Below are 143669 nucleotides of genomic sequence, written 5' to 3'. Positions count from 1 at the left end.
AACTGTCTGCCCCTCTCTTACACAACCACATTTCTGCCCTTGCAAAGCCGAACTTGTGTTTGGGCAGCTCCTTCCATGGTACTCGCTTGACTCTTGTACCGCAGGTTGGTCGGGAAATATTATTTCCTCCCTTTGTCAGGTGAGAGAACAGACATAGAACGGTGACCGGGCAAGTCCAAGGACAGCCTGGTTGGCAGGAGACGTCAGGCTTGAACTTACATCACTTGATGTCAAAGGTAATGCTTTCTCTGCATTCCTTCTGAATGCATTCTCTTTTTTCCTTCTGAAAGAAATTCTCAGAGTACTTCCTGCACTGATTTGCTGCCTTTCTGTTGTTAAACTTCTAGCAGAATGCTGATAACATCCTTTGTGACCAGTGGTTTACAACTGTTCAGAGACTACACGAACCTTACATCCTGCGGCCACGGGAAAGCAAACAGCCACCCTAACAAAGAAGGGACAAGGTCTCAAGATGGGATGGCTCTCGTCAACCAGCTCGTCCTTCTCGGAGGCTGGCCGGGGGCTGAGCTGTTTGCAGAAGACTGGTGGACTCAGTGGGCTTCATTCACCCTCGGGGATGGGGCCAGGAGGGGAAAGGCGGGAAGGGAGTTAACATTTAGGGGACATCGGTGACCTATCCAGCTCCAGAGTAGGAGTGGAGACTTCGAGGGTAGACATGCTGTCCCCTCCAGTTCCCTGGCAGCTGTGGCCTGAGCCAGCTGACTGACGCTCCCTCCTGAGATTCTGACTTGGAAAGAGAGGCCCTCAGGCACAGGAAGAGTCAGGGATTAGTCACAGCAGCAGCGTGGAGTGAGTGCCCAGTGGGGCGAGTGTGACTTCCTAAGCAGAATGTTATGTGGGGCTTCCTGGCTGGGCCTTGCCTGGTTTGGTCCCCGCGGTATAGACAAGCCTGGATCTCCTGCCCTCTCATCGGTCCTGAGAGACCCCCTTTCAATAGGCTCTTTCCACCAGAGATGGTTTCTGTCCTGTGCAGCCGAAACCCCTCCTGGTAGAGCCGGGAGGAGATAGAATTCAAATGGATCTCTGAGATGCTGTAAACCATTATTTATTCTTCCACACCCCAAAAAAGTGATTGGAATCTGGGTGACTGCCAAACCCTGTCTGGTGTATGCTTTCGTGAGAAAACCATTCCAAGTACATCAGTGATCAGAGAGATCAATAGTGATCGCACGTATACGTATTCACACACACACACACACACACACACACACGTTTCAATCGATTGGCACGTTTTCACGAAGGGAATTGGTTAAGCTTTCCCTTACTGGCACGTCCACGGGGGGAGAGCAGACGTAACATTTACTGAGTGGTTGTAAATGCAAGAGGCAATGGGTGGGCCACAGAAGTGGTGTTTTGGTTGGGAACAGATTTGAGAGTCAGATTTGATTTCGGTTCTAGGTCTGTTCCTTAATATACCTTTGTGACCTTGGACGAACGATTTACCTGCTTTGGACCTCTGTTTCCTTATTTGTAGAATGAGGATAATAATGTGTAGTTTCTAGAGGTGTCACCGGCACACGAAACACCTGACACAGTGCTTGGCACATGGCAAGTGCTTCATAAATGGGAGTTATTATTTTTATTTGAATATACTGCCTAGTCTAGTTTTTTTTTTTAATTTTTTTTTAACGTTTATTTATTTTTGGGACAGAGAGAGACAGGGCACGAACGGGGTAGGGTCAGAGAGAGGGAGACACAGAATCTGAAACAGGCTCCAGGCTCTGAGCTGTCAGCACAGAGCCCGACGCGGGGCTCGAACTCACAGACCGTGAGATCATGACCTGAGGTGAAGTCGGCCGCTTAACCGATTGAGCCACCCAGGCGCCCCAGTGCCTAGTTTAGTTCTTACCGCGTTGCTGGTAGGTGGGTGTTTGTACTCTCTTGAGTAAGTTTAGGTATCTCACTTGCTGGTAATCCTTTCACCACCTTCTGGGAGGAGAATGTGAGGGTGGGTGAAAAGCAGGTAACATGAGGAATCCAAACAGATCTTTCCAAACGTTTCGTTTGAACCTAAAAGGTAAGTTGGGTTGTCTTTTTCAAGCTCACTATTGAACTGTTTGTTCACAGCTCATTTGACCAGTGTGTTTTACCTCCCAAGACAAATTTAGATTTCAAAGAAGCTGTCAGAAATCAAGAGCCCTCGGCATTTTATGAGAAACCATGATACAGCTCCCCTAAACTGAGTTACTCCTGTTGTACTCGGCCTCCCCACATTCGGGTACCTGATCGACCTGGTGGCGGAGGACGGGGGGTGGGGGCGGGAGGGACACAGCTCCTGGCATCCCCACTGTAGAATGCTGCTTGTCTCATGTAGTGGGAGCCACAGGCAGGTTTTAAGCAGCCCCAGTCTAGAAGCAGCCCACTTCATCCGCAAAGGGATGATAGATTTGGGGGAAAGAACTGAATCCACCTAGAAAACAAGTCCATCGACACATAGCCACTAATGAATACTTACTAGTAATTCACATTGTTTTCTATTATACAAAGTAACCTATATGAAAAGTCTTTGTCAATGTGCTTAGCAAGTAACAGACATCCAGGGAATGTTAATTTCCCTTCTCCCTCTCTTCTGCAAACTGTTCTTGTGGCTTGTAAAACATTTTCATCTGAATTAGCTTATATAATTCTCATAGTGATTTTAAGAGATGTGTGTTGTTTTTAACTTCTGCTTTACGGAGGCGGAAGTCTGGAATTTGGAAGGATTTTTCTATGACTGTGCTGTCTAGCAATGGTAGAGCAGGGACTCAAACCCCAATCTTTTGACAACAATCTGGTTTCCATTCATTCCCCATTTGTGGATCATCGGGCATGTGTCTGGGTCTGGGCCGGGCACCAGCCAAGGTCCCTGCCTGTAAGGAACTCACACTGGTTAGGGAAAGTCTTTCCTTTTTGCCATCCTGTCTGAGACAGCACCATTTTTTTTTTCCTGGCCCTAATTAATGATTCATTCATATCCCAAGGCCCAAGGATGAATAGCTATATTCAGGTTTCCAATTTATGGTAATTTTCTTTGGAAACCAACCAGTTTTGGGTCTCTATTTCAATCTGCCCACACACTTCATAGTTAAACTGTCAAAAATGATGCGGAATGTGGAAATATTTTTTACAAGGCCCCCAAGAGGGGCATTTCAGGAGTCCGTGACACCCTGACTCTCTTCAGTCTGAGAAACAGGGAGGGATATGTCCTAGAGTCAGTGCACACCCAACTGTTGTGTTGTTGTTTTTTTTTTTGTTTTGTTTTAAGTTTATTTTGTTTTTCTTATAAGACAAAGCTGGGTTTATTGCTTACCCTGGAAAGGAGACAGCTGCTCCAACCAAGGCTTGCGTGCATCTCAGAGGGGTAAATGTAAAGTTAGGTTATTCACTGAGACTCTGAGGTCTAGTTTAATTCAAGTCTTTTATTTATTTATTTATTTATTTATTTATTTAATTTTTTTTAACGTTTTATTTATTTTTGAGAGAGGGAGAGACAGAGCATGAACAGGGGAGGGTCAGAGAAAGGGAGACACAGAATCTGAAATAGGCTCCAGGCTCTGAGCTGTCAGCACAGAGCCCAACGCGGGGCTTGAACTCACAGACTGCGAGATCATGACCTGAGCCGAAGTCAGCCGCTTAACCGACTGAGCCACCCAGGCGCCCCAGTTCAAGTCTTTTAATGTGGTTCTCGATTATAGTCATGGTATTGTTTTAAAACTTGACAATTAAGGAGAAGAAAAGGCTCAGAAAACTCTTTAAAGGTTTGGGACTATTGTCCAGGTTTTCCTCTGGTCACACTGTAACATAATTAGTCCCCCAAAAGTCCAGCCGTGGGGCATAAGGACTGAGACATCAGTGGCCTCTGTATGAGCATGCGTGGCCACTTTGATTTTTCTTAATCCATTGCTACTTTCCCAGTTCAGTCCTAGGACAAATCCTCTTTTTCTCTCTACCCCCCCCCCCCCCCCGCCCCCCACCAAAAGCTGGAACTTCCAGGGAGCATCATAGACATGAGAAAATAATAATTGCAACAATTGTGACGATATAACAGCCATTTGTTTTAGCCCCGACTATGTGCAGGCAACTGGGCTAAGTATTCCACACAGATTCCTCTTCTTCAAACCCCTCGGCAATGCTGTCAGGTGGGTGCTGTTTTATTCTTACTTGTAAATCAGCATAATGAAACTTTCTGAGGTTGAATAACTGAGACAAGGGGTTGAGTGCTGGAGCCAGAATTCAAGAAGAGACTATGTGAGCTTTTAACTTTTAGGCTACAGAAGCTGCCTCTCTTTTTAAAATGTATTGTTCCTACAGCTAATTGCTCTAAAGCAACGTCCAAATGTTTGCTCCCAAGGGAGACGATGGGCTCGCTGGGTACAGAGCTCCTGTGTTCTTTCAGCCTGGTGGGAAGTTCAACGTGTAGCCCACGTTCGAGTGATTAGGCAGCCCCTCCCCTTCTCGGGATGGTCTCCCACTTTTGCACTGTTCTGCCTGATTCCCTGGAAGCCTTCCAGGTAAAAACGGCTTCCTCAGTAACTGCCGGCCCACCCACTGGCCCCTCTGCCACAGTGAATCCGTGGCTGTGTGACCCGTGGTTTCTTAAAGGTGTTTCTGTTGGGATACTCCCAACGGCTTTGACGCATGTTATGACAAATCAGTGGTGAAGAAGACACTTCCTTGGGCTAGATGGAATGGATATTCAAATAAATAAGAGAAAACTGTCAACATAAATGGTGGTTGCTGAGAAGCGGGGAGGCTTTGAACAACTGGTTCCTTTATTTCCCTGGCTTTGGACAGACATATCTTAATTGTTCCAGAGATGTGAAATTCTACCAGTTTAAAAAGCTTCCTGGAGTAGAAGATCCCAGGAATCACTTCCCTGTAGCCAGTGTGTATCAGCTGGGTGATTCTTTCTTTTTTTCTCTTCTTTTTTAAAAAACGTTTTAAAAGTTTATTTATTTAAAGACAGAGCGTGCACGTGCGCACCAGTGGGAGAGGGATAGAGAGAAGGAGAGACAGAATCCTAAGTAGGCTCCAAACAATCAGTGTAGAGCCCGATGTGGGGTTCAAGCTCATGAACTGTGAGATCATAACCTGAGCCAAGATCAAGAGTTGGATGCTTAACTGACTGGGCCACCCAGGCATCCCTGTAACAGCTGGGTGATTCTTTCTTCCTTTCTTTTCTTTTCTTTTCTTTTCTTTTCTTTTCTTTTCTTTTCTTTTCTTTTCTCTTCCTTCCTTCCTTCCTTCCTTCCTTCCTTCCTTCCTCTCTTTCTTCTTTCTTTCTTTCTTTCTTTCTTTCTTTCTTTCTTTCTTTTGTATAATTAATTGTCAAATTGGCTAACATGCAATGTATACAATGTCCTCTTGGTTTTGGGGGTAGATTCCTGTGATTCACCCAATGCTCATCCCAACAAGTGCCCTCCTCAATGCCCATCACCCATTTTCTTTTCTCCCCTGCTCCCCCACCCCTAATCAACCCTCAGTTTCTTCTCTGTATTAAAGAGTCTCTTATGGTTTAAAAAAAAAGAGTCTCTTATGGTTTGCCTTTCTCTCTGTTGGAAAATATTTTTTCCCTTCCTTCCCCCATGGTCTTCTGTTAAGTTTCTCAAGCTCCACATATGAGTGAAAACCTGTGATATCTGTCTTTCTCTGACTGACTTATTTCACTTAGCATAATACCCTCCACTTCCATCCATGTTGTTGCAAATGGCAGGATTTCATTCTTTCTTATTACCAAGTAGTATTCCATCGTATATGTAAACCACATCTTCTTTATCCATTCATCGGTTGATGGACATTTGGTCTCTTTCCATAATTTGGCTATTGTTGAAAGTGCTGCTATAAACATTGGGGTACATGTGCCCCTATGAATCAGCACTCCGGTATCCTTTGGGTAAATTCCTAGTAGTGCTATTGCTGGGTCGTAAGGTAGCTTTATTTTTAATTTTTTGAGGAACCTCCACACTGTTTTCCAGAGCGGCTGCACCAGTTTGCATTCCCACCTCTTTTTTATTTGAGTTTTCTCTTATTTATTTGAATATCCAGTGCAAGAGGGTTCCCATTTCTCCACATCCTCACCAGCATCTGTTGTTTCCTGAGTTATTAATTTTAGCCACTCTGACTGGTGTGAGGTGGTATCTCAGTGTGGTTTTGATTTGTATTTCCTTGATGATGAGTGACGTTGAGCATCTTTTCATGTATCTGTTGGCCATCTGGATGTCTTCTTGGGAAAAGTGTCTGTTCATGTCTTTTGCCCATTTCTTCACTGGATTATTTAGTTTTTTGGGTGTTGAGTTTGGTAAGTTCTTTATAGATTTTGGAGACTAACCCTTTATCCGACATGTCATTTGCAAATATCTTCTCCCATTCTGTCGGTTGCCTTTTAGTTTTGTTGATTGTTTCCTTTGCAGTGCAGAAGCTTTTTATCTTGATGAGGTACCGGGTGATTATTTCTAATAACAAATTGAATCCCCCTACCTGGAAACCCTGAATTCATTAATAATGATTTTTCCTTAAGTAGAAATGGACCAAGGATTGCCCACTTGATAGAGGGGGTCACGACTGTTCCACTTGATTGTCTCAGGAACAGGGGCTGTGATGGAAGAAAGGGCTCGCGGAAGGGAGTGGGGAGTGGGGAGCTCCAAGCGCAAGCTCAGAAGTGGAGGGCCATGTCCCAGAGATCAGGAACCATGGCCATAAGAACATCTGGAATCTCTATGTATGTTCTGTGTTTGCTTAGCTAGTGCTTCCTGGGCAACAAGAACAAAAACGATGAGGGGGAGGTGGTGTGGTGATGGTTGAATCTTAGGGAACTGGGGAGAGAACAGCCCTGAGGGCAGGTGAGAAGAGGAGCCTGACTCTATGTCACCTGAACTAACAAAAGATAACAGCATGGGGAGTAACATGGGGTCTCTGATATTCAATGGTGGGAAGACCAGATTAGAGTTGATGTGAATCCTACCATGGTCTTCAACATACTTGTAAACTCTTAGTGAAGTTCATGGCATCTTGACATACCCTAGTACAATCACATCTCCTTCCTGAATTGTGGCCCTTGCATTCCTCGTATTTTTATCCGTTCCAGTCAAAGATTGCTATTTTATATGGAACTAAGGCAAGGAGAAAAGGAAACAGATTTCTTGGAACAGGTGGACTTTAAAGGTGAAGCTCTGGGAACAGAGGCTTCTTTAGTTTAGAAGGAAGGCAACCACAAATAAAGAAGCAAAACAAACAAAGAAAGGAAGAAACAGTAAAGAGAGAACACAGACACGTCATTTCAGTGTCGTGTGTCTTATCATATGCAATGACTTTACAGTCTCCCATTTAGTCAGTATTTATTAAATACTCCACCATGCCTAGGAACTAACTGCACTGTCTCCTCTGGATGAAGCATATAGGAATTAGACTTGGAAAAGCTGGGTCCAGTAGGGGAGTTAAATTACCTAACAGAGGCAGGTGGTGAGAAGTAGGAGACGGAGGTTCAGAGCCAGTGCCATGGGACTTAGAGAAGGGGATCCGTCTCAGCTGGGGCAGTATGGGGAAGGCTTGGGGAGAAGGAGGCCTGAGAACTAGGTCTTGAAGAATTGCAAGTGGGATTTGGCCACGTCAGCCTGGCGGGACGTCTTTGGCGGGGAGAACATCAAGGACCAAGGCACAGAATGAGATAGCGCAGGGCTCAATAAGAGAAGAAAGCCTGGGCCAAAGGAGGCCTGATATGCACTGGGAGAAAGTTATTTGGACTGAAGTTCCAATCCAAGATCTGGAGGTTTTTGAATTCCATTTTGGTCAACGGGGAGACACTGGAAGCTTTCAGCTTGTCCACAGATGGCTGGAAGAAGTGGTGTGCAGCCTGTGGATAATGCTCTGGAGTTAGGGGGACTGCAGAGGTCTACCTTCCCCTGCTTACTGCGAATGATGATGTTATCAATGTAATGGATTGTAGGCCGCTTCAGGCTGCAGTGGCCACTGCTGAGAAAAGAACTCTGCCTGGGAAAGAAGTTACCAAGGTCAGAGACATTGTGAGGCAACTCGGTATGATGCTGAATGATGGATTCTTCTGACCCCATCACTGCTTCTCAGTGGTGGTTTCCTCTGGACCCTGCTTGGCCCAGTTCAGACTTCACTCTTAGTAGCTGGAAGCCGAACAACCCTCTTTTTGTGAAGAGTTTACACGTTAAGCACCAGGGAATTGCCTGGTAGGGCACAGACTTTAAACACACACAAGTAGTCACTGTTCTTGCTATGGCCGCCTTGTCTCCCCAGTCACACCGACCTTCCACCCTGGAATTCTGAGGAACTAGATGAAGTGATTCTGAGCAAATTTGTGGAAAAATATGACCCAGATGATCATGACCAAATCAGTTGTGTTCCTAAGTGTTGGTTTTTTCCCACAGGGTGAGCAATCTCATAGTACGATGAAGTATTATCTGGAAGTTGAATATTAGTGTGCTTCAGTGCCATCATCCATAGTCATTCTGAGGAGGGATGAGGGATGAATAACATGCATTTAAAACTGTGCTCAGTCAGACTGGGTCCCTCGTTGGTCACCCGCTGAGCTCCCACTTGGCAACCAGCTCCAACTCCTCATGTGGTAAGATAAGATGACTTTATCACTTTAAAAACACTTTTTTTTAAAACGTTTATTTATTTTTGAGACAGAGACAGAGCATGAACGGGGGGAAGAGAGAGAGGGAGACATAGAATCGGAAGCAGGCTCCAGGCTCTGAGCCATCAGCCCAGAGCCCGACGCGGGGCTCGAACTCACGGACCGCGAGATCGTGACCTGAGCTGAAGTCGGACGCTCAACCGACGGAGCCACCCAGGCGCCCCTAAAAACACTTTTTTTTTTCAACGTTTTATTTTTATTTTTGGGACAGAGAGAGACACAGCATGAACGGGGGAGGGGCAGAGAGAGAGGGAGACACAGAATCGGAACAGGCTCCAGGCTCCGAGCCATCAGCCCAGAGCCTGACACGGGGCTCGAACTCACGGACCGCAAGATCGTGACCTGGCTGAAGTCGGACGCTCAACCGACTGCGCCACCCAGGCGCCCCCCTAAAAACACTTTTAAAAGTGTTGTTATGTTATCTAGAATTCCTCATAGAAATTTCCAGAAGTCTGGTGCAGAAGTCCAGCATCTATGCATCATAAGGAAAAGATACAGTTCATCATCTTTTAAGAACTCTCTAGTTATTTAGAACTGATCCTTTATGAGCCCACCCCACGTAAGGGAGCCTCTCTCTTATTATCCCCTAATCTCATTTTCCTTTCATTTTCTGAAATTATCCTGTTTATTGTTTGCCTCTTGATTATCTGTCCCTTCATGAGAATGTCAGCCTCCAGTGAGCAGAAACCTTGTCCACCTGGCTCACTGCTGCATTCATGCCTGGGATAGTGGGGGACCTACAATTTACCTCCTTCTATTTCTTGGGTTAGTCTTTGGGCATGCCCCTCCTTGAGGTCTGACCTCCAGATATGAACACTCTTTATCATCCCTCTTTTCCCTTCATCTTATGTTGAGCCTTACATAACATAAAAGGCAGAAGTGGGACCTGCTTAAATAGGTGGCTCCTTAAGGTTCTTGTTAATAGATAAGAGCACTTGCTGGCTCATTGACACCCTTTGACATTGGTTTATACTGTAGTTACATAGAAGTCTCTGTCTCTAAAGAAGGATTAATCAATGTATACTGAAAAATGTTTCATCTCGTTTTCTAAATTTATTATTCTTTGCAGTGATGTTGGAATGGGAAGGCAGGTAGTCGATGACGCCACTCTTTAGCCAAAGACCCCCAGGAGCTCACCTGTGGTTGAACAGGTTGGGTTTGTTACTCATTGGTGGGGAGGACACATGCCATGGAAATCTTGAGGTGTCTCAGTAAGAGAGCGGGAGAAAGGAAGGATAGCATTTGGTCTTGCATTCAGTGCTTTTTGGGAGGGTTTGATGAAGAGTAGCTTTGCTCTGCATTGGATGTTGTCACTAAATGGGGAAAATTCTGTTTTTTTTTTTTTAATTTAAATTTTTATTTTTGAGAGAGAGAGAGAGAGGGAGGGGCAGGGAGAGAGGGGGACAGAGTTTCTGAAGCAGGCTCTGTGCTGACAACGGCCCGATGTGGGGCTCTAACTCAAGAACCACGAGATCATGACCTAGGCTGAAGTCAGATGCTCAACCGACTGGGCCATCCAGGTGCCCCTGTGGTTGGGTATCTTAGTAATTCTTATGGAGAAGGCAAAAAGAACAGAGGAGGCTGGAGCTGTGACTGGTAAGGAAATGGCAGTCATTCATATTACCAGGGACAGGAAGATGGGGGTCATTTTTGTTTAAGCAATGTTCTTATTTTTGTCTCTGTTCAGATGACTATGAGGTGTTTTAGGTTTCGACTTGATCTATCCTGGTCGCACAATGGCTTTGTCTGGTATTGATGTTCTGTGGAATTGCTTATGTTCAACCGAAGAACATCGGGGTCTAGCTGTGCGTGTCAGGCCAGCTCCTGAAGGTCAAGAGCTTCTCTGTTTCTCACCGACAAATCACAGACAGCTGAGGGGAGGCTTCTGCCATGATTTGGGTGAACTATAGGAGCCAGGTGAATGATATTTGAGCAGCACATGGAAAAGTCTCACCTCAAACCACCTAAAGTGTAGGCTCCATTTTTAACACATAAATAGTCTTTTATGGAGGTGAAGTTTGCATTTAACAATTTAGTTGCTACTACCTGTATGGGAACATGGAATAATTTTTCTCTAATTTTGTACAAATAAACAGGTTTACTTAAATGTTGACAAGAGCGTTGCTTTCGTTTTTTTTTTTTTAAATGTTAATTTATGTTTGAGAGAGAGAGAGAGAGAGCAAGCAGGGGAAGGGTAGAGAGAAAGGGAGAGAAAGAATCCCATGCACGCTTTATGCTGTCAGTGCAGAGCCTGACAAGGGGCTTGAGCCCATGAACTGTGAGATCATGACCTGAGCTGAAATCAAGAGTTGGATGCGTAACCGACTGAATCATCCAGGCGCCCCCAAGAGTGTTGCCTTCTTAAATTCTCTGTTCCTTCCAACCCTGTCGACATTTTCATGCTGCATCAAGAGGGATTTCTTTTCTTGGGATCCAAACACCAGAGATCTACTAGGTGATAGTTATATACACGGGCTGGAGAACTGGGGCTCCACAGGTTTGAGATGGGACACAGTTGCATGCCTTTAAGGAAAATTGCTTCCTGTTAAAACCTGGTAGAGGAAGCAGGAGTGTCCCAACAGAGGCAGGAGCATTGCTATTTAAACTCAGACTTTGAAGTCAGGCAGACCTGGATTTGAATCATCCCAGGCCTCCCATTTACCTGCTGTGTGACCTTGGGCAGGTTACCCAGTCTCTGTCCATCTGTTACGTCCACTGTAAAGCAGTGATAAATATGCCCATAAGTTTGTTGAGAGGCGTAAACCAACAATGACGATGGAAACATGTTCCTTGCATGTAATAGATGTGTAAGTTGTGGTAGCTTTATGTACAGTGACAACCTTAAAAATAAAACAGCCACTTGGTTTGCCAGCAAAATGCATTTATTCAGGATTAACAGAGGAATTGCAAATCGGGACAAGCAACCTATGGTAACCCACAGGCAAGTCTGGAGAACAAAGGACAGGGGCTTGCTTTTCTAGAGGAAAGGAGATAGTCGGGAGGGGCCGTTTGGAAGGAAAGTCCATTGGAGGAGAGCAGGAGCTTGGGGGTTGTGGCGACTTCTCATTGGCTGGGTTGTTGTTGGGTCAGGAGAAACTCTTCTTTCTTCCAGCTGGAAAATGCAAGGTAGGCTTCTTCTGCTGGGGTCTGGGCAAGTGGCAGTGCTGGAAAGTTCCGCCTTCAGGGCTTGCCCACTCCACTTAAAATGAGGGTTTTTTTTTTTTTTTTTATTCATATTCGCCATAGCTACCAGATAACTGCTACCCACCAATCATTTGGATTCAGGTGACTAAGGACTAGTTCTGGCTGGTCATGAGTGAATTGTGCCATTTTGAATGAGTCTCTCCATCTTCGTAAGCCTTAATTTGTTTATAAAGGCAGAAGGATAATGCCCAACTCTTTGCACTGCCCAGAGTTTTGGTGAGGATGGGACAGGGCAATAAAAGCCCACGCATATTTATGTGATGGCACCACAGGCAAGGCGTGGTGCAAAGGCACGTGCCATCACGCAGTGTGAGACGCGCTGTTAACGAAACTTAGAAATTGATCATCTTCTCGCTCCTCAAAAGTTGCCTTTAAGGCGAATTTCGTTAGAGCATATTCTTTGTGTTTTTTAATTTTGGGGGCATTTAATATACAGAAGTACAACATTTTACACGTGTTTATCTCCATGTAACCACTACCCAGATTAGGATCGTTGTGTCCAGCGCTTGGAAGGGTTCGTCATGCCCCTTCCAAGCCAACACCCCTTCCCTGCAGAGGTTGCCATTTCCGTCACCACTGATTTGGTTTTGCCTATATTGTAACTTCACATGAATAGAATTGTACAGGGGGTTCTCATTTGTGTCTGGCTTAATTTGTTTTCATAATGATTATGAGAGTTATTCTGGCTGTGTGTGCCAGGAGTTTGTTTTTTGTTTTGTTTTGTTTTGTTTTTAATGGAGTATTTTAATGGAGTAAGGAGTATTCCTTTGTTTACCACGATTCGGCAGCCTATAGCAGCCATTCTACTGGTGATGGACATTTGGGCTATTTCTGGTTTTCAGCTATTGTAAGTAAGTCTGCTCTGAACCTTTTAATCTTTATATTTATTTATTTAAAGTTTATTTATTTTGAGAGAGAAAGAGAGTGCAAGCAGGGGAGGGGCAGAGAGAGAGGGGGAAGAGAGAGAGAATCTTAAGCAGGCTCTGTGCTGTTAGCACAGAGCCTGATGTGGGGCTCGATCTCACAAACTGTGAGATTGTGACCTGAGCCAAAACCAAGAGTGGATGCTCAACCGACTGAGCCACGCAGGTGCTCCTCTTATCCTTTAATATTGGTTTCTATTATATATTTTCAGATGTTTCCTGAGAGACATTTTGACCTTGACAAGTAATAGGAAACATAAAATATTCAAGTGAAGGCTTCCACAGGACAACAACAATTTTTTTTTTTAATTTAAAAGAATTTTTAAAAATTTAAAATTTTTTTTATTTTTTAATTTACATCCAAGTTAGCATCCAAGCTAGTGCAATAATGATTTCAGGAGTAGATTCCAGTGATTCATCCCCTGTGTATAACACCCAGTGCTCATCCCAACAAGTGTCTCCCTCAACGCCCCTTCCCCATTTAGTCCATCCCCCCCACCCACAACCCCTCCAGCAACCCTCAGTTTGTTCTTTAATTTTAAGAGTCTCTTCTGTTTTGTCCCCCTCCCTGTTTTTATATATTTTTTTGCTTCCCTTCCCTTATGTTCATCTGTTTTGTATCTTAAATTCCACATATGAGTGAAGTCATATGATATTTGGCTTTCTCTGACTAATTTGGCTTAGCATAATACCCTCTAGTTTTATCCACGTTGTTGCAAATGGCAAGATTTCATTCTTTTTGATTGCCAAGAAATACTCTATTGTATATATATACACCATATGTTCTTTATCCATTCATCTGTCAATGGACATTTGGGCTCTTTCCATACTTTGGCTATTGTCGATAGTGCTGCTATAAACATGGGGGTGCATGTGCCCCTTTGAAACAGCACACCTGTATCCCTTGGATAAATGCCTAGTAGTGCAATTGCTGGGTTGTAGGGTAGTTCTATTTTTAATTCTTTGAGGAACCTCCATACTCTTTTCCAGAGTGGCTGTACCAGTTTGCGTTCCCACCAGCAGTGCAAAAGAGATCCTCTTTCTCCACACCCTCGCCAACATCTGTTGTTGCCTGGATTATTAATTTTAGCCATTCTGACTGGTGTGAGGTAGTATCTCGTGGTGCTTTTGATTTGTATTTCCCTGATGATGAGTGATGTTGAGCATCTTTTCATGTGTCTCTTAGCCATCTGGATGTCTTCTTTGGAAGTGTCTATTCATGTCTTTTGCCCATTTCTTCACTGGATTATTTGTTTTTTGGGTGTTGAGTTTGATAAGTTGTTTATAGATTTTGAATACTAACCCTTTATGTGATATGAGAACAACGACAATTTCAAACGCTATCATTCTTGTAAGTAAATCACAACATCATAAAGCCAGGCTCTGGCATTTTTTTTCCCTTTGGCACACAAGCAGAATAGTCCCCAGCAACATTTTTCATACTGCAGATTGGGAACCACCAGTGTGTTGTAAAGTAGGAAAAAATTTTTGTGAGGAAATAGAACATAAGAGGAACACTCAAATTTTTTCAGCTCGGTAAGGGCAAGAATTGTTATCTGCAGACTTCTGTTCCAATGATACATGCCAAGTGTTTTCTGGGTTATAACTGTAAAGAGAAAATTGTCCCGAGCCCTGAGTGATGGAATCTTCTTTCTGGGAAGAAACTAACATTCCTGCTAAAGCATTGAAGAGTTTCTGAAGTTAATGGGATTAAGTCTTGCTCAAGGAAATGGGTTACCTACTCACCCAACTGACTGTCAGTATCAGTTAAGAATCTAGTGACCTTTATCCAAATATAGTAAAACCCTGGACTGTGAGTAACTTGTTCTGCAAGTGTTCTGCTAGATTAACAAACATTTCTAATAAATTTTAACTTGATAAACGAGCCATGTCTTGCAATACAAGGAGTACATGATGTCAAATGTCACATGACAACAACTGAGCCAATGGTTCTTGAAATTCACTTTGATATACAAGTGCTTTGGATTACAAGCATGTTTCTGGAACAAATTATGCTTGCAAATCAAGGTTTTCCTGTATTTCTTTTTTTCTTTCTTTTTTTTTTTTTTTTACTTGTTAGTGTAACAATAGCTACTTTGTTTTTCCATAAAACGGCTCCACCACAAATAAATCTTTGAATGGTTTACTACAGACCTTTTGTTTTTTGAACAGCAAGGTTGTAAACATGACTCTGAAATGTGTTCATAATTAGACCGATAAAAAGTTTCCTTAACACTATGTAAAATATTTTTCTTTCTGTGGGTCAAGATAAGAAAAGTCTGAAAGTCACTGATTCCAGGGGACAGGACAGTGGCAGGCTGGTGGAAAAGAACACATGGAAATTGGTAGTTTCCCAGGGTGGGACCCTAGATCTCCGCAGTGGATTACAGAGGCTCTCATCCCCAGACAATACCTTCGAGAGAGGAGACCAGGTGCGGTCTCACCAAGGGATCCCCACAACGCATCAGGACGTGCATCAGGACATCACTCTGGGCTGACTCCCGTCTCTGTGTGAGTGAGCTGAGTAGCCTCAGGCCGGGTTGACTGATGTGGCCAACAGGTGGAGGGCGAGTCTGAAGGGCAGAGTGCAAGAAGCCGGAGTCTACAACAACCCTGGGAATAATCATCTTATGGGTCTTATATCTTCTTGGAACTCCTGGCCATGGAAAGCAACATCTTGTGGCCTCACTAGATGATAAAACCCACAAACACATGAGGTTGCCCGTCAACGATTGTTGCCCTTACCAAGCTGAAAGGACATATCCTAGGACATAGTGAGTATGTGATAACATCTGTAGAATGAATGAATGTGAACTTTCTGTCACCAAGGGGTCCTGATGTGCCTCCCTCTGCTCAGAAGTCCTTTTTCTACTTTCTTGGACAGGTCAGGGCCTAGCCCAGGGCTGGTTGATGATTGCTCCTCCTGGTTCCTGGGTTTCTAACTCATCTGTTTCTTTCCCAAAGGGCCAGGGGCTGGAGCTTGACTGGTGGGCTTTTGGCCAGGGCCCTCAAAGTAAACGATTACCTGGATCTTATTTCCAGGGACTTGGCGCAAGCTGTTGGCTCTCAGTATGACCAGTCAGAGGAAAGAGGAAATTAACAGAGAAAGAAAAATAGAGCATAGATAATTATTGTAAACATGACAGCAAGGGAAGGAAAAGGAGGGTATATTTACTGTATCATTGAACAGTGAATGGAATATTAGATGAGCAAATCCCTGAAAATGATTAAAGATATCTTAGTGTTTTATAAAGGGGGTCATTGGGCAATGTACATTCTGAATCACGAATTTTAGAACATGAAATAAATCATGTTTGCGTATCTCTGTTTGTTACTCTGCTGGAAATGATTTGATCTGCTTAGTATGAGTTAGTACTATGGATTCCCAAAAGTATGTTTTCTTCTTTCTTTTCCTCACGTAGTTGAATATTTAAAAGCAGGTTGACGGTTTTCTTTCTTTACTTGTTTGTTTCCATTGTGTCTTAGCCTGGGTTCTGCAGAAGACAGGCATATTGAAGATTTTGCTGGGGAGTGTGAGCTCCAGGAAAGAAGGAATGTTGTGTAACTGAGTTGCCTGCAGCGATTATCTGCAATCACTGATTCCGGGTGGCAGGATCATGCCAGACCCCCTGAAGAGCCATATGCAATGAATCTGAAGACTGGTCAGCAGGGGAAGAAAGTGGAAGGATTGCCTGCCAAGTTCTGTTCCCTGTAGGCCATAGGTTTGCCTGTAAGATGTTAACTCTCACATCTTCCAGGATGGAGATTTGTGGGCACCAAATGGGTTCCCGAGGCATCCCACTCTGTGTCCACAGAAAGGCGCTGGTGCGGGCAGTGAAGAGCCTTGAGATGTAAGTGGGAAGGACAGGAGCTGTTGGTGAGTGCCCAGTGAAGGCTGAAACAACAGATAAGTGAAGTTGAGGGGGGCCAAAGTCGTAAATAAGAGATGTCCCATACAAATAGTGAAGCAGTAACACCACACAGGTTATTCCTTGGGACAGTGTTTTGGTCAGAAAGATGGAGAATGAAAATATTTAGACATCGACTTCAGCCTTGAATTTTGTTTCTTCTTAGTAGTAATCTCAGTACAGTAAAGTCTCCTTAATATATTTGCCCAGAGCTGAAAAAAAACAACACAAAGTTCCAGCTGAAGATCTATCAACACACCTCACTTCTGAACACCATTGCATGGTGGTTCCTCGCACGGCACACATTCTCGCTGAGATCCTGTCCACAGCCTGGATGTCTGTACGATTCCCATCGCGAAATTACCATGTCAGCTTCCCTTCTGAACCGAGGGTCCATTTACTTTATTACCTTTAAGAATCTTCCCATAGGAACTTGCAACGTAACTTGCAATATAACCCGCGACAGAAATCAACACTGAAATCTTGCCCTCCTGCCTGGTTAGTCTATATGACTGGAATGCATAGGGCCAGGGCTGGGAGGGAGTCATCTCTGATGCTTTTCTTTCCTCTGTCCCTCACTCCCTTCCCACAATCAGCTGTGAAGTTCCAAGTCCACCCCTTCCTATCTGCAGCTCTGCCCTCTCTTTTCTCTTCCCTGGTCTGCCGTCTTTTTTCTCTTCTCTGAAGTGACTTCTTTTGTTCGTCTCCTCTGGCCTGGGTTACAGCCACAAATGGCCTCCTGACTCTCTCCTTTCAGTCTCTTCTGCCAATCCTCTGGGGGAACATCACTGACTGCCCAGAGACCAAGGGGGACAGGAGAAGTCACATGGTCTGCTGATTCTCAACCAACAGAAAAGCAGGTGTCTGGGTGGGATCTGAGGGCTTATAACAATTACCAAAATTGACTCTTGCTTGTTCTCCAAGTCTACCAGCAGTAGTGATGTGATTCCCTCTCCTTTCCGCCATGACTTCTTCACCTGTAACCTTCTGGGAGGTGAGTTCTTGGACATTCAATACTGCTCTTCGTCCCCCATAAGCAAGTGTTGACGACGTGCTACAGCGTGACTGTGTGGATTTAGTGGTGCCTGGAGATCTGGGGGTGATGTTGGACCTACAACACAGAACATTTCTCCACAAATACCACAGGAAGGCACACCCAAGGAGCCAGTGTCCAGCAGGCCCTTCCTGGCTCTTAGCCCAGCTTTGATTTCCTGCCTCACTTGCTGGTTAGGGGAAAAAAAGATGATTTTGGTTAAACTTCTGGGGTCGGGGGTAATTTAACTGAGTGACTATTGGAAAGCACAGTATAACATGTAAACTATCGCCTAATGTTGCAGTAATATGGATTTCCTGTGGGCCAGCTATGTTCAGTCTTGAGTGGAGGCATTGAGAGACATAAAATGTGGAAGGTATATTCCCCTAAAATGCAGGGGGCAACCTATATACGTGGACCAAGTACAAGGTCAGAGAACGCAGGGCTGAAATGTAGGGGCAGAGATAGAGGCTGTTGCAGGAGATTTTGCAGCGTCTTTAAGAGCCAGTCATGGAACAAAATCTGCAAAAGAACCACCTTGGCCTCAGACTGTGTTTTAGAATTGTAGCTCACGACATATCCAGTGCATTTGCCTGGTTTTCATAAAGTAGGATGGTGAGGGAACATCTTACCCGCCTGGAGTTTCAACCGAAGGTTCACAAGGCACCTTTTCTGGTCATTCTAGTTACTGGCTATTTTTCTGTGATTCTGAAACACGGGAAGGAAGGGAGAGACATTCCGTCAGCTGTCTGTTTTTTTGCTTACTTTGCATGATTGAATTTTAAACTGTGCTTTCAAATGTTGGCAGCTTGTAGACTGAGACACTGCAAATCCCTGATAGAGATTCCAATCATGGGTTAATGAAAGCCGTAAGGAAATAAGCATGGACGCGTTGCCTTCCATCAGTGTTTACTGTATGACATGGAGATTAATTTTCTTTTAATTAGAATCATCAGTGTGGCCTCAATGTCTTTAATGAATGCCAGGTTAAATCCATTACTTATTTCCCAGCTGTGAATGAGTTCCATTCTTCATTAACATTTGCATATTCCAGAGGTCAGATTTTTCTTTCCTTACCTAACAGGAATTTTCCCTTTTGTTTCATGGTTAGGGTACGTAACTTGTTGCCTCTGTCAAAAACTGAACAGAAATAACATTTATGATCACTGCTCCTTGGGTTGAATGGACTCATTTGGCTCAGGGCAAAACTTCTCAACACCTAACAAAAATGTTTATTCTTAAAACAAACGTTAGATGGTTGCTTCAGTTAGGTCAAACTCGGCGCCTGTGTTATGGGCTGAATTGTGCCTCCCACCCTGACCATTCATATATTGAAGCTCGAACACCTTATTCCTCAGACTATGACTGTGTTTGGAGATAGAGCCTTTAAAAAGCTGATTAGGTGAAAATGAAGCTGGTGGGTGAGTTTTAATCCAACCTGACTGGTGTTCTTGTAGGAAGAGAAAACTTGGACACACACAGAGACACCAGGGATGGGCACGGAGGAAAGACCAAGCGAGGACACGGAAAGAAGGAGGCCATTTGTAAGCTGAGGAGAGAGGTCTCGGGGAAAACAGAGCTACCAGCACCTTGACCTTTGGCTTCGAGCCTCTACAACAGTGAGAAAATAAATTTCCATTGTTTAAACCATCCAGTCTTTGGTATTTTCTTACAGCAGCCCTAGTAGACTAATAGAACATCCAAAGTCAAGTTTATTACTTCCTTGTTCAAACCCATGTTCGTTTGTTCTGTGGCAAAGGCATTGACTGCTCACTGAATATCCATATAATTTCCCCTGAAAGCCCTGTGGACCCGTAGTTAGATGGCGCCATGCGGTAGTTCTGGTCTGTGGGCGACACCAATCTTATCCCCTGTCACAGTGACCAAGGAGGCTGCTATTTCAGAGGCAGACCTCTAGGATGGTGGGGGTCCCATCAGGTTCCTGGAAGACTGATTGGAACAAAACCTCCCATCAACCAGGGTAGGGGATGTCTCCCAGGTGAGAAAGAACTCATGACTGTATTAAGCCTAGGATTCGGAGGCTTTAATTTGTTTCTTCAGCTCAACCGTGTTTATCATGCATGACCGGTACAAGCTCCATCCTCTTAGTTCACCTGGGAATGTAAATTTAACCACGTACTTGGACTCCCCTCACTTCATAATTTCGCATCCGATAGATCATCAGTCTTTTCCATTCTACTGTTGCAACATTGCACAAATCTGTCCCTACTTTCCATTCACAGAGCTGCTGTCGTTCCCTGAACAAATGATAGTGAGGATGATGACCATTGTTCCAGGCTCTGCTGTAGGGCTTTACATATATGAAGTCACCGAACCTCATAACCTATGAGGTAGGTACTGTTATTATCCCCTTTTGCAGGTGAAGAGATTGAGGTACAGAGAGTTTAAGTAACTCGTTCAAGTTCACACAACTTGTAAGTGGCAGAGCTGGGATTTGAATATCGTCAATCTGGTTTCCATTGCTTTTGAATAAATTCATGGCATTAAAGTCCCTTCAAGGTCTAATCCCAGTGTACCTGCTCACTCTCTTCTCCCATCAAGGACAACCCTCTACCCTGACTACTTCCAACCTTTTACTCTAGTGACAAGCTAGATTGTTTCTCTAAACCAATCCTGCCTTTTCCAACCTCTGTTTCATTGTTCAGGCTCTTCTATCAGAATCACTCTATTTCCCATTCCCTCTCCCCCCTCTTAGTCCTTCATATCTACATCCCGTGTGTCCTGCAACGTCCCACTCGTTTGCTACCTCTTTTGGGAAGCCTTTCTTGGGTCATCTTCATTCAACACTCCCATAATTCCTTGCCTATGCTTCCCTTTGGGTACTCATGTTTCACTTATTTGTGTGTGTGTGTGTATCTTTCTCCATGCAGTATAAACTCCCTGAGCACTGGGACCATGTTTTCTTTGTCTTTAGATCCCGCCTGTAGATAATGAGCACCAGTGCATTGCACAGAATTGTGGAGTTGTAGATGTGAGTTGTAATTAATTGAAAATTTCCTCGAATGCACTGCTACTTAACAGAATATAATAATGTTACCCCTTCTCACTTTGGCCACCATGGCTTAGAATTCCCAATCATACTGAGTGAAAGTGACTTTGTTAATATCAGAACATTTTTTTCTTCATTCCCCCATCTGCTTTCATTTCTCTGATTTGATGCTATCGCTTCTCATCTGTGTTATGTTAGCAAATTGCTCCTTTGGTTTTTATATTACAGCTGAGTTTCAATAGATTTCAATTATTTCTTAGCTTTGATTTATTGATTAAGAGCAGCCTTTTATCCTGGTGGTACTTTTCAAGCATGTGGTGATAGACGTTCCAGCACATTGAAAGGAAAGAGAAGGATGGTGTTCCTGCCTTTTTCCCCTGCAAATTTCACCTTTGACCATTAACGAAGCCTCAGGCCTCTTCTCTCACGGGTGGGCAGGAAGCTGAAAGGAAAGTGGAGTTTGGTCACTCTTGCTACAAGTGTTCCTGGTTTGAATGCAGGTTGGAATTGAAACCTGAACAGAATTTTCTGAGGATTCCAAGTGATCATTTTTCCTCAAGAAGGTATTTGTGTTCATTGAATTCTTTCCATGGTATGGCAGCCATCCTCCAAGATGGCCTCCAAGGGTCCTTGCCTCCCGGTATCTATGCTTTTGTGCTGTCCCCTCCCACACTAAATAAGGGAACAATCCCATGTCTATATGCTTGCTTTTAAAGTAAACTGTACATCCAATGTGGGGCTTGAACTCACCACCCCGAAATCAAGAATCGCATGCTCCATGGACTGAGCCAGCGAGGTACCCCCGGCCAGCAATCCCATGTTAAGCAATAGAATATTGCAAAAGTGATGAGGTGTAACTTCCCGGGCTAGATTATAAAAGACATTCTGGTTTCCACCTTGCTGTATTCGATCGCTTGCTCTGGGGGAAGCCAGCCTCCCGGTAGGGAGGCCCTGGACAAATCCTTTGGAGAGGCCCATGTGGCCACGAATTGAGGCCTCCTGCCAACAGCCAGCACCGACCCGGCAGTGACGTGAGTGAACCCTCTTGGATGTAGACGCTCCATTCCTGGCCAAGCTTTCAGATGACTGCAGCCTCAACTGACATCTTGTCTTTAATTCGGGAAAGACTGGAGCTAGATCAGCCCAGCCAAGTTGCTCCCCAAATCCTGACCTCCACAGTCTGTGGGAGATGATAAATGCTCTATTTGTTTTAAGCTGCTAAGTTTTTAGGTAATTTTCTGTGCAGCAATAAATGATGCACATGGCATATGCAGTTTGATTTTTACCAGTTCTTTGTGAGTCCACAAAGTTTCAGTTTTCCGTTCTATTTTTAGCAATATGTAGAGTCTGACCCTTTGTATAGTAGAGGCAAAAATTGATGGTGTAAGGAAAAAAATCACCATGGTTTGCACAAATGCTCAGCATAGACAGATTAGTTTCTTGCTTCAGTTTCTTGCTTCAGTTGTGGCTGGACCCCTGGAACTGGATACTCCCCCCTACCTGCTTCATCCGAGACTTCTTTGTTCCCTCCACTTAACCACCCTCACGCTTCTCTCAGGTGCATCATTACTGCCATCAGGACTCAGGGCCACCCACTGACCCAATGTGGGGGACCTCTTCGACACCATTACCTGAATGTGCAGGCGAACCCATCAAAGCTAACCTGCCCAAGATTGGCCTTGCATGCCGAGATGGCAGAATATCTCCTTGAAAAGTCCACCTGGAGACAAACACAGCTAGAATCAGGTCATGGACTTCTTCTCTCCGGCCTCGAGAGAGGTGGCCTGGCCCACTCCTATCTGTTTCAGAAGGTAGCTCTGGCTGACTGGGGAAGTCACCTGCCTGAGACACTGAATCTTCCCCCTCTCCTGTTTTCCCTTTCTCTACTTTCTTCCTTCTCTACACTCTTACCTGCACATGGGCACCATTATAAAATGGCTCTTTACAATTCTGAATGGTGCACTCGAAGCACTTAGTTAATTAGTGGAAATTCTGCATTGCTTTAGAGGCAGGGAGTGTGGAAAACATTTCGTGAAATGCTGTAAGGATTAATTCTATTACTTTAGGAAGATAAAAACTGAAACAGATACTTTACGTGTATGCGTGTTTCCTACAAAATGTTTATAAACACAAGCCATCCCTAATTTAAACATTTGCTATGGATCTATACCATTTAGAGAGAAATGAAAGTTAAAATCTGTATGGTTAATGTATTCAGTGTTCAAACCATACCGGGTAATTTAGGCAAGAAAATATCCCTCGTCTACCTTGAGTGAATCTGCAAAATCCCATAGTTGCCAAATTTGCACTTGACTCTGCCTGGCACAGGTAGATTTTTGGGAAAGATATCAATAATTTACTATAAGGACACGTACAAACGCCGGTTACTGCTTACCTCAAAATCGCTTAGGGTTTTAATCTACTGATGCTCACTTAGAATGATCAGGTCAAACTTGGCTAAGTGTCCATTGACAGTGGCCTTAGGTGGTCCAAAGCAGTCCTGGTAACTTATCTGAGCCCCGGGGTCCAAGGGGCCACAGAAGGTTCTGGTCCTTTCCACCCTCCTTGGAAGCTCAGATCTTCTCCGAGGATCATGGTCAAGTCCCGGCCCACCTGGACATCGCTCTAACCTCTCTGTCATAATGTCCTAGGCCCCACGGTCTGGGTTAGAAAGCCAGCAGCCTATGGGGCAGGGTCAGCTCTTTGTCCCCCTGGCCCCCCCCGCCCTCCGTTCCCCGCTCCCCAGGGCTGGCACGCTCAGGCTGGCTCCTTGAGGCACAGCCCGGGACAGAATGGTGCCAACTGCCTTTTCCTATTCCTGGTGTCACTCAGGTGCCTGGCAAAGTGGTCACCCCCCATCCCACCCCAACCGCACCTCAACAAGAGCTATCGTGTTATTGAAACTGCCACCGGCACTTCCTGGGAACGCGGAATTCATCAAACAGAAACCCACTGTGAGAGTATGAACAAATTCTACAAGTGTTTGCTCCTCCTGGAGGCTGCCAGCAAAGAAGAGTGTTCTGTGCTGCTTACCCTGGGCGACACCCGGGGGCCCTCCGGCTAGCACGCCAACTCGGTCAGGAGTCCTGTCCCTGCTGCTCTCTAGGGAGCGTCTGCAAGGGAACGCTGTTCTCCAGGCGGGCAATCCATCTACCTGCGGCCCAGAGGCTGTTCTTACGACCCCTTCTCTGCTGTGGCCGGGACACCGAAGGACAGCCTTGGGCGAAAGCCCGGAGTGGGTGGGTTTGTCCTGTTGGTCTCTCTCCTTTGAGACCTCCCGCCCTAGGGCACCCTTTCCAGGTTTTCGCCTCTTCTCTCTTCTCTCCCATGCTCTTGTTCCATGCACCACCCCTTCTCACCACTGCCCCCCACTACCCAGGCCAGCAGGTTCCAGCGGGGACCGCCTTCGCCCCTGTCTGCTAGGACCGAGCGGGCCTCACGCCCTCACCTTCTCCTCCTGGCTCTCCCGCCAGCACCCCACAGCCTGAGGGCGCAGCCGGACGTCCCAAGATGCTCGCTACGCACCTGTAACATCCACACCTCCTGCAGCCCGGGCGTGGCAGTGGGGGAAGCCGGTGCAGCCTCACGATGGGACCTTCGGGGTGGCGGGACCTGGGAAGCATCTCCAGGGCGGGACGGGTCCTGCACAGCTAATCTCAGGCAAGACAAAGTCGGCCAGCTGCGGCTTTCAGGCCGGAAGGCGTCTTTCGTTCTATTTGCACTTCTCCCAAACTTTTGTTTAGTTGTCAACATTTCAGAATTAGGAGACTTCACATTAAAAAACAAAATCTGGGGGCGCCTGGGTGGCTCAGTCGGGTAGGTGTCCGGCTTCAGCTCAGGTCATGATCTCCTCACCACTTGTGAGTTCGAGTCTCGCGTCAGGCTCGACAGCTGTCAGGCTGACAGCTCAGATCCTGGAGTCTGCGTCTCCCTCTCTCTCTCTGCCCCTCCTCCACTCACGCTCTGTCTCTGTTTCTCTCTCAAAAGTAAATAAACATTAAAAAAAATAAAAAAAAAAGTATAAAATCTGTGTTTCTGGTGGAGATGTGGTCACATGGGGCCTGAATAGATCTTGGTGGATGTGAAGAACATCCTCTGTATTGAATGTGCAAATGGGGGGGCGTGCGTGCCCTTCCCTGGGGCCCTGAGGGCTGGAGGCTGGGGAAGGCCTTGCTGGTAGAGGTGAGGATCCACCAGGTCCCCGGGGGACTGGTGCCTGGTGCCCATCTGGAGGAAGTCAGAGTCAGGGTTCTCTGCTCAGAACCTGCATGCCTGGAATCAAAAGACAGAGACAGAAATAAGTGATGAGTTGTACCTGAATAAACATGGTTTCACGATGCAGCTGATGTCAACACTTCCACCCAACTCAGAAGCTGTATTGCTCGGGAAGTTTCTTGGAGGTCAAGAGAGATCAGTTCTGGGGAGGTAGGGGGGGCGGGTGGAGCTCAGGGTGGGTCTCAGGGGTGTGTGACCTCAGCAGTCACAACGCCATGCCCGGAAGGGCCTCATGCTGGGTTTGATGCTCTGCTAATGTGGTCTTGAAATTATCGCTCATCTTTGAACAAGGGCCCCAAAGTTTCATTTTTGCTCCATGCACCCTCCCCAGATTATATAGCCAATTCTGGTAGAGCCTAACCAAAGTGGGGCCCCCAACTTCATCAAGAGGATATATATATATTTTAAATTTTTAAATGTTTATTTTTGAGAGAGAGAGAGAGAGCACTAGCACACAAGTGGGGGAGTGGCAGAGAGAGAGAGAGAGAGAGACAGAATCTGAAGGTGGCTCCAGGCGCAGAGCCCAATGCGGGGCTTGAACTCACAAACTGTGAGTTTCGATCTGAGCCGAAGTCGGAAAGCGCAAATGACTGAACCACCCAGGTGCCCTAGATCAAGAGGCTGTTTTGGAGACTGGATGCTTTAAAGAGATGTAGTGTAGGTGGATGCCATGTGACTCGGTTATTCTGAGCAGAGAGTGACTTCGTGTGATACCGTGCTAATCAGTGGCATCAGAGAATCCGGTCGATTGAAGGTAGGGCTCATAGGGGAATGTGGGAACAACTGAACACATTGCTAAGTGACCAGAAAGCTACTGGTGTCTCAAGGAGGGTCCAGATCGCGCCTTCTGGGCGGACTGTTGGGGTGCGGACCGCAGCCAGCGAGGACCACGTGTGGAGCGAACGACGGTAGGAAGCTGTCATTCCTCATAGCCTTGGCGCCCAGGTAAATGTCCTGGATGCCTCTAGAGAGTCATCTCCTCGGGGTTGCTGCCTTCCTTCCACAGGAATACAGCGCAAATATCCGGCTACCACAGCATTCGCTCACTGAATGTCTCGAGAACATAAACGCCCCAAATGGAGTATTCTTGCAAGTGTATTATATTTGAGTCTCTGGCTAAATTTTCTAGTTCATATAGTAATTAAGAAGTGACCTTGTAGGTGGTGACGGGTTGAATTGTGTCCCCCAAAAGGTGTATTGAAGTCCTCACGCCCAGGACCTCAGAATGTGACCTGATTTAGAAATAGGTTCTCGGGGCTGTAATTAGTTTAGATGAAGTCATCCTGCACAGGGATGGACACCACCAGTATGACTGGTGTCCTTCTAAGGGCAGGGCAGGACACACACACACAGAGGGACAGGGCCTTGTCATGATGATGAGACAGAGACCACCTTGCTGAGGCCACAGGCCAAGGAATGTCAAGGCCTGAAGGCCACCACCAGGAGCTCGTGAGAGGTAGGGAAGGACGCTTGCCTTGCTAGATGTCAGAAGGAGTGTGGCTCCGAGGAACCTTGATTTTGGATTTCTAGCCCTCGGAACTGGGAGAGAACAGATCTCTGTTGCTTGAAGGCACTCGGTGTGTGGTATTTTGACACAGAAGCTCTGGATACCAGTACATAGGTATTCCTCAAATATATATTTGTTTCTTTTAGGGAAATTTAGTTCTTCCCAGATGTCTGCATTTAGAGTCTAAAAAGAGGCTCTCTGTACTTTGAGATCTTTAGATCTCATGTTAAGCTCTTCCGATTTTTTGTGGCGTAAGTAAGCTTCAGTATTTTTTTAAAAAAGTTTATTTATTTGTATTTTGATAGAGTGAGCGAGAGAGAGAAAGTGTGCAAGCACGGGATGGGCAGAGAGAGAGAGAGAGAGGGAGGGAGAGAGAATCCCAAGCAGGATCCACACTGTTGGTGCAGAGCCCGATGCAGGGCTTGAACCCACGAACTGTGAGATCGTGACCTGAGCTGAAATCAAGTGTTAGAAGTTTAACCGACTGAGCTAGCCAGGTGCCCCTAAACTTCAGTATTTAAAAAATTTTTTTAAACATTTATGTATTTTTGAGAGAGAGAGAGAGAGAGACAGAAAGAAAGAGAGACAGAGCATGAGCAGGGGAGGGGCAGAGAGCGAGGGAGACACAGAATTAGAAGCAGACTCTAGGCTCTGAGCTGTCAGCACAGAGCCTGATGAGGGGCTCGAACTTACGAACGGTGAGATCATGACCTGAGCTGAAGTCGGACACTCAATCGACTGAGCCACCCAGGCGCCCCTAAACTTCAGTATTTTTTTTTTTTAAATTTTTTTTTTTAAACATTTATTTATTTTTAGGACAGCGAGAGACAGAGCATGAATGGGGGAGGGGCAGAGAGAGAGGGAGACACAGAATCGGAAACAGGCTCCAGGCTCTGAGCCATCAGCCCAGAGCCCGACGCGGGGCTCGAACTCACGGACCGCGAGATCGTGACCTGGCTGAAGTCGGACGCTTAACCGACTGCGCCACCCAGGCGCCCCTAAACTTCAGTATTTTTAATGTATACAGTACTACCTAGTACTATAGTACTAAGGAGTGATTCTAAAGTAGCCTGTGAGTATTACATTAAAAAATGGCTGTCATTAATGAGGGTGTTACTACGATAGTGAGTGTGTTGGAATCCTGGAATGTAATCCTGGGCGGCATCATTTTTCTCTCTTATTGTCCCTTAAACTTCTCTGTGGGCTTGGTCTTATCTCCTGCTCTAGGGGAAAGAGCTAGAAGCTTTTCCGGTCATTTTTCGAGTTTTTCTGGTCACTTTCAGCTGACCAGACAACTCAGTAATTAACAGGTTCAGGTTGATATGCTATCAAAGCTTGACCCTTCTCTAAAGGTGTTTTTCCTTCCTGCAGCTCTGGTCTTGAGTAGGCTAGGAACCTGCCGCGGCCTGGTGGTGGTGTTGGTGAGGCTCACGGCGGGTGTGGGCCTACATCTCTCCCTCTCTACCTGGGGCTTCTAGGGCTCCACCCCAGTCAGCTACGTAGGTGTTGAGAACTCCAGGGTTTGCAATTCAGGGCAGGAGGAGGTCAGAGAAGCAGGAAAGCTGACTTTTCATGATTAAAAATGGCTGCTCCGTGGGGCGCCTGGGTGGCTCAGTCGGTTGAGCGTCGGACTTCGGCCCAGGTCGTGATCTCAATGCTGGTGAGTTCCAGCCCCACGTCGGGCTCTGTGCTGACGGCTCAGAGCCTGGAGCCTGCTTCGGATTCTGCGTCTCCCTCTCTCTCTGTCCCTCCCCCGCTCACACTCTGTCTCTCTGTGTCGCTCAAAACATGAATAAATGTTAAAAAAAAAAAAGTTTAAAAAATGGCTGCGCCACAGGTTGTTGTTAATAATTACCTTTTCCCCTTGGAACTCCTCACTTTCTCACCTACTTTACATTTTACTTATTTGCTATGTTCATTGTTTGCTTTCCATCTCCTCCTGCTAACCTGTAAGGCACGAGCTTTGTTTTGTTCCCGGATATACCCCAAGCTTGGAAAAGAATGCTCGGCAATCACAGACGCCTCATGAACGTTTGCGGAAGGAATGTCTGAGTGAAACGAAGCGATGTGCATCACCTTCTGGGCTTGACAGGCGTGGAAAGCTAACTTTGTCTCTTGTGTCCTTTTGTGAGTTGGTGGGAGTTCCCCTCCCCTAGTCCAGCCCCAAATTCGTACCACTTACAGCTCTTCATGTGGGCGAAACATCTCTGTTGCCTCTCGTTGGTCATGGCCCCACGGCCCCTGGTCACCCGGAAGTAATTCTCCAGCGGCTTTATGCCGAGATTCCCAAACCCTTCGCGAGGCCCCTTTGATCCGGATCCATGACCACCTTTTGCCTCCGCTCTCTCTCCGCCACACCTGGTCCTCACTGGCACTCTACTTTCGGTTCTCGCGGAAACGCTCTTGCTTTCTTGACAAATGCTGGCAGAGTGGCCCGTCCTCGAGCTGCTGCCTCTCCTTGCTTGGCTGGTCCAGCGGCCGGCCAGCCAACTCAGGTAGGCTCCCCAGGCCTGAGTCAGGGGCTAACCCGCCGTGTTCCTGAGCGGTACTGTTGAGGCCTACCGCCTCGTGGCTTTGCAGTCAGGGGCCAAGCCCCTTCAACTTGCCCCGTTGGACGTGGTTGAGGAGGGGGCTCTCAGCAATCACTCTCTCCCTTAGCTCCTCCCTGTGAGCACCCGTGATGCGAGAGAGCGGTTGGTTTGAGAGTTGCACGACCTTTCCCCCCCACTTCCTTTTTGCAGTCCCCCACGCTCTGTGGTGGTCTCACACCTTACTTAGGCATGCGGTATCTGTAGTCACTTGGGGTCTCAGTGAAACGTGATTTGATGCCTGTTACAAGGGCCCACTCTGTGCTGATCACTCTGTAATACAGAGTCTAGCTGCGGGACTGCCTCCCATCCTCGGAAGACGTCTCTGAGATAGGTAATATTCTTGTACCCATTTTTTATAATTTTTTTAACGTTTATTTATTTTTGAGACAGAGAGAGACAAAGCATGAATGGGGGAGGGGCAGAGAGAGAGGGAGACACAGAATCGGAAACAGGTTCCAGGCTCCGAGCCGTCAGCCCAGAGCCCGACTCGGGGCTCGAACTCACGGACCGCGAGATCGTGACCTGAGCTGAAGTCGGGCGCTTAACCGACTGAGCCACCCAGGCGCCCCTTCTTGTACCCATTTTACGGTGGCAAAGAAAATGTAATATCTCACCCAGATCAGCTACTAAGTGACCAAGCCCAGGTTCAAATCCAGGTTTCTCTGACTCCAGGGCCTGATAGGGATTACTGCAGTAGTTAAGATTTTTGTTAGTTTTTATTTGTCCAGAAAAGCCCCGAAAGCAGAACTTTAAAAGAGTAACCAGAACTCTTCCTGTAGCCTTCATTGTTTGCAGTGGAATATCTTTATTGAAAGTGGGAAACAGAGTTCAGGGTTTACCCATAACTCACAACTCTATGGGGCAAAGACTATTAGGGGCTCATCAAAACCTATGTTCCCCTTTTCTCCCTGGAGACTTCATGGTTGAACTCTATTTCCCAGGTGTCCTTGTCTTTGGGTCCCTGGACCCAATTCCAGTGTGTGTGTGTGTGTGTGTGTGTGTGTGAGAGAGAGAGAGAGAGAGAGAGAGAGAGATTTTCCCACAGTACACCAAACAATTCTGTCTCACCAGCAGGGTGTCTGAGAATTCAACTCAATTCTGACACTGTCTACCCCATGTAGTATCAGATCTCCCAGGTTACGGGTTCTGTCCTATAAAACTGTCCTAAAAAACTGCTCATACCCCCTCACCCCACCCCAACTCCAGATGCCAGTCCCAAGCCCAGGTTGTCACCCATATTTCTTTTTTTTTTTTTTAAGTCTTAAAAAAAATGTTTATTTGAGAGAGAGAGAGAGAGATGGAGACAGAGGGTGAGCAGGGGAGGGACAGAGAGAGAGGGAGACACAGAATCCAAAGCAGGCTCCAGGCTCTGAGCTATCAGCATAAAGCCTGATGTGGGGCTCGAACCCATGAACCGAGAAATCATGACCTGAGCTGAAGTCGGACGCTCAACCGACAGAGCCAGCCAGGCGCCCAGGCACCCATGCTTCTGACTGACTGGCTATAAATGAGTGGATCCCACACCTCCTCAAGTCTGATTTATTTGCAAGACTGGCCATGGAACTCAGGGAAACATTTTACTTATTAGATCACCAGGTTATTATAAAAGGATATATACCTGAGGAACCGACAGACGGAAGAGAGGCATAGGGCAAGGTGTAGGGAAAGCTGGGGCACTGTTCTCCCCACATTTCCAAGTGTTTACGGACCTGGAAGTTCTCCAAACCTTGCCCTTTAGAATTTCTATGGAGGCTTCATTACCTAGGCACGATTGATTAAATCACCGAGCATTGACAATTGATTCGTCCTCCAGCCCCTCTCCTTTCTCCAGAGGTCAAGGGAGTGAGACCAAAAGTTCCAACCTTCTAATCACAGGGCTGGCTCCACTAGCACCTAGTTCCCATCCCCACGTGAGATCCCAAAGCCATCGTATTAACATAACAAAAGGCACGTTGATCACTCTCAAGGCTTAGGACGCTTAGGACTTAGGACGTTGCAAGGGTTTTGGGAGCTATGAGACCGGAATGTGGACATCTGAATGACCGAATATATATTTCTTATAAATCGAAATCTCACACCTTGCAATTAGGAGTGGTACATCTTTCTGAATCCTACCCAATAGAACGCGCTGTGTGCCATTTCCTGGCCTGGCTTATCGAAATCTACCCCATGCTGTCTTCTGGGCTTTCCTTTTCTGAAGGCTTGAATTCAACACCTGGGACTACCTTGAAAGTCACCATTAGAGATGACAGAGTTTTCGTAGCCTGAGTCTCTTTTAACTGACTGCACGAAGCGGGGCTGCTATGGAGAAGGGCTTGTTCATCTATCCAGAATTAATATGGGAGCACAGAATAGACTTCTGTAGTGATGGAAACATTCCATATTTTGGGTCTTTGCCATAGCAGTTAGCTGCTAATGAACACACACTGCATTACTGATACATAAGCAGGTGCATAAGCAGAGTGTGGGGCTCATGGGCCAGATGGAGACATCCATGCAGGGTATTTATTTCTTAGGAAAATAAATATATTGATTAAAGTTTTCCTTGGGGGCACCTGGGAGGCTCAGTCAGTTAAATATCTGACTTCGGCTCAGATCATGATCTCACGGTCCATGGGTTCGAGCCCCGCGTCAGGCTCCGTGTTGACAGCTCAGAGCCTGGAGCCTACTTCGGATACTGTGTCTCCCTCTCTCTCTCTGCCCCTTCCCTGCTGGCCCTCTCTCTCTCTCTCTCTCTCTCAAACATAAATAAACTTAAAAAAATATATTTATGTATATGAAGTTTTTGTGAATAGCTTTAAGATATCATTTAATGCCAATAAAGTCTCCGTTAACTAGCTATAGCCTGGGAGGTGGTTCAAAGAGTCTATAAATAAATATGATCTGCATATTATCTTGGCCACATCAGATAAAGCATTCCCATTAACAGAACTCTCTCAATCCCGTTTGAATTTCTCATTTGCACTCAAAAAATATACTAGAGCTTCCAGGAGGCTTGGCAAAAGGAAGTCATCAGTCGATCCTGCAAATAGAATCATCATGGCCATGCCCTTGCATGTCTGCTTAAAATTTAATTTAAATCTGGCCATTCGAACCGTGTCCGGGGGAAATGTGACATCTGGACAGATAGCTATTTAAGCGTACAGTTTAGCTTTTTAAATAAACTAAATTCATTTATTTGCAAGCACTCCCTTTCCCCTGTAGGAAGACACGCCACATCCCTAGGTCCTTTTCGATTACACCATGATTCGCACCCTGTTCATGGCATGTTACGTTTGAAAGGATTCTCTGTACCTTCCTGACTAGGGGAGAGAGAACTAAGTGAAGGCTTGCTGAGTTTGAACATCAGCTTTATGAAGGACGCTGTGGGGTGTCAGAATCTCGGGTTTCCAGGAATGTGAGTGTGTCGTGTGACCAGGAAGAGTTTTCCCTGTAGAGACCCTTTGTCTCAGCGGAATGGCCAGACTTGCATGCAATGACTGCTTCACAGACATTTGCTGGAAGGACTGATGAGAGGTGGCATAGCATAGGGGCTATGCTGGCTGGTGGAGTCCCTTACTAGCTGTGTGATTTGGGCAAGTTACATGACCTCTCTGTGTTTCCATTGCCTCTACTGCAAAATGATGAGTTGTGAGGATTGAATAGCAGATGTAAAAGTAGCAATCGTGCCAGTAGCTGGCATTTAGTAGTGTTATATCAGTGTTGCTATTATTACAGTGATAGTATTAATATTCTCCTTGAACGTTGACTTTCAGAATGTTGACGTGGGTTTCCACGTTCCTCTCTTAATAAGCTTGAGTGGAAGAGTGTAGAGAGTTACAGCTTATCAAGATGGCATTTTTGGGGCACCTGGGTGGCTCAGTCGGTTAAGTGACTGATTTCAGCTCAGGTCATGATCTCGTGGTTTGTGAGTTTGAGCCCCACATCGGGCTCTGTGCTGACAGCTCAGAGCCTGGAGCCTGCTTCGGATTCTGTGTCTCCCTCTCTCTCTGCCCCTCCCCAGCTCACGCTCTGTCTCTCTTTCCTTGAAAAATAAATAAACATTAAAAAAAAATTTTTTAAAGATGGTATTTTATGTCCAAACAGCATTTGATATTTAAATATATGTTTTTGTAAAAAAATTAACGTATGTAGTCATGTGTTTATTCATTAAATCTACTACTTGCCAAATACAACGCTAGGTAGTAGGGATATCAAGTTAATACAGAAAGCCAAATTATTCTTTGTTTTTCTCCTGAGATTTTATCATCTAAACCCTATTGATTAGAGGCCGTTTTTCCCCGCCGCACAAATTTTATGGAAGTGTTGACTTTGTATCTTAAATATTTAAACTCACATAAGCTGGTCCTTCCTTACAGGGCCTTTTCTGCAACATTGTTTAGTCTACTAACTGGGTATTGGGTCTGATTTCCATTAATTAAGAAATCAGCTGACTTTCAGTGCATTTGTATCAGAATTAATAATTCCACCTTTTTTTAAAGATTAGATTTATTTGAAAAAGTTTACTTCTAATTCTAAGTGTGTTATTTCGTGTTTATTTGTTTTTTATTTCCCCTATAAAGTGAAAAACAGAAAACTTTTCCACATGGTAGGATAGTGGATGACTATGGGAGTCACTGACCAGAAAATGTGGGCTGTGAGCCCTGGGAAGTACCTCCAGCCGGGCTGGCATGAGCTATCATTCTCTCTTTGGGGGTCCATGATGGACAAGGCCAGTGCCCAATGTCATTCCTCCTTGCAGAGTCTGGACACGGCCTCACAGCCCAACTCCAAGCCCTAGTGCTAAGTGCCCCCATGAAGCTACATCAGCTGCCATTTGACATGACGCTTATTTTCCACCTCAAGTCTGCAGGAGGCTATAGTTAGCCACACTTACTTTTAAAGGCTCTGTATTAGTTCCCAGGGCTGGGCTAACAAAGCACTGCAGACTGGCTGGCTGAAAACAACAGAAATTTACTCTCTTCCAGTTCTGGAGGCTCAAAGATAAAAAACAGAGACATTGGCAGGGCTATGATCTCTCTGAGGGCCCTGGGCAAGGATCCTTCCTTGCCTCTCCTAGCTTCAATCCTAGTGGTTCCAGGCAATCCTTGGTGTTCCTTGGCTTGGAGACAGCGTTAGTCCAATCTTTGCCTCTATCATCCATGGCGTTCTGTGCATCTCTTCAGTCTCCCTCTGCGGGTGTCTGTGTCCCTGTGTTTCTTTTCCTCTTGTAAGGACACCAGGCATGTTGGGTTAAAGGCCCACCCTACGTCAGTGTGGCCTCATCCTCACTAATGACATCTGTGATGATCCGATGTCCAGCAAAGTCACATTCTGAGGTTCTAGGGAGAACATGAATTTTAGGAAGTACAGGCTTGTTGCCTTGCGTCATTATCACGCAGCTGGTTTATCCAGCCTGTGGTTGCCACCTGGGTGCTGAAGGATGAGAGAGAGGGCTGGTGGAGGACGGGGATGGGGCTGCGAGGATGGGGGTTGGGGATGGGAAGTGGTGTGGGGTGGGGGGTAGGTGATGAGTAGAAGGCATGTGGCGGGGGGAAAGCCGTGTGAGTAGCTCTGACAGTGAAGGGTTGAGAGCGAGGGGCAGAGCATGGGGAATATGTACCTGGGGGAGGTAGGGGACCCAGAAATCAGGAGGAAGGATGCATATCACCCACTCACAGCTTGGCTCACAGCCTGGAACCCACCCACGACTACCTTCCAGGATTCGCAACCGCTGATGGCCCAGCTGACCTCCCCATGTGTGGGGTCTGCCCGGTTCCTTGCCCAGCCCGACTGCCTTTACAGGATGGAATAGGGGATACAGTACAAAATAACGGATACAGCACAACAGGTAAATTAGATTCTGACCCTCTTTCCCAGAAAGACTCCACATGTCTTGGTTCACTAGAATCACGAATTTACTAGCATTTTTATTTTCTGAAACCGTGGCTGTGATTATAATCGCAGTTCTGCGAAACATACAGTGACAGTTTGGAAGTACCTTAAGGCTTATCTTCATTCATTATGCTCTACAGGAGTTCTGGGCTCTTCTATATAAAACCTTTAGAAGGGTTCAGACGGCCAAAGGGCATTTGTGGAATTTTTAATAATTTTCTCTCTCTGTGGGTTGGGTGGTTGGGGAAGAGGAGGTTAATGCCATTTATTACTTATTCTGCAGCGTATTGCTTTCCTGTCTACACTGAGGGCATTATGCACACTTACTGCTCGGTTCATTTCTTAGGCTGTAGCATTATTGTTGTACCATGACATCTAACATTACAATTTGGTCTGTTTTTCAAATGTTATATATGCAACACCGTGCAATTGATTTCTCTGTTATCTTAAATATAAACGCTAGAAAGAAATGCCACTCTCTACTTTCTCAACATATTTTGGTTCCTAGGATCAACATAATTCTCTACACAAGGTTCTGGCAGACCATACTCTGTAAGTCTTTTTTTTTTTTTCTAGTTAGGTAATTACACTTTTGGTGGTATGATAGATTTACTTATTTATATAATGACATAACTGTATCTGATCCCTTTATTCTATAATCAAGGTGTTTTGTCCATCAATAAATATCCACTCTTTATATTTCAAAACAGTTGCCAAATTGTTTTTACGAGTTCCGCTTGTACAATGAAATTCACACTGTGCCTGAATAGTGCATTTCTTTACAAATTGACATATTTAGTTAAGCAGTTTTGGAGGGTTGATGATGATTAAGTTGGAGCTTTTTGTGGAAGAAAGCTACAGAAGAGAGTAGTTAGGAACGGGAAAGCATGGAAGAAGGCTGGGAAAGTTGTCACACATAGGATTGTCCCCAGATGGTCTGTGGCGGTGGTCCTCAACCCTAGCAGCACGGAGGAATCCCCTGGGAATGTTAAACAGCACCAGCACCCAGTCCTGGCCTCTGGAGGCTTGGCTTAATTGGCGTGGAGTGGGCCCAGCATCAGATTTGCCTCCCATGTGGCAGGGAACATGAAACTGAACATCTAGCAGATGCCATGTATAATTGCTGATCTATTTCAGAAGCTATCGGTTCTCAGAGCAGACTAGGGAAAAGGAAAGCTGCTTTCATCAATAAAAACAAAACTTGGCTGCTCTAGATTTAGAAGTAGACCAGCAATCTTGTGAAGGGTGGGTTCATGTTCTTCTGAGCCTCCAGGCTACACCAAGCCCTGCCCTAAACACAGCCCTGCCCTAACACCCCTGCATAGAACTGAGGGGAGACTGGAATATTCAAGCCAGATTTTATTAACAACCAGGCCAACAGGTACAACGTAAGATCTCAGCGCCACTACCCATAAAGCCTTAGGCTGGAGGTAGGGGTTACTTAGCTTCTTGTACTTTTGTTTCCTTATCTTTCAAATAAGCATAGTCATTAACCTTGCAGGTAGATTATCATGCATGGTTGTGGGAAATATAATGAGATAGGCTTTATAATAAAAAGCCTGACCCATAATAGATGTTAGTGAGGGGTAGCTTTTGGTATTATTAGATCCAAACTATCAACCTGGGTCATGTACTCCAGATAAGACTAGCTCAGGACCTGCTGACCGTGTTGTGGGTTCATTCTTCCCCCGTGGAGGCTCCCAAAAGCAGAATTAGGTCTAGACATCTCCATTGTGATCACGAGGTCAAGGAAAAACCTTTTCTCCCATCTTCCTCTGCAGCACGTAAAGAATTCAGTTTCTAGAAGAAAGACCTTCCAGATCTTCTTTCTTTCTTTCCTTTTTTTTTTTTTTTTTTTTGAGAGAGAAAGAGAGCATGCGTGTTCAAGCTGGGGAGAGAGGCAGATGGGCAGAAAGGAGAGAAAGAGAGAGAGAGAGAGAGAGAGAGAGAGAGAGAATCTCAAGCAGGCTGCATGCCGAGAGCCAAGCCCTATGCGGGGCTCAATGAGGGGCTTGACACGGGGCTCGATCCCACAACATTGGGATCATGACCCGAGCTGAAATCAAGAGTCAGATGCTCAAACGACTGAGCCTCCCAGGCACCCCAAGGACCTTCCAGATCTTGACACAATTGACACTGGGAATGTCAAGCCCTTCATAAATGACCAGCCCCCTGCCCTCTGGGGTGGAGCTCACTGCAGCCTGATGCGACACATAATACAACACAACACAACAACCCCCACAGTCATGAGACACACACGGGAACAGGGATGTTAATTGCTAAAGCAAGAACTCCCGCACCATCCGCTACAGCAATGATGTGCAAACAGTGTGAAGGCCACATGGCCTCATCAGGAGATGAACATCTTTCTGAGTCACTGGGATCACTCTATTATTTTAATGCTCTATTTTATATCAACTGTTAAACAGATTCTTCCAGTGCATTTTTATCTCCCAGATTTCTTCTAAAAGTTCCATTACCCATTAAGGAAGTTAGGTGTTGCCTAAATTCCCTAACAACATAGGACACGGTCACAGATTACTGGCCAATAGTAAACTGTTTTCTGGTAATACTCACTAATGCACTTCATTCATTCATTCATCCTTTTTACTTTTTGACCTCTTTCATCCATTTCTTTCACCCCCACCCCCACCCCATGCCTACCTCTCTCTGGCAATCACAGATCTGTTCTCTGTGTCTATGAAATTGTTTTGTTTTTTAGATTCCATATATGAGGGAGATATACAGTTTGTATGTATGTATATACAGTTTGTCTGTATGACTTACTTTATTTAGCATAATGCCCTGAAGTGCCACCCATGTTGTTGGAAACAGCAAGATTTCATTCTTATTTATGGCTAAATAATATTCTAGTATATCTGTCTATCTATCTATCTATCACCTATCTCACATCACATTTTCTTTACCATTTATCCATCATCAGACACTTAGGTTGTTTTAGTATCTTGGCTATTGTAAATAATGCTGCAGTAACATGAGGGTGCAGATATTTTTGAGTTAGTTTTTCTGTTTTCGTTAAATACTCAGAAGTGAAATTTATGGATCATATGGTAGTTTTATTTTTATTTTTTGAGGAAGCTCCATACCATTTTCCATAGTGGCTACACCAATTTACATTCCCATCAACAGTGCTTGAGGGTTCCTTTTTCTCCACATCCTTGCCAATAACACTTATTATTTCTTGTCTTTTTTTTAAAATAGGCTTCACACCCAGCACAGAGCCCAACATGGGGCTCGAACTCACGACCCCAAGACCAAGACCTGCCTGAGCCAAGACTGAGCGTTGGACACTTAACCGAATAAGCCACCCAGGCACCCCTCATTTTTCTTAATTTTTATTTTCTATCTTGTCTTTCTGATACACTAATTTTGACAGGTGGGAGGTGATATCTTGCGGTTTATATTTCCCTGGATTAACGATGTTGAGCATCTTTTTAAAAAAAATTTTAATGTTTGTTTATTTATTTATTTATTTATTTATTTTTTCAACGTTTATTTATTTTTGGGACAGAGAGAGACAGAGCATGAATGGGGGAGGGACACAGAATTGGAAACAGGCTCCAGGCTCCGAGCCATCAGCCCAGAGCCTGACGCGGGGCTCGAACTCCCAGACCGCGAGATCGTGACCTGGCCGAAGTCGGATGCTTAACTGACTGCACCACCCAGGCGCCCCTGTTTATTTATTTTTAAGAGACAGACAGAGTGTGAGTGGGGGAGGGGCAGAGAGAGAGGGAGATACAGAATCCAAAACAGGCTCCAGGCTCTGAGCTGTCAGCACAGAGCCTGACATGGGGCTGGAACTCACAAACTGTGAGATCATGACCTGAGCTGAAGTCGGATGCTCAACCGACTGAGCCCCCCAGGCACCTCTGAGCATCTTTTTATATACCTGTTGACTATCTGTACGTCTTCTTTGAAAAAAATGTCATTTCACATCTTCTGCCCATTTAAAACAATTGGATTGTTTACTTGCTTTTGAGCTGTATGAGCTCTTTATACATTTTGGATATTAGTCCCTTATCGGTTACATGAGTCGCAAATATTTTTTCCTGTTCAGTAGGTTGCCTTTTTATTTTGTTGATGATTTCCTTTGCTGTGCAGAAGTGCTTTAGTTTGAGTTTGAGGTGGTCCCACTTATTTATTTTTGCTTTTGCTGTCTGATAAAAAAAATAAGAAAAACATCACCAAGACCAATATCAAGAAGTTTACTGCCTATGTTTTCTTCTACGAGTTTTATGGTGCCAGGTCTTACGTTCAAGTCTTTAATCCATTTTGAGTTAATTTTCATGTATGTGAGAGAGTGGTCTAGTTTCATTCTTTTGCATGTGGCTGTCCAGTTTTCCCAATACCATTTATTGAACAGAGTGTGCTTTCCTTATCGTGTATTCTTGGCTGTTTTGTCATAAATTAATCGGCCATATATATGTGGGTTTATTTCTGGGCTCTCTATTCTGTTCCATTGATCTATGTGTCTGTTTTGATGTCGGTACCATACTGTTTTAATTAGTTATAGCTTTGGACTCAGCTCTATTTTTATCAAAAGGTTTCCAGAAGAGGAAATAAAACCAGTGTCTCATTCTCTCAAGCTTAGAGAACAATGGCTAATTATGATTGCTATTATTATAGCTATTAAAGTTTATAAGCCGTTCATAATGACAAAATGGCACAGCGCTTTTCAGAGTGTGGCTCCTGAACCGGTGCCAGCCGGGGGACTGTTTGTTTCTGGTCCACGCTGTGGCAAGTACAGAACTCAAGAATAGGTGTTTGGAAAGTTTTTGAGACATTTGACATTGTCATAGGGCCAATGAGTGGCATAGACTGGTGTCAGCAGGGTTTAGACCGATCCTTGTGTTTTCACACTCACGTGGTGTGTTGAAGGCGGTGCAAGGTGCAGATTAGCTGTGTCGGTCAGGACCTCGCCTCTGTCCCCAATGACCTGGGGGAAAACAAAATTGGTGCTTCCCCACAGGTGGCCTGAGGCGGTGGCCTTCACACCCATTTCTACTTTTGCTGCGAAAACAACAACCGGGGGAGATTGTGACCAGCTGATGGCAGAGTCTGATAAGAGTACAGTCGGAATGACAATTGGATCTTACATTTGATTCCTCGGCCACCGGCTCATTTTAGCCTCAAACCAGCAAGGCGCTTGAAAGCCGAAACCAAATGCTGGAGGAAAAGGCAAACAGAGATCCAGCTCACACGTAGGACCTTGGGAGAGCCGAGTGGCACCCGTTTCCTTTGTTTACTACGGAAACATAGTAAAAACCCGTAAAAACCCAGGCGTGTCTCTGTCGAGGGGAGAAGTGTGACTTCCTCTGAGTTAAAAGAACAGCCAGCGCCAGATTGAGCCTCTATTGAGGAGCAATGAGAGAGATCTGCGTTTGGAGGATCGAGAAAAAAATGTGTAAAGCCAGAAGCGGAGAGAGCTTCACTCACGTACTGTCTTGGGGCACCTGCCTGCTGTAAGCGTTGCTCTTGGTCCTGAGAATACAAATTCCACTTGGTCACATACTTGTGTTCAGGGGTTTATAATCTAGTGGGGGAGGTGGGCAGATGACCCAGCAGACTCCTTCTGCCATATATATGTAATACATATGTAACGTATATGTAATATATAAAATATAATATACCATTATATATAGTTTCCAAGTAGTCATAAGAGTGAGGGAGAGAAATAAAGAGAGCAAGGGGATAGAGGTACAGAGAGAAAGCCTATCTGAGGAGGTGAAACTTGAGCAAAGACTTGATCACAGAAAGGCTTGATGGGCGATGTGATGGAGAGATAGTCGGTGGCCAAGGGGTAAACAGGAGAATGACACCTTGCCAGAAACGGGGAAGAGCTTAGTCAGGGATGTGGCCAACCCCAGATGGGGGTGTGAAGAGTTAGGCTGGCTCCATGGGCAGCTAACAGACGAGGCTGTAGGCACAGGAAAGAGTAGAAAGGGAGTGCTCCGTATTTGGGGACCTCAGGCTCTGCAAGGTATTGGGAAGACTGAGGTGTGTGTCTAGGGGGGTGGGGAGGGTTTGCACAGACGCCGGAAAAGGAAGTAAGAAAAGCCCCATGTGCAGTGTGAAGTCATTCGGGCAGTAGCCCGACCCTTCCCTTGACCCGGGGAATATGGAGGGAATTTTAAGCCCGTGATATGATCACATTTGCTTCTAGAAATGTCTCTGTGGGATCTATAGAAAGAATGGGCGGAAGGCAGGGTGTGGAGACAAGCGAGGGGGCCACAGGAGAAACCCAGATGAGGGTGTGCGGGTAGAGAAGAGGGAGCAGATCTGAGACCCAGACAGGCGTGCAGTCATTAGGGTTTGCTTATGGATTCGCTGGACACGGTGGATAAAAGAAAGTTTCTAGGCTTAACAGGGACGTGAATGGTGTTCAACAGTCCCAGCAAAAGGTAGATTGGAAGTGAAGCATGTTTGGCTTGGGCCGGTGATATTTTGGGTGAATTTGCGGATTTGGAGTGATTGCAAGACATCCAGGTGGAGGTTCCAACTGAGTAAGTGGTTGGGTGTGTGCGTTTACCTCCATTTATTGGGATTTGCCAATGGGGACGATCACTGGATTGTGCTATATGGTGAGTTGCAGCGGGATGCCTATGGAGGTGATATCCCACCGCTCGCTTCACATCTCTGAAGTCAGGATGTGCCTGTGGCCATAATTTCTTTGGGATATTGTTGGAACAATGGTAAGTCAGTCCTCTCTGCTCTGTTTATGGCATATTATATTCACGCATAACAGCAGGCAACGTTTAAAGTGCTTTATTTCCAGTAACCCATTTTCCCTCAGAACAGCCTGTCAGATAAGTACTACTGATCATTTTCTAGAAGGAGAAAGGATGGCACAGAGAGGTTAAGTGACTTGTCAAGATCCCACAGTGCCTAAGCGGCAGAGTCCAGATTCAGTCCAGGCAGTTGGGACACCGGGCTTATGCTGGTAATCACCACAACATACTTGCCCTCAAACTGGAGGCTCTACCAATGTCTGGTGTCCTGCTGGTCTTTACCTTCTAGTCCTTCCACTGTCTCCTGAGGAGGAGCATGGAGGTCCAGGAAAAGGTCTATCGTTATGTCCAGAATATTTTTCCTCGTTAGTTCTTTTGTGGCGCTTTCTGAAGGCTCACCCGCATGCCTTATGTCAGCCATTCTGGGTCAAAGTTGTTTACCAGAACACTTGATAACCTAATAATGACAGAAAGAGAGTGCCAGAGAAATAAATAACCAGCCTGGAGTGTGCCATTAAGACTAAAGAGAGCCAGCATTTCTTCTCACAGGCACAGCTCTGGCTGACAGCAGCACTTTTCAAATTCTGGATTGCAACCCTTCAGTGGGTTGGGAAATCAATTGAGTAGATTGGAAACAGCATTCCTTCAAAATAATGAAACAGAGCAGGATAGAATAGTATGTGTAGCAGGTATATTATGTGTACTATGGGTATGTTATATGTGTGGATATATACTTGGGTCATGACATAAATATATTTCTTATTGTGGTTTGTGTTTAAAAAAACGTTTGAAAACGCTGAACTCGAGCACCCTTTACTGTGCGGTTCCCTGCCCCCCCCCTAAATATTCGCTGTACTACTCTAGCCCCCCTTATCTGTGGTTTCAGTTACCTGCGGTCAACTGTCATCCAGAAATGGATGATCTTCTTTCTGACACATCGTCAGAAGGTCAAGAGCAGCCTAGCGCTAGGTCACAATGCCTCAGTCCCTCCCCTCACTTCACCTCATCACGTGGGCATTTTATCATCTCACATCATCGCAAGGAGGGTGAGTGCCGTACGATAAGATATTTTGAGAGAGAGAGAGAGACAGAGAGAGACACACATGCCACATTCATATAACTTTTATTCTAGCATATTGTTATAATTGTTCTATTTCATTATTCATTATTGTTGTTAATCTCTTATTATGTCTAATTTATAAATTAAACTTTATCATAAGAATGTGCGTATCAAAAACCCCCACGGTATGTATAAGGTTTGGTACTATATACAGTTTTCAGGTATCCGTGGGGGTCTTAGAATATATCCCCTGTGGATAAGGGGGGGGGCTATTGTATTTTCTTCTCTCATGAACTGATATAGGTGTACATTTGTGTACTTTAAACATATTTGCATAGTATATCGGTGCTAAATGCGGTACACCTGTAGATCTGAAGCTTGGACCAGAAATCTGCTCTAGCTCATGATTTGGGGGGTTGTGGCAGGTAGATGGTAGGTTGTCAAAGTGGAAGCATGAGCAGGAGACAGAATCACCTGGAAAGGATGTGTGGATGAGCAAAGAAAGAGAAGAGGGTAGAATCTGGGAAGCCGTTTACCTTTAAGGCGGGGATATTGGAAAAGGAGCTCCCAAGAGCCACTGCAATGGGACAAAGAGGTGGGAGGGAAACCTGGAGTGTGTTGGCATGGGAGCCAAGAGAGGAGAGAGTTTGAAGAGCAAGGAGAGGCTCAAGATTGTCCAACAAGGCAGGAGGTCAAGCTAGGTAAGGGCTGGAAAGCACGCACTGAATTGAGCAATGTGGTGACGTTGGTAACGTTGGTTGGTGCCTTTAGTCCAGTGGTAGCAGTCGGACCGTGGGGGACTGAATGGTGAGCATGGAAGGCAGACACACTGGGGAATGGGCAGCTCTTTTGAAATGTTTGGCCAATGAAATGGGGAGTTGGCTAGACAGGGGATAACGGGTTTGCACCAGAAACAAATTTGACCCTAGTGTTACAGAAAGACAAAATATTCACAAGCTAGGCTTACGGGGAGGTGTAGGGACATTTCACCTCTGTTAGAGACGAGGTGAAACTATGGATTCCCACCCCCTACTCTCAACAGTTTTCATCCTCTGAACAGTCGGGTAAGAATTTCTGGTAATTGCTGAGACCAAATTTTAGAATTATGATGAAATCTATTGTTGCTCTGGTTATTTATACAAGTAATGGTTAAGGTTATTTTGGAATTATGATTCCAAAATAATTGTATGTGCACGATACAATTAAAAACCCCTAGTTAGGAGGAGGGAAAAAAAAAAGTATGAAACATTGATAGACCATTAACAACATTACTGCTGTCGCTGCACAAAGAATAATGAAATAATGGACTGCATTTGGAAAACAGAAGATACCGTGGGTAACTGATAGAATCCAAAAGGACAGATTAAATTTCCTCTACTTTTATGATGAAAACCAGACTTGAAATTACTTTTGACTTGTCATTTTGCTTTACCAAATGTTTGAGAGAATTAGGATGTAGGCACCTTATCACTGACATTTCTTAGTCAAGATAAGAATTCTATGCTCAGATTTGTGGGCCTTGGGGCTGTAATTATCACAACCTCGAAGTAGATTACCAGGTGTTGTATAATTATTGTGATATCTAGTCTTTAAGGAGTAAGGAAATTTGCATCTGAGTATAAATATTTGTATTTGATCCTTGTTTCCCTGGGGGAGGGAAGAAAGCTGGGACCCCTGATTAAGTCACCTTATGTAACAGATTTGGGCATAAAGATCATTTTCAGAGATGAAGGAACAATCTATAATTCCTGAAAGAAACTTTCCCCAAATCAGAAAGCAAGTAAAAAAGGTCCAACTTAAGAAAATGCAAAGCCATGAAGAAAGGATATTGACGAATCTTCCTTAGGCTGCTTTCATAGCAGTGAGTAATTGCCTTAAGGTAGAAGCTGGTGTTCTAGAAAATTGTGTTCTAGAAAATTCTCTTGTGTTCTAGAAAATTCTCAGACCATTCAATTCACGAAAAACCACCCATTGTTTTTGATTAACCAGCATTTGGAAAAACTTGTCTAAATGGGTTAGAAGTGAAAGTGTTTGCCTTGAACAAAAATGTATAGTGTTGAGGATGAGAAGTATTGTTAGTTTTGCTGGATTTAAACAGTCATCTATGCGAAGGGTCTCAGGACTGAGAAAAATCCCCTTATTCCCAAATATTTTGAAACATGGAATGAAGTGTGTGTGTGTGTGCGTGTGCGTGTGCGCGCGCGCGCGCGTGGTGGTGGTGAGCTCACTTCAAGTGTAAATCATGTCCTGGGTGGAGTAAGTGGATTTATAGGAAGAGGAACTGTCGTGTTAGTTCAACTAATTGCAAGTCAAGGTGACTCATTTGGGCATCCGAAGGTCAATGTATGCATGGAAAAAGACTGACTCCTCCGTGGCTATTTTTCTAGAAGTTAAGATGCCTAAAACCCTGAATTTCTTCTTAAATGTCTCTTAGTACCTGTCATTTTTGAAGTTGTAAGTGAATACTGAGTTTTAAGCACAAAGGAAAAAGTATCTTACACAGTGGAAAAAAAATGGCACAAGAACTTCTCAGAAAGAACTTAGCGCATTTTAATAACTTCTTTGAAGTTGCTCTTGAATGACTGAATTCATTGTCCAAAGACTCAAAGGAGTTGGAATGACTCGGAATTTCCCAGTCTTCGCCATACTTCTGGATCACAGGCACAATTTTCAAAATACTGGTAGAGCCAGGTCCTAGTGCCAGAGCGAGGGAGAGATTTTGTATAGTTTCTCCTTCTATGATTACTATAATTTTAGCTGTTTTTGTTTTGATTGAAATTTTCCTGGTTGGTTCGGTCGGTTAAAGCTATTGCTAGCTAACCTGGACAAGCGCCAGATGTCTGGAACAAGACAAGCTTACTCTGTGCGGGGAGACTGTCCTTAACCACCTCGCCACTGCCTTCCATCATCTACCTTTTGGCCAACTAGGTGCCCACCCTCTTGGCTACGTGTTCAGGGTGTAGAACAACCTCCACGCCCCAAGCAGGCGGGGGTGGGGGTGACATGGAGAGTAGTCATCAATCTCTAGGAGCCAATCATAGTAGTTCTAGCTCCTCTGTCTGTGAAAAGTTGGGTGGGGAACTCACCTTGAGGACAGCTGGCCTCTTCCATGGGGCAGACGTGTTTCAGCCTTGCCCCCTCTAACTGTGAAAGGACTCCAGCCCCATCCCATTTCACATAATCTCTCACTAGATCCTTTCCTTTCACTCCTCAGGACCTGCCCTCTCCTGATGATGAGTTTCAGGAATGGAACTCTTTGGGAAAATCCCACCTCAGGCTCTTGGCGAAAACCTTAAACGGAAGGAACAAAGCAGATGATAAATCTGGGTAGGGCAGACCCGAATGTGGGTTGACTGCAGAGCCAGAAGTCCAGGAGAAAGTTGCTGGTTACTTCTTTTACTTCCTGTGCCTTTATAGCTGTGGGTCTAGAATCCCACACAGAGTCTTCTCCATCATAGAAAATATTCAGAAGAAATTAACCTGATGACCTATTTTACCTCTGAGAAACTTTTTTTTTTTTTTTTATAATAGCTACGGGTAAACTTCACCAGCTTTTTAAAAAAGTTCATAAAGGCTACTTACTGTGTTTGAGCATCTTTGCGATTTCTTTCAGTTGCCTCAACAGAAATGGAATGTTGTGTACAACAGACATATATCAGCGTCTCCCTATAATTTTACACACATACACACGCAGCTTTCTGTTTATAACTTCCCTCCCCATCTCTTTGCCCGAAACCTTATAATAAGCTCATTCATTTGTAACTCTACTTGGCTGCACGATGTTTTTAGAGTAGTAAAATTAGTTCAATTGCTTTCCCCGGTAAAAAGAGGTAGCTTGGAAATGGTAGTGAGAGAGAGGAAAGCTGGCTAGTCAGGGAATGCAACACTAGAAATGTTAAGACCAGTAAACAGCACCGAGTCCTTTAGAGAAATGTTTGCTGTATGTCCCCAGCCCCTTAGCTAAGCGATGATCAAGCCTTCTGCCCTTTAGATATAAAGACATCGCAATGCTCTGCCTATGAACGAACAGACGCTTTGTAAGGAGAGAAAAACTGGTCTGAAGAGAATTTCTCAGGCGCTCTGATTGTCTGATTGCACAAACATCGCCTCGTCAATTTTTCTCACAATCCCAGAGAGGAAGTGGCATGAATAGGAATGTGTTTGGAGCTGGAGGGTGGGGACAGGAGGGAGAGAGACGCTTCCCCGCCATCCGAAGAGGCGGGAGGGCCAAGAAACCCTTCACCAGGAACCTGCGGCGCGGTCCCTCCCCGCGTCCCTCTCCCGGCGGTCCCTTGCCCCCAGCAGCGCCCGGCCGAGGCCGCTGGAGACGGCGGGGTTCTTGCGCCCTGAGACTGCTGGAGGCGGAAAGAGCAATTCCCCGTCCCCCGGAGGAGAGAACACGGCACCCGCGCGGCAGGACCGTCTCTGGCACCGGCCCCGAGCCGGTCCTTCGGGCGTCTGCACACGGGCGCCCGCGCGTGCCGCCGCGCACACATTCCCGCCTCCGCGCGCAACTCCCACGCCCCAGCCCCTCGGCCCGCCGGGCGCCGGATCCGCCTCCCGGGGTTGGAGCGAGAGGGTCCTCCGCGGCGTCTTTAAGGCTGCGGTCCCCGCCCCTCCCTCTTCCCCGCCCTCCCCCGCTCGTCCTCCTCCCGGAGGCCGCGGCTCCTCCCGACCTCCCCGCGAGCCGGGCTGCCGGGCGTGCGCGGCGCGCGGAGCAGGTGCCGGCGAGCGCCTCGCATGCCGCTGCCCGGCCGGAGGTGGTAGCGGCGCCGGGCGCGCTCCGCCCGCCCCTCCTCCGGGCCGCACTCGGGCTCCGGCGCGCGCGGGGAAATGTCGGTGGCGACGGGCAGCAGCGAGGCGGCCGGTGGGGCCGGCGGCGGCGGCGGCGCGCGGGTTTTCTTCCAGAGTCCCCGGGGCGGCGCCGGCGGCAGCCCCGGCTCGAGCGGTGGCTCGGGCTCCTCCCGGGAGGACTCGGCGCCCGTGGCCACGGCGGCCGCTGCGGGGCAGGTTCAGCAGCAGCAGCAGCAGCAGCAGCAGCAACGTCGCCACCAGCAGGGAAAAGTGACAGTGAAATACGATCGCAAGGAGCTTCGGAAGCGGCTGGTGTTGGAGGAGTGGATCGTGGAGCAGCTGGGTCAGCTGTACGGCTGCGAGGTACTTGGGCGCGGGGCCGGGAGGGCTGGGGGCCTCGCTCGCCCCACTGTGCCCACACGGGGATTCTCCAGCTCCGGCTCTCGGTTGCGCACCGCCCCGACTCCTGGGGACCCGATGCTGGGAGCGAGGCGCAGGGCGTTCTCTCTCCAGGGTGCCCTCTGGCGCCGGGGCGCGACGATTGGGAGCCCCTGTCTGGTGCCGGGTGCCCGGAGAGCTGCGGGCCCTCTTCATGGCAGTGGGGAGGGTTAGGTCTGGCTAAGCGCATTGCTTTTCTCAGAGCCTTTCCAGGCTCTAGCTACAGCCACACGAAGCGGGGGCTCAGAAGGGCTCACCCCAGATGCTCCTAACCCAACAAGAACAGTACTCACTGCTGAGATCCTGGCAATCCCGCATTTTTTTTTTGCGGAGAGGGAGCAGGGAAGGGACCTGAAAGCTGCTTTACGGAGAGGAGAGGTTCTGGGGGTCTCAGAGACCCCCTCGGTTCCTGAAATTCCATATCAAAATCATGAGATGAACGCTTTCTCTTTTGCAGCCAGCCCCGACGCGTGTCCCCATAATTCATCCTTGCATTTACCGAAGCTGCACACGCTGGGCTTTGTTGAAGCAGCTTGCTTCCTTCCTGGCCAAGCTCAGTTACTCCCGTTGGTGGGCGCAGAATGGAGAGCCTTTGGCAACCTGGAAGGGTGCCTGGGTGAAAGGCAGGCAGCTTTGCGGGCGGTGTGCGAGATGCCGGAACCCACCGGGTTCCCCTCCGCCACGACGCTGGGACTTCCCACAGTTCAGGGGCTAAGGCTTAGACACAAGTCTGCCGGACGTGTATATGCTTGATGTTAGGAGAAATGGTGAGAATAAGCTGTAGCAAACGAATACTAGAAAAACGACTGAAGCCAAAATGATTCCCGGGAAGATTCTTTAATAACAGCAATTGTGGTCGAAGTGTTGTACTTCTCTTAAGGGCGTGGAGTTTGGGAAGGGTGGGAGAATGAAGGGGGTTAGTAATTAAGGATATCGCTTCTAAGTCAAAACCAGGTTTGTGTCCATACTGCGCTTAACCCTGTTCAGCAAAAATGAAAGCCAGATGAACTCATTGGCTTGTCTACTGGTTTGGGGTATTCTGTTTTTCACACATTTTATGGCCTATTGTGAACGCATCCTTTCCTTAAACGTTGTCATTGCACAAGGCAACAGCATTCTTATTACGGACTACTGATGAAGGATTGTGATATAATGAAGCTTGACTATATGACTAATGGGCTTGTAAAAATATATTGTTTCCAGCCTGGCTCTTATGAAAAGCCATGCTAATTGCGTAAATAAAAACTGGCCAAAATAGGAAGTGTTCCTGGGATTTTTTTTTTTTTTTTAATAGGAAGTTGGCAAAACTCTTCCAAGAAACACTATGTTTGATTTCGATGGGATTACTGTTGGGTGGATGGATGTGCTCAGTCTTGCCTTTGTAGAATCCAATTAATTTTCATTTATTTCACACTCATCTTTATACTCCATTTTGGATTTGGAGAAGAGTTGAGTTAATAGAGAAACTACTGTTGAAATTAACAGTGCTTTAGCAGTGCTGCTTTTATGGAAGACTAATTAGGTGCAGTTGGAGAAACTAGAGAGTTCCAGCTCCTTGGGCAGGTTGGCGAATCAAATATTTTGAAAATTCTTCAGAATAAATGGGGGAAAATGGTGGATCGAATGTTCCATGTAAGTTGAACATGTAAGTTAGGTACGTATTTTAAAGGTAAACGTGACCTTGAATCTTTCCCTTGTACATCTCTTCTCCTATTTTAGACCTTCTGATGTGCAGCAAACAACTGGAGTTTTGAGAGAGAGAGAGAGAGAGAGAGAGAGCGCTATTTGCTGCCTGTGTGTCATAATGTGACAAGTATTTCTCTTCAAGTTGTTTGCTCTGTCATTTTAGGTTGAAGGAATATTGGTCATTGAGAGGTTGTTGGCAGTTTGTAATTACTAAGCCAATGATACACCTTTTATATAATAATGAAAAGTGTGTGGACTAATCAGTAGCCATATAACGAATTGTTTTCTCCCATCTATTTCTCCACTGGTAGGACTCTATTTTTAGCTAAGGTTCTCTACTCTGATAGCCTTTCCTCGCTGATAGCCTCAGGTATGTCAGCCTCTGGCTTTTTAATCTAGGAGGACCTTACCCTGGCCAATAGCTCTGAATCTCATGAACATAAGGGGATGGGAACGTCCCTTTTACACTTAAAATTGGTAAGGTTTTAAATTTGGATTGCATGCAATTGACACAGGAAGCAAATTTGCCAGGCTTCAAACTGGCCAGAGGCCTGAGCTTTCTGCCAGGTTGGGGGACAGGATGAGCGTATATTTAATTTCAGGAGAACTTCTATCAGGCAGGTGGGCAGCGAGGTGACTCGTCCCTTGCGGAGTAGAAAATAGTGATCTTTGGAGATAACGTGCGCTTTCTAAATTAGGAGTGGGAGAGAAGGAAGACACAGAATAACTTCCTGGCTGTGGCCTTCTCTAGAAGTTTGCAGTGGCCAATCAATTTTGTATGGAGAATAATATAAGGGCAGCATCTCTGGAGTCCTTATTACGTGCTAGGTGCTGTTCTCTGCACTTTGTATGGACTGATTCATTTACTCTTTACAACAACCCTATGAAGAGGGTGCTCTTGTCCCTGTTTTACAGATAAGGAAACTGAGACACAGAGGAAGAGGCTTCACAGCTCACAGAACTGGTGAATGGCAGGGGGTGGGGGTGGGAACACGAACCACGGCGGTGTGGCTCCTGCAGTGTGCCGGTAACTCTGCGGGGTCCGGTGTAAGAGAACCGATAGAGGCCCTCGTAGTGTATGTGTAGATATTTAAAAATAATGAGGGGCGCCTGGGTGGCTCAGTCGGTTAAGCGTCCGACTTCAGCTCAGGTCACGATCTCGCGGTCCGTGAGTTCGAGCCCCGCGTCGGGCTCTGGGCTGATGGCTCAGAGCCTGGAGCCTGCTTCCGATTCTGTATCTGCCTCTCTCTCTGCCCCTCCCCCCGTTCATGCTCTGTCTCTCTCTGTCTCAAAAATAAATAAACGTTAAAAAAATTAAAAAAAATAAAAATAATGAATTCATAATAAGCATCTTGTAAAATGTGTTCTATCCACCTACCTTGATATCTCCACAGTGGCTTGGAAGGCTGGGTTTGAATTTTGAATCCTCAGACTTCCCAAGACTCCAAGCTGGAATGTAGTTGGAGAATCCACCCGCCCAGGGCCTCCTTCCTTTTTCTTCCCACCTGTGGTATGGTCCCACCTGGTGAAGAGCATTGTGTCCACTTGCACACCCCATCTCGGTCTACACCCTCTGCCACCCCTTAATCATACCTTTAGCTCAGACCAGTGGCAGAGACCCCCTTGGGAGGACAGATCTGGGAGGAGCCTGTTTGCGCCCTGAAAGTGGCTTCGCGGGGCTGCAGCGGAGCCTAAAACGAGACGGAGGTCACCGCATGGGTGTGTGGGTCCCGTTGGTCCCAGGGACGCCACAGGAAGTTGGGTGTAGAAGGACTAAGGCCCAGGGCTGTGGCCCTTCTTATCCAGGCCATGGGCAGTATCAGCAAACACCATATCAAACAGCCTTTTGGATATAAAGATACATGGGTTTATAAATGCTAAGCTTAGTCATGTCGATAGTTATCTCCCATTTCATCATCTCGTATGGATAGTTAAATCTCAGCTGGGGATTTGGTCACAATGGACCTGTTAGGATGAATCTACATCCACATTTAAGAATTTCTGTTTTGGGGAGCCTGGGTGGCTCAGTCGGTTGAGCGCCCGACTTCGGCTCAGGTCATGATCTCGCAGTTCGTGAGTTCGAGCCCCGCGTCGGGCTCCGTGCTGACACCTAGGAGCCTGGAGTCTGCTTCGGATTCTGTGTCTCCCTCTCTCTCGGCCCCTTCCCCGCTCATGCTCTGTCTCTCAAAAATGAATAAACGTTAAAAAAAAATTAAAAAAAAAAAAAGAATTTCTGTTCTGAGAGATTTTCCTATCTCTTCCAAACCCAGACAGTTTTTAAGAGCGTTTGAAATCTGGTATAGCGTCTACTTTGACAAGTATTGCAAGATGGCTTACTGGATAAGTCATATCAATTTTTCTCATCTTGCCCAGCATCAAGATAACATCTGTACTTCCAGGTTTGCAATTTGATTTGCTCTGGAAATAAAAGCCTGTTGTTAACCTCAGATTACTGAAATGCCTGTAGCAGCCTAGCCATAAACAGACTTGTGCGCTGAGGGCATTTTCCTGGGTTATCCTGAATGTCCATCCGGGAGGGCTTTCCCTTAGCTGCATTTTAGAAAGTGTTTTCTGGCATATTATACCTTCTCATCTTCCCTGACTCCCTGTCATGCTCATTCTGCAAATCAAGTGTTTTTCCAAATTTTTTGATGGCGACCCTGGAAAGAAATACCCTTTAGATTGCTGCCTGTCACACGGCCACATGGATGTGTGAAAGACACATGGACTTACAAAGCATCGTTTAACATTACTGCGTGCGCTAGAGAAAAAAATTACAAAGGTAATGTAAAATATGACTATTCATGTTTAAATACCATATTCCGTTCTATTTCGTTTTCCACGAAATTGTGACCCTCCCAATTGATTTCATAACACATTTCGGGACAGTGGCATGCAGTTTGAAAAGCCAGAATTAGCTGGCGTTTATTGAGTGCTCTTTATGCATCAGGGATGATTCGTGTAATCCGAGTAACAATTTCTGATATTCTCACTTTATGGGTATAGAAACTGAGCCATGGAGATGTCGAAAAGTCGCCCCAGAGCCCATAGCTGTAACGTGGTGGGGCAGGGCTGTGTCCAGGAAATCAGTGCAATGTCACCACGGTGCCGCACTGCTTCTCAAGGCGGGACGGGGCCAGGCACCTTCTGGAAGAAAGTACTTCAACCGTTTCCCTTCGGAACAGTGGCTGGGGAAATTCGGTGTGGAGGCAGCGGTTAAGAGAGTAAATGCTCTGACGCTAGAAGAGCTGGAAGTCACATTGTGGCCCCAGCCCCAGCTTTCAGTAGTAGTACTGAGTAGGCAATTTCCTTGACATCTCTGAGCCTCACCTTTCCCTCATGTTTAAGGGAGTCACCCGGCCCTCTTTGCAGGGTTGTTAGGAAGACTGGATGGGAAAGACCTGGAACGTAGGAGCTGGGACGCTGTCGCTGTTCAGTCACTCGTGTACTTTGAACCGTAGCCACTGTCTATTGCTTATTCTCTACGATGTGGGCGGAGGACAGGAAGGAAGAGAAAACAAGGCATTCACATCTATCTGGCGGTAGAATTTGGAGAAGGATGCATAGGTACTTGGGGTCGGGATGTTGGCATGTGTTGGAACTTGAACGTGGGCAAATACTCTCTGTATCATTCCCCTTTCTTCTAGTATCTTCCTTACTCTGGAAGTTCCTGTGGGTTTTCATGTGTATGGAGAAATTAGACGTCAGTTGAAAGGCAGGTTCTGTCTTCATTTTCTTTGTAGACGTCCTAATATGGTAGAGGACAGTTCTTCAACCGTGAAGCGTTTGTTTGATTGAATGAAAAGAGTCAATCTTCAGACAACCTTTTACAAGTCATTGGCGTTGTAGTTGAATTCGTTGGTGGCATTTCTTTATTAGAATCACAGCTAGAAAAAAATAGATTTATGGTTTGCAGCAATAATCTATATCCTACTCTTGCATTATTACTGTTTTATTTCAGCATTGTTGAAAAGCACACCCCGCCCCCCCCCTTCATTGACTTACTTGCTCCAAATAGGAATTTACAGATCGTGGTGACAGCGAATTGATTTTTCAGCTTCGATTGTGAGAATTCTTTTGTGAACCTGCTCTTCCTTGCATCTCCCGCCCACCCGCTTTTCCTCTGCTTCTGCTGCGCCCCCTGACACGCTAGCTCTGCCTCTGCTCGCCTCTGACTCGCCTTCGCTTCTAGGGTCTTCTGCTTTTCTCCCAGCTCTGGAACTACCTGGCTGCACACGGCAAACCTGGCCTAATTGACGGCTCTCCTCAAAGGAGTCTCTCTTTCTAGATGACGGAAGAGCAAAGCCTGCATTGTTTTTTTTTTTTCCCACGCGGTGCGTGCGCTGTGTGCACGATCGCATTTTGTAGTTTAGTCCCTTGTCTCCTCATGCAGGACTTGGCTATTTCAAACCGTCACCGGTGTTTTCATGGCACCGTTTCTGCTCTCTTCCCTCCCCTTCAGCCCGGCCTGCAGCCTCCTCCTAGGCCAGCCAGTGCAGCCACTCTGCTGTGGGGCTTCTACCCTCCCTTGCTCCCTGCGGGCCCCTGGACCCCAGCAGGTGCATGAGCCCAAGTCTTTCTCCCCTGCTAGAAACAGCAACAGCAATCGCCTGCCATGAGTAACGCTTCCCTTCCTCAGTCCTGTATCCCCTCTGGTTGCTGCTTGTTTTTCTCTTACCATCCATTTTTCTGGATCTTTCTTTACCCATGACAGACGCTGTTTATCCACCACCGCTGTCCTGAGGACCTTGCTGTTTCTCATTCCGGGGTGGGGTTGGGGTGTTGTGTGGGTCTTTACTGACTTGGCCTTCCCCGTGGAAGCCTTGGGCTTCTGAGACAGCCTCTCCAGGACCTCACGCTGTTCCCTAGCTACTCTTCCAGTCCCCTTCCGGGCTTTCTTTCTCTGCCCATCTCTCTGAAGTCTGGTGTTGCTCAGGATTTGTCTTTGGGCTCCTGCTCTGCCTTCTGGGTCCCCTCCCTGCCGCGTGCTCTTTCTGCATGATACGAATATTCCTGGTGGCTTCAAGTTGCTGTCCATATGCTGACAACTCTTCAATCTGTATTTTTAGCCCAGAGTTGTTTTCCGAGGACCAGATATATTCGGAGAGTTTTGAAATGGACAACGCCACTTAGAGGCTCCACGGGAGCCTCATGGTGAACCGGTTTGCAACCGAGTTTACCTTCCTCTGCAAACCTGCTCCTCTTCCCCTGTTCCCTCAGGGAATGGCAGGCGCCGCTGTCCACAAATGTCCCGGCCAGAGGTTCTGCAGGCATCCTCTCTGTTGCCTCTGCCCTGCAGGTCACACCCCGCAGTCACAAAGTCTTTTTTTTTATATATATTAAATATAATTTATTGTCAAATTGGTTCCCATCCGACACCCAGTGCTCATCCCAACAGGTGCCCTCCTCAATGCCCCCCACCCACTTTCCCCTCCCCTCCACCCCCCATCAACCCTCAGTTTGTTCTCAGTATTTAAGAGTCTCTTATGGTTTGGTTCCCTCCCTCTCTGTAACTCCCCCCCCCCCCCCGCCATGGTCTTCTGTTAAGTTTCTCAAGATCCGCCTATGAGTGAAAACATGGTATCTGTCTTTCTCTGACATTTCACTTAGCATAATACCCTCCAGTTCCATCCACGTTGCTACAAATGGCCAGATTTCATTCTTTCTCATTGCCACGTAGTATTCCATCGTATGTATAAACCACATCTTCTGTATCCATTCGTCAGTTGATGGACATTTGGGCTCTTTCCATAATTTGGCTATTGTTGAGAGTGCTGCTATAAACATTGGGGTACAAGGGCCCCTATGCATCAGCACTCCTGTATCCCTTGGGTAAATTCCTAGCAGTGCTATTGCTGGATCAGAGGGTAGAGATCTATTTTTAATTTTTTGAGGAGCCTCCACACTGTTTTCCAGAGTGGCTGCACCGGTTTGCATGTTGACCCTCGGTCCTTACGGCTCTGCAACCTGGTGCCTGGACTTCTCGCTGCCCCCCCCGCCCCCCCCATTTGTGCAGCTCCTTAAAATTTCTCACCAATTGACACTTCTGTCTCAGGTCTCTCAAATTACTGCCACCAGCAGCCCCCTGCTTTGCTGCTGCTGTTATGACCGCTTGCTTCGGCCACTGATGCAGCTCCCGGCGGAGGGCCAGGTGATCTGTACGTTTTGTCTCCCACGGTCAAACCTCACAATAACTTTGGGGGGGAGGTTTGTGGTATCATCTGCATTTCTTCATTTTGTGGCGGAGGAGACTGAGACCAGACGACTTGTGACATGTCCCTGTCTCAGCTCGTCCTGACTGCAGAGTCCCTTCGCCACGATGCAGCCATTGCACCCAGCAGCTCCGTTTATTGAGTTCTTACTGCATAGGCCCATCCTCGCCGTGACTCTGCAAGGTAGGTAAAGAAACTGAGGGACCGAGAGCTTGAGCAACCCCTGGTTAGAGGCCACGTCACTCGCAAGGGGCGGAGTCCGGAACGGACACCTGTCTCTGGTTCCTGGGCTGGGGGAGCCTCCCCTCCATCCACCCCTCTCTGCGGTGACTCAAAGTGTCTTCTGAAATCCACACTGGATCCTATTATTCCAGGGCCCTCATGACAAAGCAAGAGCCCATAGGCTGCAGCAAGGGCTCCGGGGCTTGCCCTTGTGGTATTTCCTCTACGGAGCATCTCTGATACATCCCCTCACCAGCAGGCTGGCTGCAGGCTTGCCCCGCTCTTGGCGCACCGTCTGTCATCCAGTCGCACAGCTTCGCGAGGGCAGGATCTCGTGGTCCCTGCAGCCCCGGTGTCTCTCAGGCCCCTGGTTGCACTGAGGTGTCCAGTACCTGGCTGGCAGGTGAGTGTGATAGAAACCGGCCCTCGAGACCATGTTCCGGAACGGTGCATTTCAGAAATACACGCCCCCACTTGACTGCACTAATGCCATGTGGCTCCGCCTGTGTTCGAAGTCTCCTCTTTCATTGTTGACTCAAAGTTTTGTTTCTTTCCCTTGGTTGTGAATTACATCCGTGCCGTCCTTTGAACCCGTGGACTGAACGGAAGTTGTGATGGCGTAAAGCACAGGTACAGGGCGATGAAAGTCTTCAAAGGGAGTAATCACAGGTTGCTGCCACTTCTGTCTGTAATTTTAATTTTTCGGTATGTACAAGAATCCTAGTTTATTTGCACCATAGTTGCTCATTTCTCTGAGAGTGGAAATGCTTGCTGGGCGAGGAAGGGGTGAGTGCTTTTCCACCAGCAGATAAGATTCAGAGCGACAGGCTCACACAGGTTTTAATAGAACAAGGCACGAGAGCCAGGATTCCTGCCTCTGCTTCAAGGTTCTGGCCAATAAACTCTCACCAGGTTTTTCTTAGTCAGCACTGGCACTTTGGAAATCTGCTCCACTGTGTAAAAGCTGAGAGAAAAAAAAAAAAAAAAAGAAGAAGAAGAAACCAGAGTTGTGGATTAGTCTCCACAACGTTACTTTACGGTCGAGGAAGAAATGATCAAAGGAGGGCTTTTGCTTTTCTTAAAGAATCCTCAGGACAAAGCGTGGAAGGAACCTTAGAGGGCAGGAGTATTCATTCATTCATTCCAACAGATATTTGCAAAGAGGAGGAAAGAGGAATAAGAAGCCTTCATCCTTTTAAATTATATAAGAGAAAAAGAAAAAGAAAGAAACCCTTTCTGTAACAAGAGAAGGAGGGAGGCATCTGTATGACTGAAAGCCCTTTGAGGGCACAGACTGTGTCCTGTTCACAGCTATGTTAGGTGTTCAGTACATTTATTTACCGCATCCTGGCTCCGTGCGTCTTCCTTTACTCAGAGTCTGTTTTCAGGAAAGGGTGCAATAAAGTCATTCACATTATACCGTAAATGACGAGAACCACTTTAATTTTCATTTTAATAGGAAGTAAGGTCTTAAGTAAGAGAAAGTAACCTCTTATCAGCTGAACTTCAGGAATTGATAAACCGGGGCAGGATCTATTATTTGTGGGCTGTGGGACCTTGTTGGCATCTATGAAATGGATAAAATCAAAACAGGTCGCTGGTTTCTGGGATGTCCCGGGAAGGACCCCGGCCTGTGGAACTTGATCTACTTTGAACTGCTGCTTAATTAGCTCGATGACCTTGGCAAGTCCTACTCATGATAGACTTCTGTTTTCGGGTTTTCTGTCCTTACCTGCAAAAATGAGGGCGGTCTAGGTTTTTACGCTCTGCCCTTTAGAGCTTCTATACGAAAGGTGGCCCTACACTGCAGAAAATGAGATTTATTAAAGAGAGGGTGATATTTATTTATTTTTTTTTTATTTTTTTTTTCAACGTTTATTTATTTTTGGGACAGAGAGAGACAGAGCATGAACGGGGGAGGGGCAGAGAGAGAGGGAGACACAGAATCGGAAGCAGGCTCCAGGCTCTGAGCTGTCAGCACAGAGCCCGATGCGGGTCTTGAACTCACCGTGAGATCATGACCTGAGCCGAAGTCGGACGCTCAGCCGACTGAGCCACCCAGGCGCCCCTGTTTGGTCTTTTTTTTTTTTTTTTTTTTTTTTTTTTAATTTAATTGGGTTAACCTTTAGGAAGAACTGGAATATTTGGCTTAAAAATTTTCGGTGTATAACTTGTAATACTGACTGTTGGGGGGAGGGTAGTGCTTTCCTGTTCTTATTATTTGTCCTTTATCTTGGCAGCTCATAATTAACTGATAGTGGTATTTATCTTAACTTGTGTTGAGATATAAAGCGAGCACCTGAGAGGGAAAATAGTAGTAGCCTTAGGAAATAAAATTTTTGTTTTATTTATTTTTTTGTTTGAGAGAGAGCGAGCGAGCGAGAGAGCGCATGAACCAGGGAGAAGGTCAGAGGGAAAGAGCCTCAAACAGGCTCCTGACCCAGGGCTCGAACCCATGACCCTGGGATCGTGACCTGAGCCGAAACCAGGAGTGAGATGTTTAACTGCCTGAGCCACCCAGGCGCCCCAGGAAATAAAATTTTTAAAAAGTGAAGGATACAAAGTAGCCTAAATAAAAGGCTGAATAAATCCGTATAAACAAATTAATTTTCACTGGGGAATTATTCCTGGGATGTCACTTTATAGTTAGTGTCAGAATGAGCAGGACAGAATAGAAGAAAAGAAATTAATATTTTTCATGGACAGTCCTGGTGGGAAGTGGAAAGCAGAATTTATTGCTATTTATTTATTTATTACTTACTTATTTATTTATTTCAATTTATATCCAAGCTAGTTAGCATATAGTGTAATAATGATTTCAGGAGCAGAATACAGTGATTCATCCCCTACATATAACACCCAGTGCTCCTCCCGACAAGTGTCCTCTAATGCCCCTTGCCCATTTAGCCCATCCCCCTACCCAAAACGCCTCCAGCAACCTTCAGTTTGTTCTCTGTATTTAAGAGTCTCTTATATTTTGTCCCCTTCCCTGTTTTTTTATATTACTTTTGCTTCCCTTCCCTTATGTTCATCTGTTTTGTATCTTCAGTTCAGAATTTATTGCTCTTAATATTTGTTTATTTTGTATGATGGTGGAATCCATAAAGAATCATCAGTAATCCCATTCAATCCACACAAAGGCACTGTGATGTAAGGAGCTACCTCATTTTTAAAACAACAGAACTGAGGCTCAGAAGGACTTAGTTCCAGGCCTGAGTTTAAATTACCAGCAGGACTTGGACCCGGAAACAGTGACCATCAATGTCACCCTCCCCACCCCGGTCATCTGCACCTATCCTTGTGTGTTTGCCACACACGCTGGGCAAGGCTCTTCTGCTTAATTTATTTGATACATTTTCAAGTAGGCTTTATTTTAGTTGAACAGTTTATAGGATGCCACTCTTGTGTTTGTTTATAATTTATTACATGAACCATTAATGGGATTCAGCTATTTCTTTAGATAATAGTTTAGTTTCTTCATCAGTTCCCGAGTGTATATTGTAGGAAATGTGCTATTTATTTCTTGGGTTATCAGCTCTGCATGAATGGTTAGTATTGGAGCCCTCACGCTCTCCAGCTGTCCACGTAGATGGAATTTTGAGGCTAAAAATTAGAAACACACTTTAAATAAAACATTGGTTACAGAGTGGATATTTTATCCTACGTGTTTGAAAGCATCATATATTACCCTTCCCATGATGGAAGTAAAGAAATAATGCTTCTAAATAAAATGTGCAGGGGTGTCTGGGTGGCTCAGTCGGTTGGGCATCTGACTTCGGCTCAGGTCACGATCTCATGGTTCATGGGTTCGAGCCCCGGGTGGGGCTCTGTGCTGACAGCTCAGAGCCTGGAGCCTGCTTCGAATTCTGTGTCTCCCTCTGTCTCTGCCCCTCCCCCTCTAATGTGTGCGTGCGCGCTCTCTCTCTCTCTCTCTCTCTCCCTCCCTCTCAAAAATGAATAAATGTTAAAATTTTTTTTTTAAATAAAATGTGCAAAGCCCTTAACAACTTCTTTTGCTTCTGATAAAGGATATATGTATATATATATTTTTTTTTCCTGAGCTGCTTGGTCAATCATCTGTTAACAACTTTTATATTTTATATGTCACAAGTACAACTGACACAGATTGTTTGTTCATTTCTGCAAATGTTAATAGATTCATATCTGTTTCAGGCCAAACAGGTAAGGTGTTGAGATTTCAGATTGGTGAAAAGATGACTTTTCTGCTCAGTTTTTATGAGCTAATACGCCACATAACAATTCTAATTAGTCAACTGGTTTTTCTTGTGTTTGTGATGGGGTGTGGCGCTCTAACAAGTCAAGAGAAAATGAGTCATTGATTTGGTGCTGAAACATGATTATGCTTGCTATCATGAAAATGGCCTACAAATATTACAACTAAAAAAAAATAACATGTACTATCTCTGGTAGACAAGTGCCTTTTGTTAAGCTAGAATATTCCATTTCTTCATCAAACCCCAGATGGTTCAGCATTCAGTACTCTTATGCCAGAAGCAGTTTCTATGGATGGATGTTTAAATAAAAACGTGTGTATTTTGGTAAACAGACCATCATCTAAACTAGCCTGAGACTTTAAAAGCATTTGGCTGCCAGTCATGTCTCAAACCTCTGGGATATTCTCATGGTAAACTTCAGGGAGGGATAGTGGGCTGTATTTTATAAGTGAAATATTCCAAGTTCGAGTTAACTCATTACTCTAAAGAAGATGAGAAACTGCTGTATTTATCAATTGACACCTTACTGTAAATTGCCCTGCACGAAGCCACTTAAGACAGTGAAGGAGGGCAGAGAATGAGATGCTGAGAACATACAAAACACTTAGTGAGGTGCAAATTCTCCATGCAGCCATCATGACGAAGACACTGGACCACTCCGCCTCCAGGGGGCAAGGCTGTGAGCGCTAAGCGGGCCTGGTGGGCGTGGTGTGGACCTAGCCCTTCTTCTCAAGGAATTCAGACCATCTTCTCCCCTCTGGCCCCACTGTACAAAATCAAAACAAGAGGAGAAGTTCCTACATATGGCTTCTTGCTGGTGGTGGAAAATAGGTGGTCTCATTTAAGAGATCCTTACTGGTTGCACTCATAGGGTTCTTTTTACACGCTTAATGCCCGAGTGCAGGGCGCTGCCTTATAGGATAGATGCTCCCGTCTCCCTGGGGCAGGAATGGGCTTGGTCTGCTCAGAAGGACGAGGCGGCCTCCCCGCAGCGCACTTTGCTCACAATGTGGTTGTGAGTCGGCATCCTCGGCTTCCTTTAATTTCCCCTTTTAAAGGATAACAGCCCTTCCAGGGGCGTTTTGAGGATTGTTAATGTAAAAAAATCATCCCAAGAAAAGCCCAGGATATTTATGAAAGCGCCATTAGCAACATTTATGCTCTTTTTGCCATGATCGATTCTGCCTTCTTAATAAAAATATTCAAATCGGGGCGCCTGGGCGGCGCAGTCAGTAAAGCATCCGACTTCGGCTCAGGTCACGATCTCGCGGTTCATTGGTTCAAGCCCCACGCAGGGCTCTGTGCTGACAGCGCAGGGCCTGGAGCCTGCTTCGGATTCTGCGTCTCCCTCTCTCTGCCCCTCATCTGCTCACACACGCTCTCTCAAAGGTAAATAAACATTAAAAAAACAAAAACAGAAAACAAAAACAAAGGTACGCTCTTTGGCCAAAAAGAGAACAGAGGCTTTTGGAATTTTTTGTTTTTATTTTTATTTTTTTTTTGATGGGGTTTAGGCCTTTGTTGCAAAATTTGGTCACACACCAGGTTTTATGAATATAGAATAACCCAGTCCAATGTCTCAGAAAGAAAAATCTTGTTGGGCTGCTTTAAGAGAATTACCTTTTTAGTTCAAGAGAATTATCACATTGGAGTGAAGTAATAATATATCTGTCATCATATAACATTCACTCTGGATAAAAATCGTGTCATAGGTTTCTTTCATCTGTGCTTAGAAAAAGGGCTGCAAAAATCTGCGATAAATGCTAATAGTGCTGTTTTCGTGTCATTATGGGTAATTTTTATTCATTTATGTTTTGTACAGTGAACACGTATTCCTTTTATATGAGAAATCGAAAGTTATTTTGAAAAAAAAAACCAAAAACGTGGGTGTGGATATCCCGACCGTTGTCACCGGAAAGACAAGGGCTCCCCGCTCCTCAGTGACGTGCACTCTTCTGTCACAGGGCTTTACGATATTAAGAGCAGCCTTCACTTTTTGAGGCTGCCAAGCGGTTTTTTATTTTTAATTGCAATTAATTAAGGAGAAAGTAAGCTAACAATTTTTGTCATACTCCATTCTTTACATTGCAGGATAAGCATACAGAATGCTTTTGGAAATCAGGGTGTCCTTATCTTTTTGGGTGGCTAGACTGCCGTGGGAAACAACGTTATGAACTAGAACGTGGTGCCCGTGTGCGGTTTCTTTTGCATTCGCTCTTACAGACTGCGCTCGTTTTCAGTTGCTCAGGTCAGCACCTCCTTCCTTCAGTGAGGTTGTTTCATGCATTTGTACTACAGTTAGACCGCCTTGTCAATTTCTGCATTCCCGCCTAGCATCCCCTGGGCTCCTAAGTGATTTTTTTTAACTGTACATCATAAGATTTATTATTTTTTTAACATTCATTTTTGAGAGAGAGAGACAGGGCGTGAGTGGGTGAGGGACAGACACACACACACACACACACACACACACACACACAGAATCTGAAGCAGGCTCCAGGCTCTGAGCTGTCAGCACAGAACCCTAACGGGGGCTCAAACCCACAAACTGTGAGATCATGACCTGAGCTGAAGTTGGACCCTTAACCAACTGAACCACCCATAAGACTTATTCTTTGTGCCATAAAGTTCTGTGGGCTTTGACAAACGCATAGTGTCATGTAGACTGTCTTCCAATATCACATCAAATGGTTTCATCACTCTAAAAAATCTCCTGTGCTCCATCCATTCATCTATTTCCACTTCTCCCCAGGCCCGTTACAACCACTGATCTTTTCAGCATTGCCATCATTTTGCCTTTTCTGGAATGTTATCTAATTGGGGCCATATACTGGCTTCTTTCACTTAGCAATATGCATTTAGTATTCATGTGTGTCTTTTTGTGGCCTGACAGCTCATCTGTTTTTATAACTGAGTAATGTTCCGTTGTATAAACGTACCACAGTTTATTTGTCCATTCTGTTACTGGAGACATCTTGGTCGCTTCAGGTTTTTGGCAGTTATAAATAAACCTGATGTAAACATTGGCAGGCAGGCTCTTATGTGGGTATAAGTTTCAAATCAGTTGGGTAAATATGCCAGATGAATTTTGAGATGCTAAGGGTATGGGTGCTAGGGATACTGCGGTGAACCCAAGAAGCAAAGTCCCTGTGTTCTATAAACGAACACGGTAGGTAAACCAAAGTGGGTTCAGGTCATGAGAAGGGCATCTCTGGGGAAGTTTGTCACATGTGAACTTGGACCTACGTGATGAGAGATGACACCAGCTGTGCAGAGATCAGGGAGCATGAGCTTTCTCCCTGGGGGGCTCAGTTACTGCTAAGACCCTGAGGCAGGATGGACCTGGACGTGGTTGAGGGACTGGGGACAGAAAGAAATGAGAGATGACGTCAGGAATGAAAGTTGTTTTTTTTTTTTTTTCTTTAGAGAGAGTACGTGTGTGTGTGTGTGTGTGTGTGTGTGTGTGTGTGTATGAGTGGGGGGAGGGGCAGAGAGAGAGGGAGAGGGAGAGGGAGAGTGAGAATCTTAAGCAGGCTTCATGCTGTCAATGTAGAGCCCTACGTGGAATTTGATCTCATGAACCAGGAGGTCATGACCTGAGCCAAAACCAAGAGTCAGACACTTAACCGACTGTGCCACCTGAATGAAAGTATTTTTAAAAAAAAAATATATATATATAGAGAGAGTGAGCACACACGAGTGGGGAGGGGGAGACAGAGGATCCAAGCAGGCTCTGTGCTGTCAGCACAGAGCCCGGGGCTTGATCTCAAGAACCGTGAGATCATGACCTGAGTCAAAGTCAGATGCTTAACTGACTAAGCCACCCAGGCGCCCCTGCATGGAAGTATTTTTTGAAGAACCTCTCTTTTAGCGTAACATACAAGGCACACAAATCCGGAGTGGATAGGCTGATGAATATTCTCACGTTGAACCCACCATGTAACCGCTATCCAGATCAAGAAGTGGAGGAACATTGCTAACACCACAGGAGTCCCTATTGTGCCCCCTTTCCATCATTAGCCCTCTACCCCACTCCAAGGTAATCTGGTTCACTTGCCTTCTTAAAGAACTTCTCTTGTTCAGCATTAAGGACGTGAGATACACCCAGGTTGTTGCGTGCCATTGAGGCTTATTCATTTTGGTTGCCATGGAATATTCCATGTGTGAATCTATCACACTTCTTTTTAATCTGTTCTGCTTTTTTTTTAAATTTTTTTTCAACGTTTATTTATTTTTGGGACAGAGAGAGACAGAGCATGAACGGGGGAGGGGCAGAGAGAGAGGGAGACACAGAATCGGAAACAGGCTCCAGGCTCTGAGCCATCAGCCCAGAGCCCGACGCGGGGCTCGAACTCACGGACCGTGAGATCGTGACCTGGCTGAAGTCGGACGCTTAACCGACTGCGCCACCCAGGCGCCCCAATCTGTTCTGCTTTTGATGGGCATCTGAGAGGTTTCCAGTTTGGGACTGTGCTGAATTGAGCTGCTGGGAACATTACTGCACATGTCTTTTGGTGAACATATGTTTGCGTTTCTGCTGGGTTAATGTACGTAGTGGTGAAACTGCTGGCTTATGGGATGTGTGTATGTTCAGCTTTCCTGGGTAATTCCAGAAGATTTTATGTGGCAGCCGAAAGCAGTTATATGGACTCACATTCCCACTGCAGTATATGAAAGTCCCATCCTTGCCAACACTTAGTATTTTCCCTTTTTCATTTGAACTGTGTGGTACACTACCACATTGTGGTTTTCATTTACGTTTACCTGAAGACTTCGAAAGTTCAGCCCCTTTTATATGCCTCTTGATACTTTGGGTATCCTCTTTGTGAAGTGCCTGTTCAAATCTTTTGAGTTGGGTTGTCTGACGTACTGATTTTTATGTATCCTGGCTACTAATCTTTATACACCCTAGCTATCAGTCCTTTGTCAGAAATATGTGTTGAGTATTTCCTCCTATTTTGTGAGTTGCCTTTTTTACTCTTTTAATGTTAAGTGTCTTTTGATGAGAAGTTCTTAATATTGTCAACTGACCAGTTTTTTGCTCCATGGTTAGGGCATTTCACATCCTGTTTAAGAAATCTTTGTTTGCTTCAAGGTCACGAAGATGCTCTCCTCTGTTATCTTTTGGAGGCGTCATTGTTTTACCTTTCATATTTAGATTGGTAATCTAGCTGAAATTGATTTTTGTGTATGGTATAAGGTAGGGATCGGATTCATTTCTTTCCCTCCAGTTGACCCTGTACCATTCATTGGAGATGATCTTCTCCCCAGTGCACTGTAGTCACAAATCAGGGGACCTCCTCTGTGTGGCTCTACTATAGATTCTGGTGAGTGTGTTTTAATGTTGGGTTGGGCCTTCCCTTCTTGCTCACGATACTCCATTTCCATTACCTGGCACAATGGCGCATGTGCTAAAATGGTAAGTGGTTAGTAAATATCAGCTATTGAAGGAGAAGGTCTCAACTTGCCTTAAGGCAGGAGTATTTGAACTCCCTGGGCTCAGGCTCAAAGAAAAGATACTCAGATTTCATTTTAGAACAGACTTTACTTGACTAGTTAATTCTATTTCTTCACCATGCCCAAATATGGTTTTGGACCCATCCTGCTGATCAAAGTCCTGAACTTCAAAGTCCTGACCTCAGACTATCTGGTCAGTAGTGGTGTATCTATTCAACCATCCATCCACTTCACAAAGAGGATACCCACTTTGTTATGGGCCTACTATGTGCCAGGCATAAAGTAGGACTGTTCAATAATGAGATTCTTTTCGGAGTTTCTATTTTTAATTTTAGAATGTTTGTTGTTTCTTTCTTTACAAGTTAAATGCTTCTTTCTTTACAAGTTAAATACTCCGTACAAGAAGGGGAGTTTTTGGAATTTTCTTCTATTTTGGGGATGGTTTTGCTGTTTTATTATAGTTATTTAAAATTTGTGTGTGTGTGTGTGTGACAGTATGGGTAAACAGGCAATAGGCCTAAGGATTAGAACTTTTATGTTGCTATCAGAATATTTTAAAACAAATAAAACCCTACAAAAGGAAAGAGGTTGATTTTTTTTAAGCACGCTATTTCATCTAGTGAATTCAATGAGCAGTTAAATACTTTTCTTAGTTTCAGAATTTAGTGGCAGCCCAAAGACCACATTCAGGGAAATAGAGACATGCATTTTCAAGAGGTTGGCACTGTGCCCAGAAGGGGCCAGTCAGTGTCCTTCTATCAGGTCGTACTACAAGTGGGTGGTGTGCAGGAGGCTGCTGTTGCCTTGGTACCTGTCCTTTGGGGGACCTATCGATGGCTTCTCCCCAGCCACCATCTTGCTCAGTTATCGTCGTGTCCTGGTTCATGGCACTGGATCTCTCTGCTCCTTGCCTCCCTCCAGGGATGTGAATGAGGAACGGTGGGGTGGGCAGATGGTCTAAGGTGGGGCCAGCCCTGGGCATTAGCTGGAAGATGGGACACTGGGAGAGGCAGCCATGGAGCTGGGCCATGGCCGGCTCTGCCCTCCGCCTCAGACAAAGGAAACAGACCGGCCACAGAACAGGGTGTCTGTGCTGTAGAGTATCACTTACATGACGGAACTTTTACTCGCCTTCATATTTATTAATGTTGTCTCTGTTTAGCTTTTAGTTTGTCTCACTCAATGTTTTATATACTTAGTGGAAATCTCAGCTATCCAGAGGTCGCTAATTCTGCAACCTTAGCCATTTGGAACATAGTGACGAGCCTGTGAGCAGATGGGTAACTTCGAGAACCAGAGGAGCCACCCTAGGGTTTATGTTTTTTATTTATCGGAGAGAGCCTTAGGCTTGCGAGAGTCCGTTTACTGTTAACTTTTGCCACAATTCTAAAAAGCTTGGTCTCCTGACTTCTCAGTTCACTGCGATTTAGAAGCAACATACTAACGAGGCTGCTCGATAGAAGTACTGGGAGAAAGTCTACAAGTGACAGCTGACAGCCTGACAGTAAGGGGGTTGACAGAGAATCTATAAAAAGCTCAGAAGATTGGAGCCAACTCATGGAAGACAAAAAGAGCTCTATGCGTCTCAGTGGCCTGGAAGGTCATGTAGCACAATAGAACGTCTGCTCACAGGACTGACCTGAGTCATTAAGAAAATATTAATTCTGTTGGTAGCCTCTGCTTCAGAAGGCAGGCACATGAGTAATACATTTAGAGAGATTTTCAGAAAAAGAGTCCAGATGTTGGTTATCTGAAATAATTTGCTTACGTAGAACCATTGTTTCCCCCGGGATAGTAAATATTTTTCTCTTTCCCTCTCTGTCTTCCTTCTCTCTTCCTCTCTCTCCCACTTCCTGTCTCCCTCTTCTTGCTTTCTTTCCTGCTTTTTCTCTCTCCCCTTCCTCTCCCTACCCTTCTTTATCCCTTTCTCCCCCACCTCCCTATCTCCCCTGCTTCCCCTCCCCACCCCCAACACAGTGCAGTTTCCCGCTTATCTTTGTCTTTGAAGGGCACAGATATCTGGTGGGTTGCTGGTAAATGTTCAACAACTGGTTCTCAGGAAAACAAACAAACAAACAAACAAACAAACAAACAAACCCTGATTGATAGCATTTGAAGTTTTCCTTGCTGTGGAATCTCCGTCCATGGTTGATTTCAGGCTACCGTGGGGAAGTCACTGAGTGTGGAGCAGGGACGAGGGTTTCTTCCATCCAGAGACAATAGATGTAAGGACCCTCAAGAGGGTGGATAAGAGTGAAATGTGATAAAGTCATTAAAAGTAGTAAGTTTGCAGTATTTATTAACGTCGTTTTACTTGACACGCTACTTGTATGCTTATACAATTAAATTTTTAATGACCCCACTTACTAGCTGGGTCATGAAATTCCTGGATATTTAACAGCTGCCTCTCATGAGCTGTGAGCCCTTTCCAGCACATACCCAGCCCCTCACGGGCGGGGGATACTGTGCCACCGTATCTGAGCATAACTGCAATCCAAAAAGCTCTCGAAGACAATCCCAGACGCTCACAGTTCAAAGAGAGCCCAGCGATCATCCATTCTGACCTCTCTCCCTGCCATTTTCATTCCGTCTATAGCCCAGTAAAAGTATAGTCCCAGGCTTTCGCTGCTCGGATTGTCTCGTGGGTGCAGAACCCACGACTGACGGACACGTTTGAAAGTGAAGGGACACGGGCTGGTCAGGCTCCAAACCAGGACTGGAATTTAATCTCTTCCTCCTGCTGCTTCTCCAACTTCGTTCTCATGAAAATAACCTGATTCCTGATTTCATAATGTGGCACAGACATGCTGTGTTTGTAGGGATTAATTTAAAGAATGCCACGTCGTTAAGTAAAATCAGCAAATGGTTTTTAGCCCTTATTATGTGGTAGGTGTTCAGTGTCTCCTATTTAAAAAAAAAAACTCTTTTTTAACGTTTATTCATTTTTGAGAGACAGAGAGAGAGAGAGAGAGCATTAGCGGGGAAGGGGCAGAGAGAAAGGGAGACACAGAATCTGAAGCAGGCTCCAGGCTCTGAGCCGTCAGCACAGAGCCTGACACGGGGCTCGAACTCACGAGCTGCGAGATCGTGACCTGAGCCGAAGTCGGACGCTCAACCGACTGAGCCACCCAGGCGTCCCAGTATCTCCTATTTTTTGATGAAGAATTTATTTTACCGATTCATCACCCATCTATAAAGGATATTTATCGTACAGGTTTTATTTAACCCGTATGTGCTTATTGTATATTTATTCATAGGTATGTGTATATGTAAAACCTATATGGATGTATGTACATACACCTATATACTCATTATATGGTATCTCTGACATTCAGAACTAATAGTTCAAGTTATGATAGATCGGAAATATGTGATTCTGTTGGGCCAGGGAGATGAGACAGGTTTTTGGAAGATCTTTCTAACCCTGGGGCATTGGTGCCTTTATGACATGGTTTTTGAGCTCTTTTGTAAAGCTGTATCTTGGTGTGTGTGTGTTAATGCGGCAGACCATATCAGGGCTCCCGTAGGAGGCCCCGTGGTGTGGTGGGAAGGACAGAGCGAGGCAGGCCTGAATCTCAAGCCCGGCTCTGCTGCTCACCAGCTGGTGATCGTTCGTCCCTTGCACTATTGGAAGTTGGTGTTATGGATATTTCGTCTTTCCTTAAGAAGACTTGGTGTGTCATGGGCCTCAAAATAGAAGCTCCTGAGTCTGAGGGTAAAGGTCTTTGGAAATGCTGACACCTTTCCTGGTGGGCACAGTTGCGTAACAGGAAGCAGTGGCTGTGTGGGTGCTGTGTGTAATGGGTGGGGGGATGGGCTCCTGGCAAGGAATGTGAGCTTGGGAAGCTGAGAGGACAGTCGGGCCATTCCACATCCCTAAGGGTCCAGATTCATCTAGATTCCTCACGTGGCTGGATGTGGGCACAAGGCCATGTTATCACATCCCATGCTTGGGTGGCCCCTTGGTCTCACGGCAGCCATATTGTTGTCTACATCATTCAGTCAGATCCTCTCAAGGCCAATGTGGCACTTGCTGTGGCTTTCCTCTTTTTATTGATGGTGTCATGAATCGCTCCAAAAGAGTGAAATAATTTTATTTCGTCTTGGAAATAATTTTAGATTTACAGAAGGGTTGCAAAGATAGTACTGATGGGTTTTCCCATTTCCCCATCACCTGTCTACTTCTAATGTTAATGTCTTATGATGTACATTTATCAAAACCCAGACATCAACGTTGGTACACTACAATTAGCTAAACTACAGTCTTTATTCGGATTCCCCTGGTCTTTTTTTTGTTTTGTTTTGTTTTGTCTTTTCCCACTAATGTCTTTTTCTCTGGCGGGACCTAATCCAGGATATCACATCGCATCTAGTGGAGTTTGTCTTTGACTTCTCTCACGTCCCACCGATGCTGAGCCATCTAATCCAGTCCCTTATACCTGCCCTTCTCCATTCTTGTGAAAGTGCGTGAACTTAGCCCCAGCTCCTTACTACCCACATGTGGACCCTGTCATATTATTGGATTCCTGTCCCCAGATTCTCTGACCTTGTAAGATGCCCAGAACTGCCAGGTGAGCTACCAGAAGACTGACTCTTATCAGGTGGCTCAAAACTCTCCCTGAATGACAGCTGCACTCTCCACGCCTTCCTTTCTAGCCTTCCAACATGACTTTGCACCACTTTCCAGGTTCAGCTCCAGCCTTCTAGAGTCCTTCGGACAGGCAGGTCTCTTGGCAGCCTCCTTAACATTGCCTACTACCACACAATGGCCGGTCTTGAGTCCTTCCATGTGTAGAATCTGTGTCTTCCTTTCATGCTTTATCTTATTCAGTCTTTTGGACAGTACCTACGAGGGTGGACGCTTAGGAAACTGAGGCACAAAGAGGGTAAGTAACTGGCCATGGTCACACAGCCAGTATCTTGGTGAATAAGGATTTGGACTGAGACAGTCTGTAGACCTTAGGTTTTTAAGCACTCTAGTCTCTTATCTCAAATTCAAGATGGCCCTATGAGTTTTGCTCATGCCATTCCCACTATTCCTTCCCCAAACCCTTCCTTTTTCTTGGTGAGGAGCCTACTCATCCTCCAAAGCCCAACTGAAACCTCATTTCCATGATTTTTTTTTTCATTTTAAGCTTTAACCAATCTGCTTACCCAGTGCTTCTTAGTATTTATAAATCAATTAGAATAAATTCAGTATCTCTCAGCTGGCACTTACCATATGCTGCCTGCGATGTGCTTTCTTATGGGCGTGCAGCTAATCTTCCCAATTTGACTGTAAGCGCCTAGAGGATATGGACTTTCCAAGTCCAGCAGATAGTCTTTGTTGAATAAATGTGTTTTAAATAAGTGTGATTTCCTGGAATATCATTTGATACTTAATAGTGAAGAGAGTCTCATTTTATTTGAAACATATTATTCATGGCTTAAACTTTGCCTCTGGAGCTGCTATGGAACTTGATTACTCTTGACCAAGTGATACAGTCCAAATCAGCAATGATAATGGTAACTCACATAGCAGTTACTAGGTTCTGGGCTTTATTCAAAGTCCTTTCCCACATGAACTCTTCATCCCCTTAACAAATCTCTGAGCTGGGTATTTTCACCAGTGTTGTTTCAAAAGGGTGGAAACCAGGCATAGAAAGATCCATTAGGGGCTCCTGGGTGGTTCAGTTGACTAAGTGTCTGACTTCGGCTCACGGTTTGTGAGTTCGAGCCCCGTGTCAGGCTCTGTGCTGACAACTCAGAGCCTGGAGTCCGCTTAAGATTCTCTGTGTGTGTGTGTGTGTCTCTCTCTCTGCCCCTCTCGGCTCATACTTTGTCTCCCTCTCAAAAATAAATAAACACTAAAAATACTTTTAGAAAGATCCAATACCTCACTGAGCGGCACAGACGAGCTGGTGGAGCGGGTAGGTTTGTCCCCTGTGGGCTGGGTATCGGGCATCTGCTTCAGGGGAGTCCCTTCCTCTTTTCGTGAAGTCAGAGTGGTCATTTACTTAAGGCTATAGAACTTTGATACGCTGAGTGTCTTTTTTGAAACCGTGAGTTCATTACCATCGTGAACCTTTATAAATCTTTCACTCCTTGCTCTTTATGACTGCTCGCTAATTTCCTTTGTAAAATATTACTTTACCCATGAAAAGCACAAAGGAAGGCAAGCTTCCAAGTATAGAGCATTTCTAAATGCAAGAAAGTCGCGCTGACATTTTCTGGGTGGTGATTTGCTCCCCCCAGGACAGGGGGTAGGTAATTCCCAGAACTCTTACCTTGTGTGCTTTCCCCGTTCTAGCGCTTAATCATTTTATAGCATCTAACCGTGTGTTCTTGGGTAACCATAACACATGGCTTTTTTCCCTCTGCTAGGTTTGAGGCTGCTGTTTTTCTCAGAATCGGTTAAAATAAAACCTGGACATCATACCCCTGGCCTGTTTGGGGAAATGCAGTTCAACCGCAAGCATACCTGTGGTATTTTTTTCACTGATGTTTGGGTTTGCTGGCCTCGATGGCCACGTTGGGTCCTGAACATGCCAAGATTCCCTGATAACAGGATCCTCAGACCTGCCACACCTAAGTCATAAGTTATTCTACTGAAGCAGAATTAAAAACCCTGCTGTGGGTATTTAGAACGCTGGCCTGACATGGCCTGTGCTTTCTTTTATTTATTTATTTTAACTTTTCTTGTAGGTGTATCCTTTGATTGATTACCTAGTTTTCTGGAGAAGGGGTTCTCGTGATAGCAGTGAACGGGAGGGACCCTGTCGGGCTCCACTAGGTGAGGGGCTATGGGGGTTGGGGGTGGAGCCCATGCAATGAATGCTTGCAGCCAGTCCTGTTGGTCAGGCTGGACAGGACAGCCTGGATCAATTGTCATCTCTATGGGGGTGCCCCTGGCCTCCGTGCGTTACCAAGCCAGGAACTGCTCCTAAAAACGAAGCTCGAGGCGGGGTACCCTTGGCACACTCTGTGTCTGGTTCACTTGCAACTACCTCAAGTCTTGTTTCCTGCGTCAAGGCTTATCACTCAGTTTAAACTGACCTTTCCCCTTGATTGTCCGTCCAAAGGGATGACGGGAGAACAGCATCCCGTTTCTTTCTACGCAGTCTTATTTCAAATACCGAAAAAAGTCATTGGGCTCAGTAATTGTAACAACTTTCTTAGTTTGTTCAAAGGACGAGTTCTTGGTCTCATTCGCAAGCTGTTTCTTTTTTTGTGGTGTTTTGGTGGATTCGTGGATTGGCCTCTCGGAGCCAGTGGAGTTTTTTTAACGATCATCTTCAACTAGTTCACGTGCAGACACACACCTTTTGTTTCATAGAAGGGCCTCCCAGCCTGCAAAGTCGGGCCTAGCTCCCGACACATTGTTTGCGGGGTGGTTTTGCTGTAGAAGTTGCTGACATCACTTTGCCCTCCGGACACCGATAAGCCGGTCTTAACCCTCAGCAGAAAGGATGCAGGCCATCCCCCCCCCCCGCTCACCCACACCGTGTGTCGGTCAGAAGGGGAATGAGCTTCTGCTTCAAGAGATGCATCTGGCAAGTTCCAGAAGAACTGAGATGTACTCGCTTTTGTTGTTTCTGTGACGCGATCTGGGGAGAAGAGATGGGGATCGAAATGGTTGTTTGGGCCTGTATATGGGTCTCGCTTAATGGCGCCTTGAGGCCAGTTTTATATTGGGAAGGGAACTATCTTGGTAGATAAGGAGTGCGAATTCCTGCCAGTGTGACTGAGGACTGGACTCTGTCTATTGACAGCAAGGAGTGTAAACACTGGGTCATATGTGGAGCGTCCCAGGGGCAATGGAGCGTTTCTGGAGATGTAGCGATTTCATGCCTAACCATGCCTTCTCTTCTCCTTTCTGTGTGCTCCCGTCCCTCTCTTCCTGGGAGAGGGGGGTAGAGAGTGGGTGGGGAGAGCTACTTTATTGGGCCAATGGGACCTGCATCAGAACCCCAGCGGCCCGCCTGTCCAGTGACTCTCCCAGTGAGTAGATGGGGACAGACGTTACCACCAAGGCTGCATCTCCAGCCAGGAAGACGGGCTTCTCTTTGCTGTCTGTGTTTTCCCTGTTTTCTGTACAGTCAAGTTTTACCTTGCTTGGAAACAGGCTCTCCCCCATGGCTGAGCGCTGTGACCATAATCTCCTAGAGGGCTTTGTGTGTGTGTCTCCTGGCACCCAAGATGGCCCCTCACCACACCAGCGGGTACTATGCGGCCTTTGGGCACAGGCTTTGTGCCCTCCTTGTCTGTCTGCCGCCTGTGATCGGGGGCTGGCCTCTCACTGGAAAGGCTTATAGTGACCTGTCTTGGGCCCACCCGGAAGCCACGTTGGGGGGCCTGGATGAAGGGTCCAGATGGTCTGCCTGGTAAGTCAGCGCATGTAGGAGGCTGGAGGAAACGCCAAGTGTGGGCAGGGGAGTGTGTTGGGGCCACAGCGTCCATGGAAGCCCTATGTGGGATGACAGAGAGGGGCGGGACCCGCTCAGGAATCTCTGGAGACTCTGGGCTACACCTGGAAGGAAGGGGAGTTATAGCCGGCAGAGATTTGTGACTCTGCTCATATGCATGACCAGCCCTTTTAGTTCACTTCTTCAGTTTAAGTAAAGTCAGTATGATTGATTTATAGACCTACCGGAGATAGCTCAACCAAAGAGATATGTCTAACCTAAGCATAGAAATGGACGCATCACCTTGGTTGCTTTGTTTCCTCTTCTGATTTGCGGGATCGTCAGAGAGAAAATGATACCTGGCTTTCAAAATTATCGTGGTGGTACAAAATGCCGTGTCAGAAATTCTAAAGAGGATCTTTGTGCTGTCGGTGGTCGTGTCACTGACTGGAAGTGATCGTCCGAGAGGAAGACCTCGCTAGCCGCGGTTTGTTTGTCTCAATGCCCTTGACCCAGCCAGAGGAGATAGGGAGGCATCTAGGTACACTCTCTGATATGTGGATTTTCAAATCTCACAGGTGACTAATTTCTTCATTCACAGAGAAGGAGAAAAAATGAGATCCGTGTGCTTCTTGGATGACTGGCTCCAGACGTGTGCGCTGCAGGCAGAGGAAGTTCTCTGGGGAAAGTCAGCCAGCTGTGCTTGTTAGCTTTCTAGAGCCTGTCTGTTATTATGAGCGTAGTCCTTTTGAAAGCTCTGTTCTACTTCCTAAAATACCCTCCCAATCCACTTCCTCCTGTGGTGTCTGCCTGTCCCGAGAGTAGGGCCAGCGTGGGGAGGCCTGGAGAGAGACCCAGGGAGGAGGGACGGCCCGCACACAGGCCTTCATCCCCACTGTGAGGGGCATGGGCTGCCCAGGGGCAGAGAGTCCCCAGACTTGGGGGCGTGGTCACAGGGACCTATTTTTTTTTTAAATTTTTTAATGTTTATTTAATTTTGAGAGAGACAGACAGAGTGTGAGCAGGGGAGGGGCAGAGAGAGAGGGAGACACAGAATCTGAAGCAGACTCCAGGCTCTGAGCTGTCAGCACAGAGCCCGACACGGGGCTCGAACTCACAGACCGAGAGATCATGACCTGAGCCGAAGTCGGAGGGTCAACCGGTCAACCGACTGAGCCACCCAGGCGCCCCTGGGACCTATCTTTTTAAATGGAAACTAACTGCAGATTTACCCTTTGTTAGAGTCTGAGTCCTCAAGTATTTGTCTCCTGTTAAGTCTTGTGGCTTTTCAGACTGATACAAATATTCATGATGACTCTTACATTTGTGAAATGAAGCAACCTTGTTGTTATTTTTTAGTGGGTGGGATGAAACCCAAGAATAACACCACGCATGGTGTGTCAGGAAGACGAGGGTTGGAGTCACCTACTGACTGTGCGATCCTGGGGAAGTTACTGAGCCTCTCTGTTCTTTGGCTTCTTATCCGTAGAACTGGTGGTAATGAGATGTTGTGAGAATTAACCGAGGTGATCTATGTTCTCTCTGTATCTATTTGTATAGTTTTTTAAGGGAACTCAAGTAGCTCTGTCTTCAGAATTGCAATTTTTATTCCCTCTATTTTCATCCGTTTGCCAGGAAGTGGCTGGCTGCTTCCGGCGAGGCTGGCATTTTAGGAAAGCTTCTTCACGAGTGCTGCCTAGCCTGCCGTGGAACCCATCTCTACCTTGGCAATGGTTGTTGGGTGCTTTTTCGGGGGGGGGGGGGCACAGGTGGACCTTTTTCTTCCTTTCTGCTTCAGGATTCAGGTTGTCCTGAGAGGACACATTTTAATAGTATGGCAGAACTTGAAAAAAATCTTGAATATTTAGGGGCACCTGGGTGGCTCAGTCACTTAAGCCTCCGACTTCAGCTCGGGTCATGATCTCATGGTTTGTGAGTTCGAGCCCTGTGTCGGGCTCTGTGCTGACAGCTCAGAGCCTGGAGCCTGCTTGGGATTCTGTGTCTCCCTCTCTCGCTCTGCCCCTTCCCCACTTGCACTCTTTCTCTCTCTCTCCTTCAAAAGTGGATAAACATTTTTAAAAATTAAAAAAAAAATCTTGAATATTTAGCTGTGAATTAGCATTGTTCTTTTCTGTCACCTTTGCTCTTTCCTTTTTCTCCACTTCCTGTTTTCCCAGGTATCCCCTTCCCAAGTATCAAAGTGGTTTCTTGCACATAATGGTTTTCTTGCCTATACCTTAATTAGGAAAAATGTCACATATGAGCCTAGCTGTCTGGTTTCTAGATATAATAAGATGCTTTGTCCTTCGCCTTAATTGTAGCACGCTGGAGTGCTGAGCCACTGGGGGCTGCTTGGAGTCTGTGTGAACCATCTTCCCGACAAACAGAACATGCTTTGAGTGTATTTTTGTTACCGTCTTTCATTAATGTGACTTGATTTATTTTTGATTTGGAGCTATGACAGGTTTTCTTTTTCATTGCTTCTCTAATTTGAGACTTGAAGTAAAATTACTTTGTGCAGTAAATGGTTTGCAATATGTTTACCCTTTCTTCTCCTCTCCGTCCTCCCCCTCCTCCTCCTCCCCCCCTCCTCCTCTTCCTTCTTCTTCCATAGCAGTTACTAGATAAAGTGGGAAATAGGACGTGGGGGTAGAATGTGAATTAGTTTTTTGGAAATGCTAAGTCTGAAATGGGTTTTATAGCCAAACAGCCTGGGAATAAGTGATATTAAAGAAAAGAAGGGGCACCTGGGTGGCTCAGTCAGTTAAGTATCAGACTTTGGCTCAGGTCATGATCTCATGGTTTGTGGGTTCGAGCCCTGCATCGAGCTCAGTGCTGTCAGTCCAGAACCTTCTTTGGAGCCCTGGTCCTCCTCTCTCTCTCTCTGCCCCTCTCTGACTCACACCCTCTCTCTCAAAAATAAATATACGTTAGAAAAAAAAAAGAAAAGAAAAAGAAAACCTAACTTTGTTATTTGACTGAATCCAGCCACTTTCACCAAATTGGTTTCTGTGTATAGATCTTTAGGTTATGGTCAGCAAGGGGACAATTTTAGTATGGTAGTCAAGGGTGCATACTCTCTGTCCAGACCTGCTGGGTTTGAATCTGCCTCTATTAATTCCACACTGTGTACCTTGGAACAAGCTATTCAACCTCTCTATTTGCCCAACTGTGAAGCAGGAATAATGCAGCTGTGTACCTATGTTATAGGGTCCTTGCGATGAGCAAATGAGACGATTATACATATACCTTCAAGTGTACAGTGTGGAACCTGTCACCAAGTAAGCACGATATTATAGAAATCTATAAATACCCACTTAAAGCATAAATATTCTGCTGGTTTGTGGATTATAGCTTTCATGATTGCCGTGGTAACTTAGACATTTCGCATTTGAAAGGGAGTGATTTTTTTTTTTTTTTTATGAGTTTTCTTGGACTCTTAGCAAGCAACCGTGGCCGATGTTAGTTATAAATTTCGGTTGGATTTTCTATAGTACAGTTAGCCCTAAAATTATAAAAAGGAAAATGAGTTGGTGAAAATGGGTATATAAATTCAACTTTATCGCTGTACCTTGGCAGAAAAGAAATAGAATGGAAAATAAAATTTTGTATTTTGTCTCAGGACTTCAGGCAAGTTCAATGTTCAGAAAAGTGCTTCCAAATGTCACGGTAGAGTCATTACAAACCTCTGTGTTTGTTTCTACTGGAGTCATCAACCTGGGGAATTTCTTTAGATGAGTAAGTAAAGCAGAAAAGTTTCAGTGATTTATGTAAAATCTCATGTTGACGCGAACATGTATAAGCCCATTGACTTTAAGCATCTCAAAAAGCTAAAGAGATGTGCTACGGTGTAATACTCACTTTTTGACTCTTCACCCATTTCTCAAGTTTTGGGTGGTTTTGCTTGCCAACTTTAAGTGGTCCCTTCTGATCAGGTCAAAGAGATTCTTCAGGCTTTTGAGGAAGACTGGTTGTCAAAATTTGATGAGCTAACTCGGGCAGGTTAAATACAATTTTCTTCTTTGGTATAGGTGGACTCAGAAGTTCACGGCTGAGCTCTCAGTAACTAACGCGCAGGTGCAGTGGTGCAGCTGTATGTGCCGAACTTGGGAAACAGGTATCCCAGACAGCACGTGATGCCCAGCATTTGGCCTGTTACGATCTTGGGTTGAGGTGGCTCTTCTGTGGAGTAGGGAGGAGCCGTCTCACTCTCTGGCTCCTTCTCTACCTCACAGGCAGGTCCGGTCACCCTCTGGTGACCACGGATGCCTGCCCCTTTGTCTCCTCCCCCACCCCGTTCCCTTTATGACCACAGGGTGTGATTCGCCATAGCTTGCGTTTGGGGGACAAGCGTTGGGCTTCTTTCTGCCAAAGATGTGTATGAGGGACCCCGGTTTTGCCCGGGGGCTCTCACCCCCAGGTTGGGTCTGTTTTCTCCACTGGAAAGAAAGGCTCCTTTGGGGCAGTCACAACACCAGTTTATTCATTATTGTATCTCAGAGCACACAGGTGCACGTGGCAGGTGCCCCCAGAGGCTTTGTGAAGGAGTTAACGGAGGAATGAACTTATGTCTTTGAGCAAACCACAAAGCTGGGCACACATGGGCCAGCAGAGAGACCCGTGGTCAAGGAGTTACGGTCTTGGCTCATGTACCAGAGGTGGGAACGGCTGATCCCCCTTTCATACCTTTGATCCCTTGGCTGGGCACCCGGCAACTTCCGTCAGCTAATGGTACCACCCATGGCTGGGTGTCGGCCGTCACATTTTGCTGCAGGCCTTCCTTCCCCCTTTTTAATTCCAGATTCCCAGGGACGCCTGGGTGGCTCAGTCAGTTGAGTGTCCGACTCTTGATTTCAGCTCAGGTCATGATCCTAGGGTCGTGGGATCGAGCCCCGTGTCGGGCTTCATGTTGAGCATGGAGCCTGCTTAAGATTCTCTTCTCTTTCTCCCTCTCTCTCTTTCTCCTTCTGCCCCTCTCCCCTTCTTGCACTCTCTCTTTCTAAAATACAAAAAAAAAAAAAATGCTAAAAAAGAGAAAGAAAACCATCCCTAGGAAGTCAGATGATGGATTATGTTCCAAATGTGATGGGTTTATTTTATTTTACTCTGACGGAAAACCAAAGATTCTCCCACAGCACAGAGACCAGTATATCCAAAGGTCATGAAAAAGTGGTGTGGGGCAGGTAGGCTGTGATGTACAAGCTGGAGGCTCAGGTCATTTCCTTTGTAACAGTCACCACAGTTTCCCTGATGAGCACATTTAAAATAACACTGAGGAGAGGCACCTGGGTGGCTCAGTTCATTAAACGTCCGGCTTTGGCTCAGGTCATGATCTCGCAGTTCGTGAGTTCGAGCCCCAGGTCACGCTCTGGGCTGACAGCTCGGAGCCTGGAGCCTGCTTCGGATTCTGTGTCTCCCTCGCTCTCTGCCCCTCCCCAGCTTGTGCTCTGTCTCTCTCTGTCTCTCAAAAATAAATAAACATTAAAAAAAATTCAAATAGAAATTAAAATAAAATAAATAAAATAAAATAACACAGTGGAAATCACCTGCAATGCGGCACAAGTAGGACAACCTTCGGGCACGCCTTCAAGTTCCTTCCTTACAACGCACTTGCGATCTTTACACTTCAGTGTGGGGAGGATTGCAATTCTTTGGAAGAATGAGAAGTTCACACTTTTGAAATTTCACGGAAGAATTTTAAGGCCAGAACATAGTGGGTTCTCTTCACCTCCAAGGACAAATCAGATGCTTTCCTCAAAACCACATTAGGCTTCTCATTCAAATCCCAGCCCAACCTCGTGGCCTCCTGCATTGACGTTCTTTCTGTCCGTGAAAGCTGGTAGGGTCAGTTTGACTCCTGGTCCAAGGGTCTGAGTATAACCCAGTCCGGTCGGGCTCGTCTTATTTCCTGTAGCAGATAGAGAAGTTCTACAGTCCGGGTATTGTTACTGCCAGCCATCCAAGCAACGTTTATTGATGTTCCAATCTTCCCATTAACCTCCTGGTAGACAGACCCTCCAAATTCAGGGCCATCACTCACATGCATGTGCAGCTAGAAGTCGGCAGCTGTGTAACCCAGGGCGACACCATTCTGTGGCAGTTTGGATCTGGCTGTGTCAAAACTCGTCTGAGAGCCAGCAAGCCAACCTCCAAAGCCAAAGATGGTCGGTCCAGAAAAATCTGCATCAACATTACTGCCGAGACTGAAACAATCCCACTTGTAGGAGGCCTTCAATTTCCCACTCTTCTTTCCTGGGTTCGGTGCAAATACGGTATCGAGAGTACGTTTCGACCCTTCAGCCAACTTATTCTGTGAAGCGATTTCTGTTCCAAGAGTATCGTCTATGTTCCATTTCTGGGTGAAGGCAAGTCCGTAGCTACAGACCTTGTACTTGGTCTCTAGGTTGCCTGACGCTTTCTCTGTGTCAGTGTAAGCATGACCAGAAGTAGAAAATTCCACTCCCCTACAAGACTTAGTTCTCAGACGTACTTTGACCGAGCCAAATCCATAGCCTTTGTTGAAGTCATCTTTGGCAGCCTTCCCTAGGTCACAGTAAGTCGGTGTGTTACATATACCTCCAACCAGAGGGCTGGTCTCCACTCTGCCAAGGCAACACTCTACCATTCCTAATTTCTAACGTATGTGTTCTTTTTTTAAAAAGTTGTTTTCGTGTTTATTTTGGAGAGAGAGAGAGAGAAAGAGCATGAGTGGGGAGGGGCAGAGAGAGAGGGAGACACAGAATCCGAAGCAGACTGTAGGTTCTGAGCTGTCAGCACAGAGCCCGACGAAGGGCTCGAACCCAGGAACCATGAAATCATGACCTGAGCCAAAGTCGGATGCTTAACTGACTGAGTCACCCAGGCACCCCTCTAGTGTATGTGTTCTTAATTTTCCTGCCTTTCAGTTTAGCTGGGGTGCTAGTTAACTTCTTTCCCCTTTCTCTCTCTCTCTCTTTTTTTCCTTCCTTCCTTCCTTCTTTTCTTTCCTTTTCTCTTTCTTTCTTTCTTTCCCTTCCTTCCTTCCTTCCTTCCAATTTCCTGCCACTTTCCTTGCTTATGAAATGACAGCAATGGTGTGGCCTGTCTTTTAGGGCGCTGTGAGGACACAGGGTGTGACCGCACGGGAAGCACTTGGGAGAGTGCCTGTAGGAGTCGGTCTGATCGCTGAGTCACCCGTACTGTCCTGTCCACATGCAGAGTTGCTCCTCCTGAGGCCCAGGCCATCTCTCCTTTCCTCTCCGCCTTGCCGGCTACCTCGCTGCTTTCCTGACTTTGTTCAGCTTGCCAGGGGGCCCCTCCTCACGGCGTCCATAGGAATTTTCTAGCAACGGTCCGCCGTATCCCTAGCACTTAGCTCAGTGTCTGACAAATAATGCATATCCATGAGTAACTGTTGGTTGGAAGATGCTGAGAGTCTGGCCTCACCTCCTCATGGGTGTGGGGCTCCAGCCTCCACCGTCTGAGGGCCTGTAGCCTCCTGTCTGTGATAGGAGCCTAACGGCCATTTACAATTGCAGCTGCCAGTGACAGGTCAGCTCACGGTGTCAGTCCAGAATGGCTGGATTACGTCGCGGTCAGGAGCGATCAAAAATTTCAGTGGCTAAAAATAATGTCTTATTTCCCACTAATGCTATGTATCCAGTGTTGACTGATGGGGGGTTCTGCTCTTTACTGTCACTCAGGGACCCAGACCCGTGAGGCTCTGCCTAGAAACATGCTTCTATAACCAGCAGGGCAGGGCGAGGGCCCTGGGAGGCACCCGTGGGCTCCTAAAGCTTCCGCCGGAAAGGGCACACCTCACATCCGCCTCCTAGCCCACTGGCGCAGCAAGTCTCACTCCACGTCTTGCTTTTGAGGGAGCAGCACAGCACAGACCTACCTGGGACCTGGAAGGAACCACGAGAACACTTGTGAGATTTTGCAGATAAAGGGAGTGCTGCCTGATTGTTACTGTCACTCTCTGAAAGGGTTGTTCCATGCCGCCCTCCATCCTCGGTTAATATAATTATTTTATTTAGTTAGGGACAAAAGGCATTAATCCCAGGGAGCTTAACAACTGGAGTTTTCCTTCATGACGGTCTTCCAAAGCTCTCAGGAACAATTTCCTCATCCACTTTGAAGGAAATAACCATCTGTCTGAAGAGAAAATGTCCCAGATAATCTAGAGCTGGGTTTCCAAGGGGGAGTGATTTACACGAAAAGCCCCTCAGTTAATCAGTTGTTCTATTGAGACCCTTCGTGTGTTCAGGGTTTATGGGGCCTTTAATCTTGGCTCATATGTGGCTCATAGTCATTGTGCGGATAAGCTCCTGTTTTGATAATCTTTGTGGGAAGCCTAAATAAGCCTCTGGGGACTAGCCCCTCTGGGCTCAGCACTGAGCTAGGAGCTGGGGTTCCCTGGTTATATGGCAGAGTCACTCATAAACAAAAGGATGTCAGCTTGAGAGAAGGAGAAGTAAAGGGGAGTGTTGTGCCTGAGAATGAGGGGAGGAGATAGCAGGTTTGGGTGGGGGGCTCCCCCAGAAGATTCTGGAAGGCTGAGAAATCAGCTAGCCTGAGGTAAAGAGGAGGATGTGGTCCAGGAGATGGTTACAGGCCCTGTGGCCGCAGGGGCTGGAGCCACGGAGGGGTCCTACTGTGAGCACTTAGTGGGCCAAGTCGGGGAGTCAGAATTTTGAGATTAGTTGGAAGCCATTGAAGCAGAGGAATTGCGGTGGTCAGGTTTGAATTTTATTTTATTTTTTTTTACTGTTATAAAAGTTTATTTCACAAAGAAGTTCAATAGGAAAATGCGCACAACCTGATTTTTATATGATCATAAACAGGTGCTGTGGAAGGGAGCCCTCTCTCTGGTGAACCCAGCCATTGTCTCTGCTCTAGCCAACGCTTCTGTCATGGCGATGCTCTTTCCTCTCTTTATCACCCTTCCCACATTGTTCTGTTGCCTACTGGTTGCCGTCCCCACGCGTTCATCCATCAAAAGACTCATAAAGGGACCAAATCCCCCTTGGCCTTGTCCGCCACCATTTAATTGTGACCGTAACTTCTTGCCCATAAATTTTTCCATCCCAGGAGGGGAGTTTTGCTTCTAGTGTCTGCTCGGCGAGCTCAAAGATGCCTCAAAACAAAATGCCTTGGATTTTTAAATTTAACTTATGCTCAATTTGTTCGTTCTTTTCTACATGCCTTACTTTTTGGTATGATTTACATTGCCACAACTAATTACTCTCTGTAGTGTTTCTGTTTTAAACCGCAAGTCCTATTTCATACCGAATAACTACGTTTAAATCTGATCATTTCCAGTATTTTTTTACCTACACAGAAAATTCAGCAATGTGGAAAACCTGAAGTAGAATATTATACTCTATCGTAGATCCAGTCACAGCAGAGAGAGAGATCTATTTATTGTCAGGATTTATTTATTTCCTGAGGTGATTGCTACAATTTGTTGTCCTGTCAACATTTAACTTTGTGTGTGTGGATTTAAAGCGCTAAGCGTTTCTGATTTCGAACAGATGAATCTACTTCTGGTTTTGTCAGTTTTATGGTGAGATGATCTGGTTTTTTTGAAGCTTTTTTGAAGCTCTTTTGGTGAGAGCTTAATCAGATGGTCAGACAAATGTTTATACCATTTCTGAAACTATGAGTTTTGTTCCTAAACGATTGAAGGCAGATTGGGATTTTGAGAAGACCCATGTGGCTGCTGTGTGGGCCACGCCGGCAGTGTTAAAGGTCAAGAGAGAGTGACATGGCGGGAGGGAGCCACATGGCCTGGGCCAAGGTGTTGGGGGTGGGGATGGGGGTGGGGTGGGCAGATATAGTGCCCTTTGGAGGTAGGATTGACGGGATTGCCCGTGGATGGGTGCGACATCTCACAGGAAGGCACATTTGCTCAGGGCCTGCTGTCCTGGTAGGCGGTGCACCTGGGAACCAAGAACGGAGATCAGAAGCCTGATGGGCGGTGAACAGAACAAAAGGAGCTACCTTCTTCCGCGACGTTTCAGTTACCCTTTATTTCCTTGCTAAATTCCTATTCCTTGGAGTTAGTTTTTCTGGATGTAACCGAAATCAGTCCTCGAGGGTCCGTGCAGTCCCTTTTCCTCAAAAGGGCCTGGTGAAGAGTGGCGCATTTAAAATGTTTTGTGTTCACTCCCCACCCCCCTGGATTTCTTTCCGTTGACACAGTGCCCACTCAGATAGTGGTCATAATGCAATAGAGAAGATTTGCAGTGTTCTTTGATGACTTAATTGACATCCTCATGCCATTTTTCATGGTCACTGTTATTGAATTTGAGGGGGACTCTGGTCTCTTGATTGGATAAGGAAGACACCTGGGTGTCCCTGATTGAATTTGGCAACAGTTCTAGTCTCCTTGTGGAGGATCCTTGCCCAAGTCTCATCTGCAATATATTATCAAAACATCTTTTATGTTGGAGGGATTTCTGGTGATGGCTGAGCTCATCGTGTCGATATTGATTGTTTTAGCTTCCCTTTCCGTGCGGACGTTTTCTGACGCCACATTCTAGGCTACTCTCATTTGGAACCTATAAAACCTTTCTTCAGACCAATATGGAAGGTTTTATTTTCCAGCACGCCTCTGGATAGAGTTTGAAAGCCACGGACACCTTAACATCAACAACCACAGCTTGAAATCTTAATTGTGGCTGATGCTATACTGAATCTAACGGCTGCCACCTCACCTCATCCTAGTTCACTGAATTGAATCACACAGATAGATCCGTTCTGCGTTGTAATCCCTGACTCTCCTCCACACGGAGCACCTGCAGGAAAAAGTTGCAGGAAGCAGAAGGCCAAGAGGGTCACTGTTCAGCAAGGCCTTCCAGGCTCTTAGCCAGACCTTGGTTGCCCATTTCACTTGCAGGTTCAAGAGGGAAGAAAGACGGTTTGGGTTCAAACCACTGTCAGGTCAAGCTGCCTGACCCAGGACAAGGCCTATAACCTCTTGAAGTCTTCATTTCCTCAGTTGTAGTAATGGCACCTGCTACAAGGGTTGAGATGAGAAGTAATTAAACTCTTTTTAAGTGTATTTATTTATTTTTGAGAGAGAGAAAGAGTGCACAAGCAGGGGAGGGGCAGAGAGAGAGAGAGAGAGAGAGAGAGAGGGAATCCCAAACAGGCTTTGCACCCGATGCAGGGCCTGATCTCACAAACTGTTAGATCATGACCTGAGCTGAAGTCAAGAGTTGGTTAATCAACTGAACCACCCAGGCGTCCCTATTAAATTCTTGGTTATAAAAGTTATTGGCATCGTGCCTGGTACCGTGGTACTAATAAATATTAACTACTATTATCTTGAAGAAAAGAGGAATGTCTTACTCGAATTTGTACTTCTTGCCCAGACCTAGGACTGTACTTTGTGATAATTTGTGTTTTAGACAGGTGTCTTAAAGAAAATAAACACATTGGCTTGAAGTCACTCTTTCATAGGAGATTCATGGTTCAAGACTCTGTCTTTTTATTATTAATCAATGGACATAATAGTCCCTGCTCTGGAACTGATTTACTGATTCTTAGAGGGTGTAGATCAGGTGGTTACAGAAGCAATCTTCTGGACAGAGGCCAGTAACCGTTAACAACTGCACAATAACGCTTACATTTTAAGCTCTGAAAACAAAGACATCACTCAGGTATGATAAGGAATTTGGATCATGACTAATCTTTTCGCTGGCCTGGGTCTGTTGTTGACCTCCTCAGACTTACAGTAGCTGTTGCTGGTGAAGCGCTGACCATAAGGCAGACACTGTGTTAGGCAAAGGACATGCTATTGAATCCTTAGGACAGCCCAGTGAGGAAAGTTCTATTATTATTTATTCCCATTTTACGGATGAGGAAATCGAGGTACAGAGAGGTTGAGCTCACACAGCTAGTGATTGGCAGAGCTGGGACCAAAACTCTGGGCTGCTTGGCTTAATGTCTGTGTTCTTGACATACTCTTACTGCTCAAAGGTAAGAACGATGTTGGATTTGAATATTCCCTTGAGAGCAACTATTTAGTGGGGCGATAACCATGGGCAAGGTGGTGCCTGGGGCCCAGCGGAAAGGAACCTGCTTTCAGTGTCCAGTTACACGTTGTCTCCAGCATTGCTGTCGTTTGTTGTGGAGGAAAAGAGAGGGCTAGCCGAACTTTCTTTTGTGTGGCTTCTGGTCTGTTGATCTCTTCTGAGAGATTTATTCATTCGCTCGTCCGTTCTTACCACTCTGCCTGGATGCGCTGTAAACTCATGACGACCAATGACAGGCAGGCCCAGCACGTGCACGACGACTGTCCCGTCTGTCTGCTCTGACATTCTCCTAGGTGGCAAATACATTCCTCCACACCTTCTCCACTGGCCTCACCTCAGCTGATGACCTTCCTTTCTGGTTTCCCACCGAGAAAATGGAGACAATTGGAGGGAACTTCCATGGGCTCCCAGTGCCCCGCACCCCCACCCCCCTGCCCCAGCAGCACCTGTGCCCACACACATCGCTCATCTAGTGCGACAGACAAGCTGGCTGCGGCCCAAGAAAGGGACCGTCCCTGATGCAGTGGACTCTACCCCCTTGCCTACTCAGGGATATCATTCTGGTGATTCCTCCTCACTTTCCTGCATTATACATCCCCATCAGAGTATAAATGTGCTTATTTCTTCATCCTTAAAAACAATCTGAAATCCTTTCTTGACCCCTCTTCCCCCTCTAGTTACAGCCCTTTCCCTTTCTTCAAAACTCCTTGAAAACGTTTCCTCTACGGTGCCTACCCCCCTTCTGCAGGGGATACATCCCGACACGTCTAGTGGATGCCTGGAGTTGTGTGTCGTTCCAAACCCTGTAGGTACTACTTTTTTTCCTATACACACATGCCTGTGATACAGTTTAATTTACAAATTAGACATAGTAACGGGTCAACCACAACAACTCACAATGAAATAGGACAGTTGTAACAACACGCTGGAATAAAAAGTCTGTGAAGGTGGTCGCTTTCTCTCACGGTATCTTATTGTACTGCGCTCTCCCTTCTTCTGGCGATGGGGTGAGATGATAACACGCCCGTGTGACGAGATGAAACAAAGGGAACGACGTAAGCGTTGTGAAATGGTGTTAGGTTGCTGTTGACCTGCTGCTGCTGGCTCAGAGGCTCATCTGCTTCCAGACTGCGGTGGAACACAGGTATTTGAAACTGCAGGTGGTGGGTGGGACGGCCGCATTCCTGAACGCCAAATCCAGCCCCAGTCTCCCTTTGTGTCTTGAACGGACTCTGGGTTTCCGCCCCAGCACTGCTCCAAAGATGCTTTGTTAGGTACCCGTGACTCCCGTGTTGCTCAATCCAGTGGCCCAGTCTCATTCGTTGTCCTACTTCTAGGGTTCAACGCAGCTGATCGTTCCCTCCTCCTTAAGTCATGTTCTCCTGGCTTCCCAGGCACCAAACTCTTCCCATTCCCTTTGCTGGTTCTCACACATCTTATTTCTACCCATTGGAGGGCTCAGGGATTAGCCCTCAGACTCCTGTGTTTATTGTAGCATTATTTACAGTAGCCAATATATGGAAGCAACCTAAGTGCCCATTGACAGACGAATGGATAAAGATGATGTGGTACGTATGGATGTGTGTGTGTGTATTTATAAATCTGTATCTATATATCTATATCAATACCTGTATCTATATCTATAACGGAATATTACCCAGCCACGAACCAGAATGAAATCTTGCCATTTGCCATCGACCCAGAGGGTATCGTGCTAAGTGAATTAAGCCAGAGAAAGACCGATACCAAAAACAAAACAAATGAACAATAATGAAAAACAAAACAGACTCATAGATACAGAGATCAATCCAGTGGTTGCCAGAGCTCGGTGGAGGGTGAGGTGAGGGGGAGATGGGCAAAAAGAAGGGGAATAGAAGGTACAGACTTCCCGTTATAAAATAAATACATAAGGTGTAGGGATACAATGTATAGGAATATAGTTAGTAATAAGTAACAACTTTGTATGGTGACAAATGATAGCTGCACTTACCATGGTGATCACTTTGTAACGTATATAAACGTGGAGTCACTGTGTTGTACACCAGAAACAATATAATGTATGTCAACCACACTTTAGTAAAAAAATAAATAAATAAACAAATGCTCGGTGGTAGAAATTTGCTGTTCCCCGGCATCTCACTGCGTAAAGGGGGAAGTGTGCTTGTTTAAGTACTCACGCACGTTGAATACGATTATTGACAAGCAATTTAAAGGTGAGATTGAGCCAGTTCATAAATATAATAATTGATCCAAGAGACTCTGTCTCACTGTCTCTCGATCGATGACGGCAAGAGTTATAAGAGGAATTTACGTCTACTTTCCGTGTGCGTTTCCTTTGCTTCCACACCTCGGGCAGTTGCTGTTTATAGCCCTTCTTACAGATAGCCCTGCACAACCATCTTGTCTCCAATTCTGGGTCAATTTCAAGAGGAAATTAAGTATTCATGCAATTGTAGGAGTCCCTCTTGTTCTTAACCTCAGTATTCTAGAAAAAGGTGCCTAATGGTGGCGGTAGGCCTACGCATTTTGTCTTGGTGAGAGCTTCGGTTTATTCACTTAATAAAAATTCACTGTGCATGTCTGTGGTCTGGATAGCCTGCTGTGTATGGAGGTTACAAAAATAAACAAAACACCGTCCCCGCCCTCAAGGAGCTCTTTGTGCGCTAGCCAAGGCCAACAGATACACGTCTTGATGGGCTTTAATGTGCTAGTGATCATGATGACATTTAATGTGCCAGTGACTGCAGGGTGGTGCGAGGCCAGAGGACAGGACATCCAGGTACTAATGCAGCATCTGGTCATGGGCAGTGGTCAGCCCGAATGACCTTCACCTCATCTCCTCATCTCCTGACACGCGCTGATTACTGAGTACAGGAGACGTGAGGTGCTTCAGCTTGGTCCCTGTCTGGGCTGCAGAACCTGGCTCCGTGAGTGGAGAAATGGGATTCTCCTATTCTGGGCTATAGAGACCGAGAACTATAGTTCTGGTAGACCTCCGCTTTCTAAATAAGAGTACCGCCAAGGCCTTCGAGAGGGAATCGTCGCAATATGCCGTCATTACGCGTGCTGAGCAGCTTGGAACAGCCTAGAGGCTGGCAAGGATTTATGGTGAATCGGGGTAATTGGGCAATCATAAATCTTCAACCCTGCTTGCCTTTATAACAACTGAATTAGCTCTAGCTAGCGCAAAGAGCCGTGGGGACTCAAAATAAATCATTTAGTCGGTCACTCAGCAGACAATTATGGAGTGCCCACTAGGTGTGAGGCATTCTGCGTCCTCTCTCATTTATGTCCGTAGTTAACAGAGTAGCAGGGCATCAGATTCTTGAATCTAATTTCTGTTCCAAGGACTTATTTTGGTTTTTGTTTTTTTAACTTGCAAGGCTGTTTTGAGTAAGTCATCCTGGACCCAGATTATTCCCTGCCCAGAAGAAACTAAATAAAGATTTTGGGAAAGATTTGACCGTGCAACACCTCTTTCCGGGAATAAAAAGACATCAGGGATTTGCACCCTTGTTATTTACGACCATTTTTTTTTTTCCTTTGAAAAATGTATCCGTAGTTCAATCCATTCATTTGTGGAAATTACAGATGGGGCCTGGCATCCCTTTCTTTCTGTGCATCTGCCGTGACTCGTGATCTAAGACGGGTGTCGATTCCAGCAGCAAAAGGGACAGATGTAGGTGGGTCCTTGCTGTCTTCCTAGTTGAAGCGATTTTGTGACGGAGTCAGAATAACAGAACTGGGGTTTTCAGAATGCCTGGAATCGGATTGTGGGCTACTTGCCTGGAGTCGAAGGTGAAACTCTTCATGATGAGGGTCCACAGCATTCTGGATGAGGTGAGAGTTTTCTCGGTTTGAGGAAGGTCTGGTTGCCGTCTCTTTCCCTCCCCACCCCCTCCCCATAAACAGAACTGCCCACCCACCACGGATGGAGGCCTGAGCTTCTGTGACTCGCTTTACCCTTTTACTTCCCAGACACATAAACTTAGTGGTAGGGGCGGGGGACTCAAATCTCAGTCCAGGAAGGACCGTAGCCACGTTGGCAAGGATTACCTCCTGCACTTGCTTTCCCCGGGCCTCAGAGAGGTGGGGGACGGGGGAGCATGTTCTTGGGGAGGAAGAGGTCAGAAGAGCCCAGTGTAAGAGGCTCGGATGTGCCCTGTTGAGTTCAAGCGGGACCTGCCTCGGATCCAGTTCAAGTGAAGACTGACCTTCTGGTTCCTGGTGTTTGTCTAGGAAGTGATGCCGTGGGCCTCACTCCCAGAAGACGTGCCCGCGGATCGGTGGCTCCAGAGGGCCTTTGGCTTGCGTGTGGAAGGCACTGCGTGTTTGAGTTGCGTTGAATGTTTACTGCTTGCCTGGGATCTGTGAGACTGGGGAGATGGTTGCGGGCAGCCCCAAAGTTCAAGGGTTGTTTTCTTGGTTGGCAGGCTGCCCACTGCTACCAGACTGTTAAGGGATGTGTGGCCGTGGGTATCCAAGCGGCCAAAGCACAGCTCTCCATCGTGGAGACAATCTGGTTATGACAACTGTCCCCTGTGCCACTGTCTGTGAGGAGGAGGACTGGCTTTAGGGTTCTGTGTGCCCTGCTCTGGCGACACCATGGCAGAAAACCTCCCTCCGCAGGGAGAGAAGGGCTGCTCCTTGGTGAGAGGCGGTGAACGGCTCAGTTCCCCTGCCAGAACTTTGTATTTCCTTGGCAGTGCCGCTGGTCTTGCCTCATCCTGTGTTTTAAGACCTGTACGATTACAAACGCTGTGGAAATTTTTTTTTTTTTTCATTCGTCTTGAAAATGGAGGCCCCAGCAGGAGCTGAGGAACCCTCAGGTGAGCCCAGCAGTGCTGTCTGTTCACAGAGGGTCTAGGAGGAGCAGAGATGAGCAGGGGCCCAGAGACGATGGCCTTGGGCCGGGACTGGTCCTCGCGTGGCCCTCGATTGAGTCAGGGTGGAGCAACTGGCTCTCGCTCGTGTGGCTGAGCTTTGCTTCCACGGCGAGCCGTGTCCCACAGTGTTCCTTTGGGTGGCCACCATTTACCTTTGTCGTGTTCCCCCACTGCGGGTGGGGGTCTCGGGTCTGGTTGACGGTGGAGTCCTCAGCACCTAGCCCGTGACCGTAGAATGAAGGTTCTACGAGGGGTGTGGGAATCGGTGACCATGCGTGAGGAGTGGTTCTTCCTCTATGCTGTCACCGTCTGTCATGGAAGGTCTCCCCTTTCTGCAAAGACATTCGAAACGGGAGCCGTGGTTTGCAAACTCTAATTGGTTTGTGAATCCTCTGTGGTGCCTGTTACCTATGGAGACTCTGAGCCCCTCCTCACGTGTCGGGGTCCAATGGTTGGGGGGGGAGGCAGTGCCCAGGGATCTGCACTTTCACAGGGGGCCGCTGGGCAGGCATTCTGTGAGTCACGACTTGAGAAACAGCACTTCGTGCTGCCTGCTGCGGAGAGCTCTGGAAACAGGCTCTCCAAGTGGGGAGTCAACAGTCGAAGAAGGAACTCTGGCTCATTCCTGCTGCTTTGATCACACACCCGGAATTTTCCACATCTTTGATTTCTTTTGTACCTCCCCGTCGAGTCCCGTGGGTACACTTACCATTCTCCTTGAGTACACTCTAAATATTCAGTGGCATGGTTGAAACCGGTTGACATTTGAAAAACGGAGCACTTCCGTGGGAGAACAGCAACCAAAAAATTACTAGACATACATTTAAAGATCAGTTAAGTCTCCAAGGTATCGGCTCTTAAGTAAACCCTGCTTGAGCCCCAGGAGGCTGGCACTGTATCAGCTGTATCAAAAAATTGGCCTTTTTTCCCTCCCCTGTGATTTTGAATCCTTCCCTATCCAAGACCCAGGTTTATCCTTGGCACCCGAGGGTAGATCTGCCCCATTCCCGTTCCCGGTCCGGGGAGCGCTCCTTTTCCCCTGCCGACTGGCAGGTAGTGTGTAGACGAGTACAGACAGTGGTCTCCTGCCCAGACCCTGGCTGCCTGTCCCTTTGAATCACATCCTCAGGTGTGGACACGGGCTCGTCTGTGAGACGCCCAGAGACTCGCGGTATCTGAACCAACCATCTCTGCAGCTCAGGCCTCCAGCTAGGGGTTTAGCATGTTCTCTGGAAATGGTTAGTCATTTCCCAAACTTGCCCTAAAACCCTGAGTCCATTCATGGGTATTCCACAGAGGGTGTGTTCGATGGAAAGTTGGACTCACCTCCTGGCTTCGAGATTGGTGGGTGGCCTTGGCTACTCTTTGATTTTTCATTTCTTATTTGAGAGAGAGAGCGAGCGAGCAAGCGCATGCAAGTGGGGAGGGGGGCTGAGGGTAAGTGAGAGAGGATCTTGAATCGTGACCTGCGCCGAAACCAAGAGGCCGACGCTCAACCGACTGAGCCACCCGGGCGCCCGTTGGCCGCTTCTGATATGTTGTGGTGCCTGAACCACGGCCGTGGAGCCGTGGCGGAAGGCTCTCTGGCTGAGGTCCAGCACTACTCAAAGGGTCCGAGTGCTCTGGTTGCTCTCAGAGTCACTGCAATCAGCAGGGACAGACGTCTCGCTCAGCACCGCTGCCTCCTGGAAGGAAGGCATGGAACACACGTTGGCATCAAGCCGTAGGTATTGGGGTCAGGTGGTCTGAGTTCGAAACTAAGCCCTCAGCCCCCCAGTCCGGGTGCTCAATCAAACACTTCTGTGAAGTGGCGGTGATGATAATACCTACCTCTGTGAATTGCTCCTTTTTTAATTCCAAAAAACGATGATTAAGGGCTTAATCACAGTGCTGGGCACTGTGAAAGGCACGACGCAATGGACTTCCGGTTTAGGGAGGGAGACCGACAAATGTAAGACGGTGCCCGTGTGGTACACGCACCCAAGAAGTGCATGGTATGAGGAGTGCAGTTTCAGGGGTTGGGAGGTTGACCTTGGCATGGGTGGGGGCACGAAGTTTTCCCTCAGGAAGTGATTGCTGACTTCAGATCATGGGAAGACCACCCTGCGTATGTGCACGTGCAAAGGCCCCGTGGAGGCCCAAGTGGGGAGCATGTTGATGGATCGGGGCTGGGGGTGGTCAGGGAACGTTGGTTTTAAGAGGGATGGGAAGCCACGGAAAGGTCCTCAGCAGGGCAGTGACACCTTTGTGTTCTTAAAGCTGCTACAGAGGAGAGACTGGACTGAGGGAGAAGAATGAGTGTGTGGCAATGCTTGGAAGAAACCTGTAATAATTTAGGCAAAAGATGACCTAGTGAAGACTGGAGGGTGGTGGAGGAGGGAAAAGTGCAGATTCAGGAGGCATTTAAGCCAGAGAACTGATAGACTTGGTGATGGATTGGATGAGGGGGGCAGAGGGAGAAGAAGGGTCCGGGGCCAGGCGTTCTAGAATGGTCACACCACCTATGCAGAGCAGCACCCCTTACACGTAAATGCTTGTGGCAACTGTTGTTAACGAAGACTGGAATCTGACCCAAGTCACTCGGGCCCATGTGCCCTGGGCCCTGCCCTCTGACCCCAGCGTGGCCCTTGGACCAAGAGTTCCCCTCTCCCATCCCCTCTCTACTGTGTGACGGAAGCAATGAAAGGAACTTCTGGCACCTTCTCCTCCTCAGGCAGAGTGTCTCGGTGGGTGGCCCTGAGCTCTCACCTGTTCCCCAGAAGGTACCTGAATGGCAAGTACCCCCATACACCCCCTCGGCTTCCCCTCCCCCCCCCCCCCCCCCCCGCCTCCCCTGTTGTTAAATCTAGTCTTAGTCCGGTGTGTTTATTATGACTGATGAGTCAGCACTGACACGTTTTTGATAGGTGAGCTCCATAGTTTCCACTAGGGTTCACTCTTCGTGTTGTACGTTCCGGGGCACGTGTCTGCCATTACAATGTCATACGGTTTCACGGCCCATAAATGCCCTGAGCTCCGCCTTTCCATCCCTCCCCTCCCCCCGCCCCTGGAAACCACTGATCTTTCCACTGACTCCATGGTTTTGCCTTTTCCAAAATGTCCTGTGGTTGCAACCATGCCGTATATAGGCCTCTTCAGATTGGGATTCTTTCACTTAGCAAAATGTGTACAAGGTTCCCCCATGGCGTTTTGAGTCTTGAGAGCTCATTTCAACAACAGTCTCGGTCTGTCTGCACCTGGAGGCCTCCGTATGGCAATTCCAACGTCTTTTCGGTGCCTGGCATCTCTTCCAAACGGCCGCTCCTCGTCTTCTCAGTCTTACTCTTCGGTGCACCTGTCGGCCCTGACCACATGTGGCCATAGCAGATTTAGGAGCCTGCCCAAGATAGGAGATGGGAACACGTCCAGATGCGGTATTCCGCGCTCTGGAAGCCCTACACCATGGTCGCCCAGATTCCCATTGGCACGATTCGGTCATGAGTCATGTGGTATGAGAGAGCTGCCTTGTGAGAGCTGAGCTGTCATAGGCACTTGCCTTTGTGGCACCCCGGGTCTGAGTGTTTCCAGCCTAAAGAGTTCTGCTTGGCCCCTGAGCAGTTTTCCTAAAAAGGTGACTGTGGATCATCTTCTATCAAAGACCATCTACGCCATATTACTGAATAGATGGGAAGCAGGAGATAGCCGAGGGTGACCTCTTAGAGGCTGCACGGCCATTGCCTCTTGCTCTCTTTGGGGGACACCAGCCCTCTCTTGGAACACCCTTTTATTCTCTCTCAGTGTCCTTATTGGCTGCCTGCAGCCCAGTAGCAATTTGAGCTCATCGCTGGGCCGCCTCGCACACGTCCTTGACCTGCCTGGTCCCTCCTACCTTTTGTTTTAACGTACCTCTGAACGTGTGTGTCCACCAGCTCCCCCAGTACTGCCTGGGGAGCTTACAAGTGGTGTTCCCTGTGATGTGGGTGCTGCTGTGGGGGAGCTGGAGGTCTAGAGGGATCACACTGCTGTGAGTCAGCACAGGGAGCAGGAGGACGGCGGCCGTCTGTCCACTGAAGCTAGAACCTTTAAGGCGTCAGTTATGACGAAGCCGAGAAGCTGGTCCTTGCCATCTTACGATCTGCCCCAGCTCTCACTTATTTTCAAATACCTTGTTAGGATAACCACTTCTGATTTTCTTGTCACTTTGGCATTGTTCATGACCAGCTGTGCACGTTTAGTGTTCATACGCAGAAATGCAGAGCAAAGTGTTATTGTTTCCAGAAAGCTCTGCCTCTGGAGATTTTTGCTTACGTTTCTTTTATTTTTTTTCTCTCCCCCTTTAATCCTTGTGGTTTTGAACAAGCTGGTGATGCGTTAGGTCTTCGCATGCAATTTTTAGGCATAAGGAGTGAACGATTCCCTGGAAGAGACATTTACATTCAATTTTTTTAAAAGAGGGATCACCTGATCAACCGTGCTCAAAAACCTTAGCCATGTCTGAGGTCATGTTACTGATCCCTGAGATTTGTGTGACATGCGCAGCCCAGGCACCAGCGTGCTGGCTTTTTCTATTTGGACCCATTTTACAGGCATAGGAAATAAGGGTTCGGAGCGTGACAGCTCACAGAGGTTTTAAGTGGAAGGAATTCTACCGAACCGGAGTCTGTCTCTTGCCAACCTCCATGCACCAACGGGTCTCATTTGGGCTGAGAAGCAGGGAAGATGGAGATTTGCATCACTGGATTCCCATTCTCTGCTCTGTTCTCCTAAACTCCCCGGGGTCCTTTCATCACAGAAAGACGTGGCTTCATGAGCCATTGAGACCAAGGGTGGGATATGTAACATTTTTCTTCCCTGACGTTGAGGCCCCCCCCCCCGCTTTTTTTTTAAATAAATAAATAAACATGTCTGGAGACCCATGACTGTCTCTCCGGAGATGTTCATTTGAAAACGAATTGCCACATGTCAGGTTTTAGGAAGGGCAGAGATTTGGGGGTGGCGGACGAGGAACAATTTACATGGGGGGGGTGGGCTGGGAGGCGGGGTTCAGATTTGGGACAGCACCTCCCTGGCTTGGCTCTGTGCTGTCTTGATGCATTCCCACACAGCTCCTGCCCCTAGCATCTCAGTGGCCTCCCCCCACTTCTCAGCCCAGGCAGCCCCTCACCCGGATGCTGGTCCTCAGCAGCCGAGTCTGCGCCCCAGCGGCCCCCGCCCAACACCCTACCCACCTGCTCTTCCTGTATAATAGGTGTCGCACTGGACGCCTGCACCTTGCGGGAGGCCCCAGCTCAGCCAGCCTCAGCAGCCGCTGTAGCTGCATGAACGTGTCCGTTTGCTCTTTGAGATCTAGGTTCGCGGTGACCCAAATAAGAAGAGAATGTCTATGGTGCTACAGCTGCCTGGTCTAAGGCAGCGTTGTCTCGGACCAGGTGATCTCTGTCGCCGCCTACGTGGACTCTTCACGCCCTCACCTCCCACAGCCCAGGGTGATCCTTTTTTTTTTTTTTTTTTTTAATTTTTTTAATGTTTATTTTTGAGAGAGAGAGAGAGAGAGAGAAAGCGAGCATGAGTAGGGGAGGGGCAGAGAGAGGGAGACGCAGGATCCGAAGCAGGCTCCAGGCTCCGAGCCTTCAGCACAGAGCCCGATGCAGGGCTCGAACCCGCTGACCACAAGATCATGACCTGAGCCGAAGTCGGACGCTCAACCGACTGAGCCACCCAGGCGCCCCTGATCCTTTTTAAAAGGTAGATCAGATCATGCCATCACTCGGCTCAAACTCTCTGTGGCTCTTCTCTCGCTCAGGGGACAAGTCAGAGTCTTGACAGGGGCCCCTTACAGGAGTCCAGGCTCCTAGCAGGTTCTCAGATGCGCCTGGGCCCTTGCTTCTTCCCCTGATGACTTCCTCCAGACATCGACATGGCTCTCCTCACTTTCTTCAAGTCTTCATTCGGGTTTTTCTCTCACCCCACATAACATGCTAGCCTTCCTATTCCCTGTCCCTCCCCTCTGCTTATTTTCTTTTTGCCTCCTAAGTATTTATCACCGTTTGCTATGCTGTATATTGTACATCTGTGTTTATGGTCTGTCTTCCAAAATCAGGGTTTGATGTCCACAGGAACAGGTATTTTTGTCAGTTCTTTCTCTCTGACATCCAGAAAGTGCTTGGCAGGGAGCAGGTATTCGGCGAATAGATGCTGCACGGAGTTCTAGAATAATCTCACGAGACCAGTAAAGTGACTCTTTCTCTCTATGCCTTGCTATTCAATGTAGTATATCGTTGATTGTTAGGGCAGTAGCTCTCCCCTGGGCTGCTGTGACATGAGGCTGTGTCACAAGAAATTTGCTCAACGACGATAGTCAAAAGTACCAAATAAAGCAAGGGAACTATCAAAAACCCGAAACATATTTCGCGGTGTGTGTTAAATCATGTCCTTACTGCTCACTCATATTACATCGTGTTTTCTTGACCCAGAGGAAAGGGGTGGCGCTCTGGGTGGGGTGCTAGGTGGATGTGGGTGGTAACAGTGGATGTCCCGTGGTTTTCCCCCTTCTCTCCCGCAGCTGGCGTCTGCGCTCTGAGCGCTTCAGAAATGAACTTTAGCTGTGAGATGTGTGGGATAAAGGGAGGTACGGACTTGCTCTTCTGGGTGGCCAAAAATAGCATCCTCTGTGGGTATTATCTAAAATATCTCTTCCCTTAGCTACAGGACAAAGTTTGGTTTAGGCTATTGCATTTTTTTTAAAGGAAGATTTTGGGGAGATAGTGCCTTTTGGCTCTGAGCAAGCTTCCACCGTTGAAGCTTATTTAAATTTCAAAATAAGTGGGTATTAGGGAAATACTAGTGATATGGGATCACACCCTTCACCAAGGGTGTTGGAGCCCGGTTGACCTACGCTTACTTCCGCCATTTTGGTTCCATACTATTCCAGCCCCTCTGGATGTCCAGCCGCCAAGGCAGGGGTATGCCAGGGCCCATGCCTGTTTTAAACATTAGGCTCTTCTCCATTCCTTCTGCTCAGCTTCCCAGCCTTTGAGTCTCCATTTGCTTTGTTCTTCACCTCTTGGCCTCCCGGGTACCCTCCTCGGTCTTGATTCTCGTGTGTGCGCTCTGGTCTGCACAATCGACAACTGCAGATGACTTTCCTAGTTTCTTTGTTTTGCTGGAGCACTGCTTCCCCAAATGGGAGGCAAATCGTGAAGACATAAGACCTGATGAGTCTTGAAATGTCCGTGGTGTTTCTCTGACTCTTAGTTGGCAGGTTGGTTTTTTTTCCCCCGTTTTTTTTAAAGAAGGCTCTGAGCCCAGTACAGAGCCCAACGTGGGGCTTGAACTCACGACCCTGAGAGCAACACCTGAGCTGAGATCAAGAGTCAGACGCTTAACGGACTGAGCCACCCAGGAGCCCCCTTAGCTGGCATCCAGTTTGGAAATTGTTTCCCCTGAGGATTTTAAAGTTACTGCCCCCTTGCCTGATGATGCTGACTCTCTGACTGCCTGTGTGTGACCTGTGTCTCCTTCTGAAAGCTTCCAGGATCTCCTCTCCATCCCCGATGTCTTGAAATTCCACAACGATGCGCTGTAGGGTGGGCTAGGCTTCTTTTTAAGTAGAAAAAAACTTCTTGCATTTTCCAGGGCCGATTCAAACATTTTAATATTATAATATTTAAAAATGTACGACTTAAAACCAAGTATAGCTCTTTATACTTACGGTTCTTCCAATTATACTATCAAATCAAAATTGCAAATCATCCATAAGGCATAGAACGTGAATTTAGCGTGAAAGCTAATGTCATTCCTTTTGCTGTTGGGAAGGAGGCACAGCCCTGCCCCTACCCCTGTGGCAGATGCCTTCTGGCTTCACCTGGCGTTCAGAAGTCACGGAGGTATAAATCGAACAGTCATTAAATCTTTGGCCTTTTTCTCACTAGCCCACGACAATGAATGCAATTCTGCTCGATGCCAGTGTGTAAACACAGAGTTGGGTTGGTTAAAGCATGGTCATCCGGACAATTCTTAGAAGAAATACGCTTGCTTTTACAGAAGTTTTGGGGACTGTCATTAAAATGACAACATGAAATGTAACTATCTTCATGGGGAACTCACAGAATCCCTCAGATTCAGCGGGCCTCTGTTCGTTTCAGCTTTTTCCTAAGCCAGTCTCCCTGTGCGCTTGCAGCAGGGGTGTGTGCTCAGAAGTGCCGGCCATTCCCAGCCTCACCCCTGCCGCCCCGCGTGTCCCAGGCTCTAATCCCATGGGACTGCACATCCCTACTGGAGGTGGAGACCGCTGAGGACCGTGAGCCTCTGGCACTCTCAGGGAGCCGTCTGGCCGTGTGTCACAGAGCTTGACAACCAGAATCCACGTTCAAGCTGTTTTAGCCTGAGCTTCCCTGCCCCCTTCACTGCTGTGGAGGGAAGTGAGCATTTGTATTTTTTAAGAATACAAATGTTCGTGACACGGCTCTTGACAGGGTTCGGGGTGTCAATTTCCTGGCCCGTTAGAAGTGTGTGCATGTGGTATGCGAGTGTGTGTGTGCACACACGCGAGAGTGTGTGAGTGTGTGTGCACATACCAGAGTATGTGTGTGCACATGGGAGAGTGTGTGCGTGTGTGTGCACGTGAGAGTGTGTGCCTGTGACAGTGTATGCATGTGAGTGTGTGAGTGCCTGTGACTGGGTGTGCTTGTCAGTGTGTATGCACCTGTGACTGTGCACATGTGAGAGTGTGTATGCATGTATGGGTGTGTACCTGCACATGTGAGAGTGTGTGCTAGTGTGTGCACGTGGAAGTGTATGTGCATGCGTGTGTATACCTGTGGGAATGTGACAGTTGTGCATAAATGTGTGTGAGCGTATATGTGTGACTATATGCACGTGACAACGTATGCACATGTGAGAGTGTGTGCAAGTGTGCATTTGACAGTGCATATGTAAGTGTGTGCATATGCATATGTAAGAGTGAGTGCATAAGTGTATGTGCGTGGGTGTGCGTGTGTGCATATGGGTGTGTATGTGAGCATGTGTGTGCATGAGTGTGTGTGTGCATGAGTGTATGCGTGAGTGTGCACGTGCACATGAGTGCATATATGGGTGTGTGTGTGTGAGTGTGCACATGGGTGTGCACATGAAAGTGTGTGCATGTGTGTGTATGCATGTGGGAATGTGTGCGGGTGAGAGTTGTGCATAAGTGTGTGTGAGTGTATATGTGTGGGAATGTATGCATGTGAGAATGCACATGTGAGAGCGTGTGCAAGTGTGTGCATGTGTGCATATGACAGTGTATGCATATGTAAGAGTGAGCGCATGAGTGTATGTGTGTGGGTGTGTGTGAGAGAGCCTGTGAGCGTGTGAGAGTGTGTGTGTGCATGAGAATGTGTGCACATGTGAAGGAGTGAGCATACCTGAGTGTGTGCGCACATGAGAGGTGTGTGCGTGAGAGTGTGCGCACATGTAGGAGTGTGTGCGTGTATGCAGGAGAGCGTGCGTGTTCACCTCAGGCCGGCGGCGCGTCGGGAACCTGCGTGGGTTGCATGAGCGCGTCCTCGTGCCTGGGCCCGTCGGGAGCGCGCGGCCACTGCTGCTGCCACCCGCTGCAGATTCTGCCCGCACCGGGCTGTGCCTCCTCCGCTCAGCACAGCAGTGCGTCCCTTTGTGGTGGCGGCGTGGGGGTCCCGCGTCTGCTCACAAGCTGGTGGGGGACAGGGTCCTGCGGACGGCTTACCTCCGAGCTGCTTGTTGGTGCAGTGCGTTCGAGGCCCCGGATGTGCTCCTTCCGATTGCATCTTTCTCCAGAACCTGGCTGGCTCAAAACCTGGATGGCCTCTTACCTTTTCCTTCTCCCTCATCCACCCGGTTCATTTCCAAATTCCATCTGTTTTCCCTCCCTGTTAGTCACGGTTTATGATCTTTCCATTCTCGCCACACTGGCACTCAAGCCCTGTTACTCACACTGGGATGAGCTCGTGCTTCTCACCGGCCTCCTCGTCTCCTCCCTTCCACCCTCCCCAGGGCCCTACAGCCGGGCTGGCTCCCCTTCTGGCATTTCCCACCCTTGCCCGGGAGCCCTCCGGGGCTCGTCTCTGCAGGCTGAGGAAAAACTGCAGCCTCCGGGGTGAGGGATTTTGTTTGTCCGTTTCAGTGTCTTAAGGAATTGTTAACCAACCTTGAAAATGCCGTGATATCTTTATATTAAAAATCTGGATTTTCAGCTTTTCCTGAAAAGTTAGAAAATGTGGCAGCGCTAGGCACGTGTTCCTAAAAGGCAGGTCACGCTAGGCGGGAATGGAATGTTCTTTGCATGTTTTCTCCAGTTGTGGCTGTTGTTCGTCCCCCTCCAAACCTGTCCAAATCCTGCTATTTGGCGAAACCCTCCCAGGCAGCCCAGGGTGGGAATGTTCCCTCCCCTTAATTACTAAAGCACACGGGGGTTGCCTTTCTCTTTTGGTGCCATTGCCTGTTGTTTTGCTTTGAGCTTAGGCTGACAGTCCCTCCTGGGTGCGTGTGACAGCGCCCGAGGCGCGATGCCTCGCATGTCGTGGATTCTCAGCTGACGTTGTGACCAGAAAGATGCACAGAAGTGATCCAGGGGCGTGGTCCGTGGGTAACAGGAAGGCCTCTGACTAAATGAGGGATATGTTAGCTGATGACTCAGCCCAGGGACCTTGAAGAGATTGGTTCACTCTTTGTCACCATAACCACTGTTTGGGGACTGATTTTTAATGCGGGGAGATCTGCAAACACAACTAAACTCTGGTAGGAGAGTCAGCTGCGGCTGTGGTTACTTCCTTGTGAATGAGGTAATCTGTCCCTAAAGTTATCTATTCCGTGATGCTGCTCAATACATCAAATAGAGCTAAAGAGAACTTCAATCAGTATTCAAGAATATTCCTGCACTCCTCATTGAAAATTTGAAATACCGCATATTTCTATCCTTGAGGGCGTTTTCTTTACTCCTGTCAAGTTCCTCTGAGAGGGAAGGAGGATTTGCTTCCGGATGTCTGGGCCGGGGGGGGGGGGGGGGTGGGGGGTTGGTGGGTAAGTTCTAGGACAGTCCTGTCCAATGGACCGCAGAGTTCTGCATCTCGGGAGCCACTCACCGCTTGCCACATGTGGCCGTCGGGCACTGGGTTGTGGCTAATGCGACCGAGGAACTGAAGTTTTAACTGTATTTCATTTTAGTGAATTTAAATTAAAATAACCACATGCGGCCACCATACTGGACAGGCCAGATCTCCAGGGTTGGAGAAAATGGGTCAAATGCAGTGCCTGGGGGAGAGCGGTGTGCAATCCTAATGAGAGGATGCCTTATTGCAGATGCGTCCTGTAGGGGCGGGACTCTGTGTTGCTGCACAAGTAAAAGCCCGTTCGACCAAACCCGGCAGGGCATCAGAGCTGAATAATGTTTGCTGGGAAACCCACTGCTGTACTCTTCTGAGGACAGCATCATTTCCACTAAGAACAGCAGACACTGAGGGGCACCCTGGCGGCTCAGTCGGTGAAGTGGCTGACTTTGGCTCAGGTCATGATCACGTGGCTCGTGAGTTCGAGCCCCGCGTCAGGCTCCGTCTGATAGCTCAGAGCCTGCTTAGAATTCAGTGTCTCCCTCTCTCTCTGCCCTCCTCCACTCGCTCTCTGTCTCTCTCTCTCTCTCTCTCTCTCTCTCAAAAATAAATAAACATTAAAAAAAAAACTTACAAAAAATAGCATAGCAGACGCTGGGTTTCCCTTGGCTGTGACTCCTTGAGCAGGTTCTATATCTGTTTCCTGTGCTTGACTACATCGAACCATGACTTAAAATACATACTCTGCGTCCACACCAGATACATGCTGTGTGTCCACACCAAATATAAATGCCAAACCCAAAGGACCGTTTTGGGGGAGGAGTGGAGAAACTTAGGGCAATTCTGGGTAGATCGTTAGATAGAAACTTGTGGGTTTATCTGTTTTTGCTTGGCTTTTCTTGAGGGGAGTCAGCCGAAGCTGGCTGTGGGTACTTTGCCCTTATATGGTGGTGTTGAAAGCCACCCAGTGCTGAGGATGTAATTGAATTAATCTTTAGCCACATTTTCCGGAACACAACCCAGTGTGTGCTGAGATCTTCTCCAGGGGACCGTGGCCATCACTTTGGTGTTCATTGGCCGGGGCGGGGGGGAGCCCCACGGGCTCTGACCACACTGTGGCTCCCCAGCTGTGGTCTGTGTTTGTGGGCTGCTGAGTGTTTTATAATATAGTGAGTTCCGTTGTTGGCGTTTCAGTCCCCATCCGTCCTTTCACTGTGGAAAGTCTGGTAGACCCTTGAGATCTGTTCCATCATCTATTTGTGGCCTCCCAAATGACTCCTTTCAGCCCGGATTTCACATATACGCAAAAATAGGAAGTGGGGCACAGGCAGCATAGAGTGACAGAGTGCCAGCATGGTGGAGGGGAAGTGGTGGTGGCCAGGGAGGCTGGTACTCGCGGAGGGAGGGAGGCGGCATGCACATCCCGTGTGGTCTTTCCCAGAGTCCTGACTACAAGTACAGCTTCGGGATCCTCCCGGCATCCTCAGCCTGGATGGAGGCCACATCCGTACCCACATCCATTTCCAGCTCCTCTCCCCTTCTAGAAGGATGGGTAATGGGAATGGTGGAAAGTTCCAATCTTCTACTCATGGTTTGGTCTTCCTTGTGACCAGCCTCCATCCAAGAGCCCACAAGAGTTACCTCGTTAGAACTAAAGATGAACCTACCAGCCAGAAAATTCTGTGTCAGGAATGGGGGGTCAAAGACTAACTGTTAGAACAAAAGATTCTCCTGGCACCCCCATTCACATGTGCTTTAGGAGCTCTGGGCCAGGAGCCAGGGGTAGAGACCAATATATACATTTCTTATTATTTCACAGCACTATATAATATTCCTCAGTTTCCTCCAAAAGCTTGGATCCTCTTTTGTGTTGGAATAGAAAGAAAAAAAAAGGATTCTTTTTGAAAGCACTATTAGTAAATGCGTTTTACTAGAGAGGAAATAGGAAGTCAGCCTTGCCCCTGAAGACCAGGTGATGCAACCCACAGAGTGGCTAAGCCCAGGTGTCCCCCACACAACTCTGCTTCTCGCTTCTGCAGACCCTCCTTGGCCATCACTATGGCGGAGAGGCACCGGAGAGGAGGTGACTCATAATGGGAAGGTGAAATACAAAATCGCAGCACTTTCCTAAATACAATTTTATGTCAATGTTCTCAGAATGGGGAAGGTGAGATAACAGAAGGGCGAGATAGCAAAGATCTACTTTGCTGTAGAAGTACGGAATCCAAATTGGTGACATCTTTCACCACATTCCAGCTGGACTTTCTGCCCTCTCTTCTGGATTGGATGTCTTTGGTTGCAGGGATATTGAACTTGACTCACATTGGCTGAAACAGGAATAGGCATTTACTCCAAGGTGGGGGGGGGGGCTTCAGAGGTGGTTTGACTCAGTGACTCAGTGACTTGTCCAGAACCCTGGTTTTTCTTATTTCCCCTTACTCTGCCCACCGTGAGTCAGGCTCACTCCCTTCTTGGTTCAGTGATGGCTGCCAATAATTTCTGGCTAAGTTTCCTCTTTCCACTCGCAGTTTAGAAGGAGTGAACAGGGTTGCTTCTTGTGGAAAGAGGCTCTTTTCCCAGTGCTCCCATCAGTCTCAGTTGGATCTCCCATCCCCTCCTGAGCCGATAATTGGAGCTGGGGTGGTCCTGACCCAAGTACCATGTGTCAGAAATCTTCAGAATCAGGTTCCCCAGACCCAGAGCTGTGAAGGGAGATGTGGACCCTGAATAAGGATCAGGCAGGGACACCTGGGTGGCTCAGTCGGTTGAGCGTCCGACTTTGGCTCAGGTCATGATCTCGCGGTCCGTGAGTTCGAGCCCTGCGTCGGGCTCTGTGCTGACGGCTCAGAGCCTGGAGTCTGCTACGGGTTCTGTGTCTCCCTCTCTCTCTGCCCCTCCCCCACTTGTGCTCTGTCTCTGTCGCTCAAAAATAAATAAGCATTAAAAAAAAAAAGACCCGGTAGCCACCAAGCAAAGAGTAGATGTTGGATAGGAAACTGCAACTCTCACTGCTCTGTCATCTGCTGAGCCCCAGTGATTGTCACAATCGCAGTTTTCTGCCAGAAAGTAGGCAATTGTTATCTTTGAAATGTTACATTCGACTGCTTTGGAACTCTTAAATCGTCTTTGCTCCCTCTCCCCCCTCCCTTCCTTTTCCCCTCCTTGTTTTGTCTTACCTCTTCCCTTTTCTTCTTCCTTTTTCTTCTGGTTTCCCGTTTCTCCCTTCTTTCTCTTCCTCCTACTCTACCTCTTCTCCTTTCGCTCCTCTTCCAGTCTCTCTTTCCCCCCAAATGTTGATTCCCCCTCCCTTAACTGATGATCTGCTCATTTGTTTAAGTTAACTAAATTGGTTTGGCACAATGTAGTTTCTCACTAAATAGAATGCCTTCCCATTTGTCCCCCCCCCCCCCCAGGAAGAAGAAATGCCAGAAGTAGAAATTGACATCGATGACCTTCTTGATGCAGACAGTGAAGAAGAGAGAGCTTTAAAGTTACGGGTAAGCAGCTTTCAAAATCTAGAACTTGCCGGCCATGGATGCTTGAATGCGCTCGGATCTCCAGGGCGTGTGCTGATCCCACCCTACTGCAGGGCTGGCACCAGGACTTGAGCACTGACAGTTTGCAGAGAGGGAAGCGATGGAGTGCTAGGTGTTCACTGTCACGAACTGCATCTCTGATGGTAAAGCAGCTCTTGACTACAGTCAGTTCTCAAACCACCTAATGGGTGTGAGCTTCCGTAGCCAACACCTTCTTGGAACAAAAGCCGGTTCTATCTCCAGAGGTCCATTTGCCGGGGAAGGGGGCGACGCCCCACAATTGTGTGGGAAGGGGGAGGTGCCGAGCCAGACCTGGAGGATCCAAGCCCAGGACTCTGGTCTCACGGTTCTGGATTATATCACCCATGAAATGAGAGTTCTAGAAAAGATCGTTTACAACATCATTCTCTTTTATTAGAGGATATTCACCTGTTAGCATTCTAGTACAACCATGGATAGATGTCCCATGTTTCCTTAGTCCAGAGCAATACAACATTATTTCCCTTCCCCAGGAGGTCAAATCTATCATTTTAAAATCTGCATTTGGGAGTTTCGAAAGCCAATTAACTTTTGGCTTGTCATTACTCTTAATGTTCACTGATAATTACTGTTAATGGCTGTTGGTTATCACCAATGGCAGATGATCTCTAAAGGCAATTAAAGGGCATATTTTAATGTATTAATGTGTTCAATGTGTTAATAATTACCAGTCCCTTGAGTGGTGAAAAGTCTCAGTTTAATGATTATTTGTTGTTGGTAAATTTAGCTGGGAAATGATAGCATCTAGTTATGAAAATTAAAAGAATACAGAACAGGCACCAGTTCTATAGAAAATATAGTGACATAAAAAAGGTTTTTTTTTTTTTAAATTGAGAACTTGGGGTGCCTGGGTGGCTCAGTCGGTTGAGTATCCAACTCTTGAATTCAGCTCAGGTCATGATCTCATGGTTCGTGAGTTTGAGACCTACATCGATCGGGCTCTGCTCTAACTGCACAGAGCCTGCCTGGGATTCTCTTCCCCCTCTGCTCCCCCACTCAAGCTCATTCTCTCTCTCTCTCAAAATAAATAAACTAAAAACAATAAAATAGAGGACTTGAAAGGGGCTTTAGCTACCATCAGGCCACCCGCTTTGGTTTCCAGGCAAGGACACTGAGACCTGCAGAGGTGTGACAAGGTGAGTTGTGGTTGAATCGCAGCCGGGTGCCCGGCTTTCCATGTCCAGGGTGATTATTACCACTTCCCACAGGCTGTCTCAACTTCAGTATACACAGTTTATTATTAACCAAGTTGGTAGCCCAGAGGAGAGGTATGCGTTTGTGTTCTGACGGGTTCCAGGCAGTCCTGCGCAGGAAGGTACAACTTTTGATATCTTCAAGATGAGCAACAGCTGCTGAAATGAGGTGCGATTCTAGATTGTCGCTATGAAATCTGGGTTGCCCATGTTTAGGAGAATACCATACAGATAAAAGGACTTTTAATTTCACTTTTTTTTAATGTTTTTGTTTATTTGTTTGTTTTGAGACAGAGAGAGACAGAGCATGAACAGGGGAGGGTCAGAGAGAGAGGGAGACACAGAATCCCAAGCAGGCTCCGGGCTCTGAGCTGTCAGCACAGAGCCCGACGTGGAGCTCGAACTCACGGACCGTGAGATCGTGACCTGAGCTGAAGTCGGACGCTTAACCGACTGAGCCACCCAGGCTCCCCTAATTTCACTTTTTAAATGATACTGAATTTTAAGGTAATCAAACTTACCTTCTGTGTGTTTTCTTCTAGGAAGCTCTTGTAGACTGCTACAAACCAACAGAGGTAAACGAGTCACTTTTCCTAAATGCTGTGTTTGAAATCGTTGTTATGAAATCAGTCTGTGTATTTTTAAAGCTAAACAGCACTTCATGGGTTTGGTTATGTGTATACTAAGCAGAAGTTACTATCCGCAAGTGAAGTGCAGTATTAAACTTCCTTAAGTGTGTGTCGAAGCATGTCTGGTTCAGGAAGGCTCAAAACAAATGGAACTGGGTGTGTTGCTTGTTTTTATATAAAAACCAAATTCAAAGGTACTCGTGAGAGGGTTTGGAATCATTTTAGCAAAAGCCTCAGATTTATAACTGGAGAATACATTCTTTTAGTGTATAGATATGCAGTTTTGAGACACTAAAAGCAAATTCTGTCATTCAAAAGAATTACTTTTATTGGAAGAAGAAATTTTATGCCTTGTTTGTATATTTATCATCAAGTGTATAAATATTAGCGTAAAGAACAATGGATATTAGTTTGATTAGACCAAAGCATTTCATATATACTCCAAAGAGCAAAGGTACAAACAGTAGAGAAATTGAGGATTTGATCAGTTATGAAAAAGATTGGTAATTGAAGTCCTTTTCATTTGTTCCTGTGATCAATCAGAAAAATTAGGAGATTCATTAGATGTTTTTTTCACAAAAGTGTGTAAGATTTAAATGACTAGGGTGTTTTATGATCATTTGGCTTGAGGCCAAGTGCTTATTTGAGCTTCGATCTTACAATTTCTGTTTCCTTTACGTTGATTGCATCTCACACTCAGAGATTTTTAATTTTAATTTTAAAAATTAAAGTTATTAAATATATTTTTTAATTAATGTAATATATATTTATAGTTTTGAAAGCCAAAGATACAATTAGGCTTATAAAGAAAAAATAACATTGCCTTTCCCATCCCTGAGTTCCTCTTCCTAAAGGTATATATTTTATATTTATATATTCGTATATATATGTATTACAGGATTTATATATTTGTATATATATGTATTACAGGATGTATGTGTATATACATATATATATGTATATACAAATATATATATATATATTTGTATAGGCTGTTTTCCTATTATTTATTCTTATATCCCCAAATATTCATTTACTATTTTTTTTTTCATTTAGTGGCTTAAGGGGAAATATGGTAGTTCTTTCACTATCTGCAAAATTTATTTTCTCCCATCCCCTTAATAAAGTTATTGACCAGTATTTTGTTGAATCAGTGGTCAAGGTTTATACTATTATGATTTAAAGAAATATTTTTCAGGGCTAAGCCAAACAGTGAAATATGACCATGGCTCCTTTGTGGTATAACCCTTTGTTTTTCCTGGAATTGATAACTATCTTGTCTTTTATCTTGTCTAGTACCTATTGCTACTTTTTGTTGAATTCTCCAAGATCTTTGTCAAACATGTAGTATATTTTCTGTATGCTCAAACCCATCATTACTATGCCCCCACCCCAGACTTTCCTCTTGACACTCCTGTGAAACAATCTGGAGGAGTTACTCTCTGGATCTACTGAGTAGCTAACTGTACTGAGATTTCTGTTCACTGCTGTTCTGTTTGTTAGATGCTTTGTTTCTTAAATCTCAGTGTTACTCATTTTTGTGGGAGTACCTCATCTAGTAGCTTTTTGGGAAAGGATGAATAGAAGGTAAATTTTTTGAATCTTTACATGTATGAAAATGCATCTTGATGAATAGTTTGGATGGCATAGAATTCTGGGATAAAAGTCATTATTAAAACTCAATTTTAAGGGGCACCTGGGTGGCTTTTCGGTTAAGTGTCCAACTCCTGATCTTGGCTCAGGTCATGATTGCATGGTTCATGGGATTGAGTCCCATGTAGGGCTCTGTGCTGACAGTGTAGAACCTGCTAGGGATTCTTTCTTTCCTTCTCTGTCTGCCCCTCCCCTACTCGCTCTGTCTCTCTCTCTCTCTCTCTCTCAAAATAAATAAACTTAAGAAAACAAACAAAAACCCTCAAATTTAAGGCATCACCTTAATACTAGAAATTTTGTCATTTCTAGTATTAAAAAGTCTGATGTCACTTCCATTCTCAGACCTTTGTATGTGACCTGTATTTCCCCCCTCAATTAACTTTTAGGATTATCTCCTTACCTTGAAATTTTACAGTGATATGCTTTAGTGTGGGTCCTCTTTTTTTTTTTTTTTAATGCTTATTTATTTTTGAGAGAGAAAGAGAGATAGAACACGAGAGGGGAAGGGGCAGAGAAAGAGTGAAACACAGAATCCTAAGCAGGCTCTAGGCTCTGAGCCATCAGCACAGAGCCCAACGTGGGGCTTGAGCTCAGAAACTGTGAGATCGTGACCTGAGCTCAAGTTGGGTACTTAACTGACTGAGCCACCCAGGTGCCCCAGTGTAGGTCCATTTTTAATTCATGGCTGGGTACTTTGCAAGCTCTTTTAGTCTGAAGACCTATGTCTTTCAGCTCTTAAAAAATTATTATTTATTATTTATTTATTATGATTTTTATTAATTTCTTCCTTAGTATCCTATAATACTGTCTCTCCTGTTATATAGATATTACATCTCCTGGATGGAGCCTCTAATTTCTTATCTTTTTCCTTTTGTTGTCCCATCTCCTTGATTTTTTGTTCTACTTTCTGGAAGATATCTCTGACTTTATCTTCCAGTCTTTTTACTGATATTTTAAAATTTCAGCTGTGTTATTTTTAATATTCAAGAGCACGTTCTTGATCTCTGTTCACTATTTTGTTTCCGTATTTCTTGTTTTGTGGGTGCATTTTCTGTTTGCATATTTCTTGTTTTGTGGATGCATTTCTTTTCTCTTTGGGAATATTAATCAAATGTTTGATTTCTTTGTTTTTGCTTTTAAGATTTTTCGGTTCTCTGCATCGTCTCTGTCTTCTCTGAATCTCACCTTTTTTCTTTCTGTTTTTATTTGTCTTTGCTAACTTTTGGCAGTGTGTCCACGTTTGAGTGTTAGGAGCCAGTAAGCTGATTGAATCTGTTGTAGTGTGAGCACAGCTTGTCCATTGGCGGGTCTCACTGTGGAGTGACCAGGTTGCAAACCAGATTTTTTTCGGCGATATGTGCGTGTACGGAACAAGGGGGCTACTCAAAATGTCACTATTTGGACAGCTTTCTACTGGAGAGATTTTTTTTTTTTTTTTTTTTTTAAGATTTTGACTTTCTAAATTCCTTGAAGAGTTGATACTTTGATTAGAGGCCTTCTGGAAGCAAGGACAGGATGGAGGCAAGCAACCTCACCGTGAACTCTTTTGGGAAAAGAGCTTCTTGATTTATAATTACTTTGGGAATTAACATAAGGGTTAAAATAAGAAGCTATTTGGAAACTTACATTAAATTGTTGTGAAAGGTTAGACAAGAATAGTAGGCTTTAGTCATTAGGTCATTAGGATTTAGTCATCAGAAAGGTGACGGATTGTGTCACTGAATTAACGTGTTATTTGGGAGGGGTAGGGTAGCTGCCAAGAGTGGATCTAGACTAGTAGGTGTAGACATGTCAGTTACTCACTGAATCATTAACCTTCTTTACTTCTTGTCCCAGGGGGACAGTTCAGGTTCTGGTAGTTAGGTAAGAAAGGTTGCACTTTCATGGGCCCTATTCGCCTCCAGTTGTTGGAATATCTGGGAAGCAAAATGTTCACACTTGCGAACAGCCAGGCAGTTAAGTGAAGACGATGAGTCTTGCTTCCCCCAGAACAAAAGTATTCCTCATCTGGTTTTTATAAGGAGGTTTAAGAGATGAAAGCAGGTAATATTTGGATGTTCTTTGGAGTTCTAAAGGAAGAAAGTAGGAAAGGCAGTGGAGTTGACAAGCGAACATCTGTGTGTTCTCTAGCTCATGGTTTCTGGAGATGGAAATGGTGTGAAATGCTAAGGAACTGCAGATAAGTTCACTCATCCATTAAAGGGTCATTTCAGAAAAGGTTGGCACCTGCCTTGTGACGATAAAACCACAGCTTATTATTTTTCCAAAGCTCTGGAGTTCGCATTGCAGTAACAAGCGTTATCTTATCTAACCCTCACAAGCACTTGAAGAAGGAAGTTGGGTTATCTTGTCTGTGAGTTCACAGCAGTGAGTAAAGGGAGGATTCAACCCCGAGTTTCTGACACCTGATCTTGTGCTCTTTCTTTCCCCCCTGTCTGGCTTCCTAAACTACGTGACAACACATTTAGGACATTAAAGGACTTTGTCCTATCTCAACTAAGTGCCTACCAATTAATGATGTTCTTTTTAAAATGGTCCTCTCTGGAGGTGCTATTTTTTGATCAAAGGATTTTACATACAATTCTATGTCACTTTGAAGTTAGAAATGTAAGGAAGATGTCGTTGCTGATTCGGGGATATTTATTTATAGCCTCTTTGCAGAGGTGGGGTGGGTGGTGGGAAGACTGGACTTCAAGACCAGAGTGTTATGTCAACACCAGCACTATGTGTGTGTGACTTTAAGCAATTCTCTCAACTTGTCTGAGCCTCCGTTTCCTCCTCTCTGATGGTTTTGCACTGATAATATTTTTAGCGGTAACAATAATAATAGGTGAATAATTAAGCATATGCGAGGGACTGATCTAAATAGATTACATGTATTAACTTATTTCTTCTTCCCAACAAAGCTGTGAGGTTGAGGAATTGTTACCGGGTAAGGAATTTGAGACATAGAAGGGCTTTGTCACTTGCTCGAGGTAATGTAGTTAATAATTGGAGAAGTCAGGGTAAGCATGCTAGGTGAGTCTGGTTCTTTATAAGGTAATACTTCTCCATTACATATTAAACATGCAAAATGCCCCAGTTCATCAAGGATGATATTCTTGAATTATTCAATTTGAAGAGTACACCTTACAGAATGTGCTAATTTCATGTCACATGCTTTGGGCCCACGGTTTCATTTTATGTGGGAGCCTGGCTAATCAGAAAAGAACTTGTATTTTCCCAGTTTCGGTTCACATTCCCAGCTGTGGACCCTTGATGCGCACATCTTTTCTGACTCGGACCCTTCTTTTTTTTTTTTTTTTTTCAACGTTTATTTATTTTTTGGGACAGAGAGAGACAGAGCATGAACGGGGGAGGGGCAGAGAGAGAGGGAGACACAGAATCGGAAACAGGCTCCAGGCTCTGAGCCATCAGCCCAGAGCCTGACGCGGGGCTCGAACTCACGGACCGTGAGATCGTGACCTGGCTGAAGTCGGACGCTTAACCGACTGCGCCACCCAGGCGCCCCTGACTCGGACCCTTCAAAACATAGCAACATAATTGTCGTCACCACACCGTTTGTGGTGTTTGTGATTGATTGGTAAGAATGGTGTTTTAATTTTTTCCCCTTGAGTAAGTGCCATTTCTGATGTGGCTGCCATTAAAATAGAGCCGATTCAAATGTAGAAAAATAAGGTTTCTATAGAATGCAAGAAGAGAAGGAGTAATTTAATCTTGGTTCTTACATGGGTTTGAGTGATCAGTAGTGACAGCCGGGTGGGCATCATAGAACTCTGAGGTAAGGTGTTGGGGCCAGTTAGCCGGGCTAGAAAAGAGCTTCTTTTCTTATTTCTCACTCTTACACTGCATGGTTTTCAAATCTTAGGGTCACATAGGAGCACTTCCCTTGTACTGATATGGTGGACAGAAAATGTATTTAATACGGGCTCGAGGGCTCTGTCTTACCATCTGTTAGGGGACTTGTCAGTCCAGTCAGTGTACTTGTAAACATCTCTTTTTTTTTTTTTTTTTTTAATTTTTTTTTTTCAACGTTTATTTATTTTTGCGACAGAGAGAGACAGAGCATGAACGGGGGAGGGGCAGAGAGAGAGGGAGACACAGAATCGGAAACAGGCTCCAGGCTCTGAGCCAGCAGCCCAGAGCCCGACGCGGGGCTCGAACTCCCGGACCGCGAGATCGTGACCTGGCTGAAGTCGGACACTTAACCGACTGCGCCACCCAGGCGCCCCTAAACATCTCTTTTTATAGTTGACAGTGGCTGTGCCATTGCTCTCTGATAAACATCATATTTTTTTTTCTGTGCATTTATTTCATTATTTGAAAGAGAGGTTACGATGTTACATATGATTTCAGCAATCAGAGTCCGTAGGTCGATATGCGTCAGGGTTTCATGCAGGATGACTAAGTCTGTGAGTAGGTGGTGAGAGGCCTCTCATTGGGTTCCGGTAATCGTCTGGGTCATGGAAATGTCATGGAACCAGGATAGTGCAGGAAATGGATGTGTAATCATGGTTGGCAAATAGAAATTGACCGGCGTTTCTCAAAAGTCGGGCCTGCTTGGTTGTTCTCCCCGTGTCAATGGGAAGAAGGTGGGATCTCCTTTCTCTGAGGTATCATGGTGACTCCATCTTGCTTTTCTGACCAACTTCTGTGGGCGCCATTGTTAACTTATCCTGCTCACATCAGCTCTGTCTCCATTTAGCATTTCAACCTGTCCTGCAGAATATGGCTCAGTTACGTCTACGTGGAGGTGCACGGAAGCCCTCGGAGCTCCTCTTCTGAGCTGATTGCAGTGGAGACAAAATATAAACTGGGTATTTACAACACAGGCTGTGTGCGACTAGAGGACACACACCTTGGCATTTTCGTTTGCTCAGCAAATGTTTGTTGAACATCTATGTGCCTGTAACTAATCTAGGGACTTCAATAAAGCGGTGAACCTGTGTGCCCATTTAAAAAACAGTCTCTCGGGCAGCTGAGTGGCTCAGTCGGTGAAGCGTCTGACTCTTGATTTCAGCTCAGGTCATGATCTCAAGGTCATGAGATGGAGCCCCGTGTTGGGCTCTGTGTTGATATCGTGGAGCCTGCTTGGGATTCTTTTTCTCCCTCTCTGTCTCTCTGCCCCTCCCTCACTCATGCTCTCTCTCTCTCTCTCTCTCTCTCTCTCAAAATAAATAAACAAACATTTAAAAAAAAAACAAAAAAAACAGCCTCTCTTAAGTTCACAGTTAACTATGGTGAGAATTAAGTGCTTAAAGGGTATTAAAATCAGAATAAAAGGACAGAATTGCCACGGTGTCTGCTTATCCCATGGTTCTCTAAGTGAGTTACCAAATTGCCAAATGGAATGTGATTTCAGGGGATCCATACGTGATAAATCCAAGGAAGTGGCCATTTCACTCTGTTTAAATGGGTCATAGTGCCCACCTGCAGAGGAACCTTTTCTTCCGGGCTCTCATGGGGTTTCCTCCAAAAAGACTGCAATTTGGAGCTGGGATGAGGAAGAGAGCTTGAATGCTGGATGAATGAGTTGAAATACGCCCTTTGGAAGCTGTCACCTTGAGAACAATGTTTCTGAACAGTGAGAGAACTGGGAGCTTTCGAAGTAAGCCTGAAATCAATGCAAATGACATTCTAGTGGTTGTAGCCATTGGCTAGGAGAGCCTTACTATGTTTTAGTGTAATTAGGCAGGTGAGTAATAGAGGATTGGGGTTTACTAATCAGAAAGAAGAATAACTTTTCCAAGTAGCCAAAAGGATTTTGATCCCAGTATGCCAGTTGATCGCACACTTTCACGAGGGCTTTTTATGCACCAGGACCCCTCTGCCCAGGGACAAGAAGCCAGGTTGTGCTGGACCTAGCATTTGGACCCATATTTGAGTCTATACCCTGTGCTCTATTTCTCACTGCCTTTCTGTGAATTCTCACTAGGCCAGCCCAAGCTCCTCTCTGGAATATTTTTAAATCTGATTAAGATGGTCTTCGTGGAGGGGCACCTGGGTGGCCCAGCCAGTTAAGCGTCCGACTTCAACTCAGGTCATGATCTCATGGTTTGTGAGTTTGAGCCCCACATTGGGTTCTGTGCTGACAGCTCAGAGCCTGGAGCCTGCTTCAGATTCTGTGTCTCCCTCTCTCTTGAACCCTCCCCCCCAACTCAAAAATAAACATTAAAAAAAAAAAAAAAGAGATTGTCTTCATGGAGGAAAATCAACCCAGAAGGGTTAGGTAAACTTTCCAAAGGCATGCAGTCATAGAGCAAACTTCTGCATTTCTTTTTTGGTCTTTATTCAGCACTCTGCAAAGTTAGGGAGCAGTCTATAAGCCCATCCTCACTTCTGACACCAATGGTAAGTTTAGGGGTCACTAAGACCATACTAATGTTTCATAATTTTCCGGAAGGACCCATGGCACTCCCTGAGAGTTTCTATGCCCATAATTTCATTTTTGTACAGTCGGTGGTTACAGATGAAAATCAGCCAAGGGAAGGGTATGTGGGGCATAGTCCAGCAAAGTTCCAAACACAGAGTCTCCAGCTGTCCTTTTTTGGCGGAGTCCTGGAGAGTATTGATTCTCTCAGCTCTGATGTGTGACAATGTGTTCAGAGTATTGGCAACCAGGGAAACTCACCTGAGCCTTGACGCCCAGAGGTTTTATTGGGACTTGGCCACAGAGACACAGTAGACTGCCCACGTGGCCGACTTCAGTCTCCAGTCCCTTGGTATAATGAGCTGACATCAGATGACCCAAAGCCCCCACCCTAAGTCACCTTGTTAGACTCTCCAGCATGGCCCAAGGCCCCCAGGTAAACAAAGACACTTTTATCAAGCGGACATTCTAAGAGCTTAGAACCCTCCAGGAGCTGAGGGCAGAGACTAGCCCTCTTTCTGGGCAAGTGAAATTCTTTACTGCACACTCTTAGAAGCAGAATAACCGTGAAAATGGTGAAAATGATGATGACAGCAATAATTGTGACACAAGGAAAGAAGGAGCTGCTATTATAGGAAGAGCCCCATGGGTCTTGCTTTGGATGCTTTTCCCCCAGTAATTAATGGTTGTTGTTTTTTAAAAACACATGATGGAGGACATACAGGCTTTAAAGGACAGCAGACCTTTAAGTGGTTGGCATTCTCAGGGCGCCTGGGTGGTTCAATCGGTTGGGTGTCCGACTTCGGCTCAGGTCACGGTCTCGCAGTTCGTGGGTTCGAGCCCTGCGCCGGGCTCTGTGCTGAGAGCTCAGAGCCTGGAGCCTGCTTCAGATTCTGTGTCTCCCTCTCTCTCTGCCCCTCCCCCACTCACGCTCTGTCTCTCTCTCTCTCAAAAATGAATAAATGTTAAAAAAAATTAAATGGTTGGCATTTTCGAATGTCTGATTGTGATTTTATGACCTTTTCTTTTTTCATTACATTCAGAATGAATGATCATGTTTGAAAAGCTGATCAACCCCAGTTATAAATAGTGCCACATTCTCTTCCTGTGTTTAGACTTATCTGGACGGAAGAAAGAACACGAATTAAAGGCAATTTGACACTTGGCTTTTGGACTTCTGTATCTTTAGCAAAGGGAGTCACAATTAAAAAACAAACCTCACAGTTTGTAAATTCAGTAAGATTTCATCTTAACAAGATTCAGGTGTTTGTAGCAAATAATATTCTCCCTCATTGCTAATGGGACCCTCGATCAAGTTAGCTTTCCTAGTGATTATAAAGTAAGAGATTATAATTGTGCTGGATTTCCTCCACTGATTATTTACTGTGGTGGGATTATTTATGTGGACTTTAGTTGACATTTCTGAGTAGCAAGTGTACAGGTTCTAAGAGGCCTGTTAGTAAATGAAGGAAGAATTAAAGGCCAGTATGGTTGAATACGGTGAGGGCCAACGAACTGTTCTGCCGTATACAAATAAAGGTGAGGATTTGGGTACAAAATAATTAGTCCAAGAGCAGTGGTCCGAGTCTCTAAAATAGATTAACGGGGCTGCTTTCACCAGCACATCAAATTAATCTCTAAAGGCAGATAGTCAAGAAAATAAATGGACAAGATAGTGTCAGGTGGTTTTAAGTTAAAGGAAGGGAAAAAAAGACAAACAACCAGGATGCAGTTAAGACCTTCAGGAATTTATGTTGGCAGGAGTGATTATAACAACAGCAGGCCCTAACCCTTACCCGTAACAGATTCACAAACCTCTTTTCATATCATGAAAAACAGGATCAGTTCTGGTGTGCACTGTGAGCAAATGAACCTCTCTAAAGATAAGCAATGTTCTCGGGGCGTCTCGGGGGCTCAGTCGGTTGAGCGTTCGGCTTCGGCTCAGGTCATGATCTCGTGGCTTGTGAGTTCGAGCCCCGCGTCGCGCTCTGTGCTGACATCTCAGGGCCTGGAGCTGCTTCGGATTCTGCGTCTCCCTCCCTCTCTGCCCCTAACCCACTCGCATTCTGTCTCTTTCTCCAAAATAAGTAAACATTAAAAAAAAAATTAAAAAAAGATAAGCAACGTTCTCCCCACCCAAAGCTGTTTGTCAGTGCTGACTCACTGCCTGCCTGTCTGGCCTCCTGTGGGACCTGGATATGCAAGCCGATAAAAATTCACAGGGTGATTTTTAAATGCTTAGCTGGTTGTCTGGGTGAGGACATTTTGCCATTTGGGACGATTCTCAGGTGTTGCCGTCGCTTTTAAAAGAGGCAAGTACTACCCTTCCGTTGCCCTCACCTATGGCAAGCTCGGTGGATTTGGAAATTCTTCCTTCCCTCTCCCTGATCACACTTTGCCTGATCCCCATGTCCTCTGCTGGATGTCGGACTTTTGGGAAGGAGACTCAGGATCTGGAGCGGATGCCCCCCCCCCCCACTGTGAACGTGCGTGTTCAAGGGAGGGACCGGTGCATCGACTGGGGTGACAGAGAGTGGGCGGTACCCGGGGGGAGTCACTGACCCACGCAGATCCCAACTTTCAAGATCTTCACCTGCTGTTTCTCTCTTCACTCCGCCCTGGACTCGTGTCGGGGGCGGGTGATGTTTTTTGGGAAAGCAGGTTGAGCACCCGGAGTTCGGCTGGGCGTCCTCTCTGGGAGCTTGAATGATCCACACAATTACGGGGATTGGTGACAGCACTCACTGAGCAGCAGTGTTAGGCGTATCTTCCAAAAATCCTTTTGTGGGGAAGCCCTTCTAATTAGAGGGCTACCGCATGGTATCCATTTGTCTTTGTAAATGACTCGAAACGCCTGAAAGGATGACAGAAGTGTAGTTCAGTTATGCACGAAGCGGTGATTTGCAGCGATGCTGTGGTTTCTCCTTTTCCGACTTTCTGATGGGCCCGTCTTGGACCGAGCGGCACAGGATCATCAATGAGCGTCACAGATGAATCACTGGGTGACGAGGGAAAGGTCCCAGACGCCTGGCCATGGTGATAATTACAGAATGGGTGTCCACCTGCCGCCTCTGGCACAGACCGGAGCTGGCAGGAGGGGGTGGAAGCTAAAAGCCACAGGGCCCAGGAGGGACGGGGGGGGGACGCGAGAGCTCCGAGCAGAGCGTGGCACTGGGATGCCGTGCCCCATGACAGCGCCGCACGGCAGACACTCCAGGGGGAGGAGGGACCTTCTGCTTTCACAGCTGCTGCCAGGCCAGACCCACAGAAACATGCTTTGGCTGTTTGCTTTCTTACAAGTCTCTCATGAATCAGGTGGCTGCGTGTTATATAAAGTCGGGTTTACCGGGGCACTGGATGTGTTGCTTTTCTTTCTATTGCTTCTTTGATCTTTCGTGTGTGCACACAAGCGTGCTAGGCTCCACCCTTCTCCAAATGCTTCTCACCTTCCCCAGCTCCCCCAGGTTGTGTAGATTTCCAGCGCCTAAAGGAGAACCTTTAGAATCTTCCTCCATAGCAGCTGGGGCCAGTCGATACTTTCTACAGTCCCCACCTCACACACACACACACACACACACACGTAATTAGTGCACAAAGATTCCAGTGTCTCCTCTCTCTGCTCCTTCACTTGACGGCCACGGTTGTGTGATTAAGTTATTTCGGGCATGTATTCCTTTACTTTGTAAACCTTCGCCAGACACCTCCCGTGTATTGAACACCGTGCCAGGAAAACAGAGGGATAGGGCTCCTGCGACTAAGTAGGAGTCACAAATCTGCACGTAGATGGTCTTGCATGCTTTGTAACTGCATAAGTCATGTTTTGCAGATTTTCTGCAGCTTGCTTATTTGCCCAACGGTAGATTTCTGAGATTTGCCCGTGTTGACACAGAAGGCTCTGGTTCATTCATTTTTGCTGCTGTGGAGTGTCCCTGTGTATTACTGTAACGTATGCATTCTTCTGGTGATACTCACGTAGGCTGTGTCCAGTTTTTTATTGTTATGAATAATGACGCATAAAATAGCTCTGGATCTGTTGACTCATGTACACAGTGTGTCCAAAGAATATGCCAAGAAATGGAATTGCGTGGAAATATGTGCGCCAGCTTGCATGCCCACCAGCAGGATTTGAGAATTCTCTTTTAACCTCATCACCCCCACGCCCGGCGTTGCCAAACTGTACAATTTTTGCCAGTCTGATGATATCTCTTTGTTTTAACACACCTTGTCCTGACTGGTAGCTAGTGAGGTTGAACACATTTTTCTTGGCATGTGCTCGTGTTTCCATCTTTGGGAATTTCTGTTTCAAATCCTTTGTCCACCTTCCTTTGACTTGTGTTTTTCTTGTTGATTTTGAAGAGTTATTTATATATTGTGGATGGCCATCCTCTGACCTTTATGTAGGTTGCAAATATATTTCACAAACTGTGGCCCTTATTCTGCTTGTGTTGTCTTTTGTGTACAGAAGCTTTACCTTTTAGTTGAAATCAGATTTATCAATGACATCCTTCGTGGCTTGTGCTTTTTAAAGATTTGTGCCTAAGAAATCTTGTGCTACTCTAGTGTCTGAAAGATAGTCTTCCTATATTTTGTTCTAAAACTTTTCTCTTTTACTTTTTACCCCCAGGTATTCAAACCATCTTGAATTTGTTTTTGTGTACGGTGTGAAATAGGGATCTAATTTTACATTTGCCATGTTGTGCCAGTACCATTTAGTGAGCAGTCAGTCTGTCCTTACCCCGATGGATATGTAATCAGCTTGTATATCAAGTTTTTCTAATACATGGGACTGACTTCTGGCTCTTTGTCTATCACTGCACACTGTGACATTTGTGTTACAATCAGTTCGTAGCAAGGGCCTGGCGACCCCATAATTTTCTTATTCAAACTGTCTTAACTATTCTTGAATATTGATATTTTTCTCAGAATTTCATTAAGCTTATAGATTAATTTGGAGGCAAATGTAAGATCTATATGGTGGTTTGTTCAGGACACAATAATGGAAACTGTGAATTCCTCAGGGTGAGGGACAGGTTTGAGGAAGGGATAGGTAACAGTATGTTTACTTCTGGTCATTTTGAGATGGATGTGCCCATGTGACGTCCCTGTGGTGACATCTGGGGGCCACAGGAAATGCAGGCCTGGATCTCAGGGATAAAGGCAGAGAGGAGATCTGAGAATATGAGGGAAATGGCTGGCCAAGAGATCATGCCTTGAGGAGGCTGGGACCCAAGCTTTGGAGAATACCAGCGTCCCATCTGCAGGTCACGGGGTAGAAGTAGGTGGCCAGCAAAGGGGAGTGAGGGGAGAAAGTCAAAGACTTGCTAAGACAATGTGGAGGAGAGTGGGCAAGCCCCTGAAGAAAAGGAAAGGAAAGAAGAGAAAAGAAGAGCAAAGGAAAGGAAAGGAAAGGAAAAGAAAAGAGAAAAGAAGAGAAAAGGGAAAGGAAAGAAGAGAAAAGAGAAAAGAGCAAAGGAAAGGAAAGGAAAAGAGAAGAGAAGAGAAAAGAAGAGAAGAGAAAAGGGAAAGGAAAGGAAAGAAAAGGAAAAGAAGAGAAAAGAGAAAAGAAGAGAAAAGGAAAGGAAAAGAAAAGAGAAGAGAAAAAGGAGGATCTTATCACTCCACACTCACTAGAATGGCTAAAAACTGAAAAGACTGAGAACACGAGGTGTTAGCGAGGCTGTGAAACAAATAGAACTCTCGTACTCCTGCCGGCAGGAGTGTGAAATGGTACAACCACTTTCAAAAACTGTTTGGGTGTTCCTAAAAAGTTAAATGTGCATTATACACCTCTGCCATGGTACTGCTAACATTTACCCAAAGGAAACAAAAAAATATGACCCCACAAATACTTGTACGTGTATATTCGTAGTAGCTTTACTCACCATGGTCAAAGACTTGAAACAAACCAGAATACCCATCAGCAGGTGAATGGACGAACACATTGTGTTACATCCATACAATGGAGTACTAGTCAACAATATAAAAGACTGAACGACTGATACACACAACACTATGAGTGAATCAGAAACATTATGTTGAGTGAAACAAGCCAGGCAAAAAGGGTACATAATTAATATTCCAGTTACATAAAATGCAAACTGTAGATAGAAAATAGGGCTTGGGATGAGCTATAGAGGGAGATGAGAAATAGGGGGGATGAGCTATAGAGGGAGATGAGAAATTTTAGAGTAATGGCAGTGATCTGTTATCTATCTATCTATATCTATTTATTTAATGTTTATTTTGAGAGGGAGAGCGCTAGAGTGAGTGGGGGAGGGGCAAAGAGAGTTGGAGAGAGAATCTCAAGCAGGCTCCATGCTGTCAGCACAGAGCCCAACACAGGGCTCGAACCCATGAGCTGTGAAATCATGACCTGAGCCCAAGTCAAGAGTCAGATGCTTAAATGACTGAGCCACCTAGGCGCCCTGATCTGACCTTTAAATAGGTATAATTTTATAGTATTGTGACTTGTAAGACAGATATATATTTGGTCATTCAGGTGACCAAAATATATTGCTTATTTACAGTTCCTGACTCAGCTCCCCAAACCCTCAGAATTTCCCGAGCCATAAAGCAATGGGGACATCTTCTGCTATAATACTTGGTTGGGCTCTTGTCCTCAGTTCCTGAAAAGCGTCAGAGCCACAAAGGTGAAATGGGTGTCTTGTTATTTATAACAAGCCCCTTTCTACCATAACTGGGTTTATGTGGATGAGGAGATTTTTGTAAAGCACCTAAGGATGGGGGCTGGTTGCCGGAGGAACCAACCATGCCCGTGAGGCTGGAACTTTCAGTTCTACTCCCTGGTTTCCGGGATGGAAGAGAGGCTGGAGGTTGAACCAATGGCCAGTGCATTTATCATTCATGCCTAGTGATGAAGCCTGCGTAAAAACTTTGCAAGGACAGGGTTTGGAGATGCTTCCCTGTGCTACTGTGCTGGGCTCCAGGCTCCACGAGGACAGAAGTGCCGTTGCTCATGACCTTACCCTATGGGTTTCTTTATCTGGCTGTTGATGCGTATCCTATAATATATTGGTAATCTAGTGAGTAAATGGGTTTTCCTGAGTTCTGTGAACAGTTCTAGCACATTAATCAAATCCAAGGAAGGGGTCATGGGAACCCCTGATTTATAGCCAGTTTGTCAGAAGCACAGGTAACAACCTGGACTTGGGATTGGCATCTGAAGTGGCATCTGTGGGACTGAAACTTTTATCACCAGGTAGATAGTGTCACAGTTGAGTTGAGTTCTTGGACACCCTGCTGGTGTCAGAATTGCTTGTTGATGTGGGGAAGTCTTCACATGCATGTGCACACACACACACACACACACACACACACACACACACATTGGAAGTGGGTCCAAGAACTCTTTCACATTTATTGTTCATAAGTTATTTCTCAATAAAGTTGATAACCAAAAGCAAGCAGAAAGGAGGGAAGGAAGGAAGGAAGGAAGGAAGGAAGGAAGGAAGGAAGGAAGGAGAGAGAAAGAAAAAGAAAAGGAAAGAAAGAGTGAGAGAGGAAAGAGAAAGAAAGAGAAAAAGAAAGAAAGAAAATAAGGAAGTAAGGAAGAGAGTAAAGAAGGAAGGAAGGAAAGAAGTTGTCCTTAGCATTATCAAACGAAGAGACCTTGGTCAGGGCATATGGCCGTGAGGAGCGCTGGCCGGACAGAGTCTGGATTTCAGTGGGCAGAAAGGTCAACACTCTAGCTTCCCTCTCTTCTCCCTTTTCTCCTTCTCTCTTTCTCCCCCTTTAGCTCCCTCCTCCTCCTCTTTTTGTTCCCTTCTAATTTATAAGTTAGCTATGAGAGAAGGCAGCTATTTAGGGCTTTTGAGCTATTTATGTGCTGGGAAGAGGCTATGATCAGAAGGGAGGGAAGGTTCATGGTCTGGAGGAACCAGAGCTTACCTGGGAAACACAGTCCTTTACATACCTGGTCAGCCCTTCCCCCATATGTAAAAATTAAAAGATTGCTGTGTCTATCACACACACACTTCAAGTCATTTTAGTTTAGTTTGGAATTAGACTAAAATTACCTATGCTGGTTGCTTAATAAAAAAAGATCCCCCCCCCAACCCCCACCGCCGCCCCACCCTGGGCACCGTGGTACAGAGTGAGGGAATTGTACCACCTGTTCCCAGGAGCTGAGTCCAGGTTTCTTATGGCTTTATTTAAATGTAGGGTTTGAATCCTGGTCTGACCACTCAGTAGCTGTGTGACCTGGGGAAAGCCTCTCCACCTCTCTGAGCCTATGTCATCAGACGCTTATAATGATTAAGTGAGACGGTACATGAAACTGCCCAGAGTGCTTGTCACATAAAAGGTGCCCAGTAAGGATGAGTTGTGTCTGAACCCCAGCCAGGCCTTCAGTGCCCGGGAGAGCCTGGCGCTATGCTAAACGAAGTAAGAGGTGCACACTGTGGGAAAGAGTCGTCCCCAGGTGAGTTCGTGACTAAGGAGGTGAATGCAGAGCATTCTCAGATACAAAAATGGTGCCCAGGACTGAGGTGGGGGGAGGGGCCCAGGGTCACTTAGAAAGGTGTTTATTAAGAGACAAAACTTTCCATTGTTTTAAGGGAGGAGAGTTAGGTGGAGGGAGGGTAAGGATTGCGCCTGCAGCGGGACAGAGGCCCTGTTCAAAGATCCAGAGGAGTTAGGAGAGGGAGGAGCTCAAGGAGGATGGGAGGCGGCGTGTTTGCTGCTGCTGTGTGTGTGTGTGTGTGTGTGTGTGTGTGTGTGTGCGCGCGCGTGTGAGTACGTGCCTCTCTGAGTGTGTGTGTGCCCGAGTGTTCATGTGCCTCTCTGAGTGTGTGCCTGAGTGTGCGCGTGTGCACAGTCAAGGGCAGGAGTCCCCGAGGCAGGTGCTGTGGGAACCGGGACCCCGGACCAGGCGGGATGAGGGAGGCCAGCGTGGATTTTGTCACAGCACTTGCGGCCTTGCTGCCTGCGGTCCAAGCGCCTTCCCGTTTCACCTCTGTTCATTCATCAAATCCTTAAATACTTCCACCAACCTTGAGGGGGCATTTTATTATCGTCGCTCTCAGTTTGCCGTGAGGAAAACTGAGCCACAGAGAAAATAGTTAACCCTGCAGTGGTGCACAAGGATTTGAACCCAGCCCCCGCCCCCCCCCCCCCCCCCCCGTTACAGAGTCCCCCTCTTAACCACGTGGCCACCCTGCTTCCTGCTGTGTGTGCAGAGGGCAACTCTCTCTCTGTAGGAAGGGACCCATCTGAGATCTTTTTAGTATTTGTTTCAAAGGACCCTCCTGTGTCTGTAATCCAAGATCTTTGTTTCTCTTCTCTTTCCTTGCTCCTTGCGTCACCACGGCATTCGCGGCCCTGGGGACACAGGGCCCCAGCCTCTTGTTAAAGGCCAGTATGTGACGCAGTTCGTCCAGCTGCAGTTCAGGGCCTGGCCCTCAGCAGCCCACAGGAGCCCTGCCGCTGGGGGACGCTCTCAGGTCGAAGACTCAGGATGTCAGGGAGCATTTTGAAGAGCGTTTGGACCAAAGCTGCTGAGGTAGCCTAAAAAACAGATGCCACTTGTCTCGAATGATGGGTCAGGGCAATGTCTGTTTGCCTTTTAAAACTTCTGGCGGTTAGCTGAAATCCTGTTTCCCACGTGAGAAAACCAGAATGACCAGGTCTTAAAAACTGGTAGAGAGGTGTTTGGCTAATGAACGGTGTTCCTTTAAGGAGTGAGGGGGAGGGAGAGGAGAAGGACGGAGAGGAAGCCGGGCCATGGCTCCAGAGCACTGATTCTGGATTCTAGATTCCTTGTATTGACACAGGGCTTCTCATCTTTCAAAGTGTCTTGGAATTATGACCTTCTTTCAGCCTGTCGTCCACTGGGAGAGGCAAGAGCGGTCCCAGGCCTGGACTGGGCAAGGGCAGCGTGCACTGACCATCTGCCCTCCAGGAGACCCTGCGTGCACACTTAGCGATGTCTCACGTTGACAGAACCTATTTCCATGTCTGCTTGCCTCGCTGGCCTGGGGGCCCCTGTCAGGCAGAGCCTCTCCGTTTCTCTGCGCCCCAGCACGGAGGGTAGAGTCTGGCACGTGGTGGGGACTTGGTGCCTCTGTATTGAGCTCAGTTGGCTTCAAGAGACCTGGGTTCAAATATTTTCTTTGTGAGCTTGGACAAGTCCTGAGAATGAACTAGAACATCCAATTTCCCCATCTATAAAATGGAAATGGTAAAACTTACTACGTTAGATTCAACATAGTAAAATGGCAATAGGCTACACAGAGAAGGCCTCCAATAACTGTTCATTCCCTTCCTTTTCTTTAGATTGAGCCCAGCCCATAGCAGACCTAGTGCAGAACCCACATCCACCAGGGACTTTCTGTCCATCCTTTTAGCGGGGGATGAAAAGGTCAAAAAGGAGTCAGGAATGCCCTTTTTTGAGTGTCACAAAAGAGCACGTCCTTTGTGGTTAGAGAATCGTTTTCTTGTGGAAATATTGCATCTGGGGAACCACTTTGTTCATCCTTTTTATCGGCATGTTCTGCCGGCATCCGATCGGCATCCTTTTTATCTGCATGTGTACAAGTCGTGTGGTAAGAGGCCTGCTCGAAGTTAGCCTTCTTCTTTATAAATGCACACAGAACATTCACCACCACAGACGCATCCTGGGCCATAAAGCAGGTCTCAAATTTTAAGAGATTCAAGTTATACGAAGTACATTCTTTAAATAATATAATGAAATTAGAAATTGGTAGCAGAAAGTTGTCTGAAAAATCCCCAGATATTTGGAAACTAAATGATACATTTCTAAATAACTCCTGGGCCAAAGGAGGAATCACATATGAAATTAGAAACTATTTTGAAATGAAGGAAGTGAAAACCAATTATATCAAAAACCTGTGAGATGCAGCCAAAGCAGTGCTTAGTGGTGAGCATAGGATACGAAATGTCTGTATTAGGGAAGCTTTCCAATAAATGACTTTAGAGTTTACCTTAGGAACTAGGAAGCGAAGAGCAAATTCAACTCAAAATAAGGTGAAGAAAGGAAATAATGAAGACGAAAGCAGAAATCAGTGAAATATAAGCCAGAAAATCAATAAAGAAAATCAGTGAAGCAAAAGCTTATCCTCGGAAAAGAGCAATACAATTGATAATCTTCTAGTCTAAGTGGAAATAAAGATAGGAGACAAATTACCAATATCAAGAATGAGAGAGGTGACATCACTCTAGAGTCTACAGATGTTATGCACCTCATGCCAATAAATTCAGCAACTTACATGAAATAGACAAATGTCTGTAAAGACATAACCCACCAATACATACAAAGCAAAGCAAAAAAAAAAACAAAAAACTCCAGACCCAGGTGGCTTCACAGGGGAATTTTCATCAGACATTTATGGAAGAAATTATACCAACTCTGTAAAAACTCTTTCCAAAACTTGAAAAGGAAGAATACTTCTCAACTCATTATACAGGGCAAGCAGTAATCTGCCACTAAAACCAAAGACATAATAAGAAATGTAGGCAAGTATTCCACATGAGCATAGCTGCAAAATTTCTAAAGAAAATTTTGTCAAATTGAATTCAACATTATATGTCTATATCTATATCTATATCTATATCTATATCTATATCTATATCTATATCTATATATCTATATCTATATCTAGACACACACACACACACACATCAAAAATCAATCAGGGTAAGTCACCATGTTAAGAAACTAGGAGGAAAAAGCCCTTTCTATAGTTATGTCAACTGATGCAGAAAAAGCATTTGGCAAAATCCAATCTCTATTCCTGGTTAAAAAAAAAAAAAACTCTCAGCAAACTAGGAATATAAGGGAAATTCATAAACTCTATAAAGAACATCTGCAAAAGGTAAAAGTCTACAAAAAGCTGCTGTAACTAACAAGTGAGTTCAACAAGCTTGCGGGATATGAGGTAAATATATGAAAATCTACGGCTGGTAACAATTGGAAATTGAAACAAAACTATACCCCTTATAAAAATACCAACAATATTAAACACTTAGAAATATATCTGACAAAAGATGTGCAGTATCTGTACACAGAGAACTATAAAACGTTGCTGAGAACATTCACTGTTGATGTTCACAAATTGATTTATAGATTGAATGCAGTCTCAACCAAAACCCCAGCATGAGTTTTGTTTTGGTTTTGGTTTTGGTTTTTTTTGGTAGAAATTTACAAGTTGATTCTAAAATTCTTAAGGAAATTTAAAAGACCTAGAATAGTCAAAACAATTTTATTTTAAAAGATCATCAAAGGTGGCAGACTAACATTACCTGATTTTAGAACTTATAAACCTATCCTTAGAAGACAGTGCGGTATTGGCATAAACAAACAAAACAAAAAACTCCCAACTGACTTCACAGGGGAATTTTGATCAGACATTTACGGAAGAAATTATGCCAAATCTGTACTAACTCTTTTCGAAACTTGAAAAGGAAGGAATACTTCCCCACCTCATTCTATGAGGTAAGCAATACTCTGCTACTAAAACCAGACAGAGACATAATAAAACAAACAAATAGATCAGCAATTCAGCCATTCCAGTCTTAGGTATTTACCCAAAAGAAATGGAAGTATATTCCATACAAAGACTTTTATATGAATGTTTTAAGCAACTTTGTTTATAATAGCCCCATACTAAAAACAACCCAAATTCCCATCAACCGCTGAATGGATAAATAAACCGTGGTATTCCTATACAACAAAATGCTACCCAGTGCTTAAAAAAATAAAGAAGGAAATGAGTTATTAATAAATCCAACAGTGTGGCTGAATCTCAAAATAATTATGTTGAATGAAAGAAACCAAAAAAGTAGAAGACTAAAAAGTACATAGTGTCATGGTTCCTTTTGTATAAAACTCTAGAAAATGCAAATTAATCTAATAGTGACAGCGTATTCCCCGGGAATGAGAGGAACAGGGGGAGGAGAGAGGGATTGCAAAGGAGCATAAGGAAACTTGTGGAGGAATTGAATGTGTCCATTATGTTGACTGCACAGATGGTGGACTTGTGCTGGTCGTCTGCAGTTTATGGCCTGCCAGTTATACCTTAATAAAGCTGTTTATCCAAAGAAAGTCATTGTGAACCTTTTAGTGGCAGGAGTTTCCGTCCCCAGCCATTCTCCTGAAACTTCTCCCAGCCAGAACACAATGGTCCCTTTCTTGCCAACCCTGGCTTTGAATCTGTCTTGACTTTCTTAACCTCTCATTGGCACTTGGCTTGATTGAATGTCTCTTCTTTCTAGAAAAGTGTTCTTTTCTTGACTGCTGAGCAGCATATTCTTGGGTTTTCCCGCCCTCTCATTGGTTTCTCCTTCTCAGTCTCCTTTGCTGGCCCCAAAACTTCCCCGAGAACTCACTTGTTAGGGGGCCTCTGGCCTTGGTCTTCAGCCGCCTTTTATTGTTTACGCTTTCCTCTACGTTTATCTCATCAAGCTTTGTGATTCAAAGTGTTGTCACCTGTGATGTCCAACAGAATTTTCTGAGATGACAAATATTCTATAGGCCCAATGACCAGTATGGTGGCCGCTGGCCACATCTGGCTACTGACTATTTGAAATGGGACCATAGTGTGAATAAGGAACAGAATTTTAAGTTGTGTTTATTTCCATTCATTTACATTTAAATAGCTACACTATATCATTTCTATTATAGAATATAGAAATATAGGTTGCATATAAATATACTATAAATATCTATATTTATATTATTTATATTTATACCACTTGTATATGTGGTTGGGGGCTACTGCAGCAATCAACTTTAGTCTAGATCATTGTGTTTATAAACTGTGGGAGGTAACCCATGAGCTGGTCTTGACCTTTATTTTTTTTCAAAATAAAGTATCAAGGGGCATCACATATAGTAAGAGTTCTATTTTTTTCAAGACACTTTTATTTTGGTCCTGTGTCTCTGGGGACGAGGTTCCTCTAAATATGTGTGTGGATCACATGTGGTTTTGTAGGGGGGGTTGCTTTTTTAGTTGCAAGCCACCGATTTAAATGCTAGTGATGCTTGTTGCTTATGTCGTCAGCCGGGAGCTGAGACACCAAGTCATGTTTATCTGTCTTCCTAAGATCCCCCTCACGTATGTAAGGGGCACCGCAGGCCTGTAAACCTGCTTTTTTCCCCCCTCCAGTTATCCCTGGTGCATGATGGCACCACCTATCTTCCAGTTGATGAGGGTCGGAGACCTTCATCCCCCTTTTCCCTGTCTCCTTCCGGTTTTACTGGGGCCCCACATTCAGTCTAGCAAGGTCTTTTGGCTCTGCTTCTGGAATGGATCCACTTAATTTCCGTTTCGATTTCCATAAACTTTAAGGCCCTGGCATCCCTAGCCTGGATCTCTGTAACAGGTCCAAACCGGCCTCTCTTTCATTCTTTTTTTTTTTTTTTTTTAATGTTTTAAATGTTTGTTTATATCTGAAGGAGACAGAGACAGAGCATGAATGGGGAGGGGCAGAGAGAGAGGGAGACTCAGAATCCGAAGCAGGCTCCAGGCTCCGAGCTGTCAGCACAGAGCCCGATGCAGGGCTTGAACTCACGAACCGTGAGATCATGACCTGAGCCGCAGTCGGATGCCCAACTGACTGAGCCACCCAGGCGCCCCGTCTTGCATTCTTATCTTTATAAAATCCACTCTCCACGTGGCAGTCAAAGGGATCTTTTAAAAACCGAAGTCAGATGATGTTGCTTCCCTACTTGAAAGTCTCCAGTGGCTTTCCATTGCATCAGGAATATTCTCTCAACACCTTACACGGCCAGTAAGGCCCTGGCAAGCTGACCCTAGCACCCCACTCATCTTGGCCTTTCCATACCAGGAACACCCACTCCCTTGCTTGTTTCTCTGCAGGGCCTTTGCACATGTGTGATGACCCAGGCCCCCAGACTTCCCCTGAGCTGGCCTCTCTATTAATTTAGATCTCACATCAGATATCATTTCCTCAATGGGCAGCCTTTCTCTGACTAAATTAGTGTCCCCAACCCAAGTCTGAGTGATCTGTTTCGGAAGTAAATGAGATATATTGTTACTTACGCAGAGAATTTTTCAGTAATATGAACAAGAGACATCGAAGTATTTTTGATTACAGATTCTTGAATCTTCTTTGAGAATTATCTGTAATCAGTAAAATCCTTCAGTTCAGGTTTCTGTATGGAGAATAAATATTGGTCTTGCTGTTTTTTTTAACTTAGCTGAGCACCTCATTATGCAAATTTAACGAACATTTTAAAAATATGTATAATACAGTCTATTAAGTTACAGGCGTAAATTACACTAGTATAAAATTTCAGAGATTTGTTGATGTTAATATATTATAAATACAAGTTATTTGTTGAAATTTTTAATCAGTAAGATTACTGCACATCATGATAGATTTTTTGAGAAAATTTGAATTTGATTTAAATTACCAAATTGCTTTTGTCTTGAAGAAGAAAGGTCGGTAGCTTAGGGTATATTATTCCTTATGATATTTAATCTTTATTTTTATAATGAACTTTATGAAAAATATGTTATAGAAATAGTGTAGGATAAATGATAGGATTTGTAATTCTGACCTTGGCAATAAAAGAAAAAGAAAAAGGAAATCTACACTGAAATGTTAAAGTTCATACAGCAGTCATTTGAGTAACACTTTCCAAAAACAATGAAACTGAAACTGTGTGTTTCACATTACACTGTCTAAACCACATAGCAGGGGGCGAAATAGATGTGCACTTAATTAACAAAATGAAAATTGAAAATAAGTGTGAAAACTTGGCATTATTTTTTTTAATTTTTTAAAATGTTTTTATTTATTTTTGAGACAGAGAGAGACAGAGCATGAGCAGGGGAGGGGCAGAGAGAGAGGGAGACACAGAATCCGAAGCAGGCTCCAGGCTCTGAGCTGTCAGCACAGAGCCTGACGCAGGGCTTGAACTCATGGACTGTGAGATCATGACCTGAGTTGAAGTCGGACGCTTAACCGACTGAGCCACCCAGGCGCCCCCAAAACTCGGCATTATTTTAGAAAACTCTTTAGATTAGATACAATAGTGCTCGCAAAGTTAAAATAGGGCCTCATTTTACTTCTTATGTGTTCCATTCTGCCCAAGGTCAGAAGTGGCAGGGATGAAAATGTTTTTATCCTTTGACCCCTTTCTGGGTAGCTCTGCAAAGAGAATGATCTTAATTGCAGATTCATGCACCGAGATGTTAGTTGTGGCTTTGTTTATAATTCTGGAAAGTCAGGGACCAACCAAACATCCAGTGATGGAGAAATTAAGCGGAGTGTAGAATATCCATATAATAAAGGATCATATAACCACTGAAGTTAATTGTTAGGAAGACTAATGTTGTGGGAGAAAGCTGACATAATGACATAATGCTAAATTGAATAAAAGGACATATTTATACGGTGTGATCTCAATTAGGTAAAACACAGTTTTCATAGGAGAAAATATATTAGTGGTTCATTCTGAGGAGTAATTGTTGCCGGCTTATATTTTCTAAGTTGTTTAGGAAAATCATATAACTTTATAATAGCAAAAACATTACCAAAAAAAAAAAAAAAGAAATTTGGTGGCTAACAAAATCCTAAATGTTTAAGCTTATTGTGTTTTAGAGCTGGAGAGTGGTTGCGGAGATCATTTGGCCTGGGAGGCCGTGACTAAGCGTTGTGGTTGGTAGGAGAATTTAAGAGTGGTTCCTCACAAGGCCAAGTGGAGAGGAAGATTTCTCAGTGGTTTTTCTCTTGGTAAATTCCCAACGTACTCGGTTCTGTCATTCACTGACTGCTACTTGCTGGTCAGAAAGTTTGGCTGTCCGCTTCTTCTGTGACAAATATAAAATGGAAAGACAAGGTAATTATTACCTAATAAATGGGATTTTTGGAGTAGCCAAAAATTTTAAGTCAACAATGAAAGATTCCTGAAGGCCTCAAGTGGGAACTGTTCTACATTGTTCTTCGATCTTTGGGTGTCCGTCTATGAATAGGATGTGAAATCATTTTAGTTGGTCTCCCTCTGCATTACCTTTTAAATGAAATTAGAATAGAATAGAAAAGGGGCGCCTGGGTGGCTCGGTCAGTTAAGCGTCCGACTTTGGCTCAGGTCACGATCTCACGGTATGTGAGTTCGAGCCCCGTGTGATCTCACGGTATGTGAGTTCGAGCCCTGCGTGATCTCACAGTATGTGAGTTCGAGCCCCGTGTCGAGCCCTGTGCCGACAGTTTGCAGCCTGGGGCCTGCTTGGGGTTCTGTGTCTCCCTCTGTCTCTGCCCCTGCCCTGCTCACACTTTCTCTCTCTCTCTCTCTCTCTCTCTCTCAAAATAACAAGTAAACATTAAAAAAATGTTTAAAAAAAAGAATAGAAAATATAGAGTGTATTATGTGCATTAAGTATTTGTTCTTTAGATTTTTATTTCAGGTATGTGTCTGTATGTACTGGATTGTAAATATAAAATGTGTGTGGCTTTCAAAGAAAACTGATCTGTAGTCAAAAAAGTCAAAAGACTCTTCTTTAAATTTTTTTTTTTTTTTTCAACGTTTATTTATTTTTTTTGGGGACAGAGAGAGACAGAGCATGAACGGGGGAGGGGCAGAGAGAGAGGGAGACACAGAATCGGAAACAGGCTCCAGGCTCTGAGCCATCAGCCCAGAGCCTGACGCGGGGCTCGAACTCACGGACCGCGAGATCGTGACCTGGCTGAAGTCGGACGCTTAACCGACTGCGCCACCCAGGCGCCCCAAAAAAGTCAAAAGACTCTTCTTTCTGAGATGTAGATCAGTGGTTCTCAGTGTGGAACCAGCAGCAGGTTACCTGGGAGCCTGTCAGAGATGCACATCCTCACCCCCCCCCACCCAGAACTACTGAGTCAGAAATTCTTGGGCCCAGCACTCTGTGGTTTAATAAGTCCCCTGGTGATTCTGATGAGGACTTACATTCGAGAACCGCTGTTCAAGCCTTGCTGTTCCGGGGGTGGTCCAGAGACGGACACTGGCATCAGCTGGCAGCCGGTGAGAGATACAGACTTTCAGACCCCCAACCTGGGCCTACTGAGTCAGAACCCACAAGCTCTCTGGGTGATTCGTATGCTCATAGTAAAGGTTTATTCAAGGTTGAGAAAGCTGATCTAAACCACATGTGCCTTTGGAGGCCAAATCAATAATGTCGGTGACTGAGAGCAGCCTGTGTTTTTCTCCCCCAAAGAGAGCAGCGGCGAGAAGGCATCACGATGTGAGGTTTAATTATGCTTCATTGGTTTAAAAATGTCCTGTAGCAGGGGCGCCTGGGTGGCGCAGTCGGTTAAGCGTCCAACTTCGGCTCAGGTCACGATCTCGCGGTCCGTGAGTTCGAGCCCCGCGTCGGGCTCTGGGCTGATGGCTCAGAGCCTGGAGCCTGTTTCCGATTCTGTGTCTCCCTCTCTCTCTGCCCCTCCCCCGTTCATGCTCTGTCTCTCTCTGTCCCAAAAATAAATAAACGTTGAAAAAAAAAAAATGTCCTGTAGCGAACCAGCGAGGGTTAACCCATCCAACCAGACTCATCACCTACAAGTTAACTGCAGTTGACCTCACTGACTTCAAGCAGATTTGAACCCCACATTTTGGTAGAGCAAGCCTGCCAGATTAACTTCTTCTGCTCTCTTTTAGGAATTTATCCAGGAGCTGCTCTGTCGGATAAGAGGCATGAGAAAACTGAGTCCTCCGCAGAAGAAGACTGTATAATTCTAGCACAGGGTGGACCGTCCCAGAGACGAAGAAGGGGTCCTGGGATTTGGGCTTCATGAAGACATTTATTAAAGACTAGTTGCCCTGATGAGAACCTTTTTTTTGGGGGAGGGGGTGTCTATTAGACATTTATTCAAGAGTGTTCCTTTTTTGTTTTAAAAGGTTTTGCTAGTGTAATATTTTAATAGCAAGGATATCACGACTCTGGTTTCAGCCCAACCAGGGGTATCAAACCAGGCAGACATGGAAGAATGGGCTGGGCCAAGCACCGTTTTCTTTGAGAAATCAGAGGTTTAGGACCTAACTATACAGGGATGATGGTTTTCTTACAGCTAGTTTGGTAATACTTTTTCCTAAGTTGTACAACTGTCTCAGATGTCGAATTTCTTGTATATATCTCCACACGACTAAGTTAAAATGTAGATGTGAGTTTTATTTCACACCGATGGAATAAACTTGTGGTTTTCCTTTCACTGGAGGTCACAGTACCTGTGTGTTCAAGAGGTCACGAGACACTCTTCGCGTGACCTGCTGCTGACCTTCAACATTCACTTTATGCACCAAAGTGAACGAAGTCAGTGTATCCGTTATTTTCATGAGCTACGCCACAAAAAGTCGAGTTGGTCAAGGGCTTAATTCATGGACTTTATATTATTTCATTATTTGGGATGCTTCGCCAGGTCACGTCCTTATTGCCTCGTTTGTGGTCTTTTAAAGTTTTATGAACCCTTAATTTCAAGAACTATTCAGATGTCTAGAGAAATGCCCATGCTGAGTGGTGTTTTGCAGTGGGAAAAAGAAGCACCGTGTAGCAATTAATTCTCTGCTTTCAACCAAATACTGTGTATTATTCTCTCCCCACGAAAGCAGGTCGTAAGGAAAGTTAGCAAATTAGGTATCGTCCTCCCTAGAAGTAGATCTGGTCCCTTCCGTCCCTGGACAGCATTAGACCAGAGCAGGCGAACCGAGTGTTGAACACCGTAGAGGTGAGAAAACTTCACCTTCTCTCAAGAGAGTTGATCCAGGGGCATTTGCTCGTGTGGAAGGGGGGTGGAGATTGTGTTTTTGGTTGTCTTGTTGGCATGTGGTGAGGATTCCGGCTCCGGGCCCTAATCGTGCACCCCGGTCTCCTTGCTTGGAGCTAGGCGTGGGGCACCAGCCCTGCCCCTCTCTGTTATATATCAGCTCCCTGGAGAAGGGTCAACATTCAGATGGATGTGGGCTGGGTAAAAGGTCAGAGTAGAAACTCTTCCTTCCCCCCAGGAGGCCTCCACCGCCTCCCCACAGAAACCCCACTTACCGTAAGATGTCTCTAGGTGGCCCTGTCCGAGGACAAGGGTTAAACATTTTCTATCAAGGGTGCTCTGAACATATTTTATTTTTTAAAAGAACTATGTTTGTGAATTTTATGTATACTGGCAAGCTTTCGAAAATGTATTTAATTTTGTAATGTTTACCAACGATTTATTTACAAGCTATTTACTCAAATAAATGGAGCTGCTTACAACTCTGCGTGCACATCTCATTGCAAAACCTGTTAAAGTGATCGCTTGACTCTGTGAGGTGTTCTGCGGACCGGGGTTACCAAGCACTTCCATCGGGCTTTTCGTTTGCGAGGTGTTTTCGGGCATCTGATCCTGGCTCTCCCCTGATGGAAGCAGAGTTGCTGGAAAACACTCCTGGGCCGGGAAGGAAACCGATGGACTCTGTGTATTTGGTCCTGCCTGGACTCCATGCCAACCCTCTCTCAGGCTGTGTGCTTTGCATTTAACTAAAATTCCCTTTTCTCCATCTGATAGAAAGTCTCAAGGAAATTAGAAATCAATCAGATATTCCAATTATTGTTAGAATGCCGTGGACCCTATAAACGGAAAAATACCGAATTTGCAGGGTTTCCTTTAGGCCAGCCTGAGTGATGGGCTGGCTGGCTTAGATCTCCTCCTAAGTATGTCCAGAGCTTCTAGTATTTACCCCATCACAGAGTGTACCCACGGTATTATGACTGTCTAGTCACCTCTTTGTCTCTTCTGTTAGACTCTAGGATCCTTGAGATTGGGACTGAGTCTTAGAAATCAAGCACCCGCTCCTGAACTTGGCCCATCAAAGAGATCAATACGTGTTTGCTCACTGAATACATATGATACAAGATTCTTCAAGAAAACTCAACTGTTTCTCTCCTGGCTGGGAGAGTGGTTCTTAGGCCTGAATGTGCATTTGGATCACCTGGGAAGCTTTCAAAAGTTCTGACCAATTTCATCAGAATTTGAAGGAGCAGACCTTACGCGTTTTTTTTTTCCCCCCCCAAACTCCTAGCTTGAGCACCAGCTGGCCCATTGGATCATTCTTGTGTAGACGAGCTTGACCTTACTGAGCTCAGCCAGCCATGTTTATGCTGTCACAGCAGAAACTATTTCTCATTCTGTCTTCTGCTGGAGAGGAATTACAGCCCAGCACTAAGGGGAATGACTCCAAAGTATCCAGCTTCTTGTTCAGTACTCACCCGAGCATTGAGAAATCTGTTTATTTATCACTGTGCTAAGCACTTACATGCCTTATCTCAGTCCTGATATTTAGCTTTTTTTATTAAAAAACTTTTAATATTTATTTATTTTGAGAGAGAGAGAGAGTGCACAAGTAGGGGAGGGGCAGAGAGAGAGACACAGAATCGGAAGCAGGCTCCAGGTTCCGAGCTGTCAGCACAGAGCCCAGCACGGGGCTCGAACCCATGAGCCGTGAGATCATGACTGGAGCCGAAGTCATATGCTTAACTGACTGAGCCCCCTGGGTGCCCGGCCCTGATATTCATCTTATGAGATAGGTTGCATTATCCTCATTTTACAGAAGAGAAAATAAAAGGCGTGTTGAACAGTTTACCGGAGGTCACATGTTTACCGGAGGGCTGCTGTCTGACTCTACGCCCCTCAACCATTAGGCTTTCCTGCCCCTTGCGGGGGGTTGCTCTCAGGTGCCCCGCGGGAGCGAAAGCCGGGAGCTGCATGTAAAGCGAGCTGAGCCCCTGAGCTGAGGGGCGGGGAGTGGGAAACTGTGGTGGGAGCAGGTCCTCGGCCACGTTCGGGTTCTCCCTCCCTCCTGAGGACAAGGGCTTCCGGCTCCTGAGGGTCGGTCAGTGCAGCCAGACTCCGTGCTGCGCCTCCATTTCCAGGCTCCCCGCCGGCCTTCTCCCCTGACAAAAATCTCCTGGACTTGGCCTTGGCAGCTCAGCACGGAGTACTTCCCATCAGTTCCCAGAGGAGGCCAAATCGGGAGAAAGAACAGTTCGAGGACAGTGCTTTTCCATTCCTGTAACACACAGATACCTGAGTTCCATTTACTATCTAAAGTCCCCATAAAAGACGATGTGCTGTGCAGAATCACTACCAACAATCGACGGGCACGTGATGACATCGGCTCTTTCTAGGAAGGGGCACAGTGGTTGGAAACATGAGCTGATTTTGAGCCATGACTACCATGTCCGCAAGGACACTGACCAAAGGGGCGACCGCCGAGAGCAGCCAGGCTGGCCCAGGCACTTGGGCCACCGCTCGGGGAAGCAGGTAGGAGAGCCTCGGAGATGGCCCCTTCCCCTTTCATGCCACAGGCGAGACTGCCGGTGGGGGCCAGAAATTCGCCCCATGGCTCAGTGCTTAGTTCGGCTCCCACCCAGCCCGCTGAGATGGTGTTTGCCAGTCTTCCTGCTGTCCCTCCAGTGTCGTTCAGCGAGATGCCTGGGCCCTGAGCCAGCCTCCAATGTGACCGACAGCTTGGGGAAAGGCAGGCCCCACAGCTGAGGGACACATCTCTATTCTCACATCGTTTTTGCTTCTGAGTCAAAGGCCTGGGGATTCCCTCCTCTTCTCAGGGAAATTTCCGTGAGTGACGCCGCTTTGAAGGTGCTGTCTCCCCACCCCCACCCTCATTGTCTCCTCCATTTCCCCTGTCTTTGGTCACTAGACTCAGGGCCCTCTAGTGGCATAAATGGCCTAAGGGGGCCTGTAGATGTAGTACTAAGTAGACGCTGCCCCAGGAACAAGGTGTCAGGGAGGCGGGAACCCCTGGTCTGTGGTCGATCTAAAAAATAGAAAAAAAGAATTCAATGTATTTGGCGATTAGAACTTTGCAAAAGCCATTTTCAAACTGGACACAGCTAGGAATACTAGTAGTTTCCCTCCACTGTTTTCCTCTTCTTGAATTTACTATCCCCAATGATCTTGCAGAGTTACTACCAAGAACGAGGGCCATTTCCTTTGGGATTTGGGGTATCACTGTGTGTTTGTAATTTGCCTGTGAAAAAATGGGTTGCTTCTCACAGTTCTCTCTGAGTGAGACCTGTCCAGACTTCACGAAGTTCCTTCTACCCCTATTCAGACACAACTGTCGGAAATGTTTCACTTTCTCAGTGTTCTCACGCCGCCACCGTGGTGTCTCTTGACTGGGGATGAATTGTTTGCATAAGACTGGATCGCTCACCACTTTTCTTGGCTCTGCGGGCGTTCCCACACAACATGGCGGACAGGCATTTCAACAGAATACTGGTATCAAACCAACTACAGAGTAGGTTCTGGAAATCTGGTGTTTTGGTGCTCTCATTGGATCCATTGGATAAATACGACCAGATTTACCTCTGGTACAGTTTTCCTTCGGCTAGCGGCTCTTTAATTAGAGTGTTAAGTGACTGCTGGATGGCCTTCTTTGGGCCGACCTTGTTCTGATAGATTCTAGGGGTAGGTAGTCCTAACAAGGATACGAGGGTAAATTAAAGTGCACTTTTCACACCACGGCTGTATAGACTTGATCTCATTTATATGCATATTTTTAATTCAGTGTTATCGTTGTTGGAAGACAGTTCTACGCAGGTCTCTTACGTTCCTGCAGGTCTTAATTAACGTCAGGATTGGAAGATAGAGATAAAGTTCCTCCCTGTAGAGCAAAGAGCAGGTAGGCTTCTGCCTGTTATAAAGGATGTTTCAGTGCGGAGTTTTCTCCTACGATGCCACCCACTGCATGTACAATGTCATCTAGTCTTCTTTACAAACCCCTGGGGGAATTGGCTCTGGAGAAATTGACACCAAAAAGTGTTCTCCTCTGGCTACTGCTCTTGCTGTGAGTAACAAACCATCTCTTCTCTCTGACCCCGCAGTGTTATGTCTGGTGCATTCGTGAAACTGTGGCAGGCCAACCTGCCAGCCACAGGAGGGTCAAACCTGAGACCCTACGCGAGTGTAGACGATGGCCATCCTTCTCGGTCTCTTTCAGTATGACTTGTATCATTTTTATAACTAGTAGATACCTTCCTAGGTTTAGACCCTAATTTGAGGAATCATTTTCAACTAGGTAGGGTCAGAAGTTTCTTTTAAAGAGATTTCATGCCTGCAAATGGCTGTTCTGTGGGTAGAGTTTACTTTCACAAGAGCCACTCTCTCTCTTCCTCCTTGTTAGCAACAAAAAGGGAACGCTGTCTGGTGGAGGGCAGGGAAAACGGGCCGACGGAAGAGAGGGGCACACCTGCTTCCCCGCAAAAGGGCACTGTGGAGTGAAATGGAGAAGGCCAGCAAATGACAGTTCTTGCCTCAAATCTCTGTCTTAAATATGAGCCTAAATAATCTGAGCAGCACATTATCGCTGGCTGTTTTGAAGTTCCCAAGTTAAACTCCCAAAGCAGTTTTGTGACCATAATTTATTTGCGTATCACAGTCCACCCAGTCGTCTATGAAACTAAAAATAGAAAATGAGCTCATGGAGTATCTGGTGCTACCAGATTGGCTCTTGTCAGTTCGCAGGGTGGTTCATAGAAAGTGCGATCCAACACACCCTTCTGGGTCACGAGTTGCTTGAGAGGAAGTGATTTACTATTGGGTGTTTCTATTGTTAGTAGCAGGAAAATGTTCCCTTGCTGTCGATTAGATTCGTAAAAGGGGACATTACTGACAAAGCCCCCTTTCTGATCGCTTGTGGATACAGAGAGAGATAGGAACATTCATCTTTAAAAAAAATTTTTTTTTAATGTTTTCTTTATTTTTTGAGAGAGAGAGAGAGACAGAGTGCGAGTGAGGGAGGGGCAGAGAGAGGGAGACACAGAATCCGAAGCAGGTTCCAGGCTCCGAGCTGTCAGCACAGAGCCCGACGCGGGGCTCGAACCCACGAACTGTGAGATCACGACCTGAGCCGAAGTCGGACGCTTAACCGACTGAGCCACCCAGGCGCCCCAGATCATTAATCTTTAAAAAATATTTCTATGGCACTTAACACGGAACCTCACTCTTTTTAGTGGCAATCCAAACAGGGGGACCCAAAATGTACACTCTATAGTGTAGGTATGCATCATTTCAAAAGCATACCCCAAAGCCCTAGAGAATTACCTCTTTCTGAAATTGGTGACGGGTGAGAAGTTAAATAAAACCTCCCAAACTTGGGGGGGAAAAAGCATAGTTTTTTTTTTTTCACTCTTGAATCTTATTTTCTGTTCCAAACATGTGTGCAGAGAACTCCCTGCCAATGTCTTTAAGCTAAGAGTTCCTATTGCTACAGCTCATGTAGGCTTAGGAGGTCCTCCAGGCCTCCGAAACTTTGCAGGAGAGAGAGAGAGAGCAGGAGAGAGAGAGCCACACACAGAGCAACAAAGAGAGGTCATGTGCCAGAGAGAGTGCCAGAAACTGGAAGGACACGGAAAGTGGCAGAGAGGCATGAACGGTTTGGAGACAAGAAGGTCTGTGCTATCACTAGGTTCTCAAAATGTCCATACCTAGAACTGGTGAAGAACCTGGAAGTCTGGAGGCCACAGCCACGCAGGAAGCCGGTGTCCCAGAATAGCCAGTAGCAAGCCCAGCCTCCCCTCCTTGGCCTCGTTTCCCGATCTCCTGGATGGGGATCCAATCCAATCTCCTTCCTGGATTCCCCTGCCTGGATTTCCCAATCCCTTTCCTCCCCCTCATGCTCAGATGTTCCACTTTGCTGAATTCCTTCACGGATGATAGAATCTCCCAGCCCGCCTGGCAGAGACGCCTGGAAGGGGGCTGGTCCCGTACCCCCTCGTGCGCATGCACCGGCTTGTTCAGGAGGTAGATTCCAGGTGTCTTTCCTCCTCTGCTTTCCGGGATTGGTTCCGTGCATGGGTTCCCTTGATCACAAGGCTTTCGAGTAGATTCACCTCCAACGTGCCCAGCTTCACAGTCTATTTCTCTTCTCTTCTCTCTCTTTTTTTTTCTTTTTTGGCAATTTTATTTTCTATGGTAAAATATACGTAACACAAAAGGTAACATTTTAGCCATTTTCAGGCATGCAGTTCTGTAGCATTAAGTACATTCACATTATTATGCAACCATCAGTCACCATCCGTCTCCATAACTTTTTCAACTTCTCCAACTGAAACTCTCTGCCCATTAAATGGTAACTCCCCATGCACCCTCCCCTCAACCCAAGGTCACCACCAAAGTAGTTTCTGTCGCTCTGAGACTGACCACTCCAGGTCCAACCTGTAAGTGGAATCTCATATTTGTCCTTCTCCGTCTGGCTTATTTCACTGGGCATAATAGCTTCAAGATTCACCCATGCTGTGGGGCACACGGGTGGCTCAGTAGGTTAAGCACCCTACTCTTGATTTCGGCTCAGGTCACGATCTCACGGTTTGTGAGTTCGAGCCCCATGTCGGGCTCTGCGCTATGTCAGCATGGAGCCTGCTTGGAATTCTCTCTCCCTCTCTCTCCCTCTGTCTCAGCCTCTGCCCCCCTCGTGCTCTCTCTTTCTCTCTCTCTCTCAAAATTCATAAGCAAAAAAATTCATGCGTATAAAAAAAGATTCATCCACGTTGTCGGAATTTTTTTCCCCCTCTTTCAGGTTCAGTCTATTTCAACTGACGATGCCATTGCCTAAGCAGCACACCCTGTGTTGTGAAAGGGCACCTGCAGGAAAATCTTTCCACACCTTAACCCCTACTCCCACTCACGTCTGCAATCTTGTTTAGGTGATCAAGCAAATTGAGACAAGCCTGTGAATAATGGTAAACAGTCCCGGGGGGGGGGGAGGGGGGAGGAAAAGAAGGTAAGAACAGTGACTTGTCCCTTGACAAACCACTTCTATTGTGCATCGTTTTGTTGTTTCATAGGTGTGCAAAGGAAGAAAGCTCTTGTGTTATATTTGGGCCGGGAATTTAAATTCTATAAAATATTTGATACCTTCTAAGAGGAAGTAAGCTCTTAACTGTTTTTGCTCATGTATTATCATGAGTCTCATTTAATCCAAAGCACTGCTCCATCATTTATGATCTTAATATGGCAGAAATACTAAAGGTACTTCTTTTTAAACTTGTTTTTAAAGTTTATTTATTATTGAGAAAGAGAGAGCGCGCCCAAGCTGGGGAGAGGCGCAGAGAGAGGGAGACACAGAATCCGAAGCAGGGTCCTGGCTCTGAGCCATCAGCACAGGGCCCGATGCGGGGCTCGAACTCATGAACTGTGAGATCATGACCTGGGCTGAAGTCAGACACTTAGCTGACTGAGCCACCCAGGTGCCCCAAGGTACTTTTAATGCCACTACACAGATCAGTTGCATATGTAACGTTAGCAGCAGAAATTGCCCCTTCTAAGTGGTTGCTCACCCTTCTACCGCCTGCGATTCAGAATGCCTCATCCACCCATATTATGAACCAGAAAAAGCCGTGTCTCTAATGAGCCCCAGAGCCTGAAGGCAGAGGCCCTGAAAGAGCTGGAACTCCCCCTGTGACCAACAGTAAGTATCAAACTTCATGTTCATTCAGTGATGACTGTCCAGGGAAAAACAAGCGGAAATAAAGGGGCTTTCAAATCATAACCAGTAATCAACCCAATATCTCCCTCAGGTACTAACTTCATTACAAGGGAGTCATAATTTTTGTGTTGTCAGTTTTTGCAAAAGTCCTTGGAGGTTATTCATTGACAATCAGCAAAGTCTATGTCAATGTCTGCTGTGATTAGGGAAGGATGTTTTGTGACCAACTTTTCAGACGCTTCTATTGAATTGGCCGAGATTGCAGGTTTCATTGGGTTCCACTCAAGGCTCCATAAAAGCTTTTAAATTACCTGTCGGTGTCAGAGTGAACCGTCTCCTCAAGAAGGTGGGCGAAGCTTGCCCACCACACCACGTATCAGGCTTTTAAAATAATGCTAAGGCTCCCTCTGTCCTCCTCCTGAATGGTGGCCCGGAGGCTAAGCTATGGGTCCCGTGTTTCGAAAGAAAGAATCCTCTAGGGAACAGGCTTAGCGTTGGTAGAGTTGGTGGTGTTAGCAGGCACCAGCCAGTGAGGATTCAGCTGCCAAAGGAGGTCTGGTGCCCCGCCCTCCTTCCTCTGGAATACTGCAGTCCCCCCACCACATCAGTGCTGGGGACCC

General features: G+C 46.0%; 2 protein-coding genes and 1 pseudogene across 2 annotated transcripts; 1 reads left to right on the top strand and 2 right to left on the bottom strand.

Moving 5' to 3' along the window:
* The first annotated feature begins 47632 nt into the window (after nucleotides 1-47632).
* PPP1R14C (protein phosphatase 1 regulatory inhibitor subunit 14C) lies at nucleotides 47633-135801 on the top strand. Its single transcript, XM_047103197.1, has 4 exons — nucleotides 47633-47956; nucleotides 105592-105675; nucleotides 107489-107521; nucleotides 134233-135801. The coding sequence occupies exons 1-4, from the start codon at nucleotides 47633-47635 to the stop codon at nucleotides 134305-134307; spliced, it is 516 nt and encodes a 171-aa protein (XP_046959153.1). The 3' UTR covers nucleotides 134308-135801.
* LOC124528346 (voltage-dependent anion-selective channel protein 3-like) lies at nucleotides 79993-80852 on the bottom strand (annotated as a pseudogene).
* Nucleotides 82777-83282, bottom strand: LOC124527956 (small nuclear ribonucleoprotein G-like). The gene is made up of 2 exons (XM_047101249.1): nucleotides 83113-83282; nucleotides 82777-82825 (listed from the first exon to the last, which is right to left on the bottom strand). The coding sequence occupies exons 1-2, from the start codon at nucleotides 83280-83282 to the stop codon at nucleotides 82777-82779; spliced, it is 219 nt and encodes a 72-aa protein (XP_046957205.1).
* Nucleotides 135802-143669: the final 7868 nt, after the last annotated feature.

This window comes from Lynx rufus, unplaced genomic scaffold, assembly GCF_022079265.1.
Source record: "Lynx rufus isolate CCGP_SWC_20201006 ecotype Redwood Valley unplaced genomic scaffold, mLynRuf1.p SCAF_6, whole genome shotgun sequence".
In the NCBI taxonomy this organism is placed as follows: Eukaryota; Metazoa; Chordata; class Mammalia; order Carnivora; family Felidae; genus Lynx; species Lynx rufus.
This window is presented reverse-complemented; position numbering and strand designations above follow the sequence as displayed.

Bases quoted from the DNA above. Each gene is read 5' to 3' on its own strand.
- PPP1R14C (XM_047103197.1), top strand. From the start codon at position 47,633: ATGTCGGTGGCGACGGGCAGCAGCGAGGCGGCCGGTGGGGCCGGCGGC. The intron at 47,957-105,591 runs GTACTTGGGCGC...CCCCCCCCCCAG, and splicing joins GTCAGCTGTACGGCTGCGAG to GAAGAAGAAATGCCAGAAGT. The intron at 107,522-134,232 runs GTAAACGAGTCA...GCTCTCTTTTAG, and splicing joins ACTGCTACAAACCAACAGAG to GAATTTATCCAGGAGCTGCT.
- LOC124527956 (XM_047101249.1), bottom strand. From the start codon at position 83,282: ATGGGCAAGAAGTTACGGTCACAATTAAATGGTGGCGGACAAGGCCAA. The intron at 82,826-83,112 runs GTTGGCTAGAGC...CTGCGGCCACAG, and splicing joins AGCATCGCCATGACAGAAGC to GGCCTGTAACCATCTCCTGG.